At 36.9% G+C, this 144179-nt stretch overlaps 3 protein-coding genes across 6 annotated transcripts; all 3 read left to right on the plus strand.

Annotated features, from left to right (window-relative positions):
• Positions 1 to 11189: 11189 nt before the first annotated feature.
• On the plus strand, positions 11190 to 70894 carry Khc (kinesin heavy chain). 4 transcript variants are annotated; one of them, XM_083120530.1, is made up of 22 exons: positions 11190 to 11723; positions 18682 to 18769; positions 21452 to 21679; positions 25876 to 26019; positions 26376 to 26500; positions 27113 to 27217; positions 31122 to 31270; positions 31469 to 31606; positions 38012 to 38112; positions 39109 to 39305; positions 40266 to 40472; positions 42648 to 42794; positions 43600 to 43752; positions 45975 to 46143; positions 48172 to 48346; positions 49037 to 49138; positions 53247 to 53379; positions 53706 to 53894; positions 54472 to 54607; positions 55963 to 56109; positions 60518 to 60578; positions 68527 to 70894. In XM_083120530.1, exons 1-21 carry the CDS (start codon positions 11565 to 11567, stop codon positions 60544 to 60546), a joined length of 3021 nt encoding a protein of 1006 aa, XP_082976656.1. In that variant the 5' UTR covers positions 11190 to 11564; the 3' UTR covers positions 60547 to 60578; positions 68527 to 70894. The 4 variants fall into 4 exon arrangements, with proteins under 4 accessions (XP_082976656.1, XP_082976658.1, XP_082976657.1 ...); XM_083120532.1 differs by having other exon boundaries at positions 43600 to 43740; XM_083120531.1 differs by lacking the exon at positions 68527 to 70894 and adding an exon at positions 65345 to 65361.
• Positions 70895 to 74447: 3553 nt separating this feature from the next.
• LOC145986941 (histone-lysine N-methyltransferase SETMAR-like) lies at positions 74448 to 75068 on the plus strand. Its single transcript, XM_083121405.1, has one exon. It carries the CDS (start codon positions 74448 to 74450, stop codon positions 75066 to 75068), a length of 621 nt encoding a protein of 206 aa, XP_082977531.1.
• A 58930-nt stretch (positions 75069 to 133998) lies between these two features.
• LOC145986942 (sodium-dependent proline transporter-like) lies at positions 133999 to 136737 on the plus strand. The gene is made up of 2 exons (XM_083121406.1): positions 133999 to 134322; positions 134776 to 136737. Exons 1-2 carry the CDS (start codon positions 133999 to 134001, stop codon positions 136735 to 136737), a joined length of 2286 nt encoding a protein of 761 aa, XP_082977532.1.
• Positions 136738 to 144179: the final 7442 nt, after the last annotated feature.

A 144179-nucleotide genomic window follows, 5' to 3' on the forward strand; every position in this document is an offset into this window, starting at 1 on the left:
ATTGACACAGGTGGACGTATCTGGCGTTATTCTCACATAACCACACGTATGTGCACGGATGCGTAGACGGCGAGGAGGAGAAGGACCCCCTGGTTCTATTCTGCTGTACTCCATGGCTCTGAAACACTCACTCGAGGAAAAACAAATCCAGACCTCGAGTCTGCTTGCAACTCGCAGCTCGGTCGCGCGTAGCTCACACTCCGGTGGCGATTGTGGGCAAAACTGTGCAAAACTGTGTCTCGCTATTCCAAATCATCCCTTTTATTCCAGATTTGAACGTGGTGACGCGCTACCCTCTATGATCAGGTGCTTGTTTATTGTTTCTGGTGCTTTGACCGTTGTCCTCCTATCCTGGTCAATGCTCACTCCGGTCCTTAACCTCTGGTATCAGCCCCTCGCGCAGAGATTAGGCTAACTCTTCCTCTTTTGTATTCAGTCACGAAAAGCAAGGAAAACTCAGTAGGGTAGCTTCTCCCTTTCAATCCAGCGATGAATCTTTAATAATTCATAACTCTCGTAGTTCTGTTCTGATTAGGCTCAAATCATGGAATCAGTACTTTCATGATGTGGTCTTCCGCTGGTTGAAATCTCATCCAATTCGGTCCATTGGTTTAGAAGTTGCATTTCTCTTGATATTCCCATAAGAATGCATGTAAATCCGAATTCGGGCGAAAAACGGTGGTTGAGCAAGCTAGTGCTGGCTAAGACAGTTCGCTAGACACCTGTATTCGCGACGGATATTAATATTACCAATTGCAATTAATTCCTACTAACGGGCAATTAGATTAATTACTTGTCACTCAATATTTGACCGTTATAAGTTCACAATGTGTATAATTTTCTTGGATTCTGTGATGGCAAGAGTTAAAATCTTGAACTAGAAATAAGCCGAACCCAACTCTCGAAACGCTTAATCCAACACGACTGGAAGGAAGATCAGAAGTTGTGTATGCTCTTAACGAGAGGCTTTTTGATGTTTTGAGATTTTCTTACATGGTATTAACAAGCATGAAGCCAAGTGAGACAAGTTGGGCTATTGGCCTTAAGGGGAAAATTTGGCCTCCCCGATGGCGCAGTGGTAGCGTCGTCGCCTTGTAATCAAGGGGTCCCGGGTTCGATACCTGGTGGAGGCACAAGTGGTTCGGATCCCACTTTAAACTGTAGGTCCAGTCCCGATTAGCCTTACTGTGCATAAAGTGGGCTTAAAACATAAAATCAACCAAATCAACCATTAAGGGGAAAATTGAATCTTTCAGTTTCATATTATTATTATGGACTGTTCAATGTAAAGTCTTGGAGCAGATGAACAGAGGCGTAACCACGATTCTTTCCGGGAGGGAGGGGCAAGTACTAGGATAAACGTACCAATAATAATAATAATGAAATTATTAATATTAGTATTAGTAGTAGTAGTATTGGTAGTAATAGTAGTATCAAAGACGTTATTATCTTTGTAAGTTACGCAAATAAGGGGTAGAAGTCGGTGCGAAAGCATTTCATTGGAACAAACAATTTTAAATATTGTTTCAAAACGTTCAGTTTCACATTAACTAATAATGGAAAACAAGCACACAAACTGTATTTTGAATGGCAGAAAATCCATGATAAATGCATTCGGAATATAATTATTTTTGTACATATAACATGCATAACTTTCATGTACAACATATTTTTTACACATGTGCAACATGGAGCGACGTAAAATAAGAAAACACATATGCAACACACTAAATTGTGCACGTATTATTCTAAGTTTCTCTAATGCATGCATATTCAACATATAACATTAAATACATAACATAATCAATTCATCCGTCGTCGCCTTGTAATGAGGGGTTCCCAGGTTCGATACCCGGTGGAAGCACATGGGACAGTGGTTTGGATCCCACTTTAAATTGTAGGTCCAGTCCCGATTAGCCTTTCTGTGCATAAAGTGGACTTAAAAGCAACAATTCAATCAATCAATCATAATCAATTCATCCACCTAATAATAAACCAACAGCAAAAATGATACAAATTGTCTCAAATGTGCACGCTCCTTTACCTGAAAACAATTGTTCATGCATTTTAGAGAAAATCAATTAAGAGAAGTCTTACTTCTCTCTCTCTCTGGGAATTTACAATGCATTAAAGAAGCCAGCCATATTGTGAGAGAAGCGAGCAAGTAAAGTTTTAGATCCAAATATGTGCAAATTTGAAAACAATATTGATTTAATTTGGCGCAAATATTTTCATGGGGCACCATGGCATTCTCTCTTTTACAACGTTTTTCATTTAGATCGTGTGGCGTCCAGGGCCGTCGCTCCTTAGGTATGGCTTTGAAGTTGATGAGCGTAAGAAAATCAGGTATTGCGAGCGAGAATATTTTACAAAATGTATTTTTATTTACATAAAATTGACATCAATGGGGAAATTGCCCCTCCGTAGGTGCCCTTGGAAGTCAATGTTTGCCCCTCTTACCCCCCCCTATAGAATTGACTATTGTCTAAGGTTTGGGGGTAATGCTCCCTCCCCCCGTGGTTACGCCACTGCGGATGAATATCACTTCTATGTCATTACAAGCAGACACTCTTGATAGGGCTGCATAAGATTTCTTAGTGAATGACTTAACTACGGGGATCATTGAAATAACTTGTTGAAGTGATTAAATTTGTGCCAATCAGGAGGATATCAAGTAAATTCTCTGACAAAATAATCAAAAAGATAAAGAAGCACTTTGACGAAATCTGTCCAAAGACTTTCCAACCGAGAGAGCTGGTTCAAAGCATCAATATTTTACCCGATGATAGACACAATTAGCTTATGAATGGACAATCGTTTTAAAGACATGAAAGCAGTTGTATACATATAGAAAGTGATACAAGGTTCCAGTGCCGTGCCCAGGAGTTTCGAAAAATCGTGGGTGGGGTACGTATACTTCCTTCAGTATTCAGCCCTCATTTTGCCATCTGTTAAAAGAAGCCCGTGGAAAATGTACTCCTTACATGTAGGCAACCCTGGTACCTACACCGAAGAGAAGAGCGGGGTAGAGAACAGTCCAGGATATCGGCGCCAAACAGTTTAGACAACTTGACATAAACGTAAATGAATGAAACATCTCTTCTGTAAATACAGTACAGTGTGACAACAACCTACCTACAGGAGGTGCTGGAAATGTCCTCCGTTGACCTCGAGGCATGTGTGCAGACGATACCACATGTTATGAAAAGCACGGGCGAGGACATCCTGCGGAATGGCCTGGATAGGTGTGATAATGTTGTTCTGGAGTTCTTCAAGTGTGTGAGGGTTGTTTGCTTCTTGCCGCACTCACAAGATGAAATCACAGGGGGATAAATCTGGAGAACGAGGTGGCCAAGGTTGGTTCGTGCCTCGGCTGTTGACACGATCAGGCGGGAACGCTGACTCAATGCGCGTGATCGTTGCATATGCTTTATGCGCTGTGGCTCCATCCTGCTGAAAGTAAGCGTTCCTACGCTCATCCTCAGTCAGTTGTTCAACAAACACGTTGAATTTGTTACTGATGTAACGAACCGAGTTCACAGTCTCAAGGAAGAACACGGGGATGATGCGGCGTGACGACACGGCACACCAGACACAAAGTTTCTAGGCGTGCAGTGGAACCTCCATGAACACGTGTGGATTGTCACCTAACCAGTATCGCGTGTTCTGGGAGTTTATGTAGCCTGACAGATGGAACCATGCTTCATCGGAAACGAACAAGTAACCATCCTGCAGCAACTCCGGAGCAATATTGGGCAGAAACCACTCACAAAACTGCACGCGAGCTGCCTTGACCACATCCAGCACCTGATGCATCACGGTAACTTTGAATGCGTGCAAGTTCAAGTCCTGCTTCAGGATCCGCATAGCGGTTGACTGGGACACCTGCAACTGTTGTGCCAAACGCCGAGATGATTTTCGTGGACTGCGTATCATTAGCTGCGCTGAGTCGCCCAGCTTTGCCTCAGTGCGGACAGTCTTTGGACGTACTTTTGGCCTATTCAACACGGATCCGGTTTCCCGCCATTTTGCATCAGTTTTTGCATTACTGATTTGGTTGGGGCATTCGATGGAACTCCATTCACCGCGAACTCCGTCGTAAACAAATCTGCACACTGTTTCGAAGAACCGAGGCGTGCATACGTCTCGACAACAAAGATACGCTGCTCCACCGTTAAAACCATGCTGACCCACCGAACCACACTCACAACTTTCCACGCCGCTCAACTGGCCTGTACGCTGCCTGCCTCAAGGTCACTACTGGACACTTTCTTTTCAATACCCCTCTGTGTCATGTTGTCGAAACTAGGGATGGCCAAACGGATCCGGATCCGGATCCGGATCCAAAAGTTCCGGATCTGGATCCGGATCCGAAAGTTCCGGATCTGGATCCGGATCCGAGAGTTCTGGATCCGAAAATTTCGGATCCGGATCCGGGTCCGAAAATTCCGGATTTGGATCCGGGTCCGAAAGTTTCGGATCTGGATCCGGATCCGGATCCGAGAGTTTGGTATCTCAATCCCATTATAATATTACCACATCTTAAAAGGTATTATGATCTTCGATTACAAAGAAATTTTTCATTAGTTAGTCCTACAAGAATTTTTTTCAAGTGTTGTTCCTAAAATACTTTGCTACGCATCGGCTAACACACTCGTGCACAAAAATAATCTTACTTGTTTAACATAAAATGTAAGAGATGATTTTGTAAATGCCATTGAAACGAATATGTATTCATTCGAATATATTGGAAATGAAAACATACATAAATGTGAGACATTCCATTCCAGGATGAAACCTTTAACACATATAACAAGATAGAAATGTTATACAAAAAATATACAATTGTTCTACAGTTACAGTTTTACAAATTAAAATAAAACATTATAATATATGCAGTGTTATATAATTACAAAGTGTAAGACTAACAAGGGAGGTTATCTAAGTGTTCCCCTCCGATATCCTTGAAACTTGGCAGGCGTATAGTGGGGCCCAAAGGAAGAAATACGTGTTTTTTTGTTTCAGCTAAAAAACGGTTTTAGGGGGCAAAACCCCCTCAAATGTCGAGATGAGGACAAATTGAAGTGAGGATCTGACCCCTGTGTCCCTCCGATTTCCATGAAACTTGGCAGGTGTATAGTGGGGCCCAATGGAAAAAATACGTGTTTTTTTGTTTCAGCTAAAAAACGGTTTTAGGGGGTAAAACCCCTCAAATGTCAAGACGAGGACAAATTGAAGTGAGGATCTGACCCCTGTGTCCCCCTCCGATTTCCATGATACTTGGCAGGTGTGTGTATAAACGGACCCAAATGAAGGAATAAGTGTTTTTTTTTGTTTCGGCTAAAAAACTGTTTTAGTGGGCAACCCCCCTCAAATGTCAATATGAGGACAAATTTAAGTGGGTATTTGACCTATGTGTCCCCCTCCGATTTCCATGAAACTTGGCAGGAGTGTAGTGGGGCCCAAAGGAAGAAATATGTGTTTTTTTTGTTTCAGCTAAAAAACGGTTTTACAGGGCAATACCCACTCAATTGTCAAGGTGAGGACTAATTGAAGTGGGGATCTGTCCCCTGTGTCCCCCTCCGATTTCCATGAAACTTGGCAGGTGTGTGTATAAACGGGCCCAAATGAAGAAATACGTGTTTTTTGTATAGGCTAAAAATCTGTTCTAGGGGGCAACCTCCCCTCAAATGTCAAGATGAGGACAAATTGAAGTGGGGATCTGACACCTGTGTTCCCCTCCGATTTCCATGAAACGTGGCAGGTGTATAGAGGGGCCCAAAGGAAGAAATACGTGTATTTTTTTTTGTTTCAGCTAAAAAACGGTTTCACAGGGCAAAACCCACTCAATTGTCAAGGTGAGGACTAATTGAAGTGGGGATCTGACCCCTGTGTCCCCCTCCGATTTCCATGAAACTTGGCAGGTGTGTGTATAAACGCACCCAAACGAAGAAATACGTGTTTTTTGTATCGGCTAAAAATCTGTTCTAGGGGGCAACCTCCCCTCAAATGTCAAGATGAGGACAAATTGACGTGGGTATCATCTGACTCCCGTGTCCTTCTCTGATTCCCATGAAATTTGACAGGTGTATAGAGAGGCCCTATGCCCCCTGTTTCTTCCTATGCCATATTTACGTGGTTTCGGGGTCAGATCCCCACTTCAATTTCTCCTCATCTTTGCATTTGAGGGGGGGGGGCTCTATACACCTGCCAAGTTTCATGGAAATTTGGAGGGAGAAACTTAGACCTCCCTTGTAAGTGTATTAATTAATTACAAATCGCACACACTATATATATACGTATATATATATATATATATATATATATATATATATATATATATATATATATATATAAAATGTATGTATGTATGTATATATATATATATATATATGTATATTAGCAGGTAACAATATGTTATAAGCACATTCCTACTTTCCAAAGAAGCGCATGTCGGATGGCAAAACGGATCCGGATCCGGATCCGAAATTACCGGACCGGATCGGGATCTGAAAATTCCGGATCCGCGGATCCGGATCCGAAAAGTTTTAGGATCCGGATCCGGATCTGGCCATCCCTAGTCGAAACTGCTTGGCACCGATATCCTGGACTGTTCTCTACCCCGCTCTTCTCTTCGGTGTACCAGGGTTGCCTACATGCAAGGAACACATTTTCCACGGGGCCTCTTTTAACAGACTCACCCAGTAATACTTGCCCCCAGACAAAAATTCATGGTTGCGCCACTGCTAAAACATGCGTGCATATTTCATGCTTTCTTTATTTTGAACATCGCACCTCCTAAATTTTATTCCGCGCTCCCTCAGCACCCCCGATGATTAATCATGGCGCCGCCACTTGTCACAAATATTAGAGGAAAAGGTCTAAATATGGGCCCCCCTTTTTATGTTGTCATTTTCGGAGAGAAAAAAATAATATATCAAGCACCTGCCTTTAAAATGCATATCTATGAAATATATAAATACTTAAATGTAATAGGGCCTCCCCGATGGCGCAGTGGTAGCGTTGTCGCCTTGTAATCAAGGGGTCCCGGGTTCGATACCCGGTGGAGGCACAAGTGGTTCGGATCCCACTTTAAAAACTGTAGGTCCAGTCCCGATTAGCCTTACTGTGCATAAAGTGGACTTAAAACAACAAATCAATCAATCAATCAATCAACTTAAATGTAATAGCATGGTATCCAAAACCCATATTTAAACCTTCGCCCATTTTAGACCTTCTCCTCTATCAGAAGTTCTTCAAACATAAGATAAAGGAAATGAATGATGTGAAAGAGGTTGCTCATCTCCTTGTGATACAACATAGTTAATTGACTTCCAGTTATCCTGATGTATGCACGGTTTGTTTCATGTATAGTCACCAGCAACAAAAATGCAACACTTAGATCCTGAAATACTGTAGCAAACGCAGAGAGATAGTTTTCTACATTTAAAATTACAAAATACTATTTAGGCAGTACTATGAGTCAGGAATGTCTTAGTGGTCTGGCTTTACTTTCAACTGAAAATGACGGGAAAAAATCAAGTTTAACAAAATAATGGATGCTTTTGCGTAAATAATGATAAATTAATTTACAATGTAAGCATTGTAATCAATCATTAATCTTAATGAGTAAAGAATGTATTTCACAGTATTTTATTAGATATATTGTACTATTCGTCTCTAGCATTTATAAAAAAACTATCTGATATTTAATCATAATAAATATAATTATATTTGCTTACATCCCATATGCCAAAATTAGATGCAGTCACTATGAGAGCAGTAATTGGGGGGCCCCACTAGAGTAGTCTGTCCCGGGACCCCCATAAGTTTCGTTATGCCCCTGCGGTCGCCTCGAGTTGTAAACATCCGACCGTCTTGGTCCCAACTCGAAATACAGGAAGGTCCAAAAAGATATATACTCGTATATATAACTATAGTTTGAACAACATATACAACGTGTCACCGCGCCCACTTGCACAGGGTATAGAGATTAAGGCAAACAACTTTACTTCATAACGTTTTTATGTTCGACGCCTCGTATCTACACTGTGAGCCCTGGATAAACGGGATTTTATATCCTGCCTGCCTGAATATTTTCATACATGCAACCAGGCAGTACAGTTTCACAATTGCCACTAATTGCAATCACTAGAAACAATATACGTATATACAGACACAACTTATCCATAAATAATGGGATAGATATCCGCCTTGTAAGCCTATGTCTGAAGAATTTGATTTGATTTGATTTAGTTTATTTTACTTCGCGTTTTGTGGCTCTTGGCTAATTTGCGAAGATGGGGATGAGTGATGAAATGATGAAATTGATGAATGGACATTCACAAACAACCAAGCCCGACCGGGATTCGAACCCGGGACCCTTGGCGTCGCAGCGCGATGTGCTAACCACTCGGCCACAGGGTCGGGCTTATGTCTGAAGAAGCCGCAATGTAAAGTCACTTTGGTTTTGGTTTACCCTCCCTAATTCAACGCTTCTTTTCAATTTGAAAGATTTTAGATGTAGCCCTATAGATATGGAAGCAGATGGAATTGTATTTGCATTTTACGTTACTTTGTCTTTGTCCCTGTTTAGGTTTATCGCGATGATGAGGATGAATGGATGATTTTGATGAAGGGACACTAACAAAGGTACAGCAGGGCGGGTTTCGAACCCAAATCGGCGGTTGTGAAATCGTTAATCGCCCCATGAGGAGACAACAAAGGTGTTGAAATCGCCCCATTTTAAGGTTTTCATTTTACGAGAATTGAACAGAAATATTTTATTTCTATTACCACAATATTGAAAACAAATTCCTAACCTATCATTTATTTTACTTCCACTGTTTTCCGAAATAGGTATTCAAGTAATTGCATATCGCCGTGGTCATAATACAGAGGGGCGGCTCAAGATAACATCACAGTATCCCTGATAACATTTTCGCCCGGGCAAGGTGGATTTTTGCCCCCCCCCCCTTCTTTCGACCCTGGTCCTGCCTTCCACCTACCTCCAATAAAAAAAAGACATGATCATGCCCATGTGATATATTTACGGTTTAAATGACGAAAAATATTAAAGCCTTTAAGTGTTACTATTGAAGTATGTAAGACCTTATATGTCTTTCTTTAATACCTACATAAAAACATCAAAATAACAGTAATATCTTGCCTTAAATTGCTACATGATATTGCAATATGCTCATTATGTTGTTATGTAGCAGTAACTTCAATTAATTCTTGTCAACAATTAATCCAACTCTTTTTAAAGCAAATAGCCTCACATCCAGTGGAGGCACCTTGTGGTTGGGATCCCACTTTAAACTGCAAGTCCTGTCCCGATTAGACTTTCCGTGCATAAAGTGGACTTAAAAATAAACTCAAACAAATAGCCTCCCTTATGTAATCAGAAATAAGGTTTTGGCCCTAGTTAAGGGGTACTCACCAGTTTAGCGGTCGCTCTGCCCTTAAGCCACCCCTGATATAACCAGTATGAAAATTAGATGGAAAATAACCCCCCCCCCCAAAAAAAAAGAATTCTGTGTCCTGTGAACTGCAAACTAATACCTCACTTTTGCCAAGGGATCGAATTTCTTCCCCATGTATCATTTTGAAGGAATATTGATTAAGCCTTCAAAAGGAAGGATGAATGATTAGATAAAGAAGGCCTTGATTCTTCAGTGAAGACGTGTCCCGGTATTTGCAAAAGATGTAGACTACACATACGCCATGTGTCGGTACTAAGTTGTTGAAAACATTAAAAATTATCTTTAAGGAATCGAAGACAGGTTATGAAATAGTGAAATGGTATCCGATGATTTTAATTCATGGTCCGTCAAGAATCAAATGTGATTTTTCGTTATTCTAAAATAAGGTAAAACATTTACACGAAGTTTGTTGTTTATATGTAACAACGGATTTGCCATCATTACGATTAATTATATATCTAGAGGCTATCGCTTTATCCAGATTTTTAATTTGGGGAGGTGTAAAGGTCAAACTAGAATGTTAGAGTGGTGTTGCAGGATATTTATTTTTATTTTGCTTGCGTAATGTGCGGTAAAGAAAGAACAAAGTTCACGTTATGCACAGGCCTCCCCGATGGAGCAGTGGTACCGTCGTCGCCTTGTAATCAAGGGATCCCGGGTTCGATTCCCGGTGGAGGCGCATAGTGGTTCGTATCCCACTTTTAGCTGTAGGTCCAATCCCGATTAGCCTTACTGTGCATAAAGTGGACTTAAAACACCAAATCAATCAATCAAACGTTATGCACAGAATCTAATGGAGTTTGAATCTACAAATTAAAATATAATTCGTGGTACTGAAAATAAACCTCACCATGAATCGGACCTGAAACCTCTGAATTATCTACCAGGGATATTCATATGTATAATAAATTGAAACCACTGTGTATTTTTGAATTTAATGTTGCAATTGTTGTTCTGTCCCGTCCCAATAGTTTAAGGAATAGGAATGAATGACTGATATATTAAGTTATCTTGACTGACACCGACAAGTGTGTTCGTTTTTTGCGTCCATCAATGTTGGTTTATCATTTATTCTCGTTGCCATGGTTGGTGTTAAAGAAAGGTGTAAAGGCAAGGTAAAATAAGCAAATTACAAAAAGAAGCAGAACAAATATGTCTGCACTTCTTCAACTCAACTCATTGCACCACCAGTCACCCCAAAATAAATGCCAACTATTTTCTATTCGTAATTTCGACCTTTTCATCGAAATAGTACCTACTTCGGTTACAGCTACACAAATCACTAGATGGTCACCTTGATTTAATATTTCAATTTCGGCTAGCAATTAGTTGTTTTCTTTTTATCCATTCTATTCAGTCTATATAAAAATATATACTCTTATCATTAACATTTTATGAGGTAATTGTTTTTAATTTTACTAATATTGCTTCATGCTAGAAATTAACTTTTGTGTGAAAATCATTTCTATTACTATTCATCATTGAAGAAAAAACAAGGATAGTAAAACAATATGCATTTAGTTTGTAAATAAATAGTAAGATAAGAATATTCTGTCAAAATAACCTTCGACTAGCCCAGTGAATCATAAAGAGTTGGAACGAGTCGGACCCAATCCTTCGCTCATACAGCTGACCTATCCGCGATCAATAGGAGCTGCGCATGGCTGCACGAGATTCATAGTGACGTCACTTATTTCCCATCATGCACGTTCGGAAAATGGCAGATTGCGGTAGTATGTAGAGTTTACATTCTGTGCGTTTTGCGGGTAACCCGATCTCATTCCCTCCTGGTTCCCTAAAATACTTTAACTGGGATATTTTCGAGTGAGAGAGGACACGCCTGCTAAGTGTGGAGTGCCTTTATTATAATTAGTGTCCGTATAGTACTTGTAACAATTTATCGTACGCGAACTGCTCACTGCTTGCCGTAGGTAGAAATGGTAGCCATCTTGCTGTAAGTTGTCACTTGCATTCATGGGATTTTTCGTGAAATAATTTGTTGTTATTTATGCACGGTTTTAAGTTCCAACTCAAGTTTACGAAGCTGTAGTATACAGGTTCCTTTGTAAGCATTTAACCATGTCTGGTGAACAGCGTCCGGAGCGTGAGTTTCCAGCAGAGGACAGTATTAAAGTGGTGTGTCGTTTCAGACCACTGAATGACTCTGAAGAAAAAGCTGGTTCAAAATTCATTGTGAAGTTCCCAGCGGGCACAGATGACAATTGTATATCCATTGGGGTAAGTAATTTTTCATTCTAACAATATGCGTAAAATTGTATGGTTTGCGGTAAAGCATTTATGTCGTCAATACCGCTTACTGTTGATATGCGGCTAGGGCGTTGGTGAGTCACACTGCTTATTGCTCAGCTGATTCGGAGTAGTAGATTTTTATATATACTTGTGTATTTATTTATTTAAGTTCCTAAGTAAAAAAGTTTTCCGTTGTGATATATTAATTTTACGATTCCATTATGGTAACTGTGCTCTCGAAAGTTTACTGAGGCGTGTCGTGCTTATGTGCACGTAGACTAAACACATGCTCGCTGTGAAGATTAATTGGTGGAAGGTAGAGAGTTCAAGTTCTAAACATTTTACTTTTCCAAGTGTTCCGCTTTAATGATTTAAGAAACTGTCAGGCCTTTAAATTGACAACTACCCTATCAATAGTTGATGTGCTTGTATATGGGGATGAACTGGGTGCATGTTAACAATTTTGTAGTCATGCGTCAAGTTATTTTCCATATAGGCCTACTCCGAAATATACATGCGTGTCGCCTGAGTAGTATTTTGGAGACTGTACTTATTTTAGCTCAGTTTTACAATGGAGATTGAGCTCGACAGTGTTTCACTAATCTCCATCATGTGACAAAGCAGACGTAAAAAAAAAGAAGAATTAAGTGAACTAGGGTAAGATTAAAAGTAACTTTTCATTTAATGTTTCTTGAAGTAATTATATATCAAAATGAAAGGATCATCATTTGCGATAACAAAGTATCTGCTTTATGCACACAGATGAGCTAATTGGAGTTGGCTTTACAGTTTAATTAAAAAAATCTTAAAGTTTGATAAGTTACAGTGAAAAATGCGTTCACAATGAATTTAATCTTCAGCTCATGTTTATGCTGCTGTTGGACTAGGCTATGTATATTGAAAGAAAAAGCGGGGATGACAGGCTACTCAGCTTAACATCAGTGTAATTTTCTAAAATCTTAACTTCTGCAATATTGCTATTCAACCTTTGGAGCGAATTTACAATACCGGACCCCTCCCCGATTTTTGTAATATATTGCATACTCACTAATTGAGGTTTCCTAATCACGAATTTGAAGTTAAAATTTTGGGGGTCACGTGTAGAAATTGCAAAATAAGCTAAATTGAGTGGTTCGCGATCGGAACAGAAACCCTGGATTTCTCCACAAAAACAATGGTTATTTCAATATTTTAAGTTTTAGAAGAAAATTTTAACTGTTTGCCTAACCTTACCATGAATGGTTTGTGGGGCACAGTCAGTTTCGTAGCACTATACCGCGTTTGGTAGAACCTGTCCCCTTTCCCGCGCTAGGGAGCGCTCGAGAGTTTCGGTGCCAATGAGAAACGAGGAAAAAAGCGTCTGCTGGGCAGCGAGGAGCGAATGAAAGCCAGAAGAGAGGCGCTTACGTAGACGCTGTTGCGACGTTGTGTATTTTAATTGGCTGCCTGGCTTTGACTTTCCCCAGCACGGAGAAAAGGGAGCGACCAGCTAGCGCGGGAACCGGGACAGGTTGTAACAAACGCGGTATAGAGCGAGAAATTTTAACTACACAATCCTGATCAAGTGTCCTGAATTATTGACTATGCGAAATATGAACGAATGCCCTGTATTATTAATATGTACCCAACTAAAAGTTACTATTTTACAAATTCTTCACGTCAATTAACAATTTCAATACGTCATCCCCACTTGTTAACCTCAGATACTTCATCGGGACTACGTATTTCATGAGTATAAGAACTAGGATAGAAATTACGGAAGGGTCCGGTATTGTAAATTCTTACCCAACCTTTTTTGTATGGACACCACTGTTTTCACCAGGTGGTGAACTTAGCATATGGGGCTATTTTCACCAGCTAAAGCAATTACCTAAATCATACCACAATGTTGTCACCAGAAATTACATAACCAGGTGTTGGGATGTATTTACAGAAATAATTTTGGTACTAATTTACTATGCTTCGGGCACATTTCTTCATTTTTACAGAAGAAACTACTTACCGTAATAAGTTTCTGTAGCATTGTCTAACATCGGAAAGGTGTTCTTTGTTGTAAATTAATTCTCAGATGGACAATAGCCTTTGGCGTGTACACCTTTGTGCATCATCATGCATCGTGATTGTGTTTTGTTCATGTTCATTGGATATCCAGTGTTTCGAACTGCCTGTGTTTGCAACAATAGTTAGAAACATGATGTGTTGTGGATGCGTGGTGAAATTTGTACTGGGTGTGGAAGATCCAGTGGATTTTTTAATTTAATTGAACACTGGATCGTGAAAAAAGGAGAGGAATGTCGAAAATGTGGCAGCGAATGTAAGCTACTCGTTAGAAGAAATGGGCTGTGGGTATATGCCTAATATGACGTGTCGTGGATACATGGTGAAATTCAGGAAAGTTTTCCGTATCCTGGAAACTGATTTCTTCAAATTTAAAAGTTAAGGGCTCATTTGGGAGCAGGTGCCTCCGGCCAATTTCTAACATACCTTTAACAGGGACTATAGAGAAAGCCAGAGCAGGACCACGGGTAGAGGGCGGTAAGTCAATTATCCCAGGGGCAGAGTTCGGATTCTGTGGGAAATTTGGACTCAAAAATTTCAAACTAAAATAATTTTTTAGTTTCAATTTCCCACCGATTCCGGGATGGATAGCCCCAAAAACCATTCATGCATAGTGCCACGAAACATTTCAATTTTCTTCGTAAAACAGTTCAAAAAAGTTTTTTAAAAAATTGGATCAGATTAGCGTTGTTCACAGGTATTGCTTGGGTTCCGAAGGTTGAAACACTGTATAATGAATGAAAATCGACAAAACACAAACATGACGTGCGATTATGTAGGAAGGTACACACACCATATTGTCTCGGGCAAGCGAAAATACTACAAGAAAAAAGTACTCGTAATGTGCAAAATTGCAATTACTTTGATAAAAAGAAAAGTCAAAACACCTTAAGGAATGTTCAGCGAAGCAGGTAGGTAAGTACGAGTGTCAAAAATTGACGAAATGAAGAAGTTATAGGTGTCAGATGGATAGTACATTTTTAACCATAATTTTAATGCTAATAGCCCTAAATCTGACCTGCCTAACCTACAACGAAAGCATTTAAAAACTTAATACACCTTCATAGTTGCATCATGTGACATTAGAAGTACTAGCACCTTGTGGTATTTTTCAAATTCCATGGTGTGCAGAAGAAAAAGTACCCAAAATGAAAATAAATGCACACATCCGTGTAGCAGGCCAAGTTAGATTGTCGAGGGGCTGTTCACCCACTGTACCCTTCGAGAATCATGTTGAATTTTTCATAATCAACAAATTTAGGTGTTTTACATAATGTAAAATATCATGCAAGAGTGGAGATATTTGATCCCAAAGTATGCACGCATAAATAAAAACTTACCATTTCGGAGTACTTTCGCGGCATTTTGTTAGTAAAGCAGTTTGCATGCACACTGAAATAGCAGAAGAACATGTCAAAAATAACTGTATCAGTTCCAAATCTAACAAGGCAACATTTATCAGCTGTTGGTGGAATGTTGTGTTGGATGTTATTCACTTGCACGAAGCCATCCTGCTGTTCCGCTTCACGGTAAGGTAAGAGACGTACTTTAGGCTACTTTGCAATAACACATTTCCGAGAGCTGAAAATGTTCATAAACAACAAAATCTTCATAATCGATGAAAATATTTCCTGGATGGGGTACAGAGGATCACGGGTATCATTGTAAGTCATAAACATTTACAGGTTAAATTCTGGTGAATATAGTTAAAGAACTAGCTTCACCGCCTGGTGAAGATAGTCACTCTGTTTTTTTTTTTATTGGTTGCAGACCAAGTGTACAAGATCTATACAATTAAGACTAGATTTTGTCATTGTATTAGCTCAACCATGTATCATCTTAATTTATTTATATGTAGATAGGGTGGTACCCTTGACCCTCAGTACCCCCTCGAGAAAGTGAAATATTTTGATGGTTATTGAAGATTACTTTGTTCATGAACGTTTTCAGTTTCATTAGCCTGCAGAAAGAAATGTAGTAAGGTAAGTCTGTTACCTTAGCATGAAGCAGAACAGCCTGAAGGCTTTGGACAAGTAAATATAGCACCTGGCACGGCATTCCACAACAACAGCAAATGGGATGTTGATTACTGTTTTATAAATGTAATGAAAATAAAGTAAACCAAACACAAACAACTGAAGAATTAAGAAATCAAAATAGAATTGAAATTATCATTACATTATTGGTGTTTATAATTTTACAGTGCCAGGTTTGGTGCTGATAGCAATTTGAGTATGCATACCACCGCTTTTTAATATTAAAAAGTGCCAGGAGTAGTCTGATGTGACAGGTTTTTACTTCCATGGACCATATTTTGGGATCAATTCCCAGTTATTTGTGTTTTCCACATGCTGGAACTAATTTCATATTATGTAAAGCATCAAAATCTTTCGATTAACCAAAAATCAACGTAATTCTCTAGAAGATTCAGTGGGTGAACGTCCTTAACAGGGTTCCCTAAAGTAAAAAAACTTATTAACTTCAGCATTTGCACTATTTGGTGCTGAGAGAGAATGAATGTCTAAAGTATATGAATTGACTTTAAATAGTCCCAAAATGCATTCTTCTAAGGTTCCAATTTTCTTCTACATTAATTCCCACTAGTCTGATACTTAGTCTCTTGTCAATGGAAAATACATTGTCCATGGGAAGTGTACATGCTTACATAAGGTAATGTTTAAGTTGTTTTTTTTAGTAGTACCACAGAACATGCTGCACTTTCTCATTCGTTGACACCATGTTGATTCAGATCTTCGCGACACCACATGCAACGGCACACAAACGTTTGAAAAGTCTGGTTTCGTAACATCATAGTTTTTACAATACAATTTTCCTTAATCTGGGAAAAACCCATTATTTTGTACTTGCAATCCTATCATTGGGTAGTATATATGTTGCGTGATAAAGTTACTTTAATATGAGTGTATTTGATTTTCAATTATGTTTTAATTAATTCTGGCTTTTTTCTGGTGAAAATGAAGTAAATTTTATCCCATTTTATGTAAGGTGACATGTAGGGATTGGTGATATTGCGATATATCTTTAAGAAAATATTGTCACAGATGATATGGTATATTTTTTCCATATCGTGATATCAGCTATATATCATCTCCATGATATATATTGCTAAAATATCGTGTCATGCCACCTGAGAAGAAACTATTTTAAGCTTTCACACTGTGTGATGTGACATGCTGTACATGTTGGTTGTCACTTGAACCACCTATTTTTTTATATTTTTTTTTCAAATAGTCTGTTGGCTGTGCGTGTTTTTCTACACTTATTATATATTATTTTGAAAACAGAAAGGCCTTCAAACATACATCAATGGTTTAAAAAATTGAAGAATGGAATCGCAGTGAAAATTCATTGGTACATATCTGAGAGCTGCTTGGAATTTGGTTTCCACATATTTATGATTAAATTGAAAACAGGCATTATATATTGAAAGTAATTCTTATGTAATATAACTGGACAATTCTGCTGATAGCTAATGTTGACTCTCCACTTTTTAAGATAATTTGATTCTCTTTGGCATGATTAAATTTTCAGAATTTGTGTTTCAGTGAAATCAGGAAATTCTAAGTTGTATTTTTGATAACATATGATTTTCATTAGCAAACTAAATGCATATAGTGTATTTTCACAACTTTGTTCCTGAAGTTCAGATTTTTGTTAAAGTTATTTGTCTACTGTATCTTGACAATCAATACTGATAGAACATGTTAACTGACACATTGATAAAGAATTGTTTTTTCCTTTGGTAACAACTGATTACCATTCCTGAAAACATTTTTTTTTAACTATTGTATTAAAAACTGCGCAAATGTTAGTCATTCTGTTGATCATTCATGATCTAACTAGACTTTAACACATTTTTCCCACATTGTATGCGTTTTTGGCTTGCTGTTTCTTCAAATTTGATAGGCCTATTATCAATTCACTTGACGGGGAACTCAAAAACAGTTCTTCTATCAACCTTTTCAACAAGCAGCCTGTATCGTATGTCACTTGAATACCAGCGAATTGACTGCAGACTTATACAGTGAGTGTGTTTGTTCTCAAGGGACACGTGTTGGCTATCAGTTCAGTGTGGAAGTGGAAGACCATTTACACAAACTGTGTTGATTCACTAACGCATATTTGGATGTGGAAAGAATATCTTTACATGAGTGTAAACTCTCAAAAACATTGTTCTACTTAGGTTTTATTTTATTTTTAGACTATCAATTTTTCCAAACTTTGTTGCATTATTAGACAAATCTGTTTGTACAGAAGAACTTTCAGAGATTTGGAAGTAGCATATAAATTCCTCTGTACGAAATTCATCTTGAATTGAGGTGAACATATGTTCTGTTGGCTAATGTCAAAGCTGGCAACTTCAGTTTGGTGTTGCTTTGAAAAGTTTGATTTTCTAATCTTAATGTATTTTATTGCTGAAAAATATTGTGTGGAATTTTCAATTCAGTTTAACTTTGCACATAAATTTCGTTGTTAATGTTTTGATATTATTAAATGGCACTGTTGCCTGACAGCTTTTCTTGTCTTGAAATAATATATTTTTGGTAGGAATGTAGAACTTCTATGACAAATACCAGCTTTTCATTTGTGAATTAAGATCAGCATCACTTTTAAGGAATATAAACACAATTTAAGGCTTTGTACTTGGTTTTCAGTACAGCACTAAATTATTGTTCCTCTTTAATTATTTTTTTAAGACTGATTTTACAGCGGTTTGTAAAATGATCAGTTTGAAGTTAGTTCATGTATACAGGTTGTGTGTGTGTTCAAATTCAGGGAACTGACAAGAATCATACATACAATTGGCTGCAAGTACAGTTTTATTATTTCCATATGTGTGCTTATTTTTCTATTTCTTTTTCTGCAGGGAAAAGTTTATCTGTTTGATAAAGTCTTCAAACCTAATGCTACACAAGAAAAAGTCTACAATGAGGCAGCAAAGTCTATTGTTACAGGTATAGTGCTTTCTTAAAACTGTATTTTTTGCATGCATGTTTGCCATTCGCATGATTGAAGAGACAAGAACCTATGTGGTGTGAATGGAGTTAAGTTCCATGTGAAACATTCAATCAGTTTGGATCATTCTGTGTCAAATTATATAGCCATTCAACCTTTACACACCGGCCCCTCGCATGCATGTATTTTCATTCACGCCGGTGCCTTTTCAAACTTGCCATGAAGTACAAAAAGAATAGTCTAATAGAACTAATTGTCATGTATAGATGAAATCAGTTTTGTTTTCTTTCTTAAAGACAGGACTTTTTAGCGGAGATAAAATTTATACATTGTGCCTTCCAATAATTAGTGTTCAAGCAAGAACAAGAAAGTTTAATTTTTTTAAAAAAAATAACACAAAAATCCTCTTTAAACAAAATTAAAGAGACATTTTTTTTATGGGTGTCAGATACTGCTGCCTTCCCTTAAATGAGCAAAGTATTGTTGTATTCATTTGGATGTTACATGTAAATTATTATCAAACCCACAACCATATTTCATGGGGCATGGTCTGGTCTCCTTGAATACTGTACTAGGTACATTAAGAATTAATGACAATCAGAAAGTTTTTTTCCTTTGCCTGGTACGGTATGGTTTTGCAATAACATAAATGCGACCTTTAAATATAGAGCATATCCATTTCTCATCAGGGCTCATGTCTTGTCTTCAGCCTCCTATGGTTCCATTTTCAATTTCGGGCTCATGTTGAAAAACTACTTTGAAACCAACTCATTCATTTTTTTTTATTTATCCCTACAGGGAATTTGGCTGGGTGGGGGGAGTTGTCTAAATTTCATATAAATGTATGGTTCCATGTTTTCAACAAATTCTAACCATTGAACAAGCAGGATGAGGATAGCGAATGATTCCAAATTTTTTGTCAGGAGTGTTTTTGCAAACTTTACACTCCTGTATCTCTTGGACATACCTGGGGTTTAGCCTGTCACACACCATCAGTCCTGTCAGATGGGCAACAAGCTTGGAAAAGTCACCATTTTTGTAGTAGTGTACTAAAAGTAGGTTTTTAAAAAAAGAAGAAAGGAAAATCAAGAGGTTTTAAATTTGTTGTGGACGGACTATACTTCAATTTAATACACTGAGCATTACTGGTAATTACGGTAGAAATATTATATTAAATACTCTAGGGAAAGGTCATGTTTTGAACTATTTTCATGTAGAATTCTGCTACAGTAACTGGCTATACGGATTTCCTACCTGTTGCAATTTATGGGTCATGTTTGGTAGATATTAAATTAGTACAAATTACTAAAATTTACTATAATTGTTATGATTTATGAAAAACTAATCTGTTAACCGTAAGTCAATCCTTCTGTTAATCACTCTTACTTGTGAAGTAAACATTCTAAAAACTTGGTTAAGTGGGATTCTAAGTGTGATGTTAGCTAAAATGTAGTGACCTATATATGAATTGCCTTAATGACTGTAGTCTGGAAAAGACTGAATTTTATCTTATGGAATTGTAGACATCCCGTTACATATTGAAAATGTTTTCAAGAAGTTGTATTACGATGTATTATTTTCTTTCAAAGATTTGTTCCAGATAACCATTCTTAAATGTGAGAAAATGCATATCAGTTGTAACCTATATTAAAAAATATTTCTATTAAGAACACAATAAAAATATATTAAAGCTATTTTACTTACGTATTTGTGAGTCTACTCCTTGGGTGAAAGGGACATAGTTTTTTTTTCTGATAATTTTTTTACCAGTCCTACCTGTCCAACCTTTCCTTGTATGATATAACGACGCAGCATGGCAGTATTGCATGCTTAAAGAACACCTGAAGAAGGGGGCAGTTGCTTCCCTGAAACGTAGCTAGCTCAAGGAGTAGACTCACAAATACATAAGTAAAATAGCTTTTATATGATATTTTAATATAATTATTTTTTAATATTTAATATTGTAAGTAATACACTTCAAATCCAATATGAATTCAAGTTGTAACCTACTGTATATTTCGGTAATGTTCATTTGTAGATTTCAGTAACAACTACTTAATAAATATTCTAGGAGTTTTCGAAAAACTCCCAACAAGCCCCAATCCACATGCAAAAACACTATATTGAGGAAGGGGTCCCGGGTTCGATAGCCAGTGGAGGTACATGGCACAGTGGTTCGGATCCCACTTTAAACTATTGGTCCAGTCTCGATTAGCCTTAAATTTTGAACTTAAAACAACAAATCAATCAACTATTTTGAGGCCAGTCTGCTAAGTGTTAAAAATCTAATTTCTTAAAGGATCAAATGTAGTAAATCTGGAGAAACTCGGATGATGGGTCACATTTTTTTTACTTTCTCTGCATGATCTGATTTGGAATGACCCTTTTATAAAATCACTGTATTCTGTGAAAATCCAGAGTGAAATCATTCTGTAAACTAAAATATGACTCTACTTAGGAATAAGCATGTATTCTTGTGATTGGATTTCACGCTGGTTGCAGTAGTTTACAAAGTTTGTACTGTCATGTTGTTTTTTGTGTTTTGTTTGTATGTGTGTATTATATAATTTTTCAAAACTAACTTTACACATATATGCCTAGGTTCCATCCGTTATAGTTTTTAAAGCTGTATTGGATATAAATTTATTTGGTTAATCTGAACATTCTTTTCCTTATTTCAGATGTATTGTGTGGATACAATGGAACCATATTCGCTTATGGTCAAACCTCATCGGGAAAAACCCATACCATGGAGGGAGTTATTGGAGAGACTGGCAAGCAGGGTATTATTCCTCGTATTGTCAATGACATTTTCAACCACATCTACGGGATGGAGGAGAATTTGGAGTTTCACATCAAAGTTTCATATTTCGAAATCTACATGGACAAAATTAGGGACCTCTTAGATGGTAAGTAGTTGTTAACATGTTCATTTCTTTATATAGTATAGTTTCTTGTATTTACATTTAAAGAGATGATACAGTCCCCACAATTATAGATATATCCTACTAGTTATAGGGTACCAATCAAGAATTTGTAACAGTCAAAAGAAAGGTACCCTTATGTGCATCTCTCCATGTTAATTGTTGATTTGTTCCACAAATACAAAGTCAGAATTTAGTGAACTCTTAGCTCTACACAATACACTCCATGGCGAAAAAGTATCACACCTAGTGATAAAATCTAGTATTTTCTTTCAATCCGTATGTTTTTATTTTTTTTAAAAAAAAAAAAATTGACACTTTTGCATACTACATAATTTTAACATTTTCTGGTATTTTACTTACTCTAACAATGAAGGTAATAATGAAGAAATCAACAAAGGAAGCCATTAGTTGATTAAATTGTTAAGCTGTATGGCCTTTATTGCCTTCCGCTATAGTTTAGTTACGTTTGTTTGGTCTGATGTATAGTTCAATTGTTACATTTGTTTAGGGAATGGTTTCATAACCTCGCTGGAAGGTTTCTTGATGAGAAGTCTTCCTTCTTGCTCACAAAAAGTACAGTAAATCGAAATGGGTAGAAAGCACATTATTTTGGCCACCTAATTCACCAGACATGAACCCAATAGAAATTCTATGGCACGTAATGCCAATGCATCTCCTGAACAAGAACTTCTGTAATCGACGGGAGCTCATTGAGGCACTTGTTAATATCAGGTACCGAGAAATTGACTCTGAAACTTGTTCCCGTTTAGTTGATACTGTGTGAGCAAGAAGGAAGACTTCTGATCAAGAAACCTTTCAGCGAAGTTATGAAACCAACCCCTAAACAAATGTAACAATTGAACTATACATTAGACCAAACAAAGGTAACTAAACAATAGCGGAAGGCAATAAAGGCCATAAAGCTTAACAATTTAATCAATAACCGCTTTCTTTGTTGATCTCTTCATTATTACCTTCATTGTTAGAGTAAGTAAAATATCAGAAAATTAAGTTACATTATGTACAATTGTCATAATAATTACAAAAAAATGTAAAACATACTAGGGGAGAGTAGGGGAATAAGAAACACATGGGGTAATAAGAAACATGAAAAATTAATATAGCCAACAATTTTAAATTTCTAGCATTGATATTTTTTTCTTGCATAGTTGGTAACCCAATGTACACAGAAAAAAATAATGAGCTCAATTGTGCAATAAAACGAGCACATTGGAAGTGACCCTGCACCCACCCAGCGTCGAATGACATGGTTAATGGGGGGGGGGGGGCCCTGTGTGGTAAAGGTGATCAGGGGCATGATGCTGATCACATCACCCCCACTCATGACCAGATCAAGAAAGTGTGGTGTGTTACCCCCATACGCCTTCATGGCATGGTGCTAAGCACAAGGGAGCACTTTATCTCTTTTTACCTTTACACAAAAATTATAAAATTATTGACAATTTGTTTTCACCTTATGACCCCTATAGGGGTAAAAAGAAACAAGCTGTGTATTTTAATGCATTCTATCTATTAAACTGGCTGGAATAAAAAGATACACTCAACATGTGTATCTTATTTACCCATAAAATTTTGGTGCATAATTTTTTAATATATTTTTGCTACAAAGGAATGAAAATGCTAGAAAATAAATGTAATGGCAAAAGTTTTGATACAGCTCTATATTTTCAAAGCAAAAGCAACTGACATCTTCAAATGCTTATTTCTAATGGTTTTTATAGTAAATTAACAAAGAAAATTATGTTTTTTTTCTTCTCTGCATATAGTGTTTTGATTCTAACAAGGTCTGAGTGGCTTAAAGTAAATGGCCTGTTTCCGTTTAAAGATATAGGGCCACACAAGATAGTCTTTATGTACACTTTGTATGTCTTCATAAGAAGGCCAATTAAACGTACCCAAAGATTATTTGAGGAACTTGATTATGCAGCTGTCTTCTTGAACATTAGTAATTCGTCCCACATACTAGCTGATGCGATAGTAAATGGCATAGTAGTATCTGTTTCACTATCTTCTTGATCTTCATGAAATGACTTCTGCTTGCCATGATGAGAAATCAAAGTGTTATTGATTGTTGCCCAAAGCAAGGGGTAATAGACATCAGTATCTTATTACCCCATTTGCTTTTCATATTTGGGCTAATAAGATACATGACAATAATCACTCTCTATTTTTGTGACAGAAAATTAACAAAATAGGACCAGAAAGTCCTATCTTTTTTTCCAAAGAATCGTGCAAGAAAAGTCAAGAATGTATAATCTGTATTTACTATAGAAAATAGGGATGGGACCGATTAATCGGTACTCTATCGGTATCGGCCGATATAGGCATATCGGTGTATCGGTTTATCGGTAAAATTACCGATTATTTTACCGATCCGATATATCGATTATTTTCTGATAATTTAGTGCAAAGTTCTGCCATTTTGTTGTAATTTTTATGGATAATATACATGCCCTACTTTCTAAAAAAGTAAATGTCTAAATATGCAATTTCTCTTGCACTGCAGTCACCTTGAAACACACATTTATTAAAGAGGTCAGTGAACCTTTCAGGTTCTTCAAGGACTATTTCTAATTTTATATCGGATCGGTAGAATATCGGTATCGGTAAATTTTATATCGGTACTTTATCGTTATCGGCCAAATTTTCATATCGGCCCATCCCTAATAGAAAATAATATTAAGTGTGAAAATGCTACTTTCCGATGGAAAAGTTTCACACAAGCATAAACAAATGATGGAATAATCTTAAACATTGTTTTCAAATTTTTACTTTCACAAATAATGAGAATAAAAAATAAGTTTCTTATTACCCCTGTTTCTTACTTCTTATTCCCCTACTTGAAAGAAAATATTAGATTTTATCACTAGGGGGTTATTCTTTTTTGCCACAGAGTGTAGTAACAAAATGTATAATGAATTATCTGGCTCTGATGTGTGTCTGGCTGTAGGGACAATGATCAGTGTAGCGTAGCATATTGGAATAAATTGATATCTTGGTACCATGTTCTTGTACAATTTGCTATTTAATGTATTGGTCAGTGCTAGCCTATGGCATAGCCATATCTTGGAATATCACAGAATTCCAAATACACCATTAGCTGTTTTACATTGGAATGTACTCAAGAGAAGATAACAAATTAAATTGCATGAACTAAGAGTTATTACACAACGTGACTTAAGAGTTTTTACACAACAGGCTTCTAAAATTTGCCTGATTTCCAAAAATTGTATTTGATGTTGTTGGGTAGTCTGCTGAACGGGAACACTGGATGAAGTTTAATGTAGGCTTGTCAATTGAGATACCAGCTAGATGTGAATTTGATGATGCATTGTTATCATGATAAGCTATTTAGGAAACTACACGGTGCAATAAAATCTTTATAAAGGACTAATTTATAACATTATAATTTCTCATTAATAAGTTGAAAAATAAGCTATAATGGTTAGTTTACTGCTAGGTTCTGATTAGTACCATGAGACATATTGCAGTAAATATAACTCCAACTTGTTTATTACAGTAATGATGTACAGTGATGGACAAAAATAAGTTATAGTTCTGATGACAAATACACACCTGAATTATGACTGCACAATGTTTGCATACATTCATTGGCAGTAATTTCTAGATGTAAAATTTGAATCCAGCTTACAAATAAATATTTTGATTTTACGCATTCTTTTCCACCTGTCAACTTATGAATTTATTAACTTTACCATGATAATCTTGTTGGTCCTTCATTTTCAGATTTGTTATTGACATATGTATATATAAATTAAAAGGAAATATTTAGTTTCTTCTCATAAATTCTATATTTGTAGTACATTGTTGTCTGTATGTTGTAACATCATATTGTTTCATCCTTCTATGAACATTTTTGCAAATTTTACGATTATGTATGTTTTCACTATACTGGTGTAGTGTAAAATTCATCCTTCCTTATAAAAAATAATAAATCTCAATTTCAGTGCATTAAACTAATTTTATCAAACTATATAATCAGCTGTACCAATTAATGCACTAGATTTTTTTTCCCCAGCTAATCAAATATTACACCACCAAAATCAAGAATATAAAATCCATGCTTTTATTGATTTTGCATCATTTGGACATCATTACCATATGGCTTTAACAATGTTCTTTGTTCTTAATTTCAGTATCTAAGGTGAATCTTAGTGTGCATGAGGACAAAAACAGAGTTCCATTTGTGAAAGGTGCTACCGAAAGGTTTGTCTCCAGTCCGGAAGAGGTGTTTGAAGTTATCGAGGAGGGGAAAGCAAATAGGCATATTGCAGTAACTAGTAAGTATCACTGTGTTTATTATATATATATATACTAACTTGTTTGTCTGAAACATTGAATATGAATTTTTTTTCTAATCATTTTGACATGCAGATCATAAACAAAATTCATAAAACGTACATTGGGCAGCATTTTTTTTTTTTGGTGGGGGGGGGGGGTTAGAGTGGATTCATTGAAAATTTATTAAAATTTCAAATTATTTTGTCAGTTCTACAATCTTTTTTATTCTTCTGAATATAAAACTGTTCCTTTTTTTTGTAAAATAAATTTATAAATCCAGTTTCTAATAACGACAGTATGTGTCATTATTATTTGAGTGCCTTTTTACAATGTATTTTTCTGTTTTCATTTCTAGACATGAATGAACACAGTTCCCGTAGCCATAGTGTTTTTCTGATTAACGTGAAACAGGAAAATCTGGAAAATCAAAAGAAACTGTCAGGGAAACTATACTTGGTAGATTTAGCTGGTAGTGAAAAGGTAAGTTTTTACATAATTATCTTAGCAAACGAACTTGAATCATTATTAGTGATATCATTGAAAAATTAGTTACTTATTATTATCAAAGTTATTGTAAAGTGAGTGCCTTTATTAAATTCCGCTGTTACAAATACTTGACTTTCTGAACAGTGAATTAAAATATGTATACACGTAGATATTTCCACTGCTGTAATATACTTTCTTCTTTCTTAATTTAAGCACAGCTTACACCTGAAGCCATATGTGAAACAGTAAATAGCTAATTTTTACATGTGAGATTGGTATATTTGGTTTTAATGTAATATTTCTCAATTGGTCCAAAATATCTTCCTACAGGTCAGTTGTTCTTAACACACTACTCTCTTAACATATTCAGGGGTAGAACACAATTATTATTATTTTTTGGGCAGTTTTCAGTAATGAATGTTCTCTAAGGTATTTTTAGGTCAAGATACAAGATTTTGAACTGAGGTAAATTATTTCTATTCCATTGCTAATTTCTGTGTATTACTATGTTTAAAATAAAGCATGAGCCCATAACTTGAGTAACAAAATTTGCAAACCTTTCCAATTATTATTGCCATTACAATACATATTTTTTTCCCCCCAAAGGTTAGCAAGACCGGTGCAGAGGGAACTGTGCTTGATGAGGCCAAAAATATCAACAAATCGCTTTCAGCTTTAGGCAATGTAATATCAGCGTTGGCGGATGGCAATGTAAGTATGAGCAGTTTTTTATTAAGATATACACAATTTATACTCAAATAATCATAGAACAGACGAGAGATAATTTTGAGCTGCTGGAACAAAAAGATCTTCAAATATAAATGGATTGCACCTGGTGTTATAGTTGTATTGAATTTTGACACTTGCTATTAAACCCTAAATAATTAAAATTGATGTATTGGCGATTGTATCTAGTTGAGATTTGTTTTTGATTGCCAACCAATACTTGATGGAATGTGTATCCACAATTTTTCATTCATTCTGTGTCCATATTTTATGGTAGATGTGAATTTTGTGACGAATGACCACTATTTTATGAAAAGTGTGCTTGTGTCTGCTACATGAGCGACAGTGCCTTTTTAATACTACGTAAGTTTATATTTTTCTTCCTCTCCACTTGGAGGAAATGGGAGTTCAAAAGTAGAGGATTCAATATCTAGGTTTATATAATTTTTTCTTCACTTTGTGGCTTGGAAATATGAATTGATTGATTGATTGGCTTATAAAATTTTTGGGTTTGGCATGTATGGCCATTTTGCACCCTTCTAAAAGCCCATACGTTAAAGTTAAAAAGAGGTGTAAAGATCCCCTTGAGACAGGTTAAAAGTGCAAATTGTAAATGGACCTCCACAGGACAAACACAACATGTTAAGAAAGCTAAGGATAGTGTAAAAACTTCTTCAGAAATGGTGTAAAAGGTCTGCACTTCTCAAAGATCTAAGAACATTTGCTGCGTCGGTTGAGAGTTGAGCCAGTGTCACTTTGAATAAATACCAATAGCAGAACTTTTTGGTTTCACGGTCAGAATGTAGGCCTATCTAACACTTGCAATGCTCCGTTACTGTGGTTAGGTTGCTTGCCTTAAGTTAAAAAATAAACACATTTGGAACAATCATATCATGTCTACTACAGGGTTGCTACGTTACTGGAAAACTGGGAAAAGTCAGGGAATTTTTCATATTTTCTGGAATTTACGTGCATTTTTGAGTTGCAGGAGAACCAGTTACAAAATAACAAACTGTTCATTTCCACTTCCGAATTCGGTTCTTGTGATTCCAGTCCCCCCAATTTCAATTCAGAAACTTGTTCCTCTCGTCATTATGACTTCTAGTCTGTTACGTACAAAATTATGGTTCCTTCGCATTTCGATTCTATATTTATTCACTCTCGGATCTAGGTTCTTGGATTCGTTACACCCGTCCGTTCATTTTGCAACTCGTTCTTGTGAACCTGTTCCAACACTAGAATTTGGAGAGGCATGAGATTTTACCTTAGAGAACAAGATACTCAAGACAAAACCTACGCACCAGCCATCCTCGTAATTTCTTGCTGAAAGAAATGTTGCTTTAGCTGTGTGTGTGGTGAGGAAATTTCCTTTCTTCAAGAACACACCCGTTCAGAACCTGTTCTCTTTTGATACGTGAAGTGGAGCAGGTTAGTTTTCGGACAGTTCATTGGTTTTGGATCTGCAATAACTGTATACTCCTTGAACCAAAGACAGTGTAATACTTTCTGCCTTGAAGAGCAGAATTTCACGTAACTGGCTGTGGTTGATGTCACACTGGACGGGTGCGGATGCGGAGTTAAAGCAAAGGGACTCACTACTTCGTTTCCCCCATGAACCCATTCTGTGAATTTGAGTCCTTCGTTTGCGACACATTCAGAAGCAACCTGATCAACTAGTTCATTTGCTCGTTGTCATAGTTTTTAGATTGCAGAGATGTGTTACACCCGAGAAATTAATGATTTTATGCAGTATCAGTGATGTCATTATTCGAATATGCACATGTGTTGTGCATGTAGAACAAATTTATTTTTTATAAACTGGTGCGAAATAGAGGAATTAAACGTACGCTGGTCACACATCGTTGTTAGGTTAGGAATGTTGGTTTGATGCCGATAGTAATTTTACGTATTTTTTGCGTGTAGAATGGAATTATGCTGAAAAGTGGTGAAAATGGGCCCAAGTTCCTTTTGTTTTATTATGATTTCATCGTGTTACAAATGCAACTTTTACATGGTTCGATTTAGATTTATGTCTGTTAACACATACTGCAGAGTTTTAGCGATTACTTAAGATTTTGTCAATATATGCTTTTGTGGTTAGTTTAGGAAGGTCAGGTTTGGTTGTCTTAGAATTAAAATAAAGACCCTGAATGCACTCTACTAAGGTTCTGATTTATTTCTACATTCATTCCCACTAGTTTACGATACTTACTGTTGCTTGTCAACCGGAGAATACCTTGTCCATGGGAAACGTGTATGCTTGCGCAAGATCATTTTAAAGTTGTTTTTTTCAACATAAGTAACTTTTTTTCGAATCCAAACAGTGCTCGTTATTTTAAGGAAGGTTCAAATTTCGTGTCACAATGATTGCCAATATTCTATGATAATTAGTCTTCCTGCTAGGAAAATTTGAAAAGAATCTTAAAACATTCGGAATGGTTACCAAACATGGGTTGGAATGCGGGATTTTGGAGGAACCGTTGACCCACTGTACCCCATTGAGAATTATGTTAATTTTTTTAATAGACAGATTTCGATGTGTTCCGTAATATAAAATTCGTTCCAGCATGTGGAAAACTCAAATAATGGAGATATTTGATTCCAAAGTATGGCCCACGTATATATTTTTTTAGGTGTATAGTTGGTCACATTCTGAATTTCCGAAATATGTAATATTTTCAATAAATTAAAAAATATAATCATTAACCTTATTGCATACATGACCTAATTTTCTGTTGTTTCTCATTTGTATTGATATAATTGAGGTTGTATACAGGTTACATTGTAAAGCTTTGATATATGCCACATATTTTTTATTGATTTTTTTACACCCACCTTAATTGTAATGACTTAGTGAAAATGGGGGAAGTACAATAGTTATTTATTTTTTCATTGAATAGCATTGTATTAATCACTTGGTAAATTTTCAGCTAATAACTGTGTATATTCATATTCATAATAATTAACGTGCCTGCATATTTAATTGAAAAACATGAGGTTCAAAAGCAAAAATCATGACTACAAACTTGTCTGGAAAAAATTCATTTCTGGTCTGGAAAACCTGGAAAAGTCAGGGAATTTCAAAATCAAAAAATCGTATCTACCATGTAGTAAGTGTCACTTCAGTGAAAATATTGGAACATTTCACTGTAAGACAGTCACGGTGCCATGCTGCACACTTTGGGAACCACTGGCCTTACAGATTACAGATGCCTATACTCAAACATTGAAACAATTTAAATTTGTTTGGAATATTTACAAGCATTTGAACTGTACATAACTTTGAGTGTAAGGTTACCACAATACTAAAATAACTCATTTACTAAGAAATTTTCCACAAGATATTGGTGCAAAATAAATGTACAATTGTGAATTTTGCATAATTTCCAGTATATTTGCAGTGCGAGACACCCATGCTCTGGAAAATTATTGGCTGGTATCTGTAGTTGAATGCCAACCAATCCATAGTATCAGCATGGTCCTAATATAAATATCAGATTTTGCATTCAATTCCGTCCCAACATAGAAATAACAAAACTAGTCATGAATCATTTTAGTTACTTGGGCAAGATTCACAGTATCTATTTTAACTGAAATGATACATGACTGTAGTTTTGTTATTTCTATGTTGGGACGGAATTGAATGTAAAATCTGATAACATAAAATTGGAGTTCCACTATATTAAGTGTTTTTATTGTGTTTGAAAAAATGTATAAAGTAAGTGCTGTAGTTACTTGCAAAAAATATGAGACTGTCTGTATGATTCTTTGTCATGGAATACTGAACACAAATTGAGTGTGAAGTAATGATGTAAGGGAAATGTATATTTTTACAAAATTAGTGATTGTTATAGAATTTTGTAGTTCACATCATTCTGCTTTTTTCCAGAAAACTCACATTCCATATCGTGACTCCAAACTTACCCGTATACTTCAAGAATCACTTGGTGGTAATGCAAGGACAACAATTATAATTTGTTGTTCACCTGCATCCTTTAATGAGTCTGAGACAAAATCCACATTAGAGTTTGGAAAGAGGTATGGAAAGATGCATTTCATTTTTTTTATATCACTTAAAAATTTTGTGTATACAACCAATGTTTTCACAATCATCTCAGATTTTAACAACATATTGCAACTTTTTTTAAAAAAATCAGAGCTTAATATATTTGTGTAGTGTATTGTAGATTTTCAAATATTTGATTGAAATCTTAAATTGTAATTTTAATATTTCAGGGCAAAGACCATCAAGAATGTTGTAACCGTGAATGAGGAGCTGACTGCTGAGGAGTGGAAACGCCGGTATGAGAAAGAGAAGGAAAAGGTAGCTCGTTTGAAAGGAAAACTTGAGAAAATGGAATCTGAATTAAATAGGTATGTATCGCACTTTCAGAAGTGCATCTTACAATAGAGTATAGTCATGCTATTGTGGTTGAGCAAGTGATGTACAGGGTTATCCAAATTAATGTACACAAGAAGTGGGATAAAGTTTTGGATCGTCCTGCATATCAGAATTATTCCTTAGAATCATTTGTGATGGGAATTCAAAGTCTTGTGTAGAAATGAGTTCTTAGGCTTATATTTTTTGGAATGTAGTAAGGTGCTTATCCTAGGGCTGAGCTGATACTCTCACCGATACCAGTATTTGTAAAATTTGATTTTAAAATAATAAAGGCTAGTTACAGTGTCATACTAACTCATCACATCACAATCCTTTAACAGCATTAAATGACTTCCAAATTATTCTCATGTAGCATTACAATACTTTAAAATGTCTTGGCCTCCCCATTGGCGCAGTGGCAGCACCTTGTAATCAAGAGGTCCCAGGTTTGATAGCCTGTGGAGGCACAGTGGTTCGAATCCCACTTTAAACTGTTGGGCCAGTCCTGATTAGCCATTCTGTGCATGAAGTGGACTTAAAATAACAATTCAATTTAAAATGTCTTGCGGCATTTGGTATTTTTTATGTGAACTTCTCTGTGGACCCAGAGGGTGCAAGGAAAGAGGGTTTTGAGAAGACTTTTTAACGTGTTGCAGTTACATGCACAAAGAAAAAATCAGTAGATTGTTTGACTTCTTCAGTTTCATGTACACATTATTTATTCTTGTCGTTTGGGTTAACCTGGAGAGGGAGAAAAGCAACATAAAATATATGCAAATACAGTTGTTAAAATAATGCCTGTTTATGCTGAATTATTTTCCTGTAGTTTACGGTTATTACAAGCATAAGAAAACAGTTTTTCTTTGTGACGTTTCAGGAGAACACACGCTCCTTTCATCAGACATTTATTTTCATTTTGACTAAAGATACAGTTATAACAATGGTTAGTAATTTTTTATAATGGATGTTGTCAATGTTACATTGTTGTAATATAGCAACTTAACTGTGAAAAAAAGCAGTCTGTTTTATTTTTATTTCAGATTTTTTTTAATAACTGTAAACTACAGTCAACTCTCGATTCTACGACCCCGGGTATAACGACCCTCTCGAAGTAACGACCCTTTTCCCGGGAACCGTGAAAAATTTAGAAAAAATTAGAAACATTTGGAAAAAAAAGTTGAAAAATTGAAGGAAATCGGCCGAAAAATGCGTTGTTTTTTCCTCCACTCATTCCCTTTACGAGCGCTCTACCGCTCACAATTGGGTCTGAACTAAAAATAGACACCACCACACCATGCTTGAGTGATATCCAATAGCACTTGACCTCTGCCCCCCCCCCCCCTCCTCAAGCGCACGAATGTTACCCCGCACCCGACAGCCGCTACTCAACGCGCCAGGCTTGTTTTGCCCCGCTTTCTCTTGGATACGCGAGAAGAGAAGATCGAATGTGCTTGGATGTTATTTTAAATCGACCTTGACTTGTTTCCTTGTCCTGAGAGATGCTGAAAACTCGCAGGTGAGGTGGGGGGGGGGGGGGAGCAGCCCGATATGACAGCTGGACTTGCAGTCTTTGCCAATGTGTATGGAGGGTCAAGCTCTTTCATCGATAAATACATCACCTTGGTCCTTGAGAGATAAGATCGCAGGAATGTTCCAAAATACAGATGCATGGCACCTGGAAGTCTGGCCCATCTGTCCAGCTCTGACCTAGATTTCCCGCGAGTGAGCAACTCTCTGCCTTGTATCCGACAACTTCCAGTAACCGCTTTCATTCAAAACGTGTTCTTTGTTCCCTACAACACTTCATAAAAACGCGAAACTGTTAGAGATAATCAAAGCCACATAGGCGAACTAAAGATCGTCAACCCGCTTAATGCGTTGTCATCCAGGTTTCCACAAAAGTTTACTTCGATCTTACGTGCATCATAACTCCCGTTTCCCGCTTCATAAGTTTTCCTAATTGTGTCGTAATATCTGCCAAAAAAGTGTTCCGTTGGCTGACTGACTTGTCCCTTTTTTCCTGTCAGCAAAGGGGGGGAGGGGCGATTTTCTTGCTCGTGTGCGCACACGGGCTGATTACAGGCGAGGGTGGAAGTGGACCCACCCCTCTTCCTTTGACGTCTAAAATGGAGCAACCAGTTCTGGATATATTCTTGAAAACTAACAAAAACAGAATAAAAAAATTAACCCTCCCCCTTTTCCCAGCTTATTCTCAGCCACTGGTGTGCACGGCAATGTTGATAATTGCAGAATTCAGGTCTTTTTTTATGCTGTTGTCTGCATAGGAAATTTTACCCGTATTATTGTCTGTTGCATGGTAAAACATAAAGCAAGGGACATTTCTTTCTTCTTTACACTGCTGTTAAATGTTCAGTCTTCGACAGTTGCGTTATCTTTAAAATGCTGGGATTTTTCTCTTCCGCCACCTGTTGCTCGAACTTCCAGCCGGTCTCCTTGTTTTTACGATGCAGCTGGCGCCAGTGTTTTGTCTAGCGTCTTCAAAGCTCTTGCTTGCCGATAACAGCGATGACTCATCCAGCGCGAAGGAAAAAGTTATTGTTTTGAATCTCGCAAAGCTGTATTCATTTGACAATAAGGAAATTCGATCTCCAGAAAAACAAGAGTTAAAATAACTTCATGTTCTGGCCTTCTGATAAGCAAAACTGTAAATTTAATTCGCATCCGCTTTTCTTCAGAACCGGCCGGAGATCGATTAAAAAGACATTATTCAAGGGGAAAACTTTTGGAGGACTGGGTGTTTGACATCGAGAATACTCCTAAATCCAACATTAAATCATCGATTAACGTGAGAGTAAATAACGATCTACCATTTTGATATGTAAAAGTGCGCAGTTTCATAAAGCTTGTTTTCAGTTCATTTTATGCTGATGGGCTAATCGGGACTAAATATACAGTTTAAAGTGAAATTCAATTCCAAACCTAAATTACTTTCGACTGGGACGCTGTTTAATGACGTGTCCTAGTGTCCTAGAATACGCATTGGGTGAAGACAGATCGCAAGTTGAGCATTTCCTTTTTCACACTGTATTACAATGCAAGTCAAGGAAGGAGTTTGGACTGCTCCCTTGAATGGGGAAGGGGGAGTGTGAATGAAGTTGGTTGAAGCAAAGAAAACGTGTTTTTTTTTGCGATGTATTTTACATAGCCGAACCAGAACAAAAATTACAGCCCCGCCTTTTTTTTTTTTTGTCTGGTGCCTAGAAAGGTTGTGTTGTTTCTCCCAAGAGATCTAATCTTACCAGTTAATCTTGTAACAGACAATGCTCCAGTAGACCCATATAATCCAACATTCATTCTGCCCGATTGTCTCCCGACTTTTGCTAGCGCCAGTGTAACTGGTGTCAAGATTCATCGAGTTTCTCTAGCAATAAGCGAGAGATTGTTTTCCTTTCCATAGGTCTCGGTGCAAATGGGTTTCTCGTAAACTATAATTGTAAGAATTTCCTGGAAAAGCAACGACTGTGCACAATTGAAATAATGTAACATTATTTTTTGTGAAAAGGTTTTCATGTTCTATTTTCCTTCTCGCAACACGCGTCCTGTGCATAACAGGTTGTATAACTACCAGGATAAATGGTGTTACCATCTCCTATGCATCTTTGTGTCCGTTTGAGCTCCGTTTAAGCAGAAAATTGGGGCAAATTCCAATAACGACCCCTTCGAAATAACGACCCTTTTCCCGGGAACTGTGAAAGGTCGTTGAATCGAGAGTTGACTGTACAGGAAAATAATTCTATAATGCAAGCAATGCGTACATACAAGAAAAACTGTTTATGCTGTGTTGTCCATCATTCTCTTGTCATTTGCAACAAGAAAACGTCATTGCAGTATTGGCTGATAGCAACAGTCACATAAGAGACTTACACAGAAGGAAGGAGTACAAGAAGAAATTCTTGAATCCATAACCCTCCCTTCCCACTTGAATATAGGAAAAACAAAACAAATTCCACAGCGACCTTCCCAATCTTTCCCAAGAACTCTGCAATCTTCTGGTCCTGAAACAGCTCAGCATGGTAGTAATGCTGGTTTTAAAAATGTCCACATTTATTACCCCACGAGTTTGCAATCAGGAATTGGAAATGATTGATTTCTTTTATTTCCACAGTCTTTACCAGGTAGTTACATGCCTTCAAGAAGTTTGGGTGCACTTTTCCCATTACCCATGCCTTTGTTCTTGTCAAATCATCTGCTTTCCAGGAGGGTGAGGTTTGTTCAGTAATTCTCCGAAAAACTACATGCGAATCTTCTTCCAATCTAGCACAAGGAGGGGGTGAAACAAACTTTTGAAAAGGACAAATGTTGCTCTTGGCCTTGATTCTAGTGACTCAAAAACAACTGTATCGAAGGTATCGGTGAGAAAATTTCTACCGATAGGTATCTGTATCGACTCAGCTTTAGCCTATTCTGTTTCGTAAAGTTCACTTTTTGTCTTTGGGATAACTTTTAAAACTGGAGCACTTACATGTACGATGTTAAAAGTATAAAAGTAGGTGTCTATAGGAAGGTTAAAATTGCTGTACTATATGTGAAAGATGAAGATTCAAATGTATTGCTCCTCCGGAAGTGTGGTACGTACTGGTACAGTTGATACACCTGTAGGAACAATATCCGAGATAGAATTCATATTACAGTTTAACTCTTACTAATACATTATCTGTATAAGTTATCAGCATTGAAAAGTATCCATTCAAATGAAATTACTGATGTTTCAAGGAATCTTTGGTTTCATTTCCATTGGAGGCATATAGCACAGTGGTCCACTTTAGACTGTGGGTCCATTCTGGATAGTATGAGCATGCTAGCTGGAACTTGAGATGCTTGTATTCTCGTTCACGCCGGCACATTTTCAAGCGCATGCTTTTCAAACTTGCTGTAAAGTACAAATAAAATCATATCAGGAACGAATTGTCGTAGACAGATGGATTTTATTTTCTTTCCTTAAAGATAGGGCTTTTAGTGGAGGTAAAATTCATACATTGTGCCTCCCAGTAATAAGTGTTAAACGAAGAAGAAGAAGAAGAAAGTTTGCCCCTTAAGGGTCAGTTTTTACAATGTCTGTCAACTTTTTGGTTAGCCATCCAGTCGGGAGTTAATCTCCAGTCATAAACCAACATCGGGTTTTTCAATCCGAAAATAACCTTCGGCACGGAGCAATCGTATGTTGGTAATGCTTACACAAGGAATTCGATCCCACTGCTATCTAGATGTGTAAATTCAAATCAAATTTTGTCTGGTGTGAAAAGGTACAACTACAATTGGGCACATGCGGTTGTTGAAATTCATTGTTTACATTGCAAATACAGAACCTAACGTGCATGTATTGCATTGCTACAAAGAAATACATATATGTAAGGGAAAACAATTACTACACATTTGGCTTTAATCCTAAAACAGACTTCACAAATGAAATGAAAAAATATTTAGTATGTAGCGGTGGTGCATTCGTACAACCGTGCAAAGTTTCGTTGAAATCAGACTTACTTCTTGATTAAAAAAGTAAGAACATTATATAAAGCAGCAGTGTTGCCAGCTTCAGGACAATGTCTGGAATTTCGCTTCTAGATTCGACCCTATGGACCGGTATAATCCACTGTATCATACCTTTAGACGTAAGCTAATGAACAAAAAAGACAGAACTGAAATATAGTGTATAGTTTTCAAGATATGGCATGTTAATTGCTGCAGAGTGCTAACATGTGGTCAGGCAAATTTTGACAATCAGGCATTTGCCCCTGTGTCCCCGCTGAATCCTCAATTGTCGGATGTTGCTTTTAACTCATTCTTGCTTGTAGAATTTTTTTTTCCAAATAAATGCTGTAGTTTACAAGGTATGGCCACTTTAAGAAATCTATCCCATAATATGGCAGTAACAAAGGTAAACATTGGACTTTTTCAAACTTCGCTTGTTAATAGTAGTAACAATAAATGTTATTTTGAATTTCGAGTATGTCATACATTCATATATATATACTAAAGATAAAATAAGACTTAACTGAAATATCATGTGTAGCTTTTAAAGAAATTGCATGTTAATTGCTGCCATGCGCTGCTGGTCGAAATAAGTTGTTCACATGTGGCAGTCGAAATTTTGACCATTTTGCAGCTAAAGGTTAATGTAGAATTTAATTTAGTGATAACTGTTTCAATAATCTGATTATCTCATGTGCAGTTCTATTAAATATTTTAAAGTAAAACTTTGATAGTTTGACATGTGATAATTGAAATTGAATGTATATGTTATATTCGTTATGTTATCGATGTGAATCTGTAGAGTATTGGCATCAGACGAAGGTGATATCATTTATGCACTAATTCACAGACAACAGTATCTACACTTTTCTTTGTAACATTCATTTTTTCTCCTCTGCAAATTATAGGTGGCGATCTGGTGAAAAGGTTAATCTTGAAGAACAGATGAACCTCGAAGAACCATTAGATGTAGCCACGCCCGTTGCTCCACCACCAGAAGTAGAAAAAGGTTAGTGCAAATGTGATTACTACTAATGATTAAGAGGCACACATTTTGTGTAAATAAGAAAGCAAAATTAGAGTACAAATAGTCAATTTCAGGTTCAAAAGCAGTAAATAAAATAAAATTTCTGTTTTAAAGCCGTGAAAAATTGGATCGAAAGCTATATATAAGATGACATTTTGGTTTTGAATTTGTGAATATAATCCTAAATTTGGTTTAAAAACCATTTATTACACAAAATAAACATATCCCTTCCAATAGCACATTTAGGGTATTAAGTTTATTCTTGTATAAAAGTGTAAATTTTTGCTTCTCAAATATTTACGGCAGAATTAATCAATTTTCCATGAATTGCATAACTTACAGGATAATTCAAACTTCAGAAAATGTCATGTTGGAAAATTAACTATACATTTTGTGTTTTAGTCTATGATGAATAGATTAAAACACTTGCTTGTAATTATTAGTGTCCAATTTGTTTGCGTGAAGAGTGAACAAAGAATTGCTTGGGAATTATGACAAGTTGTACACCCTTAAAGTAAATTACTAGCATTATGTTTTCAATAAAAAATTGCCAAACTGGATAATTAAGACCTTTACTAGAGTTGCAATACACATGATGATTCATTCCAATCAAACTGTCCTTTAGAATCACACTTTCCAACTTACAGTTAGATGTATGACTAGGCAGTAGAGACATGCCACAATTGTTGTTGACATTGTTTACTGGTTTTTCAACATAGTGTAGTGTAATCTTCTGAATGATAGAGCTAGTACAGTTGGAACTCCTGCACTCACACACATATGCACACACAGAGCTTTTCTCATAATAAATTGTGTAACCAATGATTATGGTTGCATGTCTTAATTTGTGAATGCGTCAGGAATGTTTACATCTTGAAAATTAATTTGTTTCGAAGCTGAGAAAAATTAGTTAAGTTGGCCTAATTTAGAAGCACCCTGAACTAGGCACAATTTTGTATGCACATATACTTTTTCCAGGGGAAGTATTCGTTGGACCTGTTCCAGCAACACCCAGTGGCGGCATAATGATTGGATCACTGTCAAATGAAGAGCGTCAGAAGTTGGAAGAGGAGCGCGAGAGGTTGTACCAGCAGCTGGACGAGAAAGACGAGGAAATAAACCAGCAGAGCCAGTTGGTAGAGAAGCTTAAGGAGCAGATGTTGGAGCAGGAAGAAGTAGGTTTTTGATATTGTAACTAACCATAATTACATTTCTGTAATTTTTTTTATTTTAAAAAATGCTGTTAATTTCAAAGAATGATAATATTCTAAATTCAGAAAAATTAATCTCTTCACAATTCCACCTTAAAGCATTGATATAGAATTTTGTGTGGATTTTATTCAGTTGTTTATTTATTCTCATAAGAGAGCCTGAGAATGAATTAATTGTAAATGTTAACTTAATTAAAATAGCAAAAGGAGAGAGATATTTTAAAAATATATACTATATATGCTGAGAAAGATGCGTGGTCTAGTTGACTCTCAAATAGTGCAAATTAGAATGGTGAGAGTTTCAGCATATTTTATAAATTACAATGTGAGTATTGAGAGAGGGCATTCCAGATATTCTTTAAAAAATTAGTATATTATGACCGATCGCATCAGAGTCGGTCAGGTTCCTTATGAAAAGAAAATCCTTTCAGTTAGTAACTTTGTGTCTCACCAATCCTCTTGTACCAGATCGGTTCAGTAACCCTTTAATGTAAAGGGTTACTGAAAGGGGAAGAGATAACATAATTTTAAGGATATTGAAACAGACTGTGATGCAAAATACCAGTGATTTAATTCAAAATTGATACTTTCTCACCTTATACTGCTTTCCCACCTGATATTTCATTCTGTCTTTTTATCATGTTTTATAAAAGCATTTTATCTATTGGATAGTCTTGCTTTGGTAATTGGTGTAGAGGCTTCGACTAATGTTACTGAAGTAAGATTCACATTTACTTGACTTCTCTCAGATGTGGAAAAATATTAGAAAAAAGAGAACTGTAAATTTTAGGTTATGGATTTCTCAGTTGTAATCTGATCTCCTAAGCCTATTGTTATGGTAAATAAAGCTTATTGAAAATATCATTAATGAAGATGTGTAGACTTCTGTGAATTATTATTCAATAAACTGCACTTCCTTTCTAGCTAATCGCTTCAACAAGAAGAGACTACGAGATGCTTCAGCAGGAGATGAACCGTATCCAGCAGGAAAATGAATCTGCCAAGGAGGAAGTGAAAGAAGTTTTGCAGGCTCTTGAAGAACTCGCTGTGAATTATGACCAGAAATCTCAGGAGGTGGAGAACAAGAACAAGGAGTATGAGAATTTAACAGAAGAGCTGATGCAAAAACAGGTATTTGAACATAACAGCTTGCCTTTATTCATCCTAGAATGTACATTTCCAGAGTATTTCTTTGTTTCTGCGAAGTATTGTCTGTGTCTAAATTAGGGATGGGACAGATTAATCGCTACTCTATCTGTATCGGCCGATATAGGTGCGTCGGTTTATGCGTAAAATTACCGATTATTTTATCGATAAATATCTGATAATTTAGTGCAAACTTCTGCCATTTTGTTGTAATTTTTATGGATAATCTCCATGCCCTACTTTCTAAAAACGTAGACATTTCACTGCAGTCACCTCGAAACACACATTTATTAAGGAGGTCAATGAAACTTTCAGGTTCTTCAAGGACCGTTTCTAGTTTTATATCGGATCGGTAGAATATCGGTATCTGTAAATTTTATAGTTACTTTATCGGTATCAGCCAAAATTTCATATTGGCCCATCCCTAGTCTAAATATTGCTTTGTTGAGAATATGTAGTACTCCATTTTGTCATTGTTGTGAAGTCATATATTTCTGTAACCTATAGTTGTATTTGAATTGGATTACAGCGGATTTAGTACTCATCATGAATGAAATCCATAAACTACACATAACACATCATACTTAATACAGTTGAGAAAGTATAGTTAAATCTTAACCATAAGTCTCTCATGCGTACAGTAGTTTGTCGTATATTGGAAAAAATATACAAAAAATTGATGGAACGAAGCCATTGCTTTTATATTTCAACCTGGAAAAAACAAAGTTAAAGTGGGTTAAAACTAGGGTAAGCAGTAGGGATATTCCGAAGCCGATTACAGATGTATGAAAATCGGCCGAAATTGACATATCGGTATCGGAATCGGCAAAAATCCGATATTTAAACCGGTACAGATTATACTAGAGTTTTACCTTCTAATAAGTTTTATATATTAGTTTTGTAAGATTTATTGAAAATTAGGTTATGATTTATCATTATTGTAGAGTTTTTGTAATAAAATTATTGCAAACTCTCATTCAGAGTATCAAAATAACTCAAAATCGGAAATAAAACAGTACCTTGCTGATCCAGGATCTGCTGTTGTATTGGAAATTCAGAAGTGAGTATTCAAAGCTGAAGCAAAGCTGAGAAAATGCTTGGGCATACCTGCTGTATTCAGTGATTGAGTGTTCAGTGTTGCTGAACAGATTTGCGATAAGAGAGGAAGTAGGTTACTTCCTGAAGTGCTTCCAAAACTCGTGTTTCTGAAGTTGAATCTGGCAGCAGTAAATTTCCAACATTTAGAACAGGAATTCGTTTTGCATTTCAAAGAGCTGCTTGTGTACTAATGTTAAATCTCTTGAGAATCCATGTTCTTCTTAAAGGTTCACATAACCACCTTTTCTAGATGCAAATGTACATTCGCATCTCCTGAGACTATATATGTATATACATATGATATGCAATAGAAATGTACATAGCAAATTTATTTTTGTCATGCTGAAAATAACATCCCATTTCTGTTTAATAACCTTATGTATCGGAATCGGTTAAATATCGGCATCGGTACCAAAAATTATCGGCGAGTACATCGGCGAATTTTCAGCTTCGTCACATCCCTAGTAAGCAGATACTCATACTGATGCATATGCTTGCACATTGTAACAATTTTACATGAATCTGCCATAGTTTTGCTAAAACTGTTCAAAGAATTGCATAAGAGATAATTGGAATATTAAAATAACTTATCATTTATATATAAGCAACCCTTTTACCATGTCATGTTGGTACAGAATTAAATAAAATTACACATTTCACAGGAAAATTACTCTGAAAATGTTTCATGGGGTACCCTGTGAGATAACCAGACCACTGGTACTGGCCAATACCAATACTTTGAATATTTCGTAAGTGCCTGGGCAAGTCAGGGAATTTGTTTTTGCAAAATGACTGGTACCCTAATATAATATTATTGGTCATTGTTCTATGATAGGTCTGAATAAAGTTTTTCTCCCACAATTCTCTTGCATCTTAAATTTGACCAAAAGGAACCATCATTTAACTTCTTTTATTTGAATAAATCTTGGTGTGGTCCATGTAATACACATGAATCATAAGTTGTTTTCCATGTTTGGCTTCTGCAGTGTTTGCAAGATACCAATAAAAATGTTCTTATCATTGTGAGAAATTGTGTGATAATTGTTCTTTTTCTCATTATAGTCTCAGCTGAACAACACATCGTCAGAGCTGCAACAGTTGAAAGATATGTCCAGCCATCAGAGGAGAAGAATCACAGAAATGCTCACAAACCTTCTGAAAGACTTAGGTGAAATAGGTGTTGCTATTGGAGGAGATGGTGATATGAAGGTATGTCCTATGCTGTCATAAATATCACATATATTATGGTTGATTGGAATATTAATTTGTCCAAATTTGAAGGTTACGAAATTGATGAGTAGTTTACACACGAGTGTTATAAGTTGAAGAGCTACTTGCAATAGGAGCATTGTACATTACATGAAAATCTTTTGGAATCTATTTCGCCACTTTTCTAGTGCAGAAGCTAGAAACTTTGTGATTTACCTACATGTCTTAACATTTTAGGACAACTGTATTTCCACAACAGAATTATTTGCAAAAGATGTACACATACAGTAAATGCCTTCTATAATCACTTGTTTGAGGATGTTGGTTTTTAGCAATTCAGTTGTCTGAATTTCAATAATGACTGAATTTGCACCGTGTTAAAAAAATACATGACAATTTGATTGCACAAGTCTTAAAATTTTATGAAGGAAGATACAAAGTTCAGAAAATAATTGACTGCATCACTTACATGGTAAGTATAGATAGAAATGTCTGTAGTTAAAAGCTATGATTATTGATTATAAAGGAAGGATATATTGTGATAAATGTATCCTACATAATATTCAGTGGAATCCCAGTTATCTATTCTTAAAAGGCTTTTGACAAAGAACTTGTAACATGTAGAGAAACAGAAAGTCTGGGAAATAAAGCATTCTGGTATTGATAAAAAAAATGTATAATGCAGGAAAATGTAAACCTAGGAATTCTATTTTATTTTAAGACTGATGGTGTTGAATTCAACATTCATTTGCCAGTAACAGTGTGTGTTAAACATTCCTTCCTACTACTATTTTTACTCTTTCAGTTGTCAACCGATACAAATGGCAAAATTGAAGAAGAATTTACTGTAGCAAGATTGTACATTTCAAAAATGAAGTCTGAAGTGAAGAACTTGGTTCAGAGATGCCAGAATTTAGAAACATTCCAAGTGGACTGTAACAAGAAGGTAACTGACAGGGCATGTATAAATATGTATAATATGGTTGTGCAGAAGCTTTGTATTTTGAATGTTTTGCCTGGAGGCACGTTTGATAGGACTGTGCAGTTGACCAGTTCATCATCTTTTCACAATGCACTATTCACCCAAAAAATACCAAGCATGTCGGACAGTTTACAACATTGTAGCTTGATTTTTACATTATTTTTGAGATGTATGAGTTGTAGATTGCACGATTCAAGTTACGAATAGAAGGGCAAAAGGTATTCATTAATGTTGGGTAAGATCCATATATTTGGTCGAGTGTTTGAACAGGTTTAAAATTGTACTTACTGCTGTAGTTGCAAGTGTACAAGCATTGTGTGTTTAAACATTGGGCTCGACAAAGTAATGAAGGGTAATTTTGGTTCATGAAGCATTCATGAGGAAATGCTATATTTTTAAATATAGTTTGCTACAAGGACCAATGACACGTACATAAGGCAATGAAAATATGACTTCATTACAAGACCTTTAATGCTCTTTTCTTGCCTTGTACTTCACATATGATTAAACAAGTTGTTTTTTTTAAGTAACTAGTTCTTCACTTTGTGAAAGGACAACACTGGGTTTAAACTTGATATGCCAGTGGAACAGCATGATCAATGGAGTAATTAAGAGTATGACAGTCATGCTCTGGAGGAATTTTCCTCTATGTATGTTTTTGTGAAACTTAGGATTAGAGCTCTTGTTTTGATTTACTCTTAATATCTGCTTAACTATTTTGTAGTACAAGCAATATTGAACACATCATTTGAGGGAGGCAAATTAAACAGTTAAATTTCGTTGTGTGAAAAAATTGGACTACGTTAAGTAGTGAGATTTTTGTTCAGTTTTGCATGTTCCTTAAGAGAGTTGGTTTAGCATGATCGCCACATTATTGGTCTTGAAAAGCCAACAAAATGTGTAGTCTGTAACATGGACAAGACTAGTCCTAATATTTTATTGTGAAGCAATAAGCCATTGAACATTAATTTAGGTCTGGATATGTAATATGGGCAAATATTGTAATACTTTAATGTTCATGGGGCTGATGATCATCATCGTCATTGCATAAGTTGGAACATATCTCGTCCCAGGATCTAATTTTAAGAGGTACGTAAAAGAGTAGAGCAATAGTGATGCAAGATAAAAACATTGGTAGAAAACTAAAATCTCAGAGATGGGGAAAAAGAGAGAAACCAAATCTGTAACACAAAACTACAAAGGTAAGCTGTCTGTAGAGGGAATGAAGTGTTTATTTCATGTAAGAATAATGCTGATGAAATACCATTTGTATATTTTGCATGACAGTCTTTGTTTGGTTTCATAAATAATCTGTTGATTTTTCTACAGAGCATTCCTTGACGTTCGCTACGAGACCCGGCAGCAAGCAGCCCGGCATCAGTGCATGTCTTTCGCGATGATCGGGGTCAGCGACAGTCGCGAGAGTCTGCTATTAAAATTAGTTTTCATATTGTGTACTAACCTTGGCTACAGAAGGTGTTGAAAATGATGTCCCTCTGCTGCAACACATTCCTGGCATTTACACGTGCAAGTTTGTCTACTGTAATTCTCCTGATTTCTCGTACAATACTCTCTCAACTCACGGATGGAGTGCGGATTGTCTTTGTATACTTTTTTTTTTAGATTTCCCCATTTTTCTTTCCACTTTTATTCAGAACTGACCCTGTTGCTCTAAACTTTTTATGAAGTTTAATATAGTGGTCCTGTGTGGAACAGGGACACCGGGAAATTTTGTTGCAAAACGTCGTCGCACTTCTCCACAATTCCTCTTTCCGAAGTAACACACTACAAGATAATGTTGTTGTTGTAATGTAAACTTTTGTGGTGCCATATTAAGACACTGACACGACACAACACAACTTCCGAGGGAGAATTATACTGGCATCAGTCTGCAACATCAACAGAAAGGGAAAGAGAGCGAAGGCAGGGAGAGTGAAAAAAACAGACTGTAGCGTGCGATTGTCGTGGACCCCGTTCACCGGGATAGACATACGCTGACGCTGGGCCGCTTGCCAGCGAGTCTCGTAGCGAATGTCAGGGAATGCTGCATGCCTTTTTTCCCTAAGAAACATTATTCATTCTCTTTAATGTCTCTTGCATGTGAGTGAGTGTTTGTTTTTCAGTTTTTATTAAATATTGTGTGTAGTAAGTTGATTACTATTCAGACAGAAATGTGAAAGTTAGCTTTGATTTTTCAGATTACGGAGTACGAGAAAGAATTGGGCGACTGCAGGCTACTGATATCCCAACATGAAGCCCGAATGAAGTCTTTGCAAGAATCTATGAAGGAGGCAGAGAACAAGAAGAGGCAGCTTGAGGAAGATGTAGATTCTCTTCGAGAAGAATGTGCGAAACTTAAAGCTGCTGGTAGGTGTATTTGTAGTATATTAAACCAGATGGAATTATGTTTTAACATCTAAGAGTGGGATGCGGTAATGGGGATCAAGCTTCATGCTATTAAGCCCACCATAGGTGCATGGCATTCCTCGTCCCGTCCCTCTCGTCGAGAAGATGTTCTCACGTATGCGTATTAGACACAGCTGTCTAACATATGTTCAATTGCTGCAAGGGCTGGACCCTCCAATGTGTCGTGTTTGTAATGTTTTGGGTTGTCGGCATATTTTTGTTGAATGTACCGATTTTGCTATTCTCAGACAGACTTTTATTTAATCTTCCCAACTGTCATCCCTGTTGGGAGATTACGACAGTTTTTTATAGAATGTTTTTAGGTTTTTGCGAAGAGCAGGTCTCTTCCACTGTGTGTGAGGAAGATTTTAGTTTATTCTTACTTTTTAACGTTTTGTGTTTGTCTTGTGCAGGTCCCTTTACAACCTTGCACTTCCAACTTTTCTCAAGGGGCTTCTTGCACCCCTTGTTTTAACATTTTAAGTAAGAATTGTGGATAAGGGGATATTTCCTCGTATACATTGAAGGGTGCAAAATGACCATATGTGCCGACGCAAAAAAACAAATTTTAATTCATTCATGTATAACATCCTAAACGGATGTTTCATGTATATACCAGTAGTCCATATACTTATATTAAAACGAAGGAAATACGTTGAACCTGCTTTTGTCTGTTTCATGGCTTACATTTTGTACCTTCACAAACACCTTAGTTCCTTCTATACTAACCCATTTGCACTTGTTTTCTTCTGAAGATGTGACATTATCATTTTGTAAATAGATATAACGTTATAGGTTATATTATTTTTAAAATGCTCAAATTATACAAGTTATCCATATGCACTTCACACTGTGAATGTCTTATACAAGGAGATATGTTTTTCTCTGTCCATTATGGGGCAAAAGGGATAAGTGGAAGGAAAAACGAGCAATAAATTCAGTTTTTTCTATTATCATCATCCTTTGCAGTTTCCTGCCTCTGGCTGGGTCACCATAGAAGTCAAGCCTCTCCATTTTTGTCCTGGTCTTCCACCACTCCTCTCTTTCCACGGTGTTCCAATCTTGTCCTCTACTCCTAACACTCTCCACTATCTGCTCTTTCCACCAACATCTTGGTCTCCCCTTCGCCTTATTCCTACTCCTTATGCATGGTAAGCTCTTACTGGTAGTCTTTCTGCATCCATCCTCTTCATGTGTCCGAACAATCTCATCTGTCCCTGATCTATCCTGTTCTGAAGCTTCACCACACCCACTGTCTGTTGGATCTCCTCATTCCTTATTTTATCCCTTCTGGTCTTCCCCAATATACTCCTTAAAAATTTCATCTCCACTGCCTGCATCTTTCTTTTGTCTCTCTTGTCATTGTCCAAGTCTCTGCACCATACATAATTATCGGCACATAGTATGTGTTATATATTACCTTCTTGCATTTTATAGGTACATCCCTGTTCCATATTAATCTTCGAATGCTTTGATATAGTCCACCACCATTTGTCCTCTTCTGTTTACCTCCTCATTTATTCTTCCACTTCTCTCAATTATGCTTCCTAAATATTTTATGCTCTCCACTACCCTCAACTCTTCCGTGTCCATCTTTATTCTAGCCCGACCCTGTGGCCGAGTGGTGAGCACATCGCGCTGTGACGCCAAGGGTCCCGGGTTCGAATCCCGGTCGGGCTTGGTTGTTTGTGAATGTCCATTCATCAATTTCATCATTTCATCACTCATCCCCATCTTCGCAAATTAGCCAAGGGGCACAAAAAGCGAAGTAAAGTAAACTAAATCAATCAATCAAAAACCATCTTTATTCTTGGTTCATTTCTGGCTCTGTTTCTTGTTGTTATTAGCACCTCACTCTTTCCTGCTCTTCTGATTTCCTCATTCCAACTATCAAGCTGTCTCTGTACTTCTTCCCTATTTCTAAGTTTTTTCTAATGTATGATGGAGTATCAATTCTAAAAGTAAAATTAAAATGCATATGATTTTCAGAACATGTTCATGCAGTGGCCAATAAGGAGAAGGCGGAGGAGAAGGAGGAGGCAAACAAGATGCGGGTGGCATTAGAAACACAAATGGACCAACTTCGAGATGTCCACCAGAAGCAAGTGGCTACATTACGAGATGAAATTATGGAGAAGCAAACACTCATAAATGAAGTCAAAGAGTGAGTATCTCATAAATAATTCCGTAAGATAATCAATATTTAAAAAAGTGAATTTTTAGTAATTTATGCTAGAATGATGATAGTGTTGTGGGAGGAGTGAGCGAGCATGTGTGTATTAATTTATTAATACAAATAGAATCGAATATATGATTGTTTTTCAGGGGATCAAGGTGCTTATAAATCAGGAAGATGTAAAGTCTGGGAATATAAAATTGGAGTTCACTACATTAACTTTTCACTGTATGATGTGCTATTTTCTTGGAATTGGTATTTTAATGTTATATAATTTTTGTGCAATAAGTTTCATTTAAAGGTGCATTATATGTGATCAAGAAATATCATTAATTTACAAAGGGTGCAGCTTATATGTATTGAATAGGAAGAAATTTTAATTCACTCTTGATTTTTCTTGCAATTTATTCAGAATACCAGGAATGAGGAAGGCAAAGAAAACTACATAGTTGATATACATGTGGATAATGGGATTTCTGAAACTTTTAAAAATAATATTGAATACCCAGATGTATTTCACCAGATACAGATTTTGTTGCCTGTTTATTTGTTCTGTTAACCAAATGTTTTGGAAATTGTTTGTGTTTAACTTGGTGTGTTTTCTGCTGATGCAATATGAACTGACATTTAGGTGGTGGTATTTGTAATCAAATTATAAAAATTATTCCCTGCTTTCAGCTTAAACCAGAAGTACACCCTGGCACACCAACAGATGCAACAGGATTACGAGAAGCTGAAACAGGAAGAAACTGAGAAGAGTAATAAGCTCCATGAACTCATGTAAGTGTCTAGAAATGTTGAAGAAACTTGACGTATTGTTCATAAAATGCAATTAGAAATTACTTTAAACTGAAACTTGTTTATAAAGAACTTGCATAGTGAAGCTACACTAATATTCATGTCAGTACTAATAAAAGTGCAGAAGGTGCAGATTTATTTCTTATGGAGAATAAAAATGATCACTGTTCAACTTAGTTTCAGTAATCAGAGAAATTGTTTGGCATTTTTCATAACCTTCATTCTGTTTATGTTCGTACAGTACTTAAAACATATGTAAATGTTTGTAACAAGGATAAACTGCAAGCTGAATAATAGTTCTTAAAAATGTTTGCTTTCATAAGCTCTCAAAAAGTGTAGCTTCTGTCTGACTGTAGGTCATGTACACTGCTCGCCATTAAAATTGCAACACCCAGAAGGAAATTAGATAGAAACACGAAACTTGGCAAATATGTAGTTCATAATAACATAAGAAAATGATTACAGTTAGAGCTCGGTGGTGTGACATGTGACATGTAGAACATGGTTGCATAACCCCAAGGAGCTAGTAGCGTGTACAGCCTCCACGGGCGGCAATAACTGCTGCAATATGGCGAGGCATGGAAAGAATGAGTCTATCGATGTCTGCTTGTGGTATGGCATCCCAAGTGGCTTCCACACGGTGCCAGAGGTCTTCAACATTACGTGCCGGAAACCTGAGTTGGGCCAGCCGGCGACCTACCATGGACCAGACATGTTCAATTGGCGACATTTCCGGAGAACGTGCTGGCCAAGGAAGCAGGGGCACGTGGTTAACTTCCATAAATGCGAGGACATTCCTTGCAACATGGGGGCATGCGTTATCCTGTTGAAAAGTGGCATTATTCAGTGCATGGATTAATGGGACAGCAACAGGGGTGAGAACCTGTGTGATGTACCGTTGGCTGTTCAATGTCCCTTGAACGCGTACGAGATGCGAACAAACACCTATGGCGATGGCACCCCATGCCATGATACCCAATGAAGGCCCTGTGTGATGATGCATGATGCAGGCGTCATGAAGCCTAGTGCCACGGTGCCGCCACATGCGTGTACGTCCATCATGATGTTGTATACAGAAGCGGGAGTCATCAGAGAACACTACAGCATTCCACTCCGCCATCCATGCACGACGGTCTTGGCACCATCTCCGACGCAAACGCCTATGCTCTAGCGTCAGAGGAATCCGCAACAGTGGGCGCCGGGAAAAAATTCCCCAGTTCGCCAAACGACGAAGCACTGTTCGTGGGGACACTGGATATTGTAAAACATCCCGTACTTGATGCGGAATCCTCGTTGACGTGGCTGTTGTCTGTATGCCATGCGTATCAGACGTCTGTCCTCTCGTTCCGTCGTCTGACGTGCACGTTGTGAACCTCTACGTCGCTCTACAGTGCCTTCCTGGACCCTCTGGTTGCATACACGGATCACTGTGGATGCATTCCATCCTACACGGGCACCGATCTCATGGTAGGATAATCCGCATTCACGGTATGCAACAATTCGGCCGCAATCGAACTGGGAAACCTGCTGGAATCGCTGCTGTATTCGACGACGTGGCATTGCTGACCGATTTTAACACACTACACTCATGACCATGCACTTTCACTGCTCTTCTGCACCTATCTGACCTGCTACAGGTACAGGTACCAGATGGCGTGCGTGGCAGGCGCACATGATGCATGACGTCCTTGAACACCTAATCATTTCCTTCTGCACCTCTCCTCTACACACTGTGCACATTTCGTCCGATTCCGATTACTTCTTCTAGGTGTTGCATTTTTAATGGCGAACAGTTTATATCTCCCTCTTGTTTGGCTCCTCCAGGCCAGTGAAGAAACCGTCACAATTAGGTCATTTTTTTTTTCCTTCGGTCTGTGTTTGAGTAATAGTGATGTTTAGTACTGTACTATCAAGGAAAAATAGTAGGACCTCCCGTTGGCATAGTTCTGTAATCGATAGCACATATTTTTGGTAAATAGAAAAGCAAAATTTTCGGTACAAAAATAGTTAATTTTCTGGTTCAAAAGTGGTAAATAAAATACCACAGAATATTAAGTTTATTCCTGTATAAAGGGGTCCATTTTTGCTTCTCAAATATTTACAATAGAATTAATCAATTTTCCGTGAATTGCATAACTCGCAGGATAATTCAAACTTCAGAAAGTGTCACGTCAGTAAATAAACTCTAATTTTTGTGTTTGATAGTCTCTTTCACATTTTGTAGTTCATTTCGCATTATTTCGTGACAAAACAGGGTAGGAAATGCACCTCACACCTTTCAGAAACATGAAAAATTAGCATTAGAATGTGTTATTTCACATTTTGTGTTTTCGACAAAAACTAAATATGCATGTCTCTAATAATCAAGGAGTCCTGGGTTTGATCCCTGGTGGATGCAGTGCCCATTGTGAGCACAAAGGAATGGAATAATAAAGGTGATAGAATAATTTTGCATTGCAATTAAATTGTCAAGTAATTTATTTATTTATTATCCTGCGCACAACAGGCATCTGCCCTTTTACAGTGCACAGTAAATGTCTTACATTTGAGAATTTATACACATAAAAATTATATTTATACACATTTTCAGATATAAAAAAATACATATAGAGGTTACATATATCATCCTTATACATTACCATGGATAAAAATGAATCAAATCTTACACAATTACATTCATATATATATACGCATAAAGAAGGTAAAGAAAGAAGAAAAAAATATACATAAAATTAAGTAAGAATGCTGTCCATTAAATAGAAAATTTAGCAAATATGTCCATTATGTATTTACAAGAATTTCAGATCTATATAAATATCTTCTTCAGTGACTTCAGTATGGCGCAAGCATTCAAAACCAGAATTTACTACATTTACGCATGTATAGTTCATGCACAACACAATTTAGGTTCTAGAAATGATTTTCTTAGTTGCATGTAAAGCTGCTGGTATGTGGACCAAGACAGAATGTCGTGCCTATACCATGATTCATAATGGACATTGTAACAATTAAAAGTTGTCCAGAATATAGATAAATATTCCATTACAATTATGCCACATAGTATACCAGAATTTTGCTGACAAGTATTTTAAGAATTGCATGTGAGATCATCAAAATATTAAAATATTTGTTTTGGATAATTCCCAAGTTAGGGCCCCCCAGATGGTGCAGTGGTGGCATCATAGCCTTGTAATCAAGGGGTCCCGGGTTCGATTTCTGGTGGAGGCACATAGTGGTTTGGATCCCACTTTAAACTGTAGTTCCAGTCCCGATTAGCCTTTCTGTGCATAGAGTGGACTTAAAAGCACTAACTCATAACTAGAGACACATATTTTTGGTAAATGAAAAAGCAAAATTTCGGTACAAAAAGTCTTATTTTGGGTTGAAAAGCTGTAAATAAAATAAAATTTCGGTGTTATAGCGGTGAATAATCACATCAAAAGTGCTATATAAAATGACATTTTGGTTTTAAAATTGTGAATATAATCCCAAATTTGATTTAAAAACTGCACTTATTACACAAAATAAACTTACCCCTTCTAATAGCACATTTATGTAGTTACCAGGTTAGTAACTTGCATACATCTAATTATCAGTAATTAAGTTCAAACTGGCACTTTCGAATAACTATACTAGAATTGGCTAATACAGGTAGCATCAATATCAGCTCAGCCCTATTTTTCCATAGCCTGGATATTATCCAGTATATCTCTTATGTAAACACAATTTTAGAGACTAGAAGTACCATCATGCATCTGCAATTTGTCTTTTTTCTTGTTAGCTAACTTACGTTGAGCATGGGGTTTATAGCTTAACAGTGAAAAAACATGCTGTTGAACTGACATTAGATTTATGTAAGACTTACCTGTCACATAGTTCTGATTGATCAAGAAGCATAATCTTGGAACAACATAAATTTTGCAAACAGTTCCTGTGAATGCCATCGATGCTGTTATTGCAGATCTCACACAAAATCTTTTCTTGTTGTTGTGTGTTTTGTGTTAAATGTGTTCTAAAGGAATGTAAGTAGACAAATTGCATGCAATTGTTACCTTACATAATATTTAAAACTTGTTGCTTTTACTTGCAGTCTTACCAATGAACGACGAGAGCAGGCAAGGAAAGATTTGAAGGGCTTAGAAGACACAGTAGCCAAGGAGCTTCAGACTCTTCACAATTTAAGGAAATTGTTTGTACAGGATCTTCAGGCTAGAATAAAGAAGGTAATTAATTTGTGGTTTTAAGTCTTTATTTTCAAAGTTTCTGTCGTTCATATAGTGGTTCTCCATGCTGTAGAACATAGCATGATACGTAAACATAATATCTTCTAAAGCGTAGAGGTCGGTCATGAGATTTTTATTTCGTATTTATTTTTAATTGTAGCACTTTATAATTTTCGTGATTTGCATCTCAAATTTAAGCTTCTAAAGCATGTTGCTCTGTTGAATTGTTTTTATAATTGTAACTAGTTTGTAGGTAAATGAAGTATGGCTTTTATGGCTGTTCTTAACTGTTGGTAATTGTTTTAAGAAATCCATTTTACTTGCAGTCTGTCAACGCTGAAGACAATGAGGATGATGGAGGTTCCTTGGCACAAAAACAGAAGATTAGCTTCCTTGAAAATAATCTTGACCAATTAACGAAAGTTCACAAACAATTAGTGCGTGATAATGCAGACTTGCGGTGCGAGTTACCAAAGTTGGAGAAGAGGCTACGAGCTACAATGGAGCGAGTGAAGGTTGGTATTTTGTGTGTTTATGTGGATTTTTTTTCTGGATATTGCTTTTTATTATTATTATTATTAACATCTCTTGTGCTGCAAGGCAAATACAAGACAATGACGATTACCTAAAATTTATGAACAAAGAAATGCATATGCTCACACCAGAACTCAAACCTGTGATATTCAAGAGTCCAACAGCCAAGGCACTTGGCCACCAAGGAAACTTTTTGTACATGCAAATATATTCTGTTCTGTTAATATATTTTAATTTCTAATGTATTCCTGCTAAAATACATTGTAAAAATCAATTATTTATAAATAACAAACTCTGATACTTATTTATTGACTTCTCATTCCATTTCTTTCTTGATTTTTTGCCATTGTCAATGATCAATAAATTCTCTTCAAATCATTATTTATTAATTATAATTGCATTCTGAAAGTAACATCCTAAAATATTACTTAAATGTAAATAACAATGCTGTTTTTCAGTAACACCAAAGACTTGGCTACTTAGAAAGTAAATCCATTTTTTTTTAAATTTAAATTATTTCTTCAATTTTTTGTAATTCATCTTTGAACATATTTCTAGGCTCTTGAAACTGCTTTGAAAGAAGCCAAGGAAGGAGCAATGCGAGATAGAAAACGATATCAGTATGAGGTAGACCGTATTAAAGAAGCGGTTCGTCAGAAGAATTTAGCTAGAAGGGGACCTAGTGCACAAATCGGTAAGTACACACAGATGATCGATCTCTTGTGGTTTTCGGTACTTTCAGTTCCCATTGAAGCACACTGCACAGTGGTTTGGTTCCCATTTGAAACTCTCTTATCTAGTCAAGGTTATTTGAGCGTAAAATGAACTTTTAATACTTCGACATTGTGTTCTAAGATCATTTATGTGGCAAGGAATTGAACCTTTAGAGGAGGCCGGTTTCAAACTAAACAACCCAAATTGTTCACTGCGGGGTAGCTGCTATGAAATGAAACCACCGTGTGACAGCAATTAACATGTAATTTCTTGAAAGTTACAGATGATGGCAGGCAGTATTGTATTTAAATTTGTTAGTGTCTGTTAGGGGAAGAAACTTGACTTCAAGTGTTAATATACCAGGTGTATAAGCTTAAATCTGCTGTTTTCTAGTCAGAAAAACACAGGGTTTGTCCATAGAAAGCAACAAGAAATTTATTCAAAGTACTTGCCCTCGCGAGCTATACATTTTGCCCACCTCTCGGGCAATTTGTGGATACCATGCCAAAAAAAGTCCTCATTCGAGGCAAACCCCTCAAGACATTTTCGGACGTCTGCATACGAATCGAAGTGCTGCTCAGCGAGGGCGTGGCCCATCGACGAAAACAGATGGTAGTCTGAAGGGGCCAGGTCTGGTGAATAGGCAGGATAGGGTAGCACCTCCCAGTTGCGTGTCTCCAAGTAGTTTTGGACCAGTCTTGATGTGTGTGTGATGGGGCGTTGTCATGGAGGAAAATCACAGTTCACATGATTCTGTAATGTATTATTTGCTACACCATGAATTATATATTTTAGAAGTCAGGAATGTTGCATTAGTTTTTGAATACATTGGAAACATCTCGAGAAATTTATAAGTTGGCGTATGCTTACAATCATGGTTGCTCAAATAAACACACCTGTAGTGTTAATATTAATGTACCAAATAGTGTCAAAATAGGATTATGATTGTTTTTTTTCTTGGTCTTACAGTATCCACTCTGTATTTGTGGACTTGTTAATTTTATATCTTGGGTGAGGGCAATCATGCCCTTTAATTTTATACGTCTTTGGTGAGGGCAATCATGCCTCTAATGAAACCTTTAATGTGCATGTGCCATATGATATATTTTATGAACTTTTCAAACTTTGTAGGAAGTGGATAGGGAATGATTTGCATTAAGTATCCCAAAATTCACTCTGCCTCCACATTTTTCTTTGCATAACCTACCTTGAAATATGAAATTCTTTGGTGCTTGCATGTGCTGTTAACAAACCAAATTTAAATTGTTGTGATTATGCTTAGGTACAGGTGTATATGTACACAGTGTAGTACATATATTTTATTTTCATTTATAGCAAAACCAATTCGAGCTGGGCAACATCACACGCACCTTGGTAGTCAAGGCATAAGGACAATCCCTACTGGAGGATTGACTAAAATTATTTCAGATGACGAGCTGCGGAAGAGAAAGAGCATTACAGGGTCACCTACTTCTAACAAAGGTAAGCAGCTTTCACTTTTTAATAAAGAATTTTAATTTACATTTACAAAGAATTGTAATGAAAGGTTTTATTTTTTAAGAAGTGTCAAAGAATACAAAAAAAATATTTGTGTAGGGTAATTTGTAAGTCTTTTCTGTGTAATGTGTATATTTTGTAGGTCTGAAAAGAGCATACCTTCAATTATTACGCTACAGTCAACATGTCCTGAATTTGGCCTTGTATCTTAGATTTCTTAGTGTACATATTAAAATTACAGACCTCGCATATGTCTTATGTCATTGATAAATTCTTTCCCTCATGTGTCCCAATGTTACAGAGAGTTAACTCTCAAAAGGCTTAACTAGGATATAGGCTCATTTTTTTTCATTAACTTTGCAAGGAGTTTTGCATCTTCAGATATTTTATTTCAATATTAGCTGGCCTCAATCGGACATAGTGACTAATCTTCACATATATACAGCTGACCAGTGGTAGCATGCTTGGAATTTGCAAAACAAGCAGCTCTGAACTGTGAAATTAAAACTAAAGATTGGATTTGTACTTCAGTAGTGCTCGAACAGAATGCTAAGCCCAGCTTCAAGCTCTGTTTGACCTACTTAACCAAATTACTTTCAATTCTGTGAACCATTGCCTGTTTGTTTGACGGAGGGGAATAAATATGCAGGAATTTAAATGCCAGTTCATGGAAGGCCATTTTTAGCATTGACATATTTGACCAAAGCAGCATCAATGAATATTATGGAAATCTGAGAAAGAAGCTAATATTTAATGTTCTGGCCCATGTAACCACAGTCATCTGGGATGTAATATGAAGAACTTTTGTTTCTTTAGCCACTAAGCAGCTAATGAAATTAATATTCTTATCTATAATATTATTTTTAAGTTTCTGAACTGTTCCTTGTTCAGAGGCTTCACTGCGATGTTGTCCACTCCTCTTTACTGGGTATTTATTGCCAGTCTCGTACATTGAGGGTGAAATGAGTCTATCATGGTACTACTCTTGATAGTATATTATCAGTATTTTTACATCCTCAGTGAGAAAGGATACAAAATGTAAGTTTTGCACTTGCAGTTGAATTTGTAGTTCTTTCTTTTCTATTGCTTTTGGCTAATCACGACAAGGATGATGAATGGTAGTTATGAAATTGTTGGAATGATAGTCACATCTTCACTGTACTGATGAGAGTAGGGATGGTCACAAAATCCAGAAGACTGATATCCAGATTTCAAAGTATCCAATATCAGTTTTGGATGCAATAATAATCCAGATTATTAATTTTTTCAACTTCAGTAAGTTTTAGAATAGTTTTTGAAATAAGGAAATAATTACCAAATAAAGGCTCAATAATATTCTTGCACATATGACCCACATTGAAAAATTAGCAAATAAAATTGATAAACCCACATAAACTTTCCTGTTTGTGTGCCTTGGTGTAAAATCCTATGACACTAAATCATGCGTCATTTCATTTCTTCCTGGTTGATTTTTTGGAAATACTTATTTTCAGTGGCATTGAATAAAGTGGATTCATTTCATGAATACAAAAGGTTGAATGTTAAATCATTGTAGCATTTTCTGGAATTCAATTTTTGCAGAATGTGTTGGAACTAAATTAAAAATTATTCATGTTAGAGAGAATATAAAATTCATTTGATAATTAGAAGACATAAGTGAGTACTAAAATGATTTCCGCAATAACTTACTTGTAATTGTTCTATTAATTTCGGTGGCTTTTGCCACCATCCACTTTAGAGGCCACTGAAATTAATACATTTACAAGGAAGTTTCGCGGAAATCATTTTAGTACTCATGTTTTCTAATTATTTTTTTTAACCCAACTGAAAATCCTGTTGAATTGATGCAACTTGTTTATTATTATTCATTCAACAAGATTCGAATAAAATAAACAGAATGCTTAAATATAGAGCTGAGCCGATATAACCATTTGCCAATACCAATAACATGACCGATTTCTACAGATACCGATACTTGTATAATTACAGTATAACATAAAGGCTAGTTACTGAGTTATACTAACTCGTCACATCACCAGGTGCATATCTAGAAATATAATTTGGGAAGGTGGTCCGAGCCAAGTGTCTCAGAAATATAATAATAAAAGTGTTTTTATTTAATACGTTAATATAATTATAGGTCGATTCGTAATAATATGTAAATTAATTAATTAGTACTTAATTTCTCCGATGTGTATGGAATATTGTTGGATGTAACCACAGACTAAGAAACTGAGGAAAGTCAACGTTAATACCTATTTTGTTCTTTGTTTCTTGACTAAAAATATTGTTGTTACATAAATAGTAAAAAGGCACTATAAAATCAGATAAAACAGCAAATATTCATCATGTAGCTTACGTTTAGTTACGACTGATAAAATTTGTGTAAAAACAACTGTCCTGTCAAGGAAATAAGTCAAAAACGTAAAAAATTCAATATTTATTGAATAACGAAAATAATAATTTTATGACCATTTGATGAAAAGTAAAGTTCTAAAACAAGTATTTCTCTTTCATAAATACGTCAATTTATGCCAAAATAATAATGCGTTTTTCAGGCACTTCTCACCGTTTCCCAACCAAGGCCGTTCTCATTCTTATAGTACAGCTTTTGAGCTATCAGATGGCGCTGCGATCTCAAAATGGGCAAAAAATCGACATTCATCGTTTTTCCCCCTGGGTCTTCATATGTTCCCAATCTAATCTCGGTGGAAATAAGTAACTCCCTTTGGCAGATACCGGCAGTCGCAAACGACTTACGCAGAAGGGAAGAGGACGAAGAAATTGCTGAATCCTCTTCCCGTTTGAATGTAGATAAAACAAAGCTAATTTCACAGTTACCTTCATCCCTCTTTTCCAAGAACTCTGCAACCACCTGACACAGCATTAGCCGAGCAGGAGATTTAAAAACATTCACCTATGTTATGACCACGAGCTTCAAGCAAGAATTGGCAATGTATGGCTTATTTTCCACAGCATTAACTAAGCAGTTACATGCCTTAATGGTCACGTTTGGGTTCAGTTTTCACTTACCCATGCCTTTGATCTTGCCTCCTGCTTCCCAGGAGGGTGGGGTTTTATCCAGTGTTTCTAGGGAAATCTATGGAACTTCCTGTGCTGGTCTCCCAATCTGTCACAAGGAAGGGTGAATGACTTTTTAAAAAGGACAAATGTTGAGACGAGCTGTTGCCTTTGCCTGCTCTTCTAGCCACTGAAAATCTTTGGTATCTGTTAAAGAAAATTAACCGTTACCGGCATATCTGTATCAGCTCAGCCCTACTTAAATATCATCGACACATCGAAACGGAAATATTACAAAATTTATAGAATGGACAGATAACTGTAATATCTCTACCCTCCCGCTTACTGCTAGCATACACATATTAGTAATTGATGTGCATAAAATTGCAGATTCTATATCCTTATAAATAGCTTGTAATTGAGTACAAATTTTGCTATTTTTACAAATATAAGGGCTTAGCTCATGTACTTTCTTCTTCCATTGCCATCACCTAGTTATGTACACTAATTTATGAGGCAAATAAATTTTTCATGTTAGTGTGTTAGAATATTGATAAAGTTTATATAGTTATTTTCAGTATCTATTTAGACATTTACTTTAAAAAACCAGGTCATATGAATTATATGCCTTTTATATTCCTTAAAAAAATAACAAAATGACAGGATTTTGCAAAGTACTTGCTATTGTAAGAAAACTGGCAATTTTACCATTTTAGGTATGCACATTTTGGCAGATACGGATAACACTGATTAATTTGTATAAGCTCTGAAGCATAATTTGTTGCAAGAATTATTCTAGAGGTAGAAAAGTGGCGTATAAATAAAAAGACAAAGGAAATGCAGAACAGCAGAATGTTTTATCACAGAGGATAACAGTTGAATTTATTTAAAAATCACAAATGATAAAAACTCGAAGCATAGGTTAATGCTAGTCTCACAAAATTGTCTGCTGTAAGAAGCACATGCCTCAAAATCTCTTCAAAATGTAGCAGTTGTGAGGCATCATATCATGAGAAGACAAGAGGGGAAGGTGGGGTAAGGCACCACACAGCTTATATTAATATTGGAACCTTCAAATTTATATGAGGATTGATTATTACAAAACATTGAAGATGTTGTAGAGAACGATAGATCAAAAAAACCTTCATTTCTAAACTTATTTGAGTAAATAACAAGATAAAAAGATGGTTTAATGTACTTGCCTTCAGCAGATAATTTTAGGCAGCGTTAACCTATTTTGAAGACTAGCAGATGCATTAGTTTCCTTGCCAATGTCGTACTTCAAGGCCTGCACGTGTCTTGTTATAGAAGCAGATCTCTTTTCATCTTTTTATCAGTGTTTTTTTACTTTCCTTTGTCTTGGCATCTCAAGATGGATTAGAAGTAATTCGATATTGGTAGTCCTGTAAAGACATTGCTGTTGGAAGACTGTTGTAAGTATTGCTCACTTTTCTGATACACCGTATTGTGTTTATCAGTTGTGCATAATTTCGTACGTGTTCAATAGAAGCATTTAATGTTGTCAAGTTGTTCTTGAATCTTATCTACCTTATTCAGTATTAACACTGAAATACTTCTTGCCTTCATTATGGTATATTTCAAAATTAAATTTATTATTATTAGGGAATATGTTTTTTATATTGGTGTAATGAGTTTGTAATGTTTGTTGTTTGTGTGAACTACCTTCTCTGAATTTTTCTAGGTTTAAAAAGATTGATTGAAATGGTATATGATTATGCTAAATATGATTAAAATATATCTAGCTGTAGAAAATATGGAAGCTAATAATTTATTTTAACATTGATATTATGAATGGTCCCTCTGACACAGTGGTGCTAATTTTGCTGTTTGTTTTATGGTGAGTCACCAGCACAAAAGTAGTTTGATAAGGTGAAATTCAATGCTGGACCCCAAATACATTTTTGTTTCCACATAAACCTAAATGTTGTAGCAAATCTTTCATGCACATGTCCACTTCTAAATTTGGTACCCTTCCCCTGTACCAATGCTATTGAGCTTTCCTTGTCACAGAGTATCACATATTGACACTAGGGCCAGTGTTCCAAGGTCAGCTACAGGTATGTTGAGGGATCTACATTAGTGCTATTAGGAATAGTCCTAACCCCCACCTCTGACACACAGTAAATATCTTGAACAAAAATTACATGTATCCTCTACTGCTAATTTGTTTTTTATGCAAGTATCTCGAAAACATGGAATTTGAATGTGTCAGTCGCTGACCATGTAGCTTGTTCTTCACGTACAGGAACAAAAAGAAATCATTGGGTGCTAAATCAGGGATATATGGCAGATGACCCATCAATTCAATGTTTTCACAGGTCAAATACTGAGCTGTTTGGACCGATGTGTGAGAACTCGCATTGTCATGGTAAAGAATGATCCTGCATCGCTGGTTGTTTTTTCTGTTTTCCCCAATGACTTCTGGCAAACAAATGATTGTGTACCATTCAGAATTGACGGTTCTACGATTCTCTAGTGGCACTGTAGCCACATGTCCATTTTTCCCAAAAAAACAGGCGACCATTTGCTTCAAAGTGCACAAACAACTTTTGTTGGGTTTGGCACAACTTGGAACACCCACACCTTCGACTGCTGTTTGCTTTCGGGCTCATATGCATAGATCCAAGATTAGTCACCTGTGTAGATGTTATACAGTGGTGGCCAATAGTCTGGAAAATCATCAAAATTTTCAATTATTCATACTTTTTTATTCTCTCACACTTAATACAATTGATGAAATTTTACATTTTATTTTTAAAATGTATACTATAAGATTACTTGATCAAATAAATACAAGTTATCACAATTTCCATACTCTACTATTTTGTAGCATGTCCTTTGTTTTTTTTAACACTTCCAATATTTATTTGGGCATAAAGTGTGCCAAGCATTGACAGTAATCTGGCGTAATTTCAGTGACCCATACTTCCTTGATTTTTTGTACCACGTCATTGCATGACTTTGGGGACTTCTCCGAGACCTTCATCTTCATTATGGACCATGCATTTTTTATGATGATTAGATCTGGTGAACTGCCTGGCCAAGATGGAGCAACTGGTAGTCGCGCGAGGTTAGCCAGGATTTCACTTTCTTAGTACCTTGGCAAATAGCTCCATCTTGTTGAAAATCAGTACACTGATGAATGTCCATAACAGCTGGAAGCTTCTGTTGAAGGATCTGTAGATACACCTCTCCATTTATGGTAGTGTTCCTTGGCATTATCCATAATGATCCACGTCCTTTTGCGGAAATACGACCCCAGACCATCAATTTTTCTGCTTGCTTCACAGTAGGGACGACATAACATTGGTCATACCTTTTGTTTTTGGGGCATCTTACATATTTATTATAATGGAAAAACTGAGTAAATGTTGATTCATCAGAAAACATCACTGATTCCCAGTTCTTCTGTCCAAGCCATGTAACGACGACAGCATTTTATACGATCAGTGATATTCTTGTGTGATAGTTTTGGCTTCTTTGCTGGAGTGTAGGATTTCAGACCTGCATCTAACAGTCTACGTCTAATGGTTCGAAAACTCGGTTTGTTGATGTCTTCTGGAAGGTTTGATCTTATTTTAGCAGAAGTAGTTTTGGGAGATTGTTTTCATAATCTAATGATTGCTGTGTCTGTTCGATCAGACATAACACGTGGCCTGCCATTTCGTGTGCGAGACTTGAATGAACCGATTTCTTGAATTGGGCTGCAATTTCAGATTTTGACTTACCCTCTTGATGCAATATGCTGATCTGGGCCCAGTTCAGATCCCTTTTTGCTTCTTGCCAACATTATTCCCGGAAACACAGGTGCAGGTGATGAAAATACACACTAGCTAACACACTAGCACTAGTTTATATTTGTTTAATAAACGAGAAGAGTTCACACAAAAAAACTAAAAGGAAGTCTCTCCTTCCACTTTCAATTTTCAAATCCCACTAACAAGTTATCAGAATACAGCTGTACTGTGCATTCTCAATTCACAAATATCCAGTGTTTTGCAACAACAATCACTTGTATTTATCAAGCAACAATGTGCTCACAGTAACAACAAATGAAGCCAAAAATGTTGCAACAGAAACTTCAACAATGCACTCAATAATACCCTTATAATATTGTTTGCTACATTAGAATAAGCTTTGAAGTCATTGATAAAATTATATATTATTCAAATGAGAAACCAACATTTGTAGAAGAAGAAGAAGAAAAATATAATACTATTTTCAGAAACCATTGATATAATATCCTGCCACTTGTATGAATGTGTAGGCTAACAGAAAACAAAAGAATAGAAGGTCATATATAATTTATTTGTATGTGAAAGCCACAAAAGAGATTTCTTAAAGCATTTTCCAGACTTTTGGCCACCACTGTACATGGTTTTTGAAGCACCACAATTGTATTTTGTGAGTATTTGTTTGCACCAATCGACACGAGCCTTTTTTTTGAGCGATTGTCAAATTATACGGGATCCGACACGAACAAATCTTCTTCACCGCTAAATGTTCATGCAATATCTTATGTATGCTAGTCATACTAATGCCCAGGGATGCCTCAATCTCACGATATGTCACATGACGATCTTGCATTATCAGTTCTCGCACAGCATCAATGTTTTCTGGCACAACAACCGATTTTGGACAGCCTTCTTTAGATTCGTCCGTGAGCGAACGATGGCCACGATTGAATTCACTAAACAAGTGACATACAGTGCTTTTAGATGGTGCTTCATCGCCAAAAGTCGAAGTGAGTTGATTGATGCACTGTTGTTGAGATAATCCACGTCGAAAGTCTTAGAAAATCATTGCTCGAAGATGTTCTAGAGTTAATTCCATTGTTGGCCTCTGATGAAATTTTCAAGTCCCTGTAACAAGCAAAAATAGCATCCGTAAGCACAACGTTCTGGGTACATATACCATAGAAATGTCCAACTTTTCGATTGATATATTAGATGTTACTTAGCAACATTAGTGTTTCCAGTTCCTGATACATAAATAGCAACCCTCTTACCTCAATCGGAATGGACAAAGTGCTATGAGAATTGGTTCAAACGTATGCAAAAGTGCATCGATCATTTTGAAGAATATTTTGAAAAACAGTAAAACAATTTTCAATTATACATTTTTTGTTTGTTATTCCGGATACATAAATAGCAACCCTCATATTTATCCTACATACAATTGTATACAAACGCTGAATGTATTCACCTGTGTGGTTGAATGTAAACATTTGTTAAACTGAAATTATATAAAGGCATCGTTCAATTTTGCATGCTAGTTTAGAAATTTTGGGTTCTTGCATTGTGGGGACTTTTTTTTCCATGCAAGATTTGTTTATCCCATGGCATGACAGTCTGTGATAGCCAGAGCCTACGTACCAGCCCAGGGTGACGTGTGGTCGGCGCGATGAACCCTCAGTTGCAAGTTTTCTATGATCAGCTTATGCTACTCATTTGTAGCTCCGCTAATTTCCGCACAAATGAAAAAAGTTGTTTCGCTTCCCCCCGAAAACTCGGAACGTGTGCACATCCCATAGCCCAAAGCTTACACTTTAGACTGCACGATTTCTGTGCAGGACACATTTGTTTACTCCAGCTATATTCAGAATAAAATGTTAAGAATGTTTTAAGAGCTCTGGTCACAGGTTCTATTTCTAGTAATCTAGGACCTTCATAATGCAGACAGTGACCCAACAATGTGAAGACATCTGGAAAGAGTATTGTTATAACAGCAGTGATGCACTTGATGTGCTGACCTTGCATTGACCAATCAAAAGATTCTGGCGAACGCTTGAGCTTGTAAAGCATAAAATAAATGCACGGGATCAGTAATTGGTAATTTAAACTGATTTTTTTGTTGATAGAAATGGGCAGATAGACTTACTGGTAACGATATTCTTATAATTTGATATTCTTAATCTTCAGTAAAATTATTGGTAATTTTGTCCTATTCCTGCTATGTACTAATGTTAACGATACTCTTAATCTTTGCTGCTGATTTTTTTATAAATCAAATTAGTGAAGAAAGTGTCAAGGGTTTCACCTTACTTGCTTCAGTTTACGTAACATAATTTTACCGGGAAATTGCTACTCACTGTTCATGTGAGTTCATTGTTGCCACAACTACTCTACAGAAAAGTACCTTGTTTATTATTTGGGATGATTTAACTTTGACCTAACAGGTGGTTGTTCATCTTGGACTGAAATAAAAAGAGGTATGGCAAGACATGTTCAATTCTGAATCTCTCGTTGTGGCTAAATGCATTCCTATCAAATGGTAGGTACTTTCAGACAAATGCTTATATTAGAGATTGCATATGTAGTGTTAGTAATTTGTAGTAGTTTTATGTAATGCTACAGTGTTAACTCTGGAGATCTGGGATGCATACATAGTAATCATGGTGAAATTTGAAATTGTGATGAAGTCACGAGCTTCCAGTAAATATTAACAAGTGAATACAGTACTGTGTAACTCAGATATACGGTCCTGTATTTTAAAAATGTATTTTATATCTAGGTTTCTTGAGTGAACAGGGATTTGTGTTCTAATTTGCTTTATTTTGATCAATTGGTCAAATTGGAGTAGGGTATCGAATGTTCCAGAAAAGCTTTTATTATTGACAGCACTGTAACTTTATTTTCAACTCAAAGTAATGGTCAATAACATCTGTATAATTTGTTACTTAGAAAGTCTGATAATTTAAGGAATGTTGAGATCCTAATTTGGAAAACTGGAGCAAATGTTACTGCAATGATGATAATTTACCAGCAAAATTTTCTCTCAAGTCTTATGTTTTGACGGCAACTACATTACATAAGAGCAAATTATGGCAACTTAGGTGTACATGTAAAATTACAGTACACTGCAGGACGATAGTTGCAGATGCATTAGTCTTTTTAATTTTTTTCTTGTCACTTGAAATCATAATTCTTTAAACTACAGCACGATTTTAAAAGATGGACTCAAATTTATACTACTATATTCCCTGAACTATACATGATATGTGAATGATCTACATACCATTTGAAAGAGGATGACCTAAAGTTTCAAATACCACCACTAGTGGGCTCACCTAGTACCCAGCTGTGCAGCAGTGTCATTTGAGAGCAGAATGGCTACTATGCAGTTCATTACTTTTTATTCTTGAGTTCATTAAGACTGAGCCAGTGACTGCAGTGCAGTGTGCATTTTGTCTTCATACCAACATCGAATCTTCAACAAGGAAATGCATTTGTCGTTGGAATCACCAATTTGAGCAAACGGGCTGTGTAAAGTCACAGAGCACAGAGGGAGCACATTGAACATTTATAAACTTTAGCACCTCCTATTTCAAATGTTACATAGATCATTCACATAGGATGTATAGTTCAGGAAATATAACTTACGAAATTGAGCCCATCTATTTGAATCCCGCTGTATTTGAAAAGGTGTTGGAAATGATAAGTAAAAAAAAAATCAGATTTGGTCAATATAAATTGCAATTTTTGGAATACTTAAATGTGGTACCAAATGTGCATGTAAACAATCTTGTATGAACTGTCATTTTTTGTCACTTTTATTGTTAGACCTTGCACACATTTGATTTTTAAACACAATATTTTTTGCTGTTTCAAGTCTTCATCAGGTGAGATATGAAGGACGATAAGTCTGATGTTTGCATTGTCACAGGTTGATTTTGATTCTGATTCAACTTCTCTTACACCGGAGTTTTACATAAAGTTTTTAAAGTTTCATTACTTCACAAAAATAATTATTACAAAATTTTGTAAAATTGAACAGTGTTTTAGTCAAGAAGATTCTGTAATATTTGCAGTTTTCCCCTGCTCAAATAAGATATTGAAAAATCTGCATAAGTACTGTAATAGTTTCAGGAATTGCTGCTATTTCTGAAAATGATTTGATGTGGCTTCTGTAGGCTACCAGATGTGAACATATTTTTGGCATAGATGTAACAGTTGGGCTGAAAAGTTCGTAGGCTAACATAGTAAAAAATATGTTTTTGACAAAATTCGATTTTATTATTCAATATAGTTGCCTTCGAGGGCGATACAACGATTATAGCGGTCATACAATTTTTCGATGCCATTTTTATAGTACGATTTCTCTTTAGCCTCAAAATAGGCCTCAGTTTCGGCGATTACCTCTTCATCAGTGCTAAATTTCTTTCCAGCGAGCATTCTTTTGAGGTCTGCAAACAGGAAAAAGTCACTGGGGGACAGATCTGGAGAATATGGTGGATGGGGAAGCAATTCGTAGTCTAATTCATATAATTTTGCCATCGTTTTCATTGATTTGTGACACGGTGCATTGTCTTGATGAAACAGCACTTTTTTCTTCTTCAAATGGGGCCGTTTTTTCGTGATTTCATCCTTTAAACGCTCCAACAACGCTTTGTAATAATCGCTGTTGATGGTCTGGCCCTTTTTGAGGTAATCGATGAATATAATACCATGCACATCCCAGAATACTGATGCCATAACCTTGCCAGCCACTCTTGCATCTTTCCACGCTTTGGATTCGGTTCATCACGTGCAGTCCACTCGGCTGACTGTCGATTGGACTCTGGAGTGTAGTTATGGAGCCATGTTTCATCCATTGTAATATATCGACGGAAAAATTCGTGTTTATTACGGTTGTATATCGCTAAACATTGCTCCGAATCATCAAAACGTTGTTGCTTTTGATCGATTGTGAGCACGCGTGGCACCCATTTTGCACACAGCTTTAGCATGTTCAAATATTCATGCACAATATGTCCAACACGTTCCTTTGATATTTTTAAAGTCTCAGCTATCTCGATCAACTTCACTTTACGATCATTTAAAATTATTTTGTGGACTTTTTTGATGTTTTCGTCGGTAACAGCCTCTTTGGGGCATCCACTGCGTGCATCGTCTTCGATGCTCATTTCGCCTCGTTTAAATTTAGCAAACCACTTCTCAACGGTTGATTTTTCTGGTGCAGAGTCCGAATAATGTTTATCAAGCCAAGCCTTGGCTTCAACAGTATTTTTTTCGCCAAAAAGCAATGCTTTATTAACACACGAAATTCTTTTTTATCCATTTTTTCACAATAACAAAAGCTGCTTCACTCACAATGCTATATCTCACGAACTAATTATCCGGCAGCTGTGAAATTTATACACGTATCTTTTGAAGGTTAGTACTAAGTAAAAATCACATGGATTTAATTCTAGTAACACCATCTATGAGTCAGCTTATGAACTTTTCAGCCCAACTGTTAGTTAGCAGTTTAGGTTGTGGACAATATTCACATTATGTGACAGTTTTTAGAAGTTGTATAATTTCATATTTTACCTGTTGTTTTCCAGTAGTAAGTTCATTTAAATTTATTACTTTCCAGATAGTGAAAGCTGAGTTTCCGGCATTGCACTGACATTACTGGGAGTGGTCAACTGAGGGGTCTAGTTCGTATTTTTCCTCTGTAACTCTGGAACCCCATGGTGCTGTTAGAGGATAGGACTGACAAAATGTTTTTGCTTCTGTGGCTTACCTGCAACCAAAGAGAAAAAAAAAACAAATTGTAACAAGATTTAGTGACGTATTGTAAAATATTTATTGATACATTATGTATATTTTTTTTCCTGGCTTTCGTAAAGCATAATATGTAGTATGTGGTGCCTACCTGCTTGTAGATAAGAAGAAACAAGGTGCAAGATTTAATGTACGGGAGCAACTGTAAGTATGTATTTACTGCCTCTTGAAAAAAACTCTTTTTGACATTACTTTTGACATTGCCAGAGTGCAGGCTTAGCTACAACTTGCTAAGTTTCAATTTGCTACTCTGAAAGTAACCACTGGATTTTTCTTTTGAGTATTTTTTTTAATAAAAACTATGTCCTTGTGTAGGAACTTTCTGTGCAGCTAATGAGGTGAATTTATAATGTATTATTTACATTAGGTTATTTTTTTAAACTTGCAATACAGTTGGAATGTATTGTTCTAATTGATATTGTAAAGTTTATTTTACATATTTTCATAACATTTTGCCACAAAAAGATTATTTCACGTGAATTATTGGTGTGAGTGCTTCTCTTCTGTGGAAGAAATATGAGGTAATGTGCATATTAAAATTATATATATAGGTTTATATATATATATATATATATATATACTGTTCACGTATAGAGCTATTACTATTAAATGTGATGTTGGACACTATTTGTTACTTAATTTATTACAGTTATTTTTTCTCCAATATTGTACAGTTTAGCCTATCTTTTTTGACGGTCTGTATGTGTGTGTGTGTGTTTAGGTGTGTGAATGATATGTTGACATGAATGCGGAGTAGTACAGGAGTAGATGTTCCTTACAGTTGCTCCAGCAAGATTCTCCTGTTCTTACTGGCCAACTTGATTGGGAAATATTGTAACAAAACATACGAAAAGTATTATGATTTGTTTGTTTCAGGCAGATAGAATGTCAAAATATTGCATTTTCTTTGTGAATCGTTGGGTTTCTTAAATTTGAATTTCACAGAATATTTCAAATTGACTGTAAATACATGTGATAGAATGCATTGTAGATGAATTTTTGGTGCATAATTTGCAGTTAACCATTATGAACATCACAGCATAAGGGTGACATATATAGTAAGAATTACCCATAATTCTTTCTTGAAATAATGGTATAATTGTAAAAAAAAAAATTCATGTATTGTTGCAGAGGTGTTCAGTCGCAAACCTTACATTACACTTGTAAGTTTCTGAACTATAAGGCTTTGTCATCCTACATTTTAAAAAGATATAATATACTGTGTACTTTATGAATCACACCACTTGTAACAATAAGTTCAATTGAGCTTACTTTTCCAGAGATGACAATTGTGTATTATACATAAGAATTCACATTCATAGTTTTTGCAACATCTCTTACCTTGATAGTCAGAATAGCTTGCTGGTGGAAAATAATTTGTACACCATAATTGTTTATGTATGTCCAAGAGGTGTGGCGGCAGTGTGTATGCGTCCCTTTGTAAAGAAAGATGTGTTTTGTCACCGAACATCACTTCTGAAGCTAATAAAAGTAACAATACATATTAGTGATGAATGATCATGAGTTCCAGCATAAAACGTTCAGGTAATGACTATTGGCTGCATCCATGCAATCTTATTGTCCTAAAGTACTCATAAAATAAAATGAAAAATTTCTAAATGTAGGGATTGGGGAAATATATTTTTTCAGCATAACAAAGCTGAAGTTGCTCTAGTTCTTATTCTCAAAAATAGCTGATCTCATATTGTAAGGGAAAACTATTAATAAGATAGGGGAGGGAGATTTTAAGTTGTTTTCGACCAAAAGCCAGAATCACGCAGTGGAAGTTTTATAGCATGAAATATACCAGCATAATAAGCATGCATTTGCAAGCAACATTTGCTTTCATGTTTATTGAGATAATTTTAAAAGACCTGGAATCATGCCTAATTGTACGGATGCTTTGATACTATTTGTAAACAACACTGTTGTGTAAAAGTGGAGGAGAATACATTATTTATGCTTAGCAAGTTTGTAAAATTTGCATTTTGTTGAGACTTGTATGTAGTTTCTAGGTGTGCACTTCCCATGGTGGGTAGTGTGTGTGTGTGCCTAGAATTCTACAGTGGATCTTTTCTTGCAGGGTTGCACTGGCTGCACTGCAGTTAAATTACACAAAACACTGGTAGTAGTTTGGTTATGAATTTCAAACTGGTAAATAAACAATGACACATGAATTGTTGTTTGCTTTCTAGAATTAATTTTAAGTGAAAGTTCTTGCAACTCAAAAAGTCTATTCTCCGACATGAGCTGAAAAGTAGTTAATATCAGATTTATCATGTTCCATAATTTAATTTTTTGAAGGATAGTAAATTTGTGTAAATGTTCCCAGTGAAGATTACTTTTTTTTTTTTCAGTTTACTTAGTCTAGATAAGGTACCCCCTACTAATTTAATCCCATAATAACTTTTCATACCTGGAGACGTATTAAATTAAATTACGAGCTCCAAAATTTGACTATATCCTCATTAACTATCCCTTTAGCAGGAAACCTAGCCAAATTGTCTGTATGGTCAATTGTTAGTACCAAAAAAATATTTTCAAAAGTACCTACTTTCATCAAATTCAAAATAGGTGTTCCTCATTTCATTCCCATAAAAAAATCGCGAGAAATTAGGTAATGATTTTTTTTTTAATTGTAGTTTTTAATTCTCTATGAGCATATAATTTTGTATGGATTCATTTGACTTACATTTCACTTACAAAATGACTTTTTAAAATAATACAGCATAATTTTGTATGAGTTCATTCAACTTACGTATGTTCACTTGTGAAATCACTTTTTTAAATAATACAGCATATAATTTTGTATGAATTCATTAGACTTGATGTTCACTTATGAAATGACTTTTTTAAATTATATGAATATTAAAGCTAACATTTTAGAAAAAATCTGAATGAATATTTAGTTTAAAAATAACCGAAAATCATGTGAAACATTTTGTGGCGCAAACCTTTTTTTCTCCATGTCAGTCTGCAGAATTTTTTCCCACATATTGGACATCCATCATATCCTAACTGGCTGTCACATTGAATGTTTCCACTGTTCTCCAATGAAACCTTTTTCCCTTCTTGGCATAATCTTTCAAAGTTGATCTAGTAACATTTTAACAGTTTGCTGACTATAGCCTGACAAGTTAAGTCCCGATATGCGCAGATCGCTGCGGAGCACTTCCTATTACGTCATCCTCCCCACCACTCTTCTACTCACGGGTCTGGCATTGAGAGTACCAGTGGTGCCAATTAAGCTAAAACAAATATGACAAATGATTTTCACTGTTTAGCGTGACTGTGCATGCAGGCTCCTATTATATCAGTGGTTCATTTTATTTAATCCAGCCTTTGAAAATGCGTGCGGTGCGCGGATCGTAAACTGTAGTATTACGCACGTGCGTTAAGGTTTATAATGAAGAGAAAGTACAGGGCGAATGACTTCATTTTCTGAATGTGACATCTAGCAGTGAGCTTGATGTGGGGTGGTGGTTTGTTTGTTTATCGTACAACAATTACTATTAGAAGGCAATCTGATAACATGCTTGCCTGTGTTCTTTTCTAAAGCATTGAAATGTTCATGCTCTTTACTCTTGGCTGCAAGATTTTTACTTAGAAAGAGATAGATGGACTTATGGACGAGCGTGTAGATGAACTGATAATTAGACTTGGTGAAGCCGATTCAGATACGGACACAGATTCATCGGTAGACACACTCATATGAGTGGGAGAGTGAAACTGAAGGAGAACTGGAAAGCATTTAGAAGGTGAGCTCAGTTCTATTGTTTATATATTTTTCATTTTTCTATCATTTTATTTCATACATTTCTTATGCTGTTAAGAAATATCCCTAATATAACGTAATTCATTTAAGGTTTAAAGGGAAAATATCAAAATGTATTTAGAATTTAGTGTAATCAATAGGTAGCGTAGCTGAGGGGATACTAATTCATGCCTTTCACGTTGAAAATTCTCTGACGATTCCGCCCCCTCCAGGTTGCAACACTGCGAACCAAAGTCGCCGCAGACAATGGAGTGGGGAAATGCGATGTGCGGTGCGCAAACAATGGATTACAGCATCTTGTTTTTAAACTTGTCAAGTTATACTTTGTATTGTATCCCAACCCATCTGAAACAAAAATTACGAAGGTAAAAAGTTAGTAACAGCCCTCAAACTAACATGACGACCTCCTCAAAAAGTTAGTGTAACACCGCATAGTTGACACACCCTTCTATTGACATAGTACCTAAGCCAATGGCATGCAGAGAATATAACACACAGTTGGTGTAAGAGATTAATAACACTGGAAGAACTCTCCTTATACTGAGAAAACAAAATGTACAAGGGTTGGATAAAAAGTAATGGCAACACTGCTGTCCCGTGAAAGGGGCGAGTCACAGTGCCACAACCGTTTCGTGGTTGATAAAGGAATGTCAGACGAGGAAGTATAGTGAGTGGGGTGCGATTGTATGTTATTCAGTCAAAAACAGCAGTGCTCTGAAGCAGAGGACGAGAGTGCAAGCGCCCTAACAATATGTTTAGGCAAGAAGAACAATGTCTCTTAAGAGACGGTCAACGCAGTCTACTACTGCACCTTCTTGCAACACCACCTTTGTCTCGCATTAAGAAGGAAGCGACGGCACGTTCTGGCACAGTGTCCCATCATCCTGCTTGACAATGCAAAGTGTCACACTGCGAACACTGTGACGGCACTCCTGCATAACTGGTAGTGGGAGGTACTGGAACATCCGCCGTATTCACCGGTATGAGACCGTGTGATTACGACCTTTTTTGCCAAAATGAAGGAACCACTGGGCGGGAAGCACTACGAGACGCGCGAAGCCATCATACGTGCTATAGGGCGGTCACTGCGGGACATCGACAGAGATGGACGCGCTGACGGTGTACGACGCCTTCCATACATGTGGCAGAAGGTCGTAGAGATGGGGGGGGGGGGTGATTACATTGAAGGAATGTAACACGTGCTCCTCTGCCAATACAGTCAAGTAGCAATTATACCAGTGTTGCCATTACTTTTTATCCAACCCTTGTACATAAACCTAGAACAAGCTTGCTAGATCAATGAATGTTCACAACTGCAAGTTTCCCCCCGGAACAAGACTGAAGTGGACGAAATTTAGCCCCCTCCCTCAGTTACTCTTATATAATTTTTCCTCGCTTTGTAAGAACTACTATTGTACTGACAAAATAACGTAATTATGAAAGCATTTGTTCGGTATAGATCAGGCTATAATGTCATCCTAAGGAAAAATGTACTGTGCGTGTTCATAATTTGAACAAGAGAAGAAAATTTTTATAAACTTTCCAGTGAATTTTAACTGTGGCATCCCATCATTGTGTATGTACACACACAACTTGCCTGGTGGAAGTCCCAAAATTTTGGTGTTGACTCAGCATTGTGAGGACAAGTGGGGAGCTACTTGAAATTAAGTAGCAGTAGGCTTGAGTCTAGGGAGCAAAATAGTGGTGATGGAACTCAATGCATCACCCAATTATACAAGGGTTATTTTAAAAAAAAAATAATCTGAATTTACATACACTTCTCTATTTTACTACGAGGCTTGTCCGGAAAGTAAAGATACAAACACATTTGCACATTAGGGGAAAAATGTGTACCAAAGTTGGCAACACTGGCAGTAACCGTGATCCATACGACGAGGATTGGGAGTGAGTCGTCAGTGCTGCGCTGAGTCTTGTGCGAGGAACACGCGTTGGAAATGGCAGCGGCGATACCGGATTCTGCCAAGTGCGAAGTGCACGCCGTGTTCAGGTTTTTGCAGGCACAAGGAAAGCATCCATCGGAGATCCACCGAGAAATTGTGACTGTGTACGGGAACGTAAGGAATCACCAAAATGTGGCGAAATGGTGCCGTGGCTTCACAGAAGGTCGACGTGATGTTCATGATGATGATAGAAGTGGGAGGCTGTCCGTGATCACTGACGACCTTCGCAATCGTATTGAAGCAGAGGCGCGTGCGAATAGGCGGGTGACAATTCGAGAATTGTGTGTGATGTTTCCTGACAGTTCCAAAACCACTATTCGTGAAGTTGTGAGTGGGTTAGGGTACAGAAAGTTGTGTGCATGCTGGGTCCCAGAACATTTGACTGACGAACACAAAACCAAACGACTGGGATATGCACTGGACTTCCTTACTCGCTACGCAGAAGAGGGAGATGCATTCCTGGACTCCATTGTGACAGGTGATGAAACATGGGTGTTCCACCATACGTCTGAATCCAAGCAACAGTCACTGCAGTGGCACCATACCCATTCTCCAAAAGCCAAAAAATTTAAAACATCAATTTCAACCTGCAAGCTGATGACAACCGTTTTCTGAGATCGCCACGGCATCCTGCTGGTGGAATTCATGCCGCCTGGAATAACGATTAATGCGGAAACCTACTGCCAGACTTTGAAACATCTTCGACGTGCAATTCAAAACAAACTGAGAGGCATGTTGTCAAGTGGAATCAGTTTTATTCATGACAACGCCCGCCTCCATGCAGCAAATGTCACCAAGGATCTGCTTGCACAGTTTCAATGGGAGGTCCTTCACCATCTGCCATACAGCCCCGACTTTGCACCCAGCGACTACCACCTGTTCCTGTATCTCAAGAAACATCTTGGTGGAAAACACTTTGCTGACGACGACGAAGTCAGAGAAGAAGTCACATCTTGGTTCCAGATGCAGGCAGCGGATTTCTACGATTCAGGGATACAAAAACTTGTTCCCCGTCTGAACAAATGTTTGGACAATGGTGGCACTTACGTGGAGAAATAGCCTCTGTATCAGTGTATCAAGTGCGAGCAATACATTTATTTTATATCTTATTTTTGGTTTGTATCTTTACTTTCCGGACAAGCCTCGTACATAATTTCCTTGCTGGTTTAAACATTTATCGTAATGAACTATGAGTTTTTGGATACCCTTTTCATAGAACTTTGCCAGTTGTCATGATAGCCAGTTACTCACGTGGCTGCCCAGGAAGGTCTTCAGATTGCTGAAGAGGTGGTAGTCTGTAGGTGCAAGGTCTGGACTGTATGGTGGATGATCAAATACCTCTTAGCCAAAAGATTCGATCAGATCTTGAGTTTGAGCCGCAGCATGTGGCCTTGCATTGTCATGAATCGGTACGACACCGGCTGAAAGCATTCCGCGCAATTTGTTCTGGATTGCTCAACGAAGTTTTCTTAGGGTCTCTCTCACAGTACGAAGCTGAGTTAATTGTTGTACCTTGCGGCAAAAAGTCCACTAACAAAACACCCTGCCTGTCCCAAAACACAGTTGCCATTATCTTGCACTTCGAAAGTCTGTTTTGCTTTCACTTTGACCGGCGATGATGTGTTGACCATCTGCCATACAGTCCAGACCTTGTGCCTAGCGACTACCATCTCTTTCGACATCTGAAGACCTTTCTGGGCGGCAAGCATTTAGACACTGATGAAGTGAAAACGACCATGAGTAAACTGGCTATCATCACAGGCGGCAGAGTTCTATGAGGAGGGTATCCAAAAACTCGTAGTTCGTTACGATAAAAGTTTAAACCAGCGAGGAAATTATGTAGAAAAATAGAGAAGTGTATGTAAATTCATAAAATAAATGTTTTTTTGTAAAACATTTACTTCCTTCGTTTTTATTGCAAAACGGACCTTATTTAAAAAAAAAATACCCTCGAAATAAAACACTTGGCAGGCGTTGGCCCTTGAAGAGCTTTAGAGCCATGGTATTTTGTTAGATCCTAGTGTATCTGTATTTAAAGTTTTAAAAATCTGGCGCCAACAATTATGCTAATTTGCAGACGTACATGGTGTCCTATTGCCACTGTTTTCGGTCTTTTGAAACAAAGAGTCTACTACTATTGCTTCCAAGTAACTTCTCAATTGTTCACACAAAAGAGCACTTTCATTGGGTATTTGGGAGCTATATTTAGGCTCGGTGTGCAGTGCGAACTTTCCACCCGCACACTGCATGCAAACAGCAAAGATCATTGATATTTATGAAGTTTGCCTCACTACATCTAAACATTAGTGAATAAAAGGTTCTTATTCGTCAGAAGATCATAGAACTATAGGTTGCTTCAGCAGAAAAAGATAAACATAATATAAATTCCAAACAAATCACAAAGTTTTTCAGAAAGCCCAAAATGCGTGTAAAAGTTGCATAAACTTTGATATATTTGTGACCACTCCTCGAAGTAAGCTTTCGTGCAATATAAACCCCAGTAGTTTCTGTTAATTCCAAAATTAAAGGCTAGAAATTTCAAAATGGTAAAGAAACTTCACACACACAGACACAGACAGACAGAAAGAAAGAAAGAATCAATCAACATAATTTAATTTATATACTTTGGATGAGTTGAGAGGTGCTTTGAACTCATTGCACTAGATGAAGTCCAGTAACACCTAACAGGTATCTTAATTTCTTATATTTTGTTCATCAAAATTCTAAAGTTATTCACTAACAGAACTGGTTGTATAAATTCAGGACAAAATTGTTTTTCCAGGTTTAGTAGCATGGTAATTAATATTATATTTAATGATTTACATTGAAACTGAAGCAACGGTGATTAGAGAACATTCCGCTGGAGGGCTTGCCTGCGTCACCTGTTGATCATGCACAGCATACTGGGCATCCGTGTGTGTAGATGTGTGCTTGCCAGTTGCATTGGCACAGTAGTAGCTGGACTGCACATTGAATATTCGGTTTTGCGCAATAGAGTGGAGAGTGGGGTGACTTGAGTTCCAAAGAGGGCAAATTGTTGGCCTTCATCTCGCCAGAGCATCAGTAAGGGAGTCTCTGAATACTTGTAGGGCATCAAGGGTCATAGCAAGCATACAAGAATGAAGGACAAACCACATCCAGGAGGAGTAACTGTTGGGCACATGGAAGCTGTCTGATGGTAGTCAGGGTATTGAAGGGAAATGTGTCCAAAAAGCTTAAAACCGCCGCTGCAAAAGTCGCCTCAGAATTGAATACACACTTGGATGGTTTTGGTAGAAACAGGTTGTCATCAAGAACTTCATAGGAAGTTTTTTTTTGCCATAACAAAACCCTTGGTCACTAGCACCAATGCCAAAAAGCAAGTTGACAGGTAGAAGTTAAACAACCTGAAACGTTTCGCGTTCTCACATGAGTCCAACTTCACATTTTTCTGACATGTGGAAAAGTTCATCCGACGCATACCAACTTAGTGCCCAGAGTGAAACTTGCAGGTGGATCCGTGATAGTGTGTGGTACATCATTGTGTCAGTCTTTGGGACCATCTGCACCCTATGTTGCAAATATTGTTCCTGGACGGTGGTGAAGTGGTTCGATGAACATGAATGTGAGGTTGGACATCTGCCATGGGCTGCCCAGTCTCCGGAACTGAACATTATTGAGTCCTTAGGGGCCTTTTGGAGGATCGTGAACTCATCGGTGTGCTTCAGGAGGAATGGCTGTAAATCCCTCTCACCACTGTGCAGGACCTCTTTCGGTCCTTCCCCAGACATGTTGCTGCTGTGGCAACCCCACACCATACTAATAAAGGTTAGTGTCTTCATTTCAGGTGTTTCAGTTTCAATGCCCACCACCTGTATTAATCGAATCTCTGTAAGCTGTGAAAGTTTGTATCGTGGCATGTTGCTCATACTGTGTATATCAAGACTCTGAGACAAAAGACAGACTTGTCCTTTGAGACCAAACTTGGACTACCATCGTTTCTTTTACCTCAACTGTATCTGTCTAATCTTCATTGACGTCTAAGCTACAAGCAGAGGAATGCTGAATAAAAAGCAATTAGTGCAAAATTTTGATGTCTTCAGTGAATCCATAATTATGCTGCCTGCCTATACTCTCCCTCATGTACCCGACAATGCCTATTTACACTGAATTTTTTTTTTCTCATTGATTTGTCCTGTGTGTGCATTTATACAATCACAGAAAAAGCTGGCAGTGTATAGATAATATTGATAACGCAGCATGTCTATGTGAGAGAGAGAGATATATGAAAGTACAGTATTTACAACAGGCAGGATTCACTTAAGAGAACACAATATTTGCACTTCAATTATTTTGGCACTCGAGTATTCAAGTTTTTCATGAATGTACTCTAGGAAAGCCACCATGACTTTTGAGGAGTTTGTGTCCCCTGCACATTGCCCACCCAATAAATGATGCTACTGCCAATTACTTGAACACCATAGCTGAAATTGTGTGGTTTTAGAAATTTTAGAAATAATCCCTTCCCTTACAAAATATCGAGGCATCTACTGCCAACACTTTTAAGAAAAACAGAATTTTCATTGTATCAAAGAATATAATTGTTGATCGAGGTTAAGTCTACAGTAATTCCTGACATCACTGCATTTCTTCTTATGGAATTTGTCCTCTGCCAGTTGCTTTCCTCTCAGCCTTGACCATCTCACACAAACAGTGGTGTGTGTACCTTGCATAAGAATGGAGAAAACAAGAATTAATAATACCATTTACCTCAATACAATTTACGTAGCAAAAACGAAAAATATATATATAAGGTTCAATCAGGATCATGCTAATTTCTATGATTGTGGAGTTGCCACCTCAGTGGCAGAGTGCATTGAGTCACTTAAGGTTTCTTGCAGTTGTTTTCCTTCCTGTGCCATTTAGCGTGTAACTTTCTAGAACTCTGCTAGTCAACAACCTGACAGAATCTGTTCATCAGAAACAGTCTAGTAATGTTGCAGATTCAATACAACTAAATTGCCACAGTGGGGGTGGAAAGTAATGTAAACATTATTGTGGTCTGTGAGAATATAAGGGCTTATTTTCAATTCACATTATTCTAACATTGTGCCTAACATTTTTGGATACAAAATTTGTGAAGAAACTGCATGAACCTCACGTATTTCATGATATCGTTATTTGTTAATTTATTGTTACTACATTGATTTGTAATTGTGGTTTATCCAATTTTAAAAAGTATTGCCAGCATAACATACACAACTCAGTGTCCTACAACTTATCTCTAAAAATATACTTTTTATCTTCAAACCCTTGGCATGTACAATATCAGGTGGGGAGTGTCCAAGGATAGAAGAGGATGAATGGAACATGGTGTTCACTGCTTGCACTGTATATCCTCCTCTTGGGTGTGAGAATGAGTCTTCTTCCACAAGCATTTGGAGATTTGTAGTCACCACAAGATGAAATACAACAACGATAACAATTAATACAAGTATAGCTACAACAACAACACAAAACAGTATACAGTGGTCCCTCTATAATCCAGCCCCTCCAGTAGTCCGGTGTTGAGCGAGTGGGGAGCATGAAAGGGAAAACTAGTTACTGCATGTCTGTGTCTGAGACCTTGGCACGAAGTAAACACTAGGCTCTGTACGCATCATTGTTGCACACACAATCCCACTTGCACCCTTTTTACAACACTAATTTCCATTTTAATATATGTACATACATACATATTTTGTGCAATAAACATACAGATGTGAGACAAAATAATACAAACACCTGTGAAATTAGAGAAAATCTTTATTAATGTGGGGTTGGACCACCCTGTGGCGGAAGTACACTGTGTATGCGACCTTGGATGGATGCATAGAGGGCACACACAATGTTTAAGGGAATATGGAGCCATTTTTCTTCCAGAGCAGTTTCTAATACTGAAAGTGTGGCTGGAGGCAGACTTCAAGCATGCAGTTTGGACTCCAAATATCCCCACAAATGTTCTATAATGTTAAAGTCAGGAGACTGTGGGGGCCATTCAAGATGTCCTACTTCATCGTCATGTTCTTCGAACCATGTTTGGACAGACCCAGCAGTGTGGATAGGAGCATGGTCATCTTGACAAAGCGGCCGCTCCCCAGGAAATAAAGTCTGGACAAAAGGATGGAGATGATCCCCCAGAATGCTCCGATAGTGATTGGCATTCATCTTACCATGCAGAAAAATAAGTGGTCCCACACCGTGCCAAGATATCGCACCCCATACTTCACAGTCGGCAAGAGGCAATCACGATCAGGATGAAATGCATCTCGGGGCGTGCTCCACACATAAATGCGCCCGGTGGTCTGAAATAACGTGAATGTTGATTCATCAGACCAGATGACTCGTTGCCACTGATGTGGGGATCAACTTCTGTGAGTTCTGCACCATTGGCGTTGCTTGACAGCATTACGTGATGTCACCAACGGCTTACGAATTGCCACTCTGCCATGAATGTTTGCAGCATGGAGTTCCCGTTTGACAGTTTTGGTTGAAATGGGGTTCTGGAGATGCCTGTTCATTTCAGATGTTATATCTGATAACGATTGCTTGTGCTTTCGGGCCACTATGCGCTTCAACACCTACCTACCCCGAGCAGCAAGCTTTGTCTTTCGTCCACCGTTGTGCTTTGAAGATGCCATCTTGTGTACACTGTCATAACGGCTGATACTGTGCTCCTTGCACACCCTTCAAGGTTTGCAGTTTCAGTCACCGTGGCTCCAGCTGAACGTGCTCCAACAATCATTCCTCTTTGGAACTCTTGTCAGGTCTGACATTGCAGCGTCTCTTGAGAGCGTACGATAGACGAATGCACCACCAATGACTGCTGTTGACAGACTAATACCTTTCCCTTCACAGCCACTAGGTGGCAGACTTCAGTGCCAGGTGGTGCTGCTGTACTGCCGGTGTGAAATGTGGCATACTTTTTCACAGGTGTTCCTATTATTTTGTCCCCCATCTGTATGTTTTGCTATTAAAATGAACCTCCACTAATCCGGCAGTACTCTGGTCTGATAACTGTCTGCAGTGACATGCACTGAGGTGTAGCTAGTCTAGCAGAGATAGATCAATCAATCTCACATTTCGAATTATATTCAAATAACAATATTAATTGTCTTGTTAAAGCCACCACAGCTCATATGCAACACTTTCTTTTCCACGCACTGCTCGTCCATCGGTGTGATCCGCAGGCAAAGCTGCCTGGATACCCAAGCTCGCCTTTCGTCCGGCTGACCAGTTTCCAGGTAGAAACGGAGGCCCGAAGGAAAAAGGAAGATTGTACCTCTTCCTCCCTTGCCCCCTCGCCCCCCGCTGCAATGGTTGAAAGCCCTGGCTTTCAGGTCCCCTAGTCTATCTCCTATAGGACAGACGGGATTGGTTTCTCATAGATTTTTTTGTAAATCCCTAAACAACTCGGGGTAAAATTTTCTGCAGTACTTATGTTTTCTGTATTTACACAACATTTTACGTTGTACAATATGTACGTATAATATGGGATGTAGTTTTATTATTTATGAAATGGGAACGTGTTATGTGCAGACAATAATGTTATGCTTTCTATCTTTTTTCTTTTTTTTCAAGTATGGAATATATAATGATTAAATTACAAATATGTGCTCGGGCTCTCTCTCACTCTCAGGGCCTCCCCTATGGTGCAGTGGTAGCGTCATTACCTTGTAATCAAGGGGTCCCGGGTTCGATACCCGCTGGAGGCACAAGTGGTTCGGATCCCACTTAAACTGTAGGTCCAGTCCCGATTAGCCTTACTGTGCATAAAGTGGACTTAAAACACCAACTCAACTCAACTCTACTCTCTCTCACTCTCGTTATAGTAGGTTTTTTTTTAATATACTACTTTTGGCCTCTAACAGTCATAAATACGGATGTATTTATTTGGGCAAAAGAACGCGTGTTCATATTGTTGTTGGTTTGGTTTATTTTACTTCTTTTCTGCCATATTTGGTTATCACGAAAATGAGGATGAGTGATGATATGATGAAATTGTTGAAGAGACCTCATATGAACAATCCAGGTCAGGATTCGAACCCGTGATGAGTGCGCATTCTTGTCCTGTGTGTTCCAGTGAATAATGAAATAATTTGGAATGAAAAATGTATCACAAAAGTCAAATGAATATCATTGAAGAAACTACAAAAAAAGAGTGTTGTGTTTTGTAACCTGTTTCGTTTCTGTGCACAAAGTGTACTTAAAACACCAAATCAACCAACCGGGGAAGGAGTGGTTACCACATCGCGCTACGACACCAGGAGTTCCGGGTTCCAACCGCGACCTGGGCATGGGTGTTCTTTGTGTTTGACCCTTCATTAATTTTATCGTATCATCTTCACAATTAACCAAATGTGACAAAAAGGTGACGCTAAATAACAAAAATGAAATCAAATCATTGATTGATTGCTTGATTTGGTTTATTTTACTTCGCTTTTCCACCACTTTTGGCTAATCGCGAAGATGATACGATAAAATTGACGAAGGGACACACACAAAGAATACTAAGATTCGAACCCAGGATCTCTGGCCTAGTAGTCAAATCAAATCGTTTTTTTTTTCGAATGTGGGTGGGGTTTACATGTACTTTTTTTCAGTACTCATTCATCATTGTGCAATCTTTTCCTGTAAATGACATTCTATTTTTTTATGAATACTGGGTCCTAAAGGAGTGAGAGGTATGACCCACACCAACCCTCCCCCCTTGAGCACGCACTGACTGCTACCCTAAGTGTCGACGTCACCGCACGTCACTGACTGCCTGATTACTGTACTTCTTACATTAAATACCCTTTTTTTTTTTGGTACCTCCCCATGATTTCAATAGCAATTTACTGAGTTTTCATTAGGAATGTAATATTTTTTCAAAAATTCAGGATGACTAAATTAAACTTTCTCCGATAACATAGAATTTACATGTTAAAATTTTAATAATTAATTTGAAATAACATTTGTAGAAATATGATAAAGATTTAGTTACTGTGAAATGCATTCGAAAATTTGGTGAAATCTTTTCTTCTGGTCTACCTTTTTGCTTGGTACAGTATCGGGCTCCCTAAGATGTCCCCCAACTCCCGCGACGTATGTTGAATATTTACAATAGTATCTTATTTTTTTTCGCTAGATGGCAGTAAAAGTGCTTATATATAAAGTGCATAATTTTCATAAAAAATTTACAATTAATTCTTAAGAATGAATTGTAGTATGTAGTAAATAATACGTTTTATTTCACAAGCATCCCTTGTGGAATGGTTTAAAGATGTTAGTCTAAAAAAAAATATATATACCTGCTTGCCAATGTCGGTTATTCAGAAGATAGCTTCAAAGGAAGAGACTCTGGAAGTAGAAAAAGAAATCAATAGTTAAGCCATAGCACAGTTTAAAAACTACATAGCTGAAACCTTAGAGAAGCATAAAACTGCAAACACAATATAACTAGAATCTTCCAAGGCATAGAATAGAGTAAAAACATGGCTTGCTTATGGACAAACTCAACAACATAGGAATAAAATAGACAAGCAATCCTTTTTTCAGTAGAAAATTCCAGTTACTCAATTAAGCTACATCATACGTAGTACATAAGAAGAACAAATTAACATCATCAGCAGTAAACCATCATGCAACTTCTACCTGCTGAAACAACTAAGTGAGTATAATTTATCAGAAAAAATGCCTACGTTTCAGCCTAATTTACCTCTACATTAATAATACTACCAGAATACTAAGGCTTCAAAAGTGAACACTAAGAATAATGTTCAGACTAAAGTATAGGGCATCTTGCAAAGGATTATTACTCCCTACATCTACAAGTCAATAACAATTGTTCTAAATAATACGAACTTGGACAAAATATAGTCAAATACACAACACAAGAAGGAAAATAATTACAAGTAAAACAGCAGACACTCGATATCTCAAAACAATCATGTAAAAATATTCTACAACAAAGTGCCTCATAACATAAAACTGCTAAGTCCCCACAACATATACAAATACAATCAATAAAAACTACTTGAAATGGGAAAACTGACTACAGTCTCACAGACTTGATGTAAAATAACAGCAAAACTTAGAAGCATGCATAGTCAATAGTGCTCAATTTGCATACAGTTCACATGCAAACTCTCATGAAAAGGTTCAAAACAGTCTCCCAGCTCAGTTCTCATCTATACTTGGACAACAAAATCCTGCAACAAATTCTCAGAAATCCTACCTTTCCTACCCTTGCTTAAATAGCTAAAGTGCAATCTTCATACTAAAATATTGAAAAAAAGCATATCTATTTACATAAAAGTGTGTACACATGTGTTTGTCTGCGTGTACTCTTAGATAAATTGATAAAAAAGCAATATAGTTATAAATCAAAAACTATACCTAATAATATTAATTTCAAAATAAGCTGATAGAAAAAGATATAATAACTACAGTATAAGCTTTTAATTTTTGTTAATTACAAAAAATAAAAGTTAAATACAGTAAATGAACTTGGTCCCTTACATTGAAAAAGGAACATAAATTGAATTGAAAGTATTTGAAAATAAAATCCTTAGGAAAATGTTTGGGCCTAAAACAGATGAGGAGACAGATGAGTGGAGAAGGTTACATAATTTGGAAGTACATAATTTGTATTCATACCCAGATATTATTAGAATAATTAAATCAAGAAGACTTAGGTGTGTAGATCATGTGGTACGAATGGGAGAGGAAAGAAGAGTATACAGAATTCTTGTTGGGAAACCTGATGGTAAAAGACCAATAGAAAGACCAAAACAAAGATGGAGGGATAATGTAGAGATGGACCTAAAGGAAATTGGTGGGGAAGGAAAGGAGTATATAGATCTTGCTCAGGACAGGGACAGATGAAAGGCATGTGTTGCTGCAGCCATGAAACTTCGGGTTTAAGAAGGGTAGAGAGTTAGTTAGTTATACATTAAATAAGCATAATATTTGGATTGTAAGTAGAGAATATATCAAATGTACAATGCATTGTGCGAAAACTGTCAACTTTGCATTATAAGCAGAAAATTAAACCAGTTTGCCCTAGAAATACATTTTAAGAATAGCCCAAAATAGCATGCGTAATAGAAAATTAAGAAAACTTTCTGATGCATAAAAGTACTGAGTAGTGCTGAATGAATCAATTACTGTAAAATATTATTCTCTGATTCAAGTAATTTAACTGTATCTTTTGTGTGTAAAATATAATTGTTAGTTGAACTGATAAGTACAAATATTAACTTTATACGCCTTCATACACTCTAAATAACGTAACTTTGATATATAAATTAGTAACAATTTGTTAAAATTAAGTTAAACTGTAGAATTGTTTTCTTAAATAAATATAAAGTAGTAAAAATACTAAACAAATAATTCCTTATTTTCCTATTTAAAGAATGTCAAACAGTGTAAACCAGTTGTTAGTGGCTAAATAACATAAAATTTGAAGGCAGTAACAATATTTTTAAAAAATACTGTTTTTTACCTAACTTTGTGAATTAAATACTAGTACATTTTGTCAAATTATAAATAAAATATACCTATTTCTTTGATATTTGTACTAAAGTGAAGAAAATGTTACTAAAACTTGGCTAGTACAGCAAATCTGAGACTTTTAGATTTATTTGTCCGTAACTGGATATAATTGTAACTTGTTAATCTCGCCAAACACAATCTTTACCTCAATTTTGGAAGCTAGCTGAACTTTAGCGTTTCGAAGTACATATAGTGAAGGCCTCTATAGTGGAAAAATACACCCAGTCTGTAAAAATTTGGAAATGTTGTCTCCTTCTCTGTCGAACCAGACCAAGAGTGTTCTAAGGTGTTTCAATATATTTCTTAACATAACTAACTTTTTAAAAATGCAGGTAGCTTAGTTTGTATAGCGCTAGGCTTTTAACCTATCTGTCCAGGGTTCAAGTCCCTGGCAGGGTTGTTACAATTTTAGATTTTGTCATCGGATCTTGTGCAGACTTCAAATTTCATAAGTTATAAGCAATCTAAGTTAATTTTGGGAGTGGGCCAAATTGGTTCCTCATATAAAAAGCAATGACCAAATTGGTCGTAGCGCCTATGACCCTACTTGGGTTCATCCTCCAAAACATCTGCTTCGAGTCTCCGATGCCATGATGGAGCCCGTTCAGGTTCTACCGCCCACAAGTGCGTTCCTTCGCCAATCCAGCGAAGGTGAGAATAATAGAGCGCAACCCTCTATATATACATTCAGCTCACTGTTGGTCACCCCTTGATCTAGTTATTTTCATGCAATCACCTACATTTAGTGAATTTTGCCGTCTTTCTGTTTGATCTGTTAAATAAGCCAGTCAATAAAAATATACTTACATAGAAAAATCCTGATATAGTTGGATTCTCAAAAATATGTACAATCAGTGTTCTTGATACATTTAGCACCTGAGATAGTATAAATCAAAATGTAGTTAGTGTTGGCATGTGTGCTTCTGGTACATCTAGTTACTTGAAAAAGCAAATATTGGTTGTGTAAAAAATAGCCTCCTTGTGAAACAATGAAAAATTAACATTATATCCTCATAGCATTAGTTGCAACTGCTTCTTGCAGATTAACAAAGCTCTGGCGTGTGGTCCTACGTCACCTATAATCCTTTGTAAGGTTCGTGTTGTCCTATAAATTGTCGATATACATGCTAAGTCCCTAGTTACAGCCTAAGCTTTTAGCTTCAATAAATGTATTTTAGTCCTCGGAGACATATATTGATCTTAGAGTAAAAAATAAACCTCGTATAATAAACCAAATTGAAATAACCCAAGTGTTGATGCACCCAAAAAAGCCAGTAATACTTCAAAAATACCTTGAAAAAGGTTATAAAGCTAAATAATTCTTCTAGAATAGTAAAAAAAGTTTGGAAAGTGGAACTAGGCCCCTAAGCCGTCTGTTAACTTCGTATTGTAATTATATTGTTAAATTGTTATATGTAAGGGGAAAAAACAATATTAGTAAGCGTCCAAATATGGACCCTCGGTAAAGGGGTTTCAGACCTCATAGACACATCATAATTTTCGTTACACTAAAAAATTGCCCTCGTATAAAAGCAAATAGTTGACATGTTAAACATTTCGTGTACTTTATCCAGTAAGCCTTAGCTAGAAATACAATAAATGCGTTACAGACATAAAAATTAAGCAAGCTTTGATATTCTAGTGGCACATAATAAGTATAAAATATCCTTTAAAATACTCTGACAAATAGTTGTGGGTTGTCTGAGATCAAAATTTTCAAGTCCTCTCTCCTCTCCCCTGCATAAATAGGCTCTAGAATTCACTAAGCCTCAAAATAATATTGGGTACATAAAATAAAAAGTAGATGGAGAGTGGTGCTGATCGCATCATCTCCAAAATAGCAAAAACAAAAGTATATAGAGCTCTATCTGGTATATTTAGAAAACTTTTACCTAGTATAGCAGTAACAAAATACTCAGCAAACTCTAAAATAAACAAACTTTCCTACGTGGCAGGCGTAACCTGCCCTAAATAAATACATATAGAAATACAGAACCAAAAATAGCATAGTGGAAATCAGTAAACCCTAATAATAATAATAATAATAATAATAATATATTCTGTGGCTTACATTTTAGCTAAAAGTACTTTTTTTTAGTGTTTTTGAAAAAATTAAATAAATACTAAACTCTATGTTAAAAATTTGTAAATGTATATATGATACAAAACAAAATAAATAAAAATTAATACATACCCTGCAAAAAATCAATAAAAAAGTTGAAAACCTCTCTTTGTGCATCCAAAATATAATAACAAATCCTTCCTGACTGGATTAAATTGTGTTATTTGAGTAATAATAAGCCTAAACTTGTAAAATAAAAGGGTAGAGCTTGTCAAAACATACTTTTGCATCCAAAATATAATTCAAAACACATCTAAATTGTGTTTTTTGAGTAAACTAGAAAATAATCCTGTAAACTTGGAAAAAATCTCTCTCTCTCTCTCTCTCTCTGTGTGTGTGTGTGTCTTTGAGAGTCCAAAATGTAATAAAAATGGTGCCTGAATAATATAAATAGTGTCATTTGAGTAAATATTAGGCTAAACTTGTAAAATAAACAAATAAAAGTTGAGAACACACACTTTGTGTGTCGAAAATGTAACTAAAAATCTTTCCTGAACAGATAGAATTGTGTTATTTGAGTAATAATAAGCCTAAACTTGTGAAATAAACAGATAGAAGTTGTCAAAACATACTTTTGCATCCAAAATATAATTCAAAACACATCTAAATTGTGTTATTTGAGTAAACTAGAGAATAATACTGTAAACTTGGAAAAAATCTCTCTCTCTCTCTATCTCTCTCTCTCTCTCTCTCTGTGTGTGTGTGTGTGTGTGTGTGTGTGTGTGTGTGTGTGTGTGTGTGTCTTTCTTTGAGAGTCCAAAATGTAATAAAAGACACGATCAAATCGATCGTGCTATTTGAGTAAATATTAGGCTAAACTTGTAAAATAAACAAATAAAAGTTGAGAACACACACTTTGTGTGTCGAAAATGTAACTAAAAATCTTTCCTGAACAGATAGAATTGTGTTATTTGAGTAATAATAAGCCTAAACTTGTGAAATAAACAGATAGAAGTTGAAAACTCAAACTTTGTGTGTCGAAAATGCGACTAAAAGTCTTTCCTGAACAGATTGAATTGTATTATTTGAGTAAAAAATAGGCATAAACTTGTGAAATAAACAGATAGAAATTGAGATCACACACTCTGTGTGTCGAAAATATAACTAAAAGTCTTTCCTGAACAGATTGAATTGTGTTATTTTGGTAATAATAAGCCTAAACTTGTTAAATAAACAGATAGAAGTTGAGAACACACACTTTGTGTGTCCAAAATTTAATAAAAAATGTTGCCTGATTAGTACAAATAGTGTTATTTTGGTAAAAAAAATAGGCATAAACTTGTAAATAATAAATTAAAAGTTGAAAAAATCTCTTTGTAAATACAAAATTTAATAAAAAATGTTGCCTGAATAGTACAAATAGTGTTATTTTGGTAAAAATTAACATAAAGTTGTAAAATAATAAGTTAAAAGTTGAAAAAATGTCTTTGTGAGTCCAAAATTTAATAAAAAATGTTGCCTGAATAGTACAAATAGTGTTATTTTGGTAAAAAAATTAACATAAAATTGTAAAATAATAAGTTAAAAAGTTGTAAAAATATCTTTGCGAGTCCAAAATTTAATAAAAAATGTTGCCTGAATAGTACAAATAGTGTTATTTTGGTAAAAAATTAACATAAAATTGTAAAATAATAAGTTAAAAAGTTGTAAAAATATCTTTGCGAGTCCAAAATTTAATAAAAAATGTTGCCTGAATGGTATAAATAGTGTTAGTTTTGTAAAAATAAGGATAAGCTGTGAAAATGTTTGACATAAAGTCAAAGTTTGGTAAAAAATAAGTTCAATATTATATTAAATAGCACACAGTAACATAAATTTACTCCCTAAATCAATAATCAAAAGGTCCTAGATTCGATACCCCGTGATAAAAGCAAATGGTGAAAACTGTAGGCCCCGTCCCTGATAGCTCTCCCTTCTTCATAGTACAGATAAAAAAAACCTGCGCTAAAGCAGCCTGTGCGTTGGGGCAACCCTGAGCGGAATATTAATTGGCGGCGGAAACCAGTTCTACAAGCGACGCATAGCTTCAAAGATTTGACCATTGCTGTGCATTCCAGACATCCTTTGTTGTCTGGATCAATCCCTCCCCTGCCCTACAGTATTGCATAGCTTTCCCCTGTTCTTGCGTACTAGTTAACCTTGAAAAAACCGGTTCTGAAAACCTACCGACGCGATCTCTGATTGGTCAATTGGGTTCCTTCTTTGTTCTGACGTTGTGACGTCATTTGACCTTGAACGCACACTCCCTAAATTCCTTTCTCGTCTACCTGCGCGGAATATTAATTCATTCTCTCTGTCTACCTTCACAGCGGAGTCGAGATTCGGAGACAGTATTCTGTCTAGCATCTCGCACCACCGTGTTTCATAACATAAAGAAATTATTTCATAGTACTAATTAATAACATTACATATCGCGGGTTCGAGTACCGGGACCGTCCCCAATGGTACCATTACCACCATTCATAGCGGTTCATAAACCATAGAAAACTTATTTTCAATATTATAAACATTAATATTAACATTTTATACATTACATACTTTGCAGTTATAAATATAAAACCATATGCATAGCGTTTAGTACCTCTAATTACCTTCTATATACATATTTTTCATAAAATAAATAATTATATATTCATAAAAGTTATAAACATGCAAATACATAAATGTAAAGTACTCTAAGTACCTGCAAATGAATTCTAAGTACATGCGAATTAGTTCTAAGTACGTGCAAATTAGTTCTAAGTACGTGCAAATGAATTGCGAATATTAAATAGCAACATCCGTTATCGTATTTCTATACTACTAAAGTATCACCTAACATGTTTGAATGTTAACGCCCCACCCCCTCCACACACACACAGGATATCGCCCGTGGTTTTTATAACGAAATATAACATGGATGAATTGTGTCAAGAAAAACTGGAGCCTATTCACATCTCTACGGAACTTGGAAGAAAGTCCACGTAGAAATTAGAAAGTTCTGTTCCGACAAAATCGGGACGTATAGTAAATGAAAAAGCAAAGTGCTACCTTGTGCTTTTAACCAAGCCATGAAGGCGTGTAGGGGGTGCGGAGTTAGGGTCCCACACTTTCTTGTTACGGCCGAAGGTGGGGATAATGTGATCATCACCACGCCCCTGGCCGCCTTTACCCCCCCCCCCCCCCAAGTTTCCCACAGGTACGTACCGCTGGGTGGGCGCCGGAGCCACTTGAACAGGTGGACAAAATTCCAATTCTCCCCAGTCGGGGATCGAACTCAGATATATCGCATGGTAATCAAACTCCCTAACGACCGAGTTACTGCGGCACATATAGTATAGTAGCCTTTGTAATTAAGGCAAGAATTATTTTAGCGTTTCGTTCAACGGTTTTAGGGGGATCATTTTCGGACATAGGCTATAACTCTTGTCGGTTCTGCGACCTGGCTTGAGAAAAGGCGATTTTCTGACGAACAACATTCCACCTGACAAGTCACGTGACTTTCCTACATTTCCTTTGTCTGTTGGCTATTGCATGAAAGACGAGTTGCTCCTTGAGACAGACAGAATCACCCGATCACCTAAAGGTGCAATGTGTGTTGCCTACCTTTCCGGCATTATTTACTGCCATTAAAGTCTTATGGGGAAGAACTTTTTTCCACCACTGTACCTCGTTCTACTGGCTGCTGCGTTTCTTATCGTGCTGGATTGGTCACTTCCCCGCTCCCCACTTCCCTTGTTAGCTTGTAGAGCGCCCGCCGTAACAGTAGAAAAGACCTTTAATAGGGTTTAGAGCAGACACAATTCGCTACAAAACGAAACGTTCACGATAAATCTAGATTTTGTTCACATTTTACATTTAGAATCCTATTTTGCGATTGTTCCATCGACAGATTACTAGTCAAAGCCTTCTAGTATCAAGTGTTTATCCGTCATGTCATGATTATCGAGTTGTCCTCAAATACCTCCATCTGGATATGGCATTTTTCTGGAGTAGTGGAGAGGAGTTATGGCATTTTAGTACATATTAAACTTTTTTTACATTAGCTTGCTTGCTTCTTATATGTTATCATGAGACTTAAAAAAACTATTCTCTGTCCACCATAAGAATAAATTTAGTGTAAACAAACACACATGACTTCTGTGAATGATCCTGTTGGTTGTTCGAATGACAGCTGTTCAAGAATTTTGCGTGTGGTGTCGGTAGTCAGTGTTCTCAGACAGTCGCCAGTCACTTATTGCTTTGATTTATCTACATATGCTGTTACAGTGAATTGCATTCTTAGTTTCTTGTAGTGTTCCCAGTTGGAGTTTGTCTTTGCGCGTTTGTATTTTAATAGAGCTCTGTCGCGGAGTTTCATGAGAAATTTCGTGTTTTCGGATAGCCTATCCACGAAACGCTTTTTTATGCTTAACCGGTTAGTGTGGAGAGGTGCATGTTTGTCAAAAAGGTGGCTAATATTGGTACAGGTAGCCTATACTGTACCTCATCTTCGATGTTGTCGTAGCTTGATTGATTGATTGATTTAGTTTATTTTACTTCGCGTTTTGTGCCTCTTGGCTAATTTGCGAAGATGGGGATGAGTGATGAAATGATGAAATTGATGAATGGACATTCACAAACAACCAAGCCCGACCGGGATTCGAACCCGGGACCCTTGGCGTCGCAGCGCGATGTGCTAACCACTCGGCCACAGGGTCGGGCTAGAATAAAGATGGACACGGAAGAGTTGAGGGTAGTGGAGAGCATAAAATATTTAGGAAGCATAATTGAGAGAAGTGGAAGAATAAATGAGGAGGTAAACAGAAGAGGACAAATGGTGGTGGACTATATCAAAGCATTCGAAGATTAATATGGAACAGGGATGTACCTATAAAATGCAAGAAGGTAATATATAACACATACTATGTGCCGATAATTATGTATGGTGCAGAGACTTGGACAATGACAAGAGAGACAAAAGAAAGATGCAGGCAGTGGAGATGAAATTTTTAAGGAGTATATTGGGGAAGACTAGAAGGGATAAAATAAGGAATGAGGAGATCCAACAGACAGTGGGTGTGGTGAAGCTTCAGAACAGGATAGATCGTAGCTGTTAATGCTGTTATGCAATGGTGCTTTACAAATCGTGCAGAATATTGGTTTAGAACACATTAACGGCAATTTTCTTCATACGACGATTTCGTTCAAAAGTTTATGAACACATTCGCGTCAACAGAGGTTATTCAGTCACAATTAGGAGTGTTGAGAAATAGAAAGTATGATGCGTCACAACATGGAAATTTAAAAACTTTTGCTCTGAAAACACATTCAAGTTACTGCAATCTTGTAGATTATCCTCAAGACACTGATGTTATCCAACTTATTATTAGTCAATTGCCAGATTACGTTGCTAATAATATAACATGCCATGAAATAACATCTGTAGATCAACTTACAAGTATGTTGAGAAAACTAGACGTTGTGAAAACTAACCGAAGGGGGCAAATGTGTCTTCCAGAAGAGGAATTTGACAGTGATAAAGTCTCAAAATCTTAGAAAAGGAGCGAACAAACCAAAACGAAATTGAATGTTCGACAGGTGAATCTTAAAAGGGACAAATCTATGACTACTTCGTCTACTCAAACATCTGAATCTAGTCATGAACAGCGAAATTTTCGACGAACATATTATAATGGTAATCGTCAATTTAATCCTGGCAATAATGGTAATGGAAGTGGAAACAAATCGTTTAGGAGATTTGAACAAAACGAAAATACTCCAATGTATTCTAATAACTTTGGAAATAGGTTTAATAATAGAACCAATGTAAGAGGCAGAAATTTCCTGAGAAACGGGTATTGTAATGGATATCAGTTCTGGTCAAGGTGTGCTTTATGATGCTAATTCTTATGTGACACGAACAATGAGTAATTATAGACTTGAGTACAGTAATAATTTTAATACACATCATCCTACTCAAGCTGCAAGAGTTTCATCGACTTGGGAAGGTTATCAAACATCACAAGTCCAGACTACACCTCAAACTAGTATGACAAGTAATACAGGATTGACAGCAGCTATTCAAGGACCTATACCTGTAACTAGAGTACAACAATCGTTAAACTCTGAAAATAATGTGAATAATAATTCTCCTTTAAATTGAAATGGCAGACAGATGTGCCTCGTTCTCTGTGCTTTTTATCGCAGGAGCAAGAAGTGCAGAAGAATTCTAGTGATGATAATGCGTAGTTCGGACACTAATTTTGCAGGGTATAATTTTACAAATGTTTTACAAGTTAATTTTTTACTTGAGTGGTTTGAGGAAGAATCAGACTGGCTTTCTACTGGAGCCGATACTCCTATTCCACTTATAGAAGTTCCAGTTATACATGGTCGTATTGATTAAATACCTATTATTTGTACAATAGATACAGGAAGGACATGTACAGCCGTTCTCAACGGTGCATAGCCATGGGAGGGGACTACTTGGAAGGACAGTAAGGTAGGTTTCATTAAGAATTCGTCTACTTTCGATATTCAGGATCATTCACCGAACTTTATTGTCAGAGGTTGTATTATTGGCCAAAAATGAAAGAAACAACAAGGCAAAACCTTAACAATTGTGTGACTTGTGCTAGAAATAAACAAGCAGTTATGAAGATAAACAAAGAAGAATTGCACGTTATTCCATGAACCCACATAACATGTCGATAGATCTTATTGGACCATTACCAAGATTTCTAGGTTATACTTACATAGTTTCGATAGTCGACATCATGTCAAAATATGTAATGGCTTATCCACTCAGAAAAGCAATGTTGCAGTACAGCTCACCGCTCAGGAGAAGATCCCTGCCGGAAGTCAAGTGACGTAGGGGCAGGCGACTCCACTATTAACGCTGGGGAGTGCACCCTGTGTCAGAAACAAGCGCTTTGGTCTCGCTGTAAGTTTTAAGTCTTGATTCACATCTACGCTGAAATCACTGTCCGCGCGCGGTCAGGGCGTATCCACATTAGCGGTCAAGGTATGATCATCGTCAATCTAGTGTTGATTTCTTGACAGAGTACACCGATTTTTTTTTTTAATTTTTTTAAAATAAAGAACCTGACGATTGTACTAACTACAATGTTTAAGATATTTTTAACGACGTAATTGGATGTTACAGCACTGGCGTTCGAAGAAAATGGCAAAGAAAAATAGGGAACCTTTATTTGCACTTACAATGTGCAGAGCTACAAATGTCAACAATGGTAAACATTACTTTGTCGGTCTAGGTTTGGCATGAACATTTTTGGGCTGATTGATTCATATCGACATTGTTGATAATTTCTTTTATTCGAACGTTTCCGACACAACACGGCTAAATAATGTACAGGATAAGCAATACAAAAATATTATGTACACTGAAAAGAAAAAAACAGCAACCAATGAGAAATAAACAAATTCATAATTCAAAACGAATTGAATTCATGATGACATTCATGTCAAAATCATTGAGAGTCACATTATGGTGAAGTGGTGTTTTCCTAATCTTTCTGGGGGAAACAAGTTTTCTCATCGGTGGCCGATCATTCCGAATCCTCTTGAGTGACAAACCTGTTGCAGACGCACGCTTGGTGCTCTGCGTAATTGACAGCAAATATTGCTTTTCTTCAGATTCACGATCTCAGAATTCAATAACTTTGCTGATAATCTCACGCGCTTCACTATGCACAGTAGCACTTTTCCTCCTTACACCTGCCATAACCCTTAAAACACCACGAAAACCACGCAAAATCCTCCCAAAAAATCACAATGGAACACCCACGCACAAGCACTTCCACAACGACAATGATCGCAGCGGAAGACTTCCTGCTACCCCTAAAATCTGCAAATAGACCGGTCTTCCCCTGTTCCTCCGCACGTCCTCCCCCTCATTTGGGGATCTTCTCGTGAGCGGTGAGCTGTATTTCAATCTTTTGTATTTTGTCGGCTTGACTAAAAGCGATATACTTTAATTTTATTTGTAAATTGTTACTTGTAACTATTCAACGGAAGAACATTATGAAGAAAAATTTTAAAGTTTTCAACTTTTAAATTTTTCCCTGGAGGAGGGGGAATTTATTGTGACTGTCCAATATTGACATTCACAATTATTATGAAGTGATTGTAAGAAAAATTAAGGTGTTTGCAATACTGATACATATTTCATTTGTTTAAAAAGTTGTTGATTAAAATTGAACATCGAAGAATAGCTCTGAATACTATCTATCATTGTGATTTTACAAGTGTGTTAATATAGATATATATTCGAAATTATGATTTGTCTACAATTTTTTTATTTGTGCAATCCGTGTACTTAACTAAAATATTATTTGGGATTAGGCAAAGGCCACGTCTCAAAGAATAACTGGTTCCACAGTTTTCAAAATTCCAAAAATTAAGTTTTATGTGAAGGGTCAAACAACATAAGCTTTATGACTAAAATTTCTCTCTTACTTTTAAAGCTTTTTCTTGAGGTACCTAAAAGTTAATAACAAAATAACTGTGCATTTCAGTATTTATTTATTTACATTTTACTTGGGATTACCGCTAAGCAGTTTTTCCCATAACTATATATGTACTTTACATAAACTTACATTTTTTAGTACATTATTATTAAAAGATGCTATGAACAATTTTTTTCTATTAAATAGTTAAGCCACATTTTCTAAAAAAAAAGATAACAATATATATCCCACTGTAAGGTTAGGTTCACAAATCAAAGATTCCAAACATCGAGGAAAAGGAATTTCACAGTTTATAAGAGTTTTATAGAATGTCTCTCTTTCTTGTGTGTATCTATTACACTCAAATAGGATATGGTGTATATCTTCCTTGTTGCCACATGTACAGTTTGGGTTTTGTAGAATCCGGATCTTTTGTAAATGACTTTTAGTAGTTGTATGTCCTGACCTAATACGATTTAGTAATACTATCACATTCCGTGAACCTTGAACTTTTGTAAACCAAGGCCTCATTCTATTGAAATTAGCTATCCTCTGATAAAAGCTGCCTGCATTTTGAAATTCACCTTTGCACCATTCCGTCCAGTTTTCCTTCAACTTTTTCTTCACCCTCGGTAGAAGGTCTGTGTACCAGGTTTTCAGCTCCAGTACAGGTTGAATTACCCTAGCTTGTTTTGCATACAAATCTGCCATTTCATTTCCTAAATTTTGACAATGTGCTTTAACCCAGGTTAAATGAATTATCTTTCCCCTGCTCCTTAAATTTTGTAAAGTTTTTACACAGTTTATAATGTATGGGGAGCATTTAAATAATAAATCATAATTGGACTGAATTGAATATAATACACTTTTGGAATCCGTTAATATTAATATATTTTTTTCTTGTAATTTATATGTATAAATTAGTGCTTGGTAAATTGCATAAGCTTCAGCTGGAAAAATGGAAAAATCTTCCGGTAAATGTATCATAATTGATTCCTTCTTCTGTACATCATAAACAGCACATCCTACATTTTGACTATTTTTTGAACCGTCTGTATATATAAAGTAATAATCTTTCCATCTTTCCATGTAATCATATTTTGTATATTGTTCAGGAAAATAAATATCTCTATATTCACAAACAGGAAAATCTAGAGTATATATGGGCTTACTCCTTACTTTCAATAATTTTTGATGATCCTCATAGTACTCATTATATAATTGCACCCATCCTATATCTTCGCAGTTATTAATTTTGCCTGTATCATATAATTCAACCAAGTCGAATAGAATGTCGTTAAACGGATGATTAACTTCTGACATTGTTTTTAACAGGTATTTAATAGACATTTCTCTTTTCCTATAACTTAAGTTCCATTCGCATGCTTCCATGTATACAGCAACATTGGGAGTACTCTTCATCAGTCCTAGACACTTTCGTAGAACTTTTCTCTGCATTACTTCCAAAGGTCGAAATAGACGTTCCGAAATTGTATTAAATACTATAATCCCGTATTCTATTGTTGGTTTGAAATAGTTTTTGTAAAAATTCATCATGGTACTAGGATGACTTCCCCATTTTGTTGTAGCCATAGAACGAAATACATTGTAAATTACTTCTGCCTTTTTCACTAACATTTTTACATGAGGTTTCCATGTTAATTTACTATCAAATATAACGCCTAAATATTTCACTGAATTTTCTATGGGAATGTGTAACTTTTTTGTGTATTGATTCACATTTTTCGGAGCTCCTTTTTTACTAAATATAATCAACTTTGATTTTTCTGACGATATATTCATAGACCTATTCTCAAGAAATTTCTTTATCTCTATTATTTTCGCTTCCATGTTGGTGACTCCTTTATCTACTTGCTTGACACTCTCATATATACATAAATCATCTGCATATTGTATAAATCCAAATGGCTCAGGACATATTCTTTGAACATCCATTAAATATATATTAAAAAGTAAAGGACTTAAAGGGCTTCCCTGTGGAAGTCCCCTTGTTATCCATCTAGGACCCTCAACTTTATTGTGAAAGTAAAAATATAAACAACGATTTTTTAATAGATTCCAAATTATTTTTAGATGCACATAAGGTATTTTCAGATTTTGTAGAATGTTTAATAATTTATTTATATTTACATTATCATATGCCCCTTTAATATCTAAGAAAGCAGCAATAAGACTACTTTTCCTTTTCATTGTATCATAAATTTTTGATGATAACATTGCCAAGGCATCTGTACACCCCATACCCTTCCTAAATCCAACTTGAAGCCTTGAAAATAATTCCTGTCCTTCTATATGCCAACTTATTCTCTTTAGAATTAATTTTTCAAAAATTTTCCCCAGTACTGAAGACAAAGCTATCGGTCTATAAGATTCTCCTTTATGTGGACTTTTGCCAGGTTTCAATATTGGTAAAATCATTTGAGTGTACCATGATTGCGGTACATTTCCTGAATTCATTATATAGTTGTAGATGTTACAAAGATATATTATACCACATTCCGGCAAGTTTTGAATCATCGAGTATGTTATTCCATCTTTTCCTGGAGTTGTGTCCTTGGCTCTAATTATTATGTCTCTTATTTCATCGATCATGATATTGGTGTATAATCCTTGTGAATGTCTATCTTTAGGACTGAAAGAGAAAATTTCATCAGGGGCATCTGCAGGTTCGTGTTTATTATTACATGTTACCTTCATAATAAATTCATCTTTCCAGGTTTCTTTGAGTGGTATTAATCGAGGGGTATGTGGTTTGCGGATTGATTTAAATTTAGCCCACACGGTACTGATACTCTCTTTGTTATTTATGTCTTCACAGTACTTTGCCCACGATTGTCTTTTTGCACTGATATAACTTTTCTTGGCCTGCGCTATTGCTTTTTTATAATTAATCCAAGTTTCCTGATTTGGTATTGTTTTATAAACTTTAGTAGCTTCAATTCTCTGTATTTTAAAATTTTGGCAATCTTTATTCCACCAGTGTACTATTGGATACTTTTTTACAACTTCCTCTTTTGCCCTTGTACATGATCTGTCCATAACAATACTAACAGAATCTACAAAATAATCATATGTACTCTTATCAATATTATTTAAATCTGTATTTTTAAATAAGATTGTGAGTAATTTAGAATATTTATTCCAATCAGCTTCGTTAACTTTCCATTTTCTGAGCGGAATAGTGAAAGATCTCACTGAATTAGTATCAGTATAAAAGAAACATGGATAATGGTCACTGGTTCTTTGATCACTGTCTGTTTCCCACTGAAATTGACCACATATATCATCTGACATTAACGTTAAATCTATAGCTGTTGGCCGAGTACCTAATCTTCCTATATACGTAGCAGACCCGTCATTAATTACAGTAAAGTTGTACAAATCCATACATTCTACTAACACTTTCCCCAACTTATCTTCATCCTGATCTCCCCATATTGTATGATGGCAATTGAAATCCCCTGCTATAATAAAAGGCTTTTCTATGCATTGAAACATTTGCGATAATGTATTTGTCGTTAATTTCTGTGACTCAGCACCTGTAGGAATATATATAGATATAATACTAACCTTTTGGTTCATAAAAGCCATTTTAGTTCCTACGACTTCAATTTTGTATGTGTCGTATATAGACAATGTATAATCAAAAGATATAGGTTCAAATGGAATGCTTTCATGAATCATAATTGCAACTCCTTTACTATCATCTTTAATCTTTTCATAAATTATGCGATAATGATTTACTTTAAAATAATTTATGTTTGATGGGTTCACGGAAATTTCCGATAAACATAAAAGTTCAGGTCTATATTCATCTATTAATTTCACCAGATTTTGCTTTCTTGCTTTCAGTGATCTTACATTCCAGTGTACCCCCACGAATGTTCTCCATTATTTTTCCTTCCACACCCTAAGGTGTCTCTCCAAAAATTTCCAAATCCTCAATAATTTTCTGCACCTGGCCATTTATTTGTGAGCATTCTGCTAGTATTTCTTTTATGCTTAATAAGTCAGAATTTTTAGTTAATGTCGCCATAAGTTTCGCCATTAATTGTAACAAATTATACATAAGATCCTTCTGAGATGTTATGTGAGGAAAGTACACGATTTTTTTCTGTTCTTCATTGTTGTAGATTCCGATGTTCACCTCCTGCATGCTTCTATTTGTACTATCCACGTCTTCCTCATTATTCCTTGTCTTAATAACAGTACCTGTAGACTTTCCATTTAATTGTTTTTGATTACTTTGTAATTTCTTTAGAGAACCTTTACTTGATTCTCCTTCAGAATTTCCATTATAATTCTTTGTTTGTGAATAGGAATTTAGTCTGAAATTTTTTCCATATTTATTTTCAAATTTGGAATAGTCTCTATGATGTTCTGGAGGAACTCTTTTCCATGAAACATTTTCCAAGTATGTATCTGATTTTCTTTCACCCCAATCACTTAAGGCTTCAAATCTGTTTTGTATTGTTATGCTATTTCCTACAACACCACGCAGGCCCGTAGCTAGAGGGGGGGGCAGGGGGGGCAACTGCCCCCCCTGAGAACCTTCTTTGCCCCCCTGTGAAAAATAGAGAACATATTCCTACCTTAAATTCTCACTAATCTTTACAATTATATTCTCTATTACTCTAACAACATAACAAAAACACTTATTTATTTTGTGATTTATTAAGGTGTGTGGGATTCCGAATAATGTCGTACTAGGATTAGGGGGAGAAAATCCATTCCTGATTCAGACTTCGGGAAATTATTTCGTAATTTTCAGTATGTAGAACAGTTGTGACATTTTTAGAAGTCTTGTATGAAAGGAGCCTAATGTGTTTCGATGTGTTGCTATGAAGTTTGAACTGCTTACTCTTTAGTTTCCGAAGTCTACCTATTGGTAATAGTGATTCATGTGGTAGAGATAGGGACTGGATATTTGATTTTTCTTACTTAGCGTTGCCTTTCTGCCACTTCGAGCTAATCGTGACAATCAGTGATGACGTGAAATTGATGAAGAGAGACTCACAAACAGTGCTGGAACCACAGCAGGGGCCGGCGGAATTTCCCCCTCCCCAATTTTGGTCGGAAGGCCAAAGGCAGTTGCAGGGGGAACAGAGGGGCAATTGTCCACCTCGCTTTCAAATTTTATACAAATAAAAGTACATTTCGTAAAATTTTCTTGCTCGCTTCGCTCGCAATTACGGGTTATACTATTCTTATAGTCCAAAGCCCTGGGAGCCAAATCGATGAAACAAAAATGTTAAATTGTTTTTCAGTTTGCAAATATTTGGATCTAAAGATTTTCTTGCTTGCTTCGATCCCAATATGATTCTTCTCTGTAATGCATTCTAAATTACCAGAGAGAGAAGTAAGGCCAAATATATACTTCAGATTGTTGCTGCTTAAATGTACGAACAATTCTTTTGAGGAAAAGGAGCGCGTACATTTGAGAGACAATTTGGCGTATGAATTGATCATGTAGTGTATTTAAATATTAAAGAAACTTTAAATACGTACACAATTTAGCGTTAACATGTTGCATATGCATTTTCTTATTTTACGTCGCTCCATGTTGCATGTGTAAAATATATGTTGTACATGAAAGTTATACGTGTCATATGTACAAAAAAATAAGTTCGTCATGCATATTCTGTCTTTCAAAAATACAGTTTGTGTGCTTGTTTTCCATTATTAGCTAATATGAAATTGAACATGTTGGAAAAGTACCGGGTAATCCGTTTGAAATATCAGAAAAGTAAACCTTTATATACAACAGGTTAATGTACGTATCTCCGAGCAACTTGTTGTAATATAAGCAGAAAGGATGTAAGTTTCGAATTCAGCCACATGGCGGCGCTAATGTGTATGGTAACAAAGGTAGGCGCGTCGCCTGATAATGTTCGCATGAACACGTAAACACTCATGTATATGTCTTAAATTACGTACATATTAAATGCACACACACACACATATGTATATTAATTCTAAAAAATAGTATGTTTGATGTACAAGTATATACACACAATTTACTCTGACACGACATCTTTCACGTCTGATAACTTTTCTAGATAGTTGGTAACACTGACTCCCATGGTGTTCCACAGAGGGTGTTGAACACAATTGCTGTGCGTGTTGCATAGAGTTGACAGCTAAGGGGCTGTTGGCCACTATACCCCGAAGATGTTCACTTCGCTGTGCGAACGAACACTGATGCAAGCGGCAATATTTCTTACGTTCGGCACCAGAGTGCAGCATATATAAGGCATGTCTAAGGGTACTCGAAAAGGTCTGTGCTACATAGTTGCAACTTTAGCGAGAATTCCCTAAAGCTGGCGAATTTTAAGGGGGAGGGCGACACTTTCCCCGGGTCCTTCATGTTTTCCTTCAAATATACCGTGATTTTGGGGGGAAATTGTTGAAAATAAATTGAACTTTTATTGTCACTTTTTCAATTGAAGATGAAGTTACAAGGAAGAGGAGTAAATCTGCATTCAGTACAAAAACAGTATTGTGAACACTCGTATGCGAACTGCACGCGACGCCACTGAACAAAGGTGGTGATCACGTCACAACAGCGTACACAGTATGTCGTATGGTAAGCGAAATTCTCGAGTATTACATGCATGCTACTGCAGCCACGCAGCTGAAATCCGTAAACCTCAACTTATTCGAAACTTACACCCTTTCTGCTTATATTACAACAAGCTGCTCGGAGATATGTACCTTAACCTCTTGTAATACAAAAAATATATTACAAATTTTTACACAATTAATAAATTTTAAATGTAATGTAATCATTATTATTTAATTAATTCTATTTTTCTTGCATAACACAACACAATGGTGGTGTTGGATTCTCGTTAGATTCCTTTGTGCGTAAAAATCTTGTATACTGGAAACTAGAAGACAACATTATGAAGCACGATTTATAATGGACTTCCTTAATCAGTTCTGCAGAGAAGCCCAAAACTGTTGATACATATAAATCGTCTATTAACAAAGTAGATACAGTCGCTATTTATGTTAAACTTTATGTTTGTATTCTTTGGTATTCTGAAAAGTCATTATCGAAATATTGTTATTTGATGTTGTTCGAACTTTTTTTGTTCATTGGAGTTTCAAGATATCATTCCTTTCCCGTTACATATCACTTTTGGAGGAGGGGGACAAGTGCCACTCTGTACCCTGCTATATCTGCCAATGCAACACAATATATTAAAAATTTGCCCCCTCTAGGATTGACTTTGCCCCCCCTAATAAGAATTCCTGGCTACGGGCCTGAACACCAGTCTTTCTTGTGTTAATTTCACTTATTTGACTTTTGTTTATATGGTTTTTTATTTGATCAGCATATGAGTTGCCTTGAACAACATAATTGCTTGGAACATTACCTGTTATTACTTTCTCTCTTGCATCTTGCCGGGATAAATTATCATATGCCATAACTCTCATGATTTCTCTTTCCATTTCCCATTTTATACATGACTTATCAGTAGCAACATGTTCTCCTCCGCAATTTAAACACTTCGGAGTTTCATTACAATTTTCATGTTCCTCTCTTCCACATCTAGAACACTTAGCTTTATCCTTGCATATGGCTGCTGAATGTGCGAACCTGTAACATTTCTTACATTGCATCACATTTCTAACTTTAGGAGTAACATCGAAAATGTGACTAACCACTATAATCTGTTTAGGCATTTCTTGAGATCTAAACGTGATTGATATTAGCTTAGTAGGAACAAAATAATATGAACCATCATCTCTTCGAATTCTCTTTTTCATTCTTTCCACTGATATTACTGTCGGGTCTTCAATACTTTCCTTAATTTCCTCCTCTTCAAATTCAGTGGGTACACCATATATCAATCCTTCCTTCACCAATAAGGATTCTGGAATGAACACATCAATATTATTTTCTTTATGAAAATGCATATTTTTCATGAAATTGTTAGCTTCACTCCTGGTGTAAAAATAAATCTTTGCTCTATATAAGCCACTTGGTTGGATATATCTGACCCTTATATCTTTCTTTCGCAATTCATTGCCTATTTTCATAGAGTTAAATTTCTTTTCTGCACCTTTTGCACTAGTCATTATTACTAAATATGGCCCATTATGTGTATCATAATACATTTTACAGTTGTCTACATTATTTTCTCTTCGACCTTCTCCAAACGTGTTTACTTTATCTCTATTATCTAACCTGTCTATCCTTACCGCTTTTGCTGGAACTTGATCATCTTCAGAAGATCTGACTCTTTTAGCTTGTTTTCTAGATGTTTCTTCTATAATGTTATCTTCTATAACAATTTCATTGTCTTCTACCAAGTTCGTTATAATTTCTACTTGATTATTAAGTTCCATATAACCTATGGCATCCGCCATGACGTTAACAAGAACTGCCTTATGCAAATCACATTAATGTGTATATTTCCTTTTACCGTAGTTTTAAACTTCAACTTAAATAAATATATGGGATTAACTCAATTCCAGTCACAAAATTATCTCTTTATAAACAGTACTCACTTAATTAACAACTATTAATATTACCACAATATTACACAAACAGCTCAGTTTCCATCAACCACAGGCTATCTCGCATTTCAGTATACACTGTACGAAACGTAAAATAAATAAATAAAAACAGTTGTGCTGCATATTTACACTTCTGGTGGATAGAGTAGAAAAGTCTTCTCAAGGATATAAGGACAGCAATAATAATAATAATAATAATAATAATAATAATAATACGTTTGGAATTAATTAGTTTAAGAAATTTAAAAAATATATTATTATTATTATTTCTATTATTTAAATTTCTTGCGACGCCTTTGGGAACAATTATGACTGAACCCCTCCCCCGAAAATGTTTCCTGCCTACGGCCATGGGTATTATCACAGTTAAGGATATAGTATTATTTATATTTACCTTTCCTATAAAGGCGTAAGCTACCTATTGGCACGTTGGAGAAAGCTGATTGTGTAAAGAAATTCACAAGCTGAAGGCTTTCTACGTCGATGCATAACTTATTGCACGATTAGCTTTTGATTTTGCGTCTGAAGCTGCATGGAGAACTCCATGACAACAGTTGTATAGCATGGAAACAATGCAAGTATTGTCGATGCAAAAGCGATGCGTAATTGTTAAGTATTTCGTCTGAAAAGACGATTTTTCTCCCCTCCTATCTCCAAATTGGAGTAAACATCCCTCCAAGGAATTTCCACTTCGAGCACAGCACAACATAAAATATTTTTCCGATTTTGCAACAATTTCGGTTTTGTCCTTGCATAAATGAATGGGTTGTTTCTGGAAAGTGGCAGGTTCCAGAAGTCCGTTTCTCGAAGGTTGGTAGAACCGAAACAAACATTTATTAAGGAACGTTGTTTGTGTCTTCATGGCCTCTGCGCGCGATCAAACTTCGTCTCTTGTTCACGGGAAATCCATATGTGTGTAGAGGGCGGAGCGGAGAGGGGGGGGGGGGGCGTAGAATAGTACACGGAATGAAAATCCTAACTATATTTTCACTTTTCAAAATAGGGTCTCACGGGTAAGTAGTATAAAAGACGATACTATAAACTCAGGAAAGGAAGAGCTCCCCTCATGCAGATTTGCTATACTTAAAACTTGCTCAACATGCCCATATGAGTTTTTTGCTCTAGTGTGGAACCCCGTCTAATCCAAGATTTTTGTAAAAATGCCCTCAAATATTTTCTGAGAAAGGAAGAGCTCCCCTCATGCAGATTTGCTATACTTAAAACTTGCTCAACATGTTCATATGAGCTTTTTGCTCAAGTGTGGAACCCTGTCTAATCCAAGATTTTGTAAAAATGCTCAGATTGATTTGCATATACTTACAAAAAGCACTTCTGAGAGATTGTTGTCCATAATCCTGTCAAAAATGATGGCCATACTTAAAACTAGGCCAAGATATACATACACATATTCAGATACACACCCATACACATACACACACACCCACACACACATATTTACTTCCGGTTTAAGTTCAATTGGGCACCAGGCTCAATTTGCATATCTAGTATTAAGATAATATAATTTTTCTAGAATTGTTCTGTGACTCTCTCATTTCTTACATCATAAACATATGATTTTTCACCTATGAGAATAATACTACATATGGTGTCATCAGGTAATGCCTCATGGAATTCACAGATAATTTTAATGTTTGTCCTGTCATTCACCACAACTTGTTTTCTTTTTGAGGTGTTGATTACAAACATGGGTCTCCGTGCTTTGAATTCATCTGGTGTGTAATACATGTCAGTATTGCCTGTAGTAGAAAACAGTAAACAAAATTTGCCTGTTTTAGAGATATTCCAAAAAAATATATATATTTGATAAGCAACAACAACAGGGCCATCTATGTGCAAATGTCTGAACTCGGTGAACACTTGGGAACAAGTCAATTTTTTTCAATATGTCAATATTTTTAACTCTTTTTGCCAGTAATAGGGAATGGTAGTAAGCATTAGACAAAGTACTTTGGAGCCAAATATGCCTTTCTTAAGACGTCGTATATTACTAAAATATCTTTAATTCACATATTTCTCATACCGCCATATCTTGTTCTATTAGGCATCTTCAAGAAAATTGAAGATTAGTGAAAATTAATTGAGTACAACAGCAAAAGAGGTACTAATAGGGCAAGCATACAATGATATGGGGATATGTGAATTGTTGATTTCTTCGATTCAGATAAATGGATTGAATTGAAACTGGGATGTTTTGCATTTTTTTATACAAAATCTGATATTTGTTACATCCAGCTTGTTTGTTGTAATCTATTCATATTTAGAGTTAGGCCTATATCTGTCCAAGTTGTTATATAAAATGGCATTAGGTCAGTGCCTTCTGGGACATGCATGTCTGTGCAGGTATTTGTGCTAGGTCAGTGCCTCTGAAGGCCGCTGAAGGACTGCGCGGATCAATACTCGGTGCAGTTTCTCAGATTCTCGCACGAGGAGTTGTGGGATCAATATTCCCCGCCTGGGCAGTTCTATTCCCGCCAAAGTGGTTCTTAAATATAAAATTCAAGAACTAATTGACATAGAGCTATGCAGTTTTTTTGTCTGTACTGAACCCAACTGATCCAGCATAGAATTTTGATTTGAATCCCAGGAAATTGTATATAAATACCAAAGCCAAAAATATTAAGTGTATACACACATACACACATATATACATACACACACACAAAGCACAGTGCTGAACCCAACTGATCCAGCATAGAATTTTGATTTGAATCCCAGGAAATTGTATATAATAAACAACAACAAAAATGCCAAGTCAAAAATATTGTAATCAATGCAATAAGAATATATCCAGCTCTAATTGGGCCAGACACCAAAAGATTTGTAACCCGGACAAATACAGAACTCCCACAAAAATTTGCCCCAAATGCCATAGAAAATACAGCATGCAATACTTCACATATACACATAAAAATACTTGCTCTGCACAGTCATCAATACAACCATCCACATCTGGTCTGAAAAGGAAGCATGAAGCACCTGTTAATGCTAGAGCAGCAAAGCAGCCACGCCATGAACCTATCCATAGCAGTTTTAAGGGCCAATTAAGAGATCACCGGTTTGTATCAGAGCCAAGATGTGGCATTGAGAATTTTTTGAACAGTATAAATTCTGATCTGCAGGCAATTCTTAATGCACAAAATGGCTCTTATAAACTGTCCCTTAAATTGTTTGTACAATATAAGAAACCAAATGGCACAAAATTTACACAGCCCCACATAACAGAAACTGTACCTGTATATTCAAATGCAAATTCAGACAAAATAATAAGCAGGTTGATAGATCAATTGAATATTAAACACTCTGAATTTGCAGCAAAAGAATCAGGATGGAGCCTATGCGGTTCATCACACAAGTTATATGTTAATATTTCTGAATTCAGCTCATTACAAGGATCTACATATGTGCCATTACCTGCAAATATTAAAAACAAAAGAGCCGTGGTCAATATTGAAAATACCGACCAGAAATGCTTTTTGTGGTGTATATTAGCTGCTTTGTTTCCAGCTTCAAGAAATCCTGAGAGAATAACTTATTACAAACAACATGAACATGATTTTGATGAGGCAATGGAGGGTTTAGAATATCCAATGTCTGTTCAGAATATTGATAAATTTGAAAAAAAGGCCAGGCATATCAATGGCAAACAATTATCTATTAATGTATTTATTTGTTCCACTGGCAATTGCCCGATAGCACCTCTCAGAATCAGTACAATTGATGATGATTCTGCTGTTCCGATTGATCTGCTCTTAATTGAAGGGGATGATACATACCATTATACTCTGATACATAATCTTGAAGCTTTAGTCAGAAAACAACTAGACAAAACTCATAGAATATTTAAGTTGTGCAGAAGATGTTTAACTGTATTTGATGGTAAAAAAATAATAAAAGGGGTTCGGGAAGAGAATGCAGAAATTGCTAAAAACAAGTTAATTGAGCATCTGAAATACTGTGGCAACCATAAACCTGTTCATATGGTGATGCCCAATCCAAGTGAAAATTGCAAATTCAATAAGTTTGAAGCCTTGTTGGAACACCCAGCATATATTGTCTGTGATTTTGAATCAAATCTCAAACCTCTTGCATTCTGCAATCCAGATCCTGAAGAATCTGCAATTACACCATACCAGCTACATGAACCTTCCAGCTTTTGTTATATAGTTATACGGGATGGTGTAGCTAGTGAGCCATACTTATATATGGGACCAGATGCCATCAAAATATTTGCACATAGAATAGAAAATGAGTGCCGTGACATAGCATCTAATATTTTATTAAAATCAAAGCCTATGTTGCCTTTAACAGAGAAACAGATTGAAGATTTCAACAATGCAGAAAAATGCCCGGTATGTGATTGTGAATTTTCAGATACAAATATCAAGGTGAAACACCATTCTCATACAGATGGTAAATTCAAAATGGCCCTGTGTAATAGCTGCAATATTAAGATCAAGAGACCAAGATTTGTCCCCATATTTTGCCATGGAGCATCCAATTATGATTTCCATCATTTGATCAGATACGAGGGGTTTGACAAGCAGAATTTAAACATTTTAGCTGAAAATGATGAGAAATATATATCTATTAGCAAGATAATTAAAGTTGATGGTGTTCCTATTCACATAAGATTTCTTGATTCTTACAGAATTTTATCGGCTAGCCTGGCTACACTGGCAAATCAATTATCTGATGATCAATTCAAAATCACAAGTGCCTTGTTTCCAAATCAGGACCTGAAATTAATTAGGCGGAAGGGTGTATATCCATATGATTATGTTACAGATTTTTCTAAATTTGATGAGTGTTCTTTGCCACTACAAGAAGAGTTTTACAGCAAAATCAGAGGATCTGGAATTACTGATGATGATTATCACCATGCCCAGTTGATGTGGAACAATTTAAAATGCCAGACATTTGGTGATTATCACATGGCATATTTGAAACTTGATGTGACCCTCTTAGCTGATATACTTCAGGCATTCAGAAAATCTTCTATGCAAAATTATAGACTGGATCCAATATATTTTTACAGTGCACCGGGCCTAGCATGGTCTGCAACGTTTTTAAACACTAACATGCATTTGGATCTGATCCACGATCAAGATATGTATCTGTTTATGGAGAAAGGTATAAGAGGAGGGATGGTGCAATGTTCCCAGAGATATGCCAGAGCAAATAACAAATATATGCCTGATTATGATCCAGCACGGCCATCAAATTATATAACGTATGTAGATGCAAACAGCCTCTATGGTCATGCCATGATGGATAAACTGCCATATGCAGGGCTTGAGTGGGTTGAAGATTTCAATATTAAAGATCTTAAGAATTTTGATGACAGTAACTATGGCCTCATCTTAGAGGTTGATCTGACAATTCCTGATGATTTGCACAATAAATTTTCTGATCTGTCCCCAATTCCCGAGGTTCAGTGCTCACCTGGCTCTAAACAGAAGAAGCTCATGATGACTCTGGAGCCGAAACAGGGTTATGTCTTATATTACAAAAACCTCCAGTTCCTGATGAAACATGGTGGCCAAGTAACCAAAGTTAGAAAAGTTTTGAGGTTCAGGCACTCAGAATGGTTGAAACCATACATTGATACAAATACAGAGCTTCGAACATCTGCAAAGAGCCAATTTGATAAGGGCTTGTTTAAATTGATGGTGAATTCAGTGTATGGCAAAACTATTGAAAATGTCAGAAAACATACCGATGTTAAAATAATTACTGACCCCAGCCTGAGCAAAAAATTGGTTGCAAAGCCTAATTTCAATTATAGAAGAATTTATGATGAGCACATGGCACTTTTCAACATGAAAAAAACAAAGATCAAATTTGATAAACCTATTTATGTAGGGGCTGTGATATTGGAATCGTCCAAATTACATATGTTAATATTGTATTATGATGTGCTGAAACCTTTTTATGGTGATCGTGTAAAATTATTGTACATGGACACGGATAGTTTTATTCTTGATATTCAAACAGAAGATGTTTATCAAGATATGTCACAGCCTGAATTGTTTCAATACTTTGATACCAGTGAACATACAAGAATTCAACCCCACAACAAAAAGGTGCCTGGCAAGTTAAAAGATGAGACACTTGGTGATGTTATTGTGAAATTTGCTGGGTTAAGTGCCAAGATGTACACTTTTAAAACATGTGGTGGCGCTGTTGCCAAAAAGGCCAAGGGCATTGGCAGAGTTACTGTTGACAAAGATCTCCAATTTGAGGATTATGAAAATTGCCTCAAATCCCAGAATTTAATCAAAACATCAGAATCCAGAATTCAGAGTGTGGATCACTTATTGACTTCAAATATTGTAAGAAAAGTGGCCCTGGACCCACATGATGACAAGAGATGCATTTTATCATGTGGCATACATACTTTACCATGGGGGCATTGTGATTTGAAAAATGGAAATCAATGCCCAATTACAGAGCATGATTTGAAATAAATAAACATGCCTATGAACTTATTTGGGTTCAAAAAACAGGCTATTATGGAGCTGCCAACACCACAACCCTCTTCTGATATGATATCTAAACTGAGTGGCTTGTTAATTATTCATCTGAACAGCATACTTACAGATGTTGATGATGAAACAGGCAAAACATTGTACATATTTAACAATAATTTAAATCATTACCAATTACCTGTAGGTGGGCAATTGCAATTTATTACAACCCCTGAGGGTGATGTCAAGATTTCAATAGGGAGAAATATTTATAGAATTAAGCACTCAAACATGATTTCTGGCACTGTTTATACTGTTTCTGCTGGTGACTGCTTATATATTGAGGTCCCGGGATCCTATGACAAGCTTATACCCTTTTTTATAGAATTAAGAATCAGATACTCTATAATAAATAACCACTAAAACAAAAATGCCTAATGATATATTTGGCCATACAAGACATGAAGATCACAGTGATGAGATTCTGATGCTTGATGTCAGAGTCAAGAAATTAAGAAGTGATTTACAAGCTTTACAAACCACACTCAATGCCAGTCTTCAATTAGAAATTACAAATTTACAATCACAATGCATGGACCCTCTTCTTAAAATTGATTCTGAACTCAAAGTGCTGCTTCAAAAATATACTGATCTGGCCACATTAGATAATTTTCAAAGTTTAGAAGAAGCTGTAGCAGCTCTTCAAGCCAAATTTAAGACCCAGGCCACCAACTCTGTGCAATTGAAACAACAATTGGAAGAGCAGATAAATAATGTCCAGGCACAGCTCCAAACAATTGTCAAAAGCATAAAATCACAAGAAGATTTTGATCTAGTCATTTCCACTCTAAGAGAACAGATTCAGTCACTCCAGATACCTAATCTGGACCCTCTGCACAATGCCATAGCCGAGGTTAAAGAAAAAATTGAGACACTTGAAAATTTTATGAACAATTTGCCATCTTCTGATGCTTTGAATGCAATAACTCGGAGTGTAGCAAATATTAAGCTGCAACTTGAAACATATGAAGATTTTGGAAAAATTCAAAGTACCATAACCCATCTTGAAGGTACAATAGCAGCAGTGCAAAGTGATTTGGCAAATGTACTAGAATCCCGATTGCCCGGTATTGTAGATACACTTGTCAGTGTCCAGCACCAAATCACAAAGCTTGAAAACCTCAACACTGAATCTGAGCTATCTCATTTTCATCACTTGATCGATGATATCCAAACAAAACTTGAAATTTTACAACAATCAACACCCACTCAGGCAGATATAGCCCTGCTCCAAAATGCTATGCAAAATGTGGCTGATGCTTCTGAATTAAACAATGTAAAATTGGCACTTGAATTTTTGCAAAATACTGTAACAAATCTGCCTACATCACAGGAACTTAAAAATATTAAGAGAGCAGTGAATCGCATATTGAAATCAGAAGATATCAAGAATATCCAGACAGTGGCCACTCTACCAACCAATCAACATATTAATGAACTGCATGCCCTGTTTGAGGATATCAGAAGACAGGTCCATGATCTTACTGCTCAAAATTCAAAATTGGCAGTTGTTGAAAATTTGCAACAAATTGTAGCTAATATCAAGCAACAGCTAGGGACCATGGAATCCAATCAAGCAAATGCTCTGTCTGTTTTTGCCACCCAGCTTCAAGAAATTGTGCAACAATACAAGAAACTTGTTGTGGACATAAAAATTAAGCCAGGCCATGATGATGTTGTTAGGACCATCAATGAGCACCTTGAATCTGTAACAAGCAGATTGCTTACAGCAGAAAAGGAAATAACAGGCATAATCGAGAATCCAAAACATACAGTAATTCTTGAATTGTACAGCATCCCCAACAAAGAATATGATTCACCATTTACACCAGGTGGCAAAATATATATGCTGTCCCCTGCACAATTTTATTACCAATTTTTTGTTGGGGGCACATTGAGACCAATCAAGATCAAATATTGGCATCAGCCACAGGCACACCACTACCCTACCTTATCAATAACAAATGCTGACAACAAAATGAAAATCACCAGTGTAGAGTTAGAGGATTTTACAGATCCCAATACATTAGAAACAGCCTATACTGAAGATGATGGCACTTTGGAATTTAAAATACAAATAGGAGACAAATTATATTTAGAAAATCCTGCAGTATCAGCTGCTGAACACCCCATAGTTGCAATATTCTTGTTTACATATTATGTCTAGACAAATTATTGTTGATGAATTACACAGACAAGCCAGACATAATTTTAAGAGACTCCCAGTAGTCACAAAGGGCATAGATGATTTATGGCAGAGCGACTTGATTGAAATAGCAAGTGGGCAGTTGAAAAACTTAGACAAAATCAACAAGGGCTACAAGTATCTACTCACTGTAATAGACACATTTTCAAAATTTGCCTGGGCTGTGCCACTCAAATCCAAGACTGGAAAATGTGTTACAGAAGCCATCAGAACAATCATCAATCAGAGTGGAAGATCCCCGCGCTATTTGCAAACAGATAATGGCAAAGAATTTTATAATTCAGTGTTTCAACAATTTATTAAAAGCCAGGCAATAAAACATTACTCGAGTTACAGTGATCTCAAAGCCTCAATTGTAGAAAGATTCAACAGAACCCTAAAAAATCATATGTATAAACAATTCACACTTCAAGGTAATTATAAATGGCTTAATATTCTTCCAGAACTTCTACATAAATATAACAACTCTGTCCATTCCACAATCAACATGAAACCCGCTGAAGTAACTTCATCTGATGAGCAAAAATTGATCAGGACTGTTTATTATCCTAGATATCAGCCAACAACAAGAAAAGCCAAATACAAGGTGGGTGATCAAGTAAGAATCAGCAAATATAAGCACTTATTCAAAAGAGGCTTTACAAGAAACTGGAGCACTGAATTATTTACAGTGGTTCAAGTTAAACCCGGGACCCTTAACACATATATAATAAAGGATCACCGAGGAGAAATTCTCAAAGGCAGATTCTATGAACAAGAGCTCAGCAAAACTAAACAGCCTGACACATATCTCATAGAAAAAATCATCCGCAGAAAAGGCAACAAGTTATTTGTCAAATGGCTAGGACTCCCAGAACACAGCTGGATCGATGCAAACAAAATAATAATATGAACACCTGGGATGTTATAAAAAGGCTGCCAGAACCTGAACAACAGAATAAAAGAAATGGCAAGTTGCTGCCTGAAAATATTAGATGTCTTATTGTTGGGCCATCAGCTTGTGGTAAAACTACACTAATGGTTGATAATTTTTTATTGGCACCCAACTGGTTAGACTGGAAAAAACAGGCACTTGTATGTTTTCTCTAAGAGCTTGGAACAATTAAAATATCAGCAGCTGATGAAGCTATATGATGGATTGGATATAGCCACTTTTGAACCAGATGTTAAGCCACTTCACGAATGTCTCGATAATTCTGTTGTTGTGTTTGATGACATTATACTGGATAATCAAAACAAGGTTAGAAATTTCTTTACACAGGGCCGACACAAAAACATTGATTGCTTCTACCTGGCACAGACTTTTTCAAAAATACCCAAGCAACTGATCCGAGACAACAGCAATTTTATATGTGTGTTTCATCAAGATCATACCAACCTCAAACACATACATGATGAATATGTAGGTGGGGACTTGAGCTACAATGATTTTTCCAAGTTTTGCAGCAGGTGCTGGAACCAGGACAGTTATGGGTTTGTTACTATTGATATGACAAGAACACCCAATAGTGGCAAATACAGAAATAAAATCAACAATTTTCTAGACATTGAAACATAAATAAATAACCATGAAAAGGCCAATAATTGATGATCTTAAGTTAAGAGATTATCTTGTAAAAAGATTTAAGGGATGGAAATCAGAGAACCGAGGAATCTATGAAAAACACAAACAAACAGAACAGCCTATAATTGATGCTATTGGTGAATTAGGTAAGAATATCAAAACTGTTACAGAGCAAAATCAAAATTTGATCACAGAGCTTGTACCTGTAGCTGCAAGGAACATATTAGATTATCCATTCACCCCACTTTCCAGTATTCATACACCTAGTCCTATTGCTCCTAGAAGAATTGAAGCTACTCAGGATCCTATTGAATTGGGTCTTCTTGCACAAAAATATTTAACCACACCTAAAGACAACAAAGATGAGGTGTTTGGCTTATATGCTGACAAAGAGCTTGATGGTAGCATCATACATAGAATTGGCAATTTCAGAGTAACATTTATGGGAGATGATCTGATTGTTTATTCAGAATCTCGTCTCGGAGAAAAAGGTGCTTTTGTTAAGTACCCCGGAACACCTGGGTTGTGGGAACTGATGACTAGGAAAAGGCCTGGCAGCTATACAGATCAAGATTATGAATATTACAAAGAAATATTAATAAAATCAGATGCTCTATACCAGAACAATGATCCCACACAAAAAAGAGTCAAGTCTAGCAGTGGAGCAAAATACAATAATTTAATCAAGCCCATATGGTCACAAATTAAGACTGGCAGTGGAATCAAACAATACAACACCCTGCCTAAAGAATTTGTGTGGGTTGATGATGTCAGGAAACTTGTAGATAGGTTGCTGGTGATAGCTGGGGAGGAAAATGCTGGCAACCACAATTTTTACAATGAAAAGGTTGGAATTATGGACATGATAAGCACAAAATTGTCTAATTTTATAGTAAATGACACTAAGGGGATTGGATATCTTATAAAAATTATTAATACTCTACCCCCCAAATTTTGGAATATTTCTGAGGGTCGGGGCCTGGTTAATGACATTATAAACAAGCTGCCATTTGAACTACACATTCCAGGCTATCAGTATTGTGGTCCAGGCACAAAATTGGATCATAGATTAAACAGAGGTGATCCTGGTGTTAATCCCCTAGATGCTGCTTGTAGAGACCATGACATAGCATACAACACACATTCTGATCTTGACAAGAGACATGTTGCAGACAAGAAATTAGAAGAGGCTGCATTTGGTAGATTTGTAAGCAAAGATGCTTCTTTAAGTGAAAAAATAGCAGCATTGGGAACCACCATAGCTATGAGCACCAAACAAAAACTGGGGTGGGGGTTGTAAATATGTATATAATAAACCTAGGATGAAGGCCAAGGGTGTTATGTATCAAATACCTTATGCAGGTCTTAAATCTCTTAAAACTATTGACAGTCTCTTGACCAAAAAGCAGCGCAAGAAAAAAAGCTCTTGTATTGCAAAGGGACATGGTATGAAATTGTTGCTTAGTACCCCCCAATTAAAAAAATTACAACAATCAAGAAAAAAATCACATGTGGGGGGTTTCATATTTACTATCCCGGCCATCTTAGCTGCTCTCGGGGCTGTTGGGAGCTTGGCCGGGGGATCAGCTGCCATAGCAAAAACAGTAATAGATGCCAAGAAAAATAGGGCAGAATTAGATGAGCAGAGGCGCCATAACCTGGCCATGGAGAAAAAAGGCAAAGGTGTTAAGAGAGCCATGAGTAAGTTTAAAAAAAACAAGAGCCGCTTACAAACCAAGATATTGAAGCTTTAATCAAGCCACTGGGCATCAAACATTTTAGGGGTGTGTACATGTCTGATTCTTTACCAGAACAACCACTCAACAAAGAGTGTGGCATTGTTAATTTGGATAAGTACAAAAATCAGGGTACTCACTGGATCTGCTATCTTAAATATTTAAACAATGAGGCATTTGTGTTTGATTCATTTGGAGGTGTTCCACCTGAAAATTTAATAAAATATCTAAAATCAGCTAATCTTTATTACAATAATGCCCGTATTCAAAATTTCAAAGATGTTAATTGTGGACATTTGTGTTTATCTGTTCTTAGATATATGTCTCAAATAAATAAACCATCAATTGAAAATTTTCAAAAAGCCTTGTGGTATTTAAAACATCATGGGGGTATTCCATCTCACCAGCCAAAATTCAATATTGAAACTCAAATTGCATGATGATATAGTGTATCCCAAAACAATAGCTCTCAGAGCATTTTACGGCATGTACTTGATACCTAATATTACACACCACAACAACAAAATTGCAGTAGGGGATCAAAAAATTGTCATCACTCCAGGGCAGTATAATCTATCCACTCTAAATGCTCAATTACCCAGAGGTATAGTGTTAAGTCAAAATTCTGTCACTCACAGAGTAGAGATTGTATCTGCTACAGAAACAGTGGATCTGGGTACTATAGGAGAGCTGTTAGGATTTGAGAACAACACAAAACTCGAACCAGCCATCAAACACACTGCTATGAATATACCTAAATTCTTGGCCATAGAGACTCTGAATATTCACTGTAATGTGGCCGAGGGTATGATCACCAAATCAAATGGCATAGGCACTCACAAACAAACTGGCATCATTGCAACATTCAAACCTAATTCTGAATTCATGGAGCCCATCATCTACAATCCATCCCCAACATTATATTTTCCTGTGTGCCATAATGGAATAGATTACATTGAGTTGATGGTCACTAATGAAAAAGAAGAATTAGTTGATTTTGCTGGAGCCACAACAACTGCAATCATAGAGATTAATATTTAAATAAAAATACATACAATGGAAAATATTGAGAGTTATGAGCTACAATCATTCCCTCCAAACAGGAGGACATTTGCAAATTTAAATCAACCCAACACAGAAATTGAGGTTGATCTTGATGTAGGGGATGGCTTTATACACCCCCACAGAGCAGATCTATACATCAAATTTGATGTTGTAAAACTCGATGGAACAGATTATCCGGCAAATTCAAATATAAGACTTGTAGACAATTTTGTGCCGCATCTGTTCTCTGAAATTGAGATCAGAAAGCATGGTGTTGTTATAAACAGAATAGATTATCCCGGCATTACCTCCACAGCTTTGGCCACATTAAAATTATCCAAAACCGAGGCTTCTTACTACAAAATAGGTGGATTTGAGGCTGGTGATAAGATATTATCTAAGAATCACACAGTGCTGTTCCCCATGCGCCTGTTGCCAGGATTCTTCTCAGATTACAAAGATATTATGTGGAAGGGTGGGTTAAGAATTACATTTAGAAGAGCTGCCAATGATAATAATGCTTTGATGAGGTACAGCACATTAAACCCTACAGGAGAAGCTCTGCCTAATACCCTACCAGATGCAGGCAAGTGCATTATTCAGACTATGGAGTTAAGAATCCCTGTTGTTGAATATGAGGCCAGTTATGCTCTTAAATACAAAGCTGATATCCTAAAAAATCCACAGATTCCTCTGCAATTTTATACATATCAATGTGTACAGAAGCCCGCATCTAGCACATATTATGAGTTTGATGCTACAAATTCATTCTCCAGTATTCAATATGACATGCCTGATTTTGTGGTAGTGCTGTTTCAGACTGGAAGACACAACAATCAGGAAAAAAATTCAAGTAAATTTGATAACTGCAACATCAAGAACATATATCTTAAAAATGGCAGAAATGAGGTATTTCCTAGAGAAAATTATAATTTAGACATGTCCAAGAATGATTTCCTCAAATTATATGAGGCATTTTCGGCATTCAAACGAGTCACTACTGGCAATACTGACATATATTACACACCAGATGAATTCAAGGCACGGAGACCCATGTTTGTAATCAACACCTCAAAAAGAAAACAAGTTGTGGTGAATGACAGGACAAACATTAAAATTATCTGTGAATTCCATGAGGCATTACCTGATGACACCATATGTAGTGTTATTCTCATAGGTGAAAAATCATATGTTTATGATGTAAGAAATGAGAGAGTCACAGAACAATTCTAGAAAAATTATATTATCTTAATACTAGATATGCAAATTGAGCCTGGTGCCCAATTGAACTTAAACCGGAAGTAAATATGTGTGTGTGTGTGTGTGTGTATGTGTATGGGTGTGTATCTGAATATGTGTATGTATATCTTGGCCTAGTTTTAAGTATGGCCATCATTTTTGACAGGATTATGGACAACAATCTCTCAGAAGTGCTTTTTGTAAGTATATGCAAATCAATCTGAGCATTTTTACAAAATCTTGGATTAGACAGGGTTCCACACTTGAGCAAAAAGCTCATATGAACATGTTGAGCAAGTTTTAAGTATAGCAAATCTGCATGAGGGGAGCTCTTCCTTTCTCAGAAAATATTTGAGGGCATTTTTACAAAAATCTTGGATTAGACGGGGTTCCACACTAGAGCAAAAAACTCATATGGGCATGTTGAGCAAGTTTTAAGTATAGCAAATCTGCATGAGGGGAGCTCTTCCTTTCCTGAGTTTATAGTATCGTCTTTTATACTACTCGGGTATAGTTCGCTCAGGCTCTCGCAAATTGAGGCAAATAGCCTGGGGACAATCCGTCGAACAGACCTGTTCTCCATTTCTTTTCTCTTTTGGTAAGCTCGCAAAGTACGTAAATATATACAAGTGTAAATGAAATGTCTAATAGCATTTAGGAAACTAATATCTTATAAATGTCTCTTATTTTTTGCTCATCCTCTTAGGTACGTAAAACATTGTTCATGGCATTAGTATGTTAGAATCTTCAATTTGCAATCGAATTTGCAGATGTAAACAATACCACAACAGCACTTAAGGGCATGCGAGACAGTCTCTGCCCGGCTTTTCTCTCCGAGTCAGTGTTGCCAACTTAGCTCTCTTGGAGCTAGATCTGGCTCTTTCGTGCACTCGTTTGGCTGTGAACCAGGGCGCCCGCCCCTGTGCCTCACTATGATACCACCACATATTAGCATAGACCAACTTTTGTCATGATTATACATTTTGCACGTGACGTGATATTGTTATATTGGCTGCGTCGCCCCAACCCCTCTTGTATTCCCAGCTACCTTTTTTTTATAGCGCTGTGTTGACGTGAAATTGGCATAATATTGTTATTAGGGAATCCTTTATTTTCGATTTCGTACGACCATGAGATGGTGATGCCGCCGGATCTAGATGGTGAAAACTAAGAATAAATTGTCATCAATTTAGAGTTAACGGTATTAGCAGCGCCCCACCCCTTAGACATTACTCTAGGAAGCACTTCGTAAATCTAGCTCCTTGAAAGTCAGTTTTAACTCCAATTAAGGTGAAATTTAGCTCTTTTATGCGCACCAGGTTTGGCAACAGTGCCAGGGTGCAAGGAGAATGCATTGGGCATATGTGAGTATGTTTGATTTGTTATCTTGGGAATATCAAACTTCCGATGGAATAGAAAATGATATGAACGGGAAGAGGACAGTTTGAAGAAGTCATTGCCCAGCAGAAAAGTCGAAACTCCCATTTGATTAGCCGTAACTTGATGTTGAAGTTGATTCCTCATAAGGATACATGGGATTTCGAAAATCCTTGAACCGCACATTCGAACTGAAAAAAACTATAATAACGATCAATAAGATTTTGTGAATAGCCGTGCAGCACCCAATGAACAGGCAGAAGGCATGTGTTGGTTGTGTTTGGAGGGGAACAGGCGACTGGGTGGGGAGACGATGCCGTGACCTTGAGGCGCAGTTTGGAAATGAAAGCAGTATAGTAGCAAGACTTAAATGAAACCTAACACAGATTAAAAGTTCTGCCTCCTTCTTCCACAACACCACGCCAAACGAAGCGGACCAAAGAAAATATTCCGCTTCCAGATCCCGATACATATCCAGGGGAAGGAATTCGTCGTTTCCGCCTCAGTGGGCGAGTTTCCACTTGTACAGTCAACGAAGTTAGTTTTATACAGTGTATATTGATACAATTGTAGGTTGAATTGTACCTTCTGCAAATATTCTGTATATAAAAAATAAACACTAAAGTTGCTGACCAAGGCAGTTTATTAAGATTTAAAAAACACTTTACATGTAACGTTACTACCCTCTATCAGATAAGGACTGTCAACATGATGTGTTTTTGTGTGTCTAGACACTCTGCTATGCAGGCCCGTACCCAGGGGAGGCAAACGGGACCATGCCCCTCCCTTGAGCCATGAAATCTTTTGATGCAAACCTACAAAAATAATACGGATAATTTTTAAGATTTTGAAACAATTTAGATTTTTTCTTGTATAAATGAATGGGTTGTCTCTGGAGAGAGTCAGACTCCTGAAGTCTGCAGTCTTTAGTAATTTTAGTTTTTAAATCATTTATGCGAAGCTACTAAATGTTCCAACTTGGTCGGAACAGTTCATCATACTTACTCCCTGTTTTGACTTTTTTCGAACTGCAGATTTGATGAGAAAATATCCTCTTTTTGTGGTTAATTTACATTCAGACATGTTCTTCATTATAAGGATAATTCCATAGCGTTGGTGGATGGTGGTCACAATCAGGGTACGAATTACCATGGCGGAAGGGGGATCTCGCACCAACGATCTTGTTCAATTAAAAATTTTCCCCATTAAAATTTTCTGAGGGCAAGAGTTTGTGTTATAACAACAAAGATAAGCAATTATTTTGGACTTCAAACATACTTTACTAAGAATAGCATCATATACACATACAAAGAAGGAATGACAAAGGATTATGTCTGCCTGTGTGTGAATGTTGCATAGATCTTGTAACGAACCTGAGAGTTTTTCAAACTCAAGTCTTTCGTCAGGTGAGGAACATTCAGGTGGGTTCACTTCCTCGGCTGAGATGAGAAAGTGACGTCAACACGAACAGATTTTGACGTATTTATAAACATATATAAAAGTTCCAACTACAATTGTATCAGTCTAACTATAATTGTCTGTGACAACTTGCACATTATTTGAAGTAACAATCATTTTAAAAATCTTAACTTCTTACAAATATAAATTCTTAAACTCTCAGGTTCGTTACAAGATCTATGCAACATTCACACACAGGCAGACATAATTCTTTGTCATTCCTTCTTTGTATGTGTATATGATGTTATTCCGTAGACCTCTCAGAGAAGGTTCATATAGTAAATATTTGGATTGATTCCTATAAGGAGGAGTTATTATATTGCTGGTGTGGAATTTAAAGGCATTATTCTAGAAGCACAGAAGCAAGAAGAGTGTTGAGTTTGAAGTGCTATAGGAAAGTAGATTCAGTTCACCACTTATCGAACCCTATGCCGTTTTCTACAAAGTATTTCTGGAGAAGAAACTAGATATATGGAAGCCTGCTTTTCTATTAAACCATCATGGAATAAATCATTGCCTGAATTCACTGTTTATTGGCTGATTAACTATCCTGGATTGTATTCTGTTTTGGATACTACAAACTACGTTCCTTCTGAGTTGTTGTCGAATGAAGAGAAGAATTGGTTGGAGAAGTTGACTTAGTGTCAAGATAATTTCTGTATTTAAAGTTTCATTGTATACTCAAATTTTTTTCAGAACTTGTAAATTTAAATTTCTTCAAAAATTTTCCCCGGACGAGGGGCAATTGTAACGAACCTGAGAGTTTAAGGTTTTATATTTGTAAGAAGTTAAGATTTTTAAAATGTTTGTTACTTCAAATAATGTGCAAGTTGTCACAGACAATTATAGTTAGACTGATACAGTTGTAGTTGGAACTTTTATATATGTTTATAAATACGTCAAAATCTGTTCGTGTTGACGTCACTTTCTCATCTCAGCCGAGGAAGTGAACCCACCTGAATGTTCCTCACCTGACGACAGACTGCGTTTGATAAACAGGTGAAGGTGAAAAATAATAAGAACTTGGAAACGGAGAGAATTGAAGTATAGATTTTGGTTTTCGAGTTTTCTTCTTGCCGATAAGTTCAAAGTAAACAATTAATTATATCATTTGACTTTCGTTATATGTGAGTGAATTGCCCACGTTAGTATTGAATGTTCTAGTGTTTTTATTGGTAAGTGATTAGGAAATATAAGCGATTATAAAACTGTGTTTAACTTTGAAAAGAATGTTGTGTTTTCTTTTCTATCCAGCAAGCCCTGATGAGTGATAAAAGCGTCTCATGTTCCCGACAAAAGTAGCAGCGAACTAACTTTGTGACGACTGGTGTACAACCGGGGGGGACGTTGCAATCTTTTGTTCTCTCTCTCTCTCTAGGGCTGGTAACAGCATGGGGTAAAAACGTACTTCTACAGTCATAGATAAGATTTTAAAATTATATCAAATTGGACTAGTAAGGAATGGAATCGTAGCTGCTAAGGTGGTTGTCATTGTCACCCTAGGCCCCTGGAACATAGAAGTAAGACCGACCTGTTATTTCTCCTCCATTTCTCACCTCCTTTCGTCGGAAATAAAACATAGCACTTACATGTTAATTTAATAGGAAACTAATATCTTCTTAAAGTTTCTCATGTTTTGTCCCTCCATCTATCGATTTTGCATATGTGAACAATAACACACAATGCTTCAATGAAGATGGTGTGGGATGTATGTACAACCGACTGTCCTTTTATTAGCCACATTTCTTTAATGCAAAGTTTTCTTTTCACCGGATTCAACGGAAAAGAGTAAGTACATAAAATTTCTACAATGTCTAAGTATGCCAACTACATCTAGGAAGGGGGCGGGGGTGCAAATTCGGTGCAGGGAGTGCGAAAATCATTCTCGTCCTGGGCGCTGAAATCTCCAGCTACAACTCTGATAAGGAAACATTTCCTTTCGAGAGACCATTAATAGATTTACACTATTATGAAAACATAATACAATAAAAGTATGAAAATTTAATTATCATTTTTAATAAAACTCAATAATTAGGGGAAAGTTGCATAAATCGCACCCCCTAAGAGAAAAATCAATCTCTACATGATGTGGTAAGAGTTAATTTGAGTTTTACACGAATTCTAATAACTGTGAAGTATTTGCAACATATTGGGTAGTTTTCACAAATCCTAAGTGTAACACGCTTGCGATAAATGCGAGTAAAACAAATGTCTGCAAAAGGTGCGATCTAAGCAACTGGTGTCCTATATCGCACAACATGGGTTCCTTAATCGCACCACTAAAACTAAGCTTATAGCCTACTATGACGGGAAAAGAAGAACGTATTCTGTAGAAGTTTTAATACTGAAATTTATTCACCGCTACTAAGCATCAACTATTAAAATAAATACAGGCACCTTTCTCACTTTCAACTACTTAAATTTGACTTTGTAACTGAAAATACGGACATGTCCAAAGAAACTGTAACTAACTAATGGCTATAGTAAATTGTAGGCACAGGTTTAGACACAGTACTGAACTTCTGCATCATTTCAAGTGCAAAAATCACAAACATAGACACCTTTCATTGAAGGCTCGTAACCTGCACAGGACTCATGAGCCCATTGGTCACAAATCTGACACTGCACCATATTCTCCACATGGGATTCTTTACATAGCACACAAAACCACTCATGTTCTCTCAATTCAATAATTGGTGTCGATGAACTTGTACCTGGGAGTGCCTCACGTTGTGCTGGAAGTTGGTGTTGCTTCCTCTTCACGCTTAGGCCTACTTTTGCGACAGTAAGCGCAGCTTTGTGAGGACTGCTTGTCAGAATCGTGGCTTTCTGAGCAGTAGCTTTTCGTCGCTTTCCAACACGTTGAGTTATGCCTGCAGATGGAAGAGAGGATATTGACAGAATAGAAACACGAGATGTCGATGGAGTGTCAGGTTTTCTTGCAGGTCTATCAGTATCGCCTTCCTTATTTTCTTCATGCTCCATATATTGGAGCTCATTCTGTGTTGTAAGCCTAGTGTCATTCATCGTTCCTGCATTTTCTTCCAAATCTAGGTCGACTTGGATGTTCAGGTTTACGCCAGTAGCAAAATCAGATTCAGTAAACACCCCTCTATCAACTGGCCATATTCCAGCTGCACGAAAACCCTGCTCTTCATCAGCAATAGTTGCAGCCTTACTGTAAGCTTCTGACGGAAGTGCACACGCCTGGAATTGGGTAACACACAAAACCTGGATTCGTCCGCATCTATTTGTTAATTGCTTGGTCGTAGTACACCTGCAATGGTTTGAAGATGGCCACGTCCAGGGGCTGTAGGCGGTGCGTGGTATGACCTGGTAGCTGAACCATGATTACTCCATTTTCTCTAGCAAGTTCCACTGCTTCCAAGTTTTTTGAAGGCGTCGTATGTCCATCTAGTAACAGCAAAACCTTCTCTTATTGTGATGATTTTACATGTAACATGTAACAAACAGCTGTGAATTAATGTAGCCACTGTCAGAGATTTCCACAATGCTTCCTGGAGGGGCCCAGACTGCAAGGGAAGGATTATGTCTCTGGCGTTTGAAAATTATCATTGGTGGCACGAACCTTCCAGAAGCGCCGGTACAACATACAAACGTTTTATTGACTCCTCTTTCTCCGCTCGACAACATACCAATCTGATGCTTTCCTTTTTTGCCGAGTAGCTTTCCTGGTTGCTTCTGAACTGTCGAGAAGCCTGATTCATACACATTAAACATATGTAAGGAATCAATTTTATTGTCATCCACTACGTTCTGCAACAAATTGAAGAAATCATCGACGTTTTCTTTATTGAACCCTCGTGCCCTTGCAATAGACGTACGCTCGGGTTGACGCAAACTTAAAGTAGGGTGTCTCTTCACAAAGCTGTAGTACCACTTCTTTCCAGCTATTTGTTTGTCCTTATTGAATCTGTGTGGCAAGTTGTTCTTCTCTGCTATTTGATAAGCTAGTCTCCTCACATCTGATATACTGAGGCCGAATAAATGTTCCTCAAACATCAAAATATGGTGAACAAGTTCATCCTCCGTCTCTCTTCCATTCACTGGCGTTTTGGAACGATCGCCTACACCTACACCTCTTTTCACTTTACCCTCCAAGTGTCTCTTGAATGTTTTCTTGGGGATTTTAAACTGCCTGCAGCACTCATTCACCTATTTTACCTTCTTTAAAAATTTGCAACGCCTTTTTCATGTCGTCTGGTTGCCACACGCCGTATTTCCTTTTACTCATGATGAAATAATCTGCAAGAAAGAAGGGGAAAAGAACTTTGGAAGTAGCAGTAGCTTAAATCGCATCGGTGCGATTTCAACAACTATCTTGTGGTGCGATATAGGATACTTGTCCATAATGGCGAAATGGAACTATCAGCGTTTCCACACAAGATGAACTGCAAACATTGAACTCGCAAAACACTTAGTCATATTTACCCTTCACAATTACGCAAGAAAGAATTCAGAACTCTTACCTTCCTGTTTACAATCCCTTATGGTTCTGGTTCCAATCCTTACATCAACAGCAGCTGAAAAATTGTTTACGTTGTACAAGTCTTCTTTAGTCTCCGACAACCACGAGGCAACTGAGGAATGATGTTTTTTTTTTTTGTCTACTTGAGCCTACTCTTGTTAGGTGGCAGCAGCAACCGTACATTGCCAGATAGTACTGGGGGTGCGATTTATGCAACTTTCCCCTAAATAATATCTAACACTTATTAAAAACATTTCACCTATCTTCTAATTTTTTGAACCAGTCGTTACAAGGAATTAATTAGCTAGTTCATAAATGTAACCAATTAATTTGCTTATACATGTTTATATATATATATAAATTAATTATTTAATAATTGGCATATATTTCATGACAATTTTATATATATATATATATACATACATACACTTTCTGTTTGTGTATTTCATAATTTTAGTTTAGTTCTTCGTCTGAGGAAGATCCTGATAGAGGGTAGAAACGTTACATGTTAAGTGTTTTAAAATCTTAATAAACTGCCTTGGTCAGCAACATCAGTGTTTTTAATACGGAAACAAGGTTTAATTATATTACCAAAGAAACAAACTGCCGGAGTACTGAGTGGGTGGGTGTACAGTCATGGACACTTCTAGGTTGTAACGATTCCATTGAAAGTTAGTGGAATTTTTATAATCCAGAAGTGTCCGTGACTGTACATGTATTTTTGTCTTTTCGCGTCTCTCTGGTCCCAGTGGGCGCTCAACAGCTTGTTACCAAGTGCAATCTCATCACCACCTTCGCTCCCCACCCCCAACCGACGACAAGCTTCCACTTGATTACCTGCATGTTTCTCAAGACCGCCTACCCCTCCGGCTCCATTGGGTGTAGTACATTGTACAGCGTTGTTGTGTGCGTCGCTTTTTCTCGTTGTGGTTCCTCAACTTCTTTATACTGCAGAATCAAAATGGCAAGTTGCAGTGTCATTAAGCGTAAGAGTGGTCAGGATCTTGAAAGCAAGGAGAGGCAAATTGTGAACCGTGGCTTACTAACTTTTGTTTCAGTGTGTATTACAGCAGACGTGCAATGCGCAGTGGCAATGATATTGTTTTAATAGGGCGTCAAAACTTTCGAGGGGATCGCATGCATCCTTTATTAATACGTTTTTGTTTTTATTGTTGTTGATTTCAGCTCATAGTATAACATTTTGCAGTGTAAATAGGTTTTACTTTATAAACATTACATTAATACTGAATGATTTTAGCTAGTTTGAACAATGACTTTGGAGGGTATTTGAAAGGGTTTCATGTATTTTAAAAAACATTACATTAATGATCTTTCTTAGATATTCTTCTGCTACCTAACAAATATATATGCTATTCATATAGTAAGATATATTTTTTTTGCATGCATTAGTTTCATTTCTAGATTTTTTTATCATCGCACACCGAGAGGTCAATAATAATCTTTGATTCAGAAGAATACATGTCTACGTACAAACAACTCGGTAATGTAATTGCTACAATTGCTACAATTATTAACATAAATGAAACGTCAATTTGAATGAACGACATTATTTAAGTAAGGCATAACAACAAATGCTTCTACCCCTCCCTTAAAAAAACACAATGGTAGAAGTTCAACAAGGCGAGTGTAGGGGGGCGCCGAAATTTATTCTCGCCCCTGCGCAGAAATCTCTAGCTACGGTTCTGCAGATATGCTGATCGTCAACTGTCAGAACGGCAACCGTCCCTCCAAAGGGAAATAAACCTTTGTCACCTCTGATATTTCTAACAAATATCGATGATATGCCTGTATCGTGATATAACAAATACGGACTGCAGTACGAGAATATACATTGCCGAAATAAGCCGGAAATCCGATTTTGGTGCATATTCCCAGGATGCGCACAGCCGCCATGTTTGCGGTCAATTTTATTTGTCGCTTGCAAAAAAAAAAAAAATCCACCACGAAGCGTTCGTTACATCTGCACGAACTGCCCGTTTGTTTTAAATCACGAATGTCTGTGTTAGTCTCCTGCCCGCCCGCTTGAATTCCGTATGCTTACAAGAACTGGCCTCAATCATGGCTGCTCGAAGCCACAATTCAACAGTTTGTGACGTAGGTGAAACTATTGTCAACTACGAACTGCCACATCTCAAGAAATATGATTAGGCTACAGACAGTATCGTTGGTAGCGTCCCCATAGGTGGCAGCACGTGTGATTTAAATCCCATTTTAAAACTGTAGCTGTAATAGGTTCAGTTACGATTAGCCTATCTGTGTAGACCAGTGGCGGCTCGTGGTGATCCAAAGTGGAGGGGCGATAGCTCACAAATTTGCTCTATTGATTTGCTTTATTTTACTTCGCCTTTTGTGTCACATTTGGTTAATTTACGAAGATAGGGATGAGTGATATGATGAAATTGATGAATGGACACTCACAAAATCCATGCCCATGCCGGGATTCGAACACGGGTCGTAGCGCGATGTGGGCCGGCACAAATTTGCTCTACTAGTAATGCGAGTTTAAATGATGAATTTCGTATAACAGCCAACGTGATAAGAAATTGATACGTTCGTGTTTACCGAATATCATGTTTTACACGTTTTAAATTAATAATTATTTAACAGTAATGCGAAAAAGATGGAAGAAGAAATAGAATTTTAACAGATTTAGTCGTTTAACAGAGGGGAAAATTCAGAAGAAGGGATATTAATTTTTACACAACTTGATAAGCACAATGACGAATATTTACGTGCATTAATCGTGAAAATTTCTAGTAAAAAGTTACAAAGAAAATGTCTCCTCTCCAACATGACTAATTGATATGTGAAATAGGGCACCAAAATAAATATCTCACTGGAAAGGTGATATCTGCGTTACCAGAAGCTCTAAAGTAAAAACTTCAAACATGCCAGAAATCTTCAGACATGCTTGTAACTGAAATTTATCCTTCTGTCCTTCAACGCGAAAATTGCGAGTGAACTCACGACCTCCCTTCTTTGACACTTGTCTAGATTCAAATTCGGACTAGATTTTTTGTTTATTTTTTCATCCAGACTTCCAGACTTCTGGTAGAAAAACTTCGCAGCAACAATTTCTCCACTCTGTTCATCGCGACAAATGCACAACTACCGAAAAAACTTCACTTCACTTTTCCATGGAAAACGAAGAGTCGTTTTATTGCTTCGGGGTTCCCAGACAATTTTGCCAAATTTTAAGAAATTTGTAGTTTACAGGTTCCTGTAGCGACTCTTGGTGAGTTTAGATGACGAGTTTTTAATTTATTTAACATCCGCCTTGAAAAGAAATTGGAGAACTTTGTCACATTATCAGGAATTTTTTCAAACGTGCTAATCAAAACATGTATTTAAATCTACATGATGTACTCCACATCATTGTAATCCAAATGTACTTTTCACTAAATTCAGAAAAAATACAACACATATAGCTACACGATAGTTTTGCGTGTAAGAAGAATATATAGCCGACTTCCGTGGCTAGCATACCGCATTACAAAGCCAGGGCTCCTGGGTTCGAATCCCGGCATGGGTATGTGTGTTCTTTGTGAGTGCCCCTCCATCAATTTCATTATACCATCACTCATCCTCATCGTCGTGATTACCGAAAACTAGCAAAAAGCGACGATAAATAACAAAAACCATGCAAGAGTTTGTACTTTTTCAGTTAGCAACATTTTCTTTCCTCGTTCGAAATTGCGTTATTTATTGCTCTACTCTTGTCATAAATGAATAAGATTATGGAATACAGAATATTTTTTTTCAATGGTTGGTAATTTTCTTTCTTACGTTAACTTCATTGCTTCTGGCAACTCTTCATTGTTACCGTTCTCCGGAGAGAGGGCCAGTTTCGCCTAGGGGGTGGGTTTCGGACGACAAACCCTCCGTCCTCCCAGCCAGAGATCCCGCGCGTGTTATTCCGCCAGTTCCCTCGCCTCTTTCCCCTCGCGGCCGCGCCTGAGAATGCTCTCTCTATGTCTCTTAAAGTGGAGGACGGCGCCCCGCCAGATTTCTCTCGAAGTTCCGTATTCCCCCGCACGGTGGCGTGCAAACTTTGCAATTGTCGCGGAAGAATGAATACAGAACCGACTAACCAACGATCTAAAAGCAATGGAATATTTGCAATTCAGACAATGTAAAAGCTAATATATAAATGTTAATGTAACGTTTGTTCACTTGCGGTTGCACACGGCAGTGCGGCGTCCGTATCGTCCTTATGACCGGCCGCCCCTGCCTGTAACAAAAGTTCAGGGATGATGCGGAGGGAGACAAAAGCATCAACACGAGATAACGAAGTCCAGTCCGAAAACGCCACAGTCAAGAGTTATAAATCAAAACCGTAGTTGACAGATAGAAGGTTCTATGGATGTGTTATAGGGGATGTGTTACAATATGCTAGTATATAAATTATGTCTGAATATGAAAACATTCATGTAAACTTCGCGGACAAAACAAAGCTACTGAGATGTTGAATTTTAACACCGAAGAAAGAGAACATGACAACATGAAGTATTGAATATTTTCACAGAGAGGTCCACCCATTTCTCTTTCACTAAAATTCAAGAATCCATTTTGGCATTGAATCACCGCTTCCTTTGTTATTTAAATATGTGCAGTTATATATTAATTATAATAATTACATAAATGACCATCAATGATAAAAAAAACAATTGGACGTGTGTCACACATACATTTGATCATTGACTTTCAGCATAGTAATTATAATAATTACAAAAATTACATAATTACCAACTAACTGTACACTGTTGCTGTTATGATACTAGTGGTTGAACACCAGTGGCGTAGCGTGATTCTATGAAAGGTGTAAGGCTTCCTTAGATAAACCTGATCTGAATATTGGATAAAGAAATCCCAAAGATATTTTAACTAAATACGAGTAGAATCTATTTGAATGTAAGTCATGCATGGGCTTACTGAATTTCAAACACAAAACGCACACACTCTATGTTCACAATAATAGCATATGTATGTATTACTTAATTAAAATTCTCATTTATACTGTAACTCGATCCGACGATCCTTTAGTCTGAACACTTCAATCACGTCGTCGTAGAATCGGGAGTTCCTGGTCAATTTCTTTAGCAGCTCCTTTTCAATGGATATCAGTCCCAAGTCAGATTTCCTTGTGTCTGTGTGCTGCGTTGAAATGTATGAATCCTCTACAGTGCAGAAAACTACTTTTCCACCCACGAGCTTGAGGCAGGAACAGGGAGGAACAATTCTGTTAGTTTGTACACTTGTTCAACAGCTTCATTCAAATGGGTAGTACGCAGGTACTCATCAAGTTCAAACACACTCTTTACTCGATATTCGGCTTCAGAATAAATTACCTGTAGCTCAACTTTCAACTGGTAGCAATTGACAAATTTCGCATACAGCTTAGTTAAGGACACAAACTCTTCTTCTGGAAAAACCATGTCATATTTTTATTCTTATTATTCTTTTTCTTTCACTAAAAAGCCATTTGTGGGAAATGAGTAGGATACAATTTGCAAATTCAAATGCATTCGAGAATATTACTCATTATCATGGTTACGATATTTGCGCACATTTTGAAAAGCATATCAAGCAACTTAGTCAAAGGAAAAGGTAAAATAAATCTGTAAATCATAACGCTAAGTATTACGCGTATGCTTTTAACATTACGGGCAACTGGTATGCACGCGCCTAACTTTGCGCGCGATGCCGGATCTAGGATTGCCAGACATTCATCTTTTATCTTTAACTTCGCTGCTTCTAATGAAGGTAATATCCAACAATAAACCATCTCTTTGTGAACTTAATAGTTAGTTTACACATTTAAAATGACACCCGTTTTGTTAGCTACACCTCCCGTCAAACATTGTTGAGACAATACGGGAGTCGATTTTCTTGGTTCTCTTCCGACCGTGGCAAACATATGAGTTAGACGCAGTGGGGACAGAAATTCTCGCCAGTTAGCACCCACTGGTAATGCGCTTTACAGTGCCTGAGAATCGGGGCGCCCTGTCATTGGTTGAGAAGATACTAAGTAAGCAAACACACCCGCCATGGGCGAGTCCAAATCATTTCTTCCATTCACCCACACGTAAGTCCTCTCAAGAAGCCTTACAGAGAAACCACTCTAATCAAAACAAGTCCTCAATTGTTTCGTTAAACGTTCTACTTGCAGTCTGATATTTCTGTGTGTGTTCAAGCGATAAATACGGGAATGAAATACGTTTTCTTCAATAATTTCAACTTGTAAGGTGGACTTACAAGCCTTACGTGTTGAACACACATCCCAAGAGGGAGGCTTGGTAGGCCAATCACGTCATTTTTACCTCCTATGCATGTTACCTGATGATATGGTGAAATTGATGAAGGGACACTCACAAACAACATCCATATCCAGGTGGGGCTTAGAACCCGGGACCAGTTTTCTGTTAAGTAGACCTTGTGGCCAGATAGGCTAATCGGGACTGGATCTGCAGTTCAAAATGGTTAGTGTTGCCCACGGGACGAGACGGGACAGGCTTTTAAAAATTCGAGACGAGACGAGATTGATCATGTGTCCCTTTGACAAACGAATATTTTCGAGACGAGACAGCATTTCACAGCATTTCCACGAGACGAGACAGGCCAAAGTCTCGTCTCGTGGGCAACACTAAAAATGGTGCACGAAACACTGCAATGTTCCTTCGCCGGAACCCCTTGATTACGATATGATGTCAGAAATGACTTTACACAAAATTAACTTGATTATGCAACTTCTTCAAACGTATTAAGCAGATTTATATCTGACTATTTATAGGTAAGCCGAACTAATATATACACGTCAATCAGAAATAACATTGTTAAGACATTTGTGTGCGTGTATATATGTGTGTATTTCGGATTTAGGGTTTGGAACTAGAAGAAACTTCCTGTAAACTAAAAAGACTAAATTCTCTTAAAGCCACTGTCACCGATTGAGAAAACTTTAAACTTCCCCTTCTTTATACTTTCCCGACATTAACACTTCGAAACATTGGAAGACATCCCAATTATCTTGCACAGGGAAGGAGCAATGCCATGGATATTATTGATTGTTGATGTTTTAAAAATCGATAAAGAGTTTCCATGGAATTAGTGCAGCGAAAAAATCAATTAGCACTATACGCATATTTTGCGATTAGCAAGAAAAAGAATATATATTCACGATCGAAAGAGAAAAAAGACAGTGAAGCTATGGACAACAGGTCAAGTGATGAGCAATCTCTGCCAAGTATCGAAGAGAGCGAGATGGATAGAAGCATAAGTGATGAAGCTGGGTCAGCAATTGAGACCGAACTTTCTGAAGCAATTGAGACCGAACCTTCTGAAGCAATTGAGATCGAACCTTCTGGAGCAATTGAGACCGAACCGTCTGGAGAAATTGAGACCGAACCTTCCGAAGCAATGGAGACCGAACCTTCCGAAGCAATGGAGACCGAACCTTCTGAAGCAATTGAGACCGAATCTTCCGAAGCAATTGAGACCAAACCTTCTGAATCAAATGGAACCGAACCTTCTGTAGCAATTGAGACAGAACCTTATGAATCAATTGAGACCGAACCTTCTGGAGCAATTGAGACCGAACCTTCTGAATTAATTGAGACCGAACCTTCCGAAGCAATTGAGACCGAATCTTCCGAAGCAATCGAGACCGAACCTTCTGAATCAATTGAGACCGAACCTTCTGAATCAATTGAGACCGAACCTTCTGGAGCAATTGAGACCGAACCTTCTGGAGCAATTGAGACCGAATCTTCCGAAGCAATTGAGACCGAACCTTCTGAATCAATTGAGACCGAACCTTCTGAAGCAATTGAGACCGTACCTTCTGGAGCAATTGCGACCGAACCTTCTGGAGCAATTGAGACCGAATCTTCCGAAGCAATTGAGACCGAACCTTCTGAATCAATTGAGACCGAACCTTCTGAAAACCCACTGAGAAAATCCAAATCGAAATTGATTCCCCTCAAGAGATGCCGACAGAGAATCCCGAGTCTCTATGTTGAAGATGACGAAGATGACGAAGATGAAGTAGACGATCCTCCCAGAGTGGTGACGTTTGCAGACGTCGTCGAGCAGTACTCAATCAGCGATGACTCACGGTCAATAATCTCCGAGCTTCGAGTCCGACTGGAGACCAGAAGCATCAAGTTGATGGAACCCGACGCACATCCCGGAGAGGCCAAGAAGTACTTGAAACGAATGGAGATGTTCTTCTACTACCTTATTCCATGTATCGGCATCGGAGGCGTCTTCAGATTCCCCTACATGTGCTACATTCATCGAGGGGGAGCCTTCCTCGTCCCGTATCTGCTTATGATCCTTCTTTGCGGAATACCCATGTTCCACTTGGAGACAGTTGTTGGGCAGTTCACAAACAGCGGATACATCAAAATGTTTGGTGCGGCTCCCATAATGAATGGAGCTGGATACGCAACAGTGATCCTCAATGTTTTCCTGTGTGCGTACGCAAGCGTCATCGGCAGTTATTGTCTTTTCTTCATGGTCTATCCCGTGAGCCAACTTATCGACTGGAGTGCGTGCCAGTACTCTTGGAATGATGGAAACTGTACCGAGGTGAGAAATAGTGGCGTGGCAAGCTTATCGGTGGCTCTGCAGAGTCCGTCGGAACAGTACCTCAACAAATTCGCCCTCAGAACATCGGCCAGTATCGATCAGCCTGGAGGACTCGTGTGGGAGCTGTTGACGTTCCATCTCTTGTTGTACGCTTTGATCATTGCTTGTTGCTCCTTCGGCTGGAAAAGAATTCGAATAAGTTTCTATTTTCTGATGCCGCTTGGATACGTAGCCATGGTAGTGATGATACTCCGTGCAGTCACTCTCCCTGGCGCAACGAACGGGCTTATTGCGTACTTGGTGCCTGACATGAACGAATTTCTTAACGTCAAAACATGGGTGGACGCTGCAGTGCAAGCACTGTTCACCGTCGGTGCAGGACTAGGGATGGCGGTTCATCGAGCACGGTTCAACTACGTGAACAACGACTGTTCGTGGGAAGTGTTCTGCGTTCCTGCTCTAAGCACAGTGGTCAGCATCCTCTTTGGACTCATCCTATTTTGTGGTTTGGGATATTTGCAGGCGCAGACAGGTATTCCCATGTTCTCTTTGGCAAAGGACGGACCAGCAGCTATGTTCTCAATATATCCTGCAATGATAGCCACCTTCCCCTTTCCCCAGTTATGGAACGTGATCCTTTTCCTCTCTCTTGGCTTCATTACGCTCTCTTGGATAGTAATACAGCTGGACGCCTTGCAGTGGAGTTTGTTCGACTTATACCCTGTACTGAAGAAGGAAAGAAACTTTCGCAACACAGTGACGACATTCTTACTGCTCATAGGCTCGGCACTGTGCGTTCGAGAGAATGGTATCTATTGGATGAAACTTCTCGATACCCACGCAACGCTAACGATAGTCATTATTTGCCTCATGGAACTGCTTGCTTTTGTATTCATATTCGGCATGAAAAACTACGCAAAACTTCTTGATTTTGTTTACGGTGCAAAGACTATTAATGTATTGTGGTGGTTGTGTTGGATTTTCGTGACTCCCGTAACACTGCTCGCTGTCGTTTGTGCCTTCGTGATCTACAACGAAAGGATTTCGTACGGGACAGAACCGTTCCCCCTTTGGACTGTAATAGCAGGGTGGATCATAACGTTCCTACCAGCAATTTTTATACCAGGGTACGTTATATTGAAGGTATTAACAGCGGAAGGAAAGCTGGTAGAAAAGTTACGAAATCTAGTCCGTGCATCTACTCACTTCGAACCAGAGAATGAAGCAGATGCGAATCGCTGGCTCGACTTCTGCAGACTCTATTCGCCCAGCAACAGCTTTGCGGATCGCGTATTATCGTTATTCTCACGGCGTTCACGTGATGTTGACGTTGAAAGTGGAGAAGCGACTGTATAATTTCCTTTCATGTAGTTTACATATATAATTTCTTACAATGTATTCAAAATTTTAAAATACGAATACGAAATGAACTTGTGTGAGTAAAAAATAATTTTCCATGCAATTAACATGAAGATGTTCAAACTTCACATTGTAATCCATATTAAGGTTTACCTCTTCTGTAGACGCTCCTAACAATAGAAATGGTAATTCAATATGAGCCGTGGAAGCATCTTTCTCTGTTCGTAGTTTCGTCTGTTCCAGAAAACGTTTCTAAAAACTGCTTTAAAAAATACTATATCTTTCAAATAACCATAAGATTCTGAAGAAATAAAAACAGCAAATCCGTGTGTGCTATTCTAAAAATACAACTTCTCATCTCTTCGGTATTACATGTCAGCTTATTTGAATTTTAATTTGAAATTATTACTATATATAAACAGTGCAGGATCTACAAATATTGGACCATCCTGCAAAATATTTCTAACGGCCTCAGGCCCGTAGCCAGAATTTTATTTCGGGGAGGGCAGCAGCCGACATCTAAAGAGAAAAAAAAATGTGGGGGATAGAATTCCTGAGGATGAATTTCTCAGTACATTACAACTTATTATACAAGATGTTTAATCGAAGTAAAATTAATTACCACTATGCAGTGTTTAAATTATATATTTGTAGGATTTCGGGTTGGGCTTCAGCCCCCGAGCCCTCCCCTGGCTAAGTGCCTGAACGACCCGCTCTATATGAACGCGCTTGGGAAAGAAAATGTCGAAGGTTTTGCTATTATTCAGTTTCTTCATTGTATGTGTGTAGAGATTTGATTTTAGTTCATCAACTTCGTTTTTCTTCCACTTCTCGCTAATCGTAACGTAACCAGAATGAGTGGTGATACAATGAAATTGATGAAGGGATACTCACAACGAACCTCTCCGCCACCAAGGTCTACATACTTCTGGAAAGTTAGGTAGAATTGAATTGAAGTTTTCCCAAATAAAATACACATGAAACTTTCGACAAAAGGCTGTTTAGATTCAACAATTGAACTGGGAATGATGGGTTGACATCTGTTTCAGATCATTTCTGTAATTAGCTGTGCTTTTGCTTTCAGTGCGGCATGCGTTGGGTTGGTTCTGTAGTGGTAAGGAAATTAGGTTTGATGTCTTCCAAAGTAAATACCAATTTTGTTATATTTACGGAGACTCCACGATGGCGTAATTGTTGCGTCGTCGCCTTGTAATCAAGGGGTCCCGGGTTCGATGGCCACAGAGTGGTTCAGATCCCACTTAAAACTGTAGGTCTAGTTCCGATTAGCCTTATCTAATATATAAAAATGGATGTGTGTGTGTGTGTGTGTTTGTTCCAGCATAACTCTCGAACGCTTGGAGCGATTTCAACCAAACTTGAAACACGTATCACTTGCAATCTCGAAAGAAATACTGTGGGGGTAAGACACCCCTGGCACCCCTAGGGGTGTGGGTGGGAGGGGGTGACATGCAAAAATAATCGAAAACGACCGATATTAGTGTGGGATCCATAGTTTTCGTGGTCGCTAAAATGAATAGTGACACTCCCAATGCCGTTCAACTCCAAGACACCCCTAGGGGTGGGGTGGGAAGGGGGACATGTATAAATAATCGAAAACGACCGATATTAGTGTGGAATCCATAGTTTTCGGGGTCGCTAAGATGAATAGTGACACTGGCAATGCCGTTGAACTGCAACACACCCCAGCAGCCCTAGTGGTGGGGGTATGAAGAGGGTGACATTTAAAAATAATAAAAAACGACCTATATTAGTGTGCAATCTATAGTTTTCGGGGTCGTTAAGATGAATAGTGACGCTCACAATGGCGTTTAACTCCAAGACACCCCTGGCACCACTAGGGGTGGGGGTGGGAAGGGGTGACATGTAAAACGACCGATATTAGTATGGAATCTATAGTTTTCGGGGTCGTTAAGATGAATAGTGACACTCACAATGCCGTTCAACTCCAAGACACGGCTTGCACTCCTAGGGGTAGGGTGGGAAGGGAGTGACAAGTAAAAATAATCGAAAGCGACCGATATTAGTATGGAATCTATAGTTTACGGGGTCGCTACGATGAATAGTGACACTCCCAATGCCGTTCAACTCCAAGTTCATTTTGGACAATAGTTAGAATTCATTATTTTCCTGTCTAATAGAAGATTGGTACAAATAAATACCTGGGTAACGCAGGGTAATCAGCTAGTTGTACATAAAATGGACTTAAAACACCACTTCGTCCCAGTGGCGGCTCGTGGTGAACCAAAGTGGAGGGGCGATAGCTCACAAATTTACTCTACTTGTAATGTGAGTTTCATTGATTAATTTCGTATATAACAGCCAACATGATAAGAAATTGATATATTCGTCTTTACCGAATACCATGTTTTGCACGTTTGCACATATTATGATAAATTAATAATTATTTAACACTAATGCGAAGATTACGTAAGATGGAAGAAGAAATAGAGTTCTAACAGATTTAGTTGTTTGTTTTTTAACTTAACAGAGGGGAAAATTGATAAGCACAATGACGAATATTTACGTGCATTGAACGTGAAAATTACTAGTAAAAATGTTACACAAAAAACGTTTCCTGTCCAACATGACCAATTGATATATGAAATAGGGCAGCAAAGTAATCTCACTGGAAAGGTGATATCTGCGTTACCAGAAGCTCAAGTTCTACAGTAAAAACTTCAAACTTACTAGAAATCTTCTTCAGACATGCTTGTTCTAGATTCAAATTCGGTCTAGGCCGGCCTAGGTTTTTTATGTTTATTTTATTCATCCAGACTTCTGGTAGAAAAACTTCGCACCAACAAGTTCTCCACATAGCTCATCGCAACAAACGCACAACTAGAGCACACTACCGAAAAAGCTTCACTTTTCCATGCAAAACGAAGAAACAACAAGCAAAGAGAATCAAGTATTCTCTTTGCAACAAGTGTCAATGCTATCGTCTACCCATGCAGTCATTTTATTGCCTCAGGGTTGCCAGACAATTTTGCCAAATTTCAGAAATTCGTAGTACACAGGTTTCTGTAGCGGCTTTTGGTTTAGATGACTAGTTTCTAATTTATTTAACAGCCGGCTCGAAAAGAAATTGTGAGACTTTGTCACACTATCAGGGTTTTTTCAAAACGTGCTAATCAAAACATGTAATTAAATCTAATTTTGTGAGTAACACGAAGCTGTAGCCGACTTCAGTGTCTAGCATACAGCATTGCAAAGCCATGGATCCTGGGTTCCAATCCCGGCCTGGACATGGGTGTTCTTTGTGAGTGCCCTTCCATCATTTAATTATCACTTATCCTCATCGTCGTGATTACCGAAAAGTAGCAGAAAGCGACGATAAATAACAAATATCAAGCACCTGTCTGTACATTTTTCAGTTACCAATATTTTTTTCCTCATTGGAAATTGCATTATTTATTGCTCTTTGGAATACAGAATGATTTCTTTCGACGGTTGGTAATTTTCCTTCTTGTGTTAACTTCATTGCTTCTGGCAACTCTTCATTGTTTACCGTTCTCCGGAGAGAGGGCCAGTTTCGCCTAGGGGGTTGGTTTCGGACGACAAACCCTCCGTCCTCCCAGCCACAGATCCCGCGCGTGTTATTCCGCCAGTTCCCTCGCCTCTTACCCCTCGCGGCCGCGCCTGAGAATGCTCTACGTCTCGTAAAGTGGGAGGACGGCGCCCCGCCACATTTCTCTCGAAGTTGCATATTCCCCCGCACGGTGGCGTGCAAACTTCGCAATTGTCGCGGAAGAATGAATACAGAACCGACTAACCAACGATCTAAAAGCAATGGAATATTTGTTATTCAGACAATGTAAAAGCTAATATATAAATGTCAATGTAATGTTTGTTCACTTGTGGTTACACACGGCAGCACGGCAGTGCGGCGTCCGTATCGTCCTTCTTATGAGCGGCCGCCCCTGGTGTAGACTTTGATAAAATAAAAGACTTGCGTGCGAAGATGCGAGACAAGTAAGGATCCTCAACTGACACTTCTTCCCGCTTTTCAAACGATCCATTTCGTGAATCGATGCTGCCCGAATTTTGCCTGGAGCTTCCAAAAATAACTGACCTTTATTCGCTGCTTAAGAACAGGGGGAGATAAAGCGAAGGAAAGGGTAAAGGCGCATACCTCTTCTTTGTTTTCTGGCCATTAAATGCCAACCTCTCTTTCGCGTCACACTGCAAACCTGCAATACCCATTTGGAACCAATTTAATCTGTCGACTAGAAATGTGAAATATTTTTATCTCACTGTATTACGCATATTTTCGTCATGATTGGGATGAATTAGGATTAGACGAAATCGATGAAGGGGGACTCACAAAACAACATGACTGGCATTCAGACTGGGAATCGAACCTGGAACTTACTGCGTCGACTCCCTCCTCGACTGAGCCAGCAAGATAAGCGGAAGATAGAAATCCCACCCTGGACAGACCATCACTCTGGTAATGTAGGCCCATTGAAGGCCTTAATCCAGCTGTACCGTGGTCGTTAAGTTGGAGATCGTCCAATAGGATGGATATCGCACAATAATTTATCTAATAGACAATGTCAGATGCAGTGATTTATCCACACACCCTTAACCCTAGAACAGGCGCGCCAGCATTTATTACACTATTAGTCGCGTGGGCTACTAGCCTATGACTTTATTATTTTTAAAAAAAAATAAAAAAATGAATTCCAAAATTAAAGTAAAAACTATTTCATGGCAATTTTTGGTCATTTTGAACAGGTTGTATGGTGATTTCAACTACTTTTCTTCTTTTTTTTTTAAAAAAAAATAGAGTTTGGTTCTAAACAATTAATGCGTGAATATTTCAAAAACAGTTACTTCGATTTTAAAGTCCAGTAAAAATATATGATAAAAGATACTTAAACAGTTTTCACACAATTATTACATAATTTTGTTAGCATAAAGCATAAATTTAGTAAAGACAGTTGTGCACAAAATGTATAATAAAAACACAAATATTATGTAATCATCATAGTGAGATATATATTAAGCGAGTTGGATATTGGGATCAAAATTATATTTTGTATTCCAAAGTATCCGATTTAAGTTCAGGCTCTGTGAGAAAATACGAAAAAAGAAAAGAAATTTTAGAAAGGAATTTATATGTAAAATTTGCATCTGAAGAACAGTAGATCAGTCGAAATTCAAGTCTTATATTCTTATATGAATGCAAGGTATGCACACTGTAGCAGAATACCAGAGAATGCTCAAATTTCTACTTCAACTTTGTTTCTCGCATCCCTATGAAGAGAAAACCTTTCTTTCACTGGATCAATATAAATATTAGTGCCAGCGGTGACAATTTACAAAATGTCACTGTCGAGAAAAAGTTCAAAACACTTCAGTTCAGACTGGGTTTTTCTTGCTTCCCCTTTTGACCCAGGTAAGGGAAAAACTATATTGAGTGATCGTGTGCAAATGTTAATTTGCGAAACACAGTACAATTGGAATACTTCTGAGAATTGAATGAAAACAGTAAGCATCAAGTTGTACGCCATGTGACAACCTTTGTCTGTAAGAGAATGTATTGCTGATTGTCGGATAGGGACGGGGGTCTATCTGTGAGTTGATTTTTTCCCGTTACTTAGGATCATAATATTGTAACTCTACAATTGTACAGCCAATAGCAAAGGTAATAGTAGGTAAACTGTTCATCACTATTTTCATCTTGTGTTGTAGTAGAGTAATGGATGGAATTCTGTTGATGCGAAGCTAATGTTGACATCTGCTTAGCGACATTTTTATTTCAACCCATTATTATCAAACTGTGGAAAAGAGACTGAATGAAACTAGTAATGAACAAATTATTTTGCTGTTTGGTGTACAGTGTCTCTCAAAAGTTTTAGGACAACAACATTTTAAACTAGGCAACCCAATTTACGCAAGGCGTTGGTGGGTTGCGTGTAGAGTTAGGCTCAATTTCAGGGTTGCCACGTGCAGAATAGATATTTATGAAATACGCGAAAGAAATAAAAAAGTATTATTGTATAAAAATATCACTATTGTATCGCATATGACAAAATTTTTTCTGAAAGAAAAAAATTGGTTTTCTAGCATTTCATCGCTGATGAGTACAGAAAGGAAAAGAGGTGAGAGGAAACGAATGGTGACAAAGTAGAGGAGAAAGAAAAAGCGAAAGGAGAAGATGAATAGTAGAGGTGAAAAGAAAGAGAGGATAGACAAAGATAGGAGAAGTAGTGAGAAGAAAGGAAAAAGATTCGAGGAGAGATGAGGAAAATGGAGCAAAGAAGAGAAAAGAGGAGGAAAACGAGAGGAGAGGAGAAAAGAGGAGGGAAGAAGACGAGAAGAGGGGAGTGGAGAGTAGAATAAAAGAGAGTCAACGAGAAGAATGAAAAGAAGAGGAGAAGAGTGCAATGGAGTCGGAAATCGAAGAGAGGAGTGGAGAAGAGTGGGAAGGAGAAAAGATGCGAGAAAAGTAGGGAAGACGATATGAGATAAAAGCAGACGAAAAGGTGGTGAAAGAAGAAGGAGGACGAGAAGATAAGAAGAGAAGAGACTGGAGACTGGAGAAGAGGTAGTTGCAGAAAATATCGTCTCGGCGTCAAGAATTGATGCATTGATCAAATTATCGACATGAAACAATCAATAACATTTTGAAATATATTAGAGAATGTATTATTTCGGTGCGAAATGCCTTTTGGCTGAGTACAGAGCAAGTAAAAAATCTTCCACGTAAAGTCTTTGATTTTAGCTGCGATTATATCACTAAAAACATTAATTTAATTTTAATTCAATTTTTCTCCACTTCTAAGTTCGTTGAAATGGAGATTTTGTAATTTAATATTTTCCCACACCCCAAACTGCATCATTCCGTTTCACACGGTGCGGACAATGAACATAATGGGATATGTCTAAAACTTACGAAAATTTTCTGCTATCGGAGGGGTTTGAACCTACGACCATCAGGTTGACAATCCTTAACGTTAACCACTACTCTACAAGCTTTCGCTCCTGAAAGCAGGTAGAAGGAGCTAGCTGCCCAATGTGAAATATAGCAGTCCAATCGAGAACTCTAAACACTACACCACGCCCTTTCCTTCTTTTGTAATAACGATTTTTAAGTATTAAGTCCCTCCAATATTGTAACTGTCGTTGGGTATACATGTAGTTGAACTGTTACTTTAGTTTTGAATTCGTTTCTTGTAGTATGTTTGTTTACTGACGCAGTCTCGTGTCCAGAACAGTCTTATTAAAGTATTTGCTGTTGCGTAAGGTAACACGAAATAATTACACCACTTGCAAACTGCCAAATGTACGAAACGTTATATGTAATAAGGCGGAAAATTGTATTCATAAAATCACATCACCTTTGACAGTGTTAGTGAAGAGGTAGAATAAGCTGACCAATGTGAAATGTAGATGCAGACCGTTTTGGACAC

This window comes from Lepisma saccharinum, chromosome 4 (assembly GCF_977018435.1).
Source record: "Lepisma saccharinum chromosome 4, izLepSacc3.1, whole genome shotgun sequence".
NCBI classification, from domain to species: Eukaryota; Metazoa; Arthropoda; class Insecta; order Zygentoma; family Lepismatidae; genus Lepisma; species Lepisma saccharinum.

Coding starts and splice junctions, on each gene's coding strand:
- Khc (XM_083120530.1), top strand. CDS start 11,565: ATGTCTGGTGAACAGCGTCCGGAGCGTGAGTTTCCAGCAGAGGACAGT. Junction 38,113..39,108: donor ACCACCAGAAGTAGAAAAAG/GTTAGTGCAAAT, acceptor TACTTTTTCCAG/GGGAAGTATTCGTTGGACCT. Junction 40,473..42,647: donor AAGAGCTGATGCAAAAACAG/GTATTTGAACAT, acceptor TTCTCATTATAG/TCTCAGCTGAACAACACATC.
- LOC145986941 (XM_083121405.1), top strand. CDS start 74,448: ATGGCAGCGGCGATACCGGATTCTGCCAAGTGCGAAGTGCACGCCGTG.
- LOC145986942 (XM_083121406.1), top strand. CDS start 133,999: ATGGACAACAGGTCAAGTGATGAGCAATCTCTGCCAAGTATCGAAGAG. Junction 134,323..134,775: donor CAAATGGAACCGAACCTTCT/GTAGCAATTGAG, acceptor ATTCCCCTCAAG/AGATGCCGACAGAGAATCCC.